Below are 144,179 nucleotides of genomic sequence, written 5' to 3'. Positions count from 1 at the left end.
GTTTTGTTGTGCCTTTGGAATGGATAAGCAATGAGATCTGCTGTATAGCACTGGGAACTATGTCTGGTCATTTGTGATGGAGCATGATAATGTGAGAAAAAAGAATGTATACATGTATGTGTGACTGGGTCACCTTGCTGTGCAGTAGAATATTGATAAAACACTGTAAACAAGCTATAATGGAAAAAATAAAAATCACTATATAAAAAAAATCTTGTCCTCAAATCCAATAATACATTTTGTAAATAAATTTCAAGTGGAAATATTTTCCCTTTTGGATAGTTTATTTTTCTTGTCTAATTTATTTATTTAATTTTTTTTATATATAATGATTTTTATTTTTTTTCCATTATAGCAGGTTTACAGTGTACCGTCAGTTTTCTACTGTACAGCATTTTGACCCAGTTGCACATACATGTATACATTCTTTTTTCTCACATTATCATGCTCCATCATAAGTGACCACTATGGAGAACAGTATGGAAGTACCTTAGAAAACTATACATAGAATTACCATATGACCCAGCAATCCCACCCTTGGGCATATATCCAGACAAAACTTTCCTTGAAAAAGACACATGCACCCATATGTTCATTGCAGCACTATTCACAATAGCCAAGACATGGAAACAACCCAAATGTCCATTGACAGATGATTGGATTAGGAAGATGTGGTATATATACACAATGGAATACTACTCAGCCATAAAAAAGAACAAAATAATGCCATTTGCAGCAATATGGATGGATCTAGAGACTCTCATACTGAGGGAAGGAAGTCAGAAAGAGAAAGACAAATACCATATGATATCTCTTGTCTAATTTATATAAGACCTATCTACTGGAGTTTAGGTGAAAAATGGCAACATAAGACTGTGGGATACATATTTGAATCCTCATATATAATTGATTCCATTTAATCAATGTCTATTAATAAAATCATCTATTCGATACATGTTTGTTGATACTTTCTGGGTCCCCTAGAGAAAGAAAGACAAATTAAAGCATTGTTTCCTGGCTTTATATAACAAGAAATACACAACAAACTGATAAACTTGTTATCTTTGACTTTGGATATTGTTAAACATGATCTGTATGTCTTATATTTAACTGTAAAGTTCCATTTTATATTAGAACACTTAGAAAGATGACCTTCTTTAAGATACTTTCTACATTTAGATATATCTTTAAAAATTGCTGGAAATATTATCATTTAATTTATTTAGTATTAAGCCCTTTTTAAGACTTGACACAAATGATACTTTTAAAATTATACATGTAGGCCTGGGGCTTCAGGTTTGAAATCTAATAAAAAATGTTTAATGCTAAATAATTATTCACAGATTAATTAGACTCAAGCTAATTATTACGTACATTTTATTACTCGACCAATTGCTACTAAGCCTCTTCTGGTTGAACAGTTATTGTAGACCCTCATAATCTGATTTTATAATGGAGACTGCCACATTCACTGGTAAGAATATATCTGCTTTGCCAGTTAGTGAGGCTGTGATGCTTCAAAGCTGGCAACTAATTTTTGGTCAGAAATATGCCTTTGACCTCCCTCTAGATGGAAACAACAAAGATTTTCAAAGAATAAAAGGAAATAATGTGCTGGTTTAGATACTTAAAACATGTGAGTTGGTGCATCTGTTTTTGGTGTATTTGAGTTTGCAAATAAACTACATTAACATAATTATAATTTTTTTAAAGTTAAGGGTTTTTTTTAGGAATCCATTTAGGAAAATAGCCTATGACAGACAACAGTTAATCAAGGTAAGATCTTTAAGATTAGTTAAATTTGAGTCAGGGGCTAGTTGAGAAGTCTGTTTTTTTAATAATTTGAATTTTGTTGCAAGTGATGGCAGGAAGAGAATTAAATGAGATAAAGAGGCTAAATCTGCAAGGAAGAGAAGGCACTGTAGGCAATTCAAAGAGAACTCAAGCAAGGGAAATCCAACCACAGAAGAAGAGAAGAGAAAAGAAAGTAAAGAGGGCAGGACCCTGACCTCCTTTATCTGAAATGATTTTGTTTCCTTGACTACCTGGCTAACTCCTGTTTATCCTTCAAGTCTCAGCTAGAATCTCAAATCGTTTAGTCTCACGTTCTGTCGTGACAATAATTTCTCTTCTGTAGTCCCACTGTATTTGATACAAACTATTATTTCTGATCTTGCTTGTAATTTTTTAGTTATTAGTTTATTTAGCCATCTCTGTCTTGATACCACAGGAAAGGTGTCTCATTTATCTCTGCATTTTCATTTATCCAGAAAAATGCCCAGTATCTAACATTTGTTCAATAAAATACATGTTCGTGTTTCTCTAGGAAGGATGGTGAATGGATTTTTAAAATCTCAAGCTGTGCTCTGGATATTTGCAATTTTTGAATGATAGTTAACTGTCACTAGAGTTATTAGGCAAGTAGTAGCATTTATTAGTCATAAATGGATAGTGTAGGGAGAGACCTGGAGTCTTTGTAAAAATGTGGGACTGGAATTGATTACAAGTGTGGTGCTGATGGCCAATAGCAAAGTGCCAATAATAGGCACATTTGGTTTGTTGCTGGTGTTTGCAGAAAGGGCTGATCAAAGGAAGTTGCACAACAAAGGCAAAAGACTTTATTCCTAAACCCTAATCCTAAACCTCATATGCTAGGAGGTCTGAAACCTGTGCAAATTGTTCCAGGAATTTATGAAACTAAGTATTAACTGCAAGTGCGAACTTGTTTGAAGTTTCAGCAGGGGAGAATGGTTACTCATATACTCTTCACTGAAGAACTGTCCTTTGTCATGAGGGAAGATCATCCTTTTCCACCAAATGAGCAGCATGTACACATGCAAAATTGAGGGCACTCTTAAAGCAGAGACTCTTAGATGGAATTAGAAAACATAACCTAAGATAGAAACTTTAAATTGTGGGATCTTATGCAGAAAGAGAAAGTTAAAACTAAAGTGCCATGTTAGAGAACAAAACTAAGAGGGGGAAGGAATATAAATTAGTCCAAAGAACCTGTATAACAGGCATGTGCCTCTTCTCACTGAATTGGAGCTGGGCTTTGGGGAATTCATTATAGCATGTTCCTCAGATCAAAAGCGATTAGTCACAAAGCTGGAAAGAATGAAGATACCTTCTTTACATAATGAAACAGAGCATATGGGACTTAGCAGCTCCTATGAAGTGGTATAAGTGTGTTTGGACAGTTGGTAGCTGTGTTGTGGGTGTTCATGTCTCCATTTTTCAGATGAGGAAACTAAGGCATAGAAAGGTTAAGTAACTTTTCCATGAATGGTGGAGTCAGATTTGTCCACAGGCAGTATGGCTTCAGAGTCTGTGTTCTTTATCACTATGCCACATCAGAAATCAAAGTGGTTTTAATAATGATAACAAAAAAGCAGAATTAGGAAGCCAAACTTGATCACTCATCAAAATTAGCTTCCTAATGTATCTCCCAAATTGAACTTATCCCCCCAACATTGGCTGAGTTGGAGAACTGTAGCCTTGTTCCCAGAGGCTGAACCTATTCCAAAAACCATTCCACACAGCTAAGTAGAGAATGCAACTGTGTTGAGGGCAGAATGCTTCAAATGATAGGTCAAGCCTGACTAGGTATGCACAGTTGTTTCTCACAAAGTCTCTAATTTGATAAGTAATCATTCCCTTGAAAAGTATAATGGGAAGGAGGGTATACTTTCCTAAGTGGGATTACTACTGCTTTATGGAAATGCTCAAAGAATGCTCTTAAATATGATAAGTTGGAGCAAGCAATCAGAATATGGAAAAGCAAATCATAGTTTATTGAATTCTGAAGGAATTAGGAATAGAAAGCAGAATAGTGAAATGTTACATGTGTGGGCTTCAGAGTCAGAGGACCTGTTTTGGATTCTAGATCTACCAGTTATTAGCTATGTAGTCTTACGGAATTAATTTTTCTCAGATTCCGTTTCTTCATCCTAAAATTTGAGATAAGAATACCTATCTTTTGGAGTTGTAACATCTTATATGCAAGAACATATCTTTTTAAATTATGTAGTCCAGACCTAAACCTTCCAGGTGAAGAATTTGACAAGCGGCTTTCTAATTGGGGTACAGATTGCTCCTCAGTAACATTTTTCTGCAGCCTTAGGATTAAAAAACAAGGCCTGACTACTTCTTGTCAATGTGGGATGTTGAAGAAGTGGATTTTTCTAATTAACTCAAGATGGCAATCTCCCAAAGCTGTCTGTTTTCAAGATTGTAGGTATTTCATTTTCATTCTCTTGTGATAAAAAGGAATGTGATGAAGATGATCGGAATTACCTCCCATTATGAGCTTGTTAATTTGTCTGCTGTAATTTTCTAAGCGTTTTCTTGGAACACATCCAGAAACTTATAAAAGAGATCATCTTCCATTTCGTACTGTTACAGACTGTGAAACAATAACTAATTTGAGATAATAAGTATTGTAGCTTATGTAAACATACATAAACACAAAACATGCTGGAAAGTGCTCAGAGCTTTTTAATTCTTGGCAAGTACACCACCAACCAAGATTAGAATAGATATTTTTTGCAGGGTTTACTCTTGTGTAGGATGAGATAAAGGTATAGAAATATGCTGTTGGTGTACTCATTCCATTAATCATTTGTCCAATAAGTATTTATTAATTTCTTGCTATGTATTAGGTACTGCTCTAAGCAGTGAGATAGAGAGACAACACCCCTATTCTGGAGGAGATTATATTATAAATCAGCACACATTTGCTGGACCACGACAAGTTTTTTCCTCCTAAATTGTTTTCCCTCAAAGTTTATTTATTCACCAAAGCTTATTTTTTTTAATTATTTATATTTACTATTTCCATAGTGATAGTTAATACCAGTTTATTTGCATTCTCTCCGTTACTGGTTTTTAGTAAATATGTGTAATATGTACTTAGGAACTGATATAAAGTTTTACTACTAAATTACTATAAAATTAATTTCAGTAGGTCTTGAGGTTGTTGTTGTTGTTGTTTTTTTTGGGGGGGCCACACCTGTAGCATGTGGAGTTCCCAGGCTAGGGGTCAAATAGGAGCTGTAGCCACTGACCTATGCCATGGCCACAGCGACACTGAATTCAGGCTGCATCTGTGACCTACACCAGAGCTCACGGCAATGGTGGATCCTTAACCCACTGAAGGAGGCCAAGGGTCAGACCTGCATCCTCCTGAATACTCGTCAGATTTGTTTCTGCTGAGCCATTATGGGGACTCTGATTTTGAATATTAAGTATATATCATTGTCATTCTTTGAAAACTGGTAAGCATGTTATATTTAGCTGATAATACTTCGTTAAGTCAAAATTTGAGATTTTCTCAAATGCGCCATTTCTCAGTCATTTCAAATGACAGAATTGTATTTTTCAATCTTTTCTTTTGTCAATTTTCTTTACTGTAGTAAAAGATTTGTCATTTATTAAGGCATAATTGTGGAAAATGCTTTGTATAAACTAGTTCTAATCTCAATTATAATGATGAAAGATTTATTGTTGTCCTCATTTTATCAATGAGGCAATGAAGGCTTACAGTTTTATATAATAACTTTTCCAGAGTCACACAACTTGCATGTGGCAGGTCTAGAATTCAAATTCAGATCTTACAGATTAATTCAATGTCCTACTACATTATTTTACTCCCTATTAAAAACTCAAATGTGCATTTGGAGACTTACGTCTCTGGTAGAGTTTGAAAGATTTTCTAAGAGTACATCATATGAAAGAGATCCAAAAATCGAATTCAAAGATAAAAGTGCATATATCCTACAAAATCATGATAACATCAGATGAAATACGTTGTTTTATTTGTACTAAAATATTTTCAAAAGTTGATTTATGAGATACTTTCATAATGCAGAGGGGCTGCTTGAATAAGGCCATGACTGTGGCTGTTTGTTTTATTAGGATCAATTGGTCTTTAAATTTTAATTGGTATATATCATAGAGTCATCAGTAAGCCCTCTTTTATTTCAATGCTATAACAGATTCATTTAAACACTACTCTGACATAATTTCAAACTTTCAGAAAAACTGTAAGACTACTACAAAAAACTCTCATATACCCTTTAACCAGATACACTAGTTTTAAAATTTTGTCACCTTTGTTTTAATCTGAAGTATTTGAGAGTGATTTCCAGAAATTTTGCTTTTTTACTAAATAAATATACAATGACATTGCTAGAAAGATCTGTGCCAAAGAGAAATCTGTGATCCAAGTGTTTTGATCCAGGGGTATATATCAGTGATCAAGAGGACTAGGAATGTACAACCTATTGGTGTGAGTCTTACAATTTTGAGAAATAATGATCTGTATATCCCTGGGCATGTCCTGTACCCAGTCTTTATTGACTTTGTCCACTGGCAGGGCTGAACTTTAGCCAATACTTTGATGGGTTACATCCTAGATCTTAATCTTTGCCAAACTTCTTTATGGTTAAGCAGATAAATTCTGATGTTTCATTCCTAAATTTCTTCCTACCCACTTATTTTTCCTATCGTCTTCCTTTCCTAAATTATTATTATGATTATGGCTGTGGTGTGCAACAGATTGATGTGGAGTCTTAGTTCCCAGATAAGGGATTAAACCTGGCCACAGCAGTGAAAACACTGAGTCCTAACCATTAGATGACCACGGAACTCTTCCTAAATTCTTTAGATCCCATGGTTTATCATATCTATGAAGAGTCTCACAAAATTTTCACATTGTCATTCTGTTTCATAATGCTAATGCAACCTCCAAACTGGGTAAATCCAACTATCTACTTTCTTTGTGCTTAATCTCATGCTTTGAGAAAAGATGAAAATATTATCGCTACTATAAATTCATGGTCTCCAACTTTATCTGTACTCTCCTCAGGCCCAAGCAAGCCTAGCCACAATCTTCCTTTTTTCACTCTGACCATTGAAATCTTACTGTCTTATCAGTTCATAGACATATTTAGTAATTATGTTGTTTGTCTTCTGTTACTTCAACCTCTACTTTTTTATAGAATCCTTCCCATTAAAATATAATCAGCTATACTCTCATATGAAGAGGGGACCCTGCTGCAACCCCTTTGGATTTAAGATTTTCAAGTGCATCTATCCACATATCCCCAGCTAAAGTTTCCAGAACCCACTTCATCCTTATTGGAACTATAGCCTCAGAGTCTTGCTGGGGGCTGAAATTCAACCTTTTATGAAGTTCTGCAGCTCTTTAGATTAGGTCCTGGTTCTCAGTATAGTCAGTTCTTCAGCTATAGAAGTAGAGAGATCCTTTAAAATCTGACAAGATTGTCAGGATTTCAATAGTTTACTTTAAATTGGTGATTGGTTGCCCTGAGTCAGTCATTTTCTGTCTTCAAAGCATTACTGGTACTCAGCAACAACTATTCTATTCCAGAGTCCTTACAAGTTACTGTTTCCCTCACACCTCTCAAATGCCAGAGATACTGTACACATCAGTGCATACCCTTCAATATGTGTCCTGTTCCATTCACTTCTGGTAAAATTATAAACAATTACACTCTACAACATGTCAGAGATGATCAATATTACAATGATCACCAGTAATTGGGGGTCCATTACTAGCTGACTGGTGGATAATCCAACTTAGAAACCCATAGTGTCAACTTCCTAGGATAATTCTCATTGCCAATTTTCTGACTTAATCCTAAAAACAAATGTGTGACAGATTCAGTTATATATGATTTTCTGAGAGCCCCCCCCCAAAAAAAAAGACAGTAAAAGAGTGAGAAAAGCAAAATAGCAGAGGGGATAGTGAGCTCAAATAAAGTCTGGGCTTGACCTAAATTGTGGAGGATCACACTGCAGTGTCATCTCCAACTTGAGACAAAAAAGCTGTCCTCTTGTACGCTATACCTGTTGGACATTGACTCTGAGTTGCCTAAATATGAGATGCCATCAGCCAAATGCAATCCTCTAGAGGAAAGGAGTAGTAATTATCACCTTACCCTATGACAAGGAGGCTAGTAGTAGCCTGTTAAAAGATGGGGCACCAGTACTGCTGCTGCATGGATGATCCTCAGAAACATGATGTTGGAAGAAGAAAAAATAGATATAGTATAATACATACTGTATGATTTCATTTATGTTCAATTCAGAACAGGCAAAAGTAATATGTGATCAGAACAATGGTTACCACAGGTGGAGGAAAATGCACTTATGGGAAAAATGAGACAAAGTAATAGAAATGTTTTACATCATTATCTCTGGTGTTCCAGAATCAGGTATGGGCTGTGGATGGGAGATCAGAAAAACACTAAATATTTGGGTCTCACTCAAAGTATGTTTAAAGATTTGTGCACAGGGTAGAAAAGAGGAATCCTATGAGTCAAGAGATGTTTTAACTACTGACTCCACCTAAATTGTGAGGGAATTTTCTTTCTCCCTTGCTTTCCCCTGACTCATCAACATGTTAATTAACTCTACACCTAGTGCACTCCTGCAGGGAATAAGACCTTCTCTTTTTTTTCTTCTTCATTTTTCTTCAATTTTTGTCCCCCTTTATTTCTGTATTTTTCTATTTTTCTGTTTCCCAACTGGCAATTCAGAAAAAATCTCTGGCTTGGCTTTTGTTCCAAACTCCTTTCCAACACTCAATATTGTCTTATATGAAATATGATTACTTTGAGTAAGCCCCATTGGAGCCTCTTCTTATAAAAGGAATTTATATGGTTATAAATATATCACTTAAGTTTAAGCACCCAGCTTAAACAACTCATGCTGCTCCTCTGGGACTTACAATTCACTCAGAGCCCTGTATGTCAGAAACACTGAATCAAACATGTACAGCATATAAAAGTGTCTAGCCACACAAACCGTTATTTATCCCTTACACTGTTTAAATATTCGTGGAATATATAGATCCCACAACTTTATTTTTTATCAAAATATTTATTTCAGTCAGTCATTCCATATACTCACAGCACCAGTATCAATATATGAGTTATGCTGTTGTTTTCAGGAGAGGCAGTTACAAACTTGTGGTGAAAAGAGGACTAATGCAGAATTCACACTTTATTACATGATGCAAAAAATGACTATGCCATTTATAGCAGGAATATAGGTTATCCTAACCTGTGATTAAGATATACTGGTTACCTTTCATTATCTTTTTTCTATCTTTGAAGAAATATAAAATAAAGATTTTAAGCAAGAACCATAAAGCAAGAATAAAGAAATTATAAAAAATAACAAGTCACCTTGGAGTTCCTGTCGTGGCGCAGTGGTTAACGAATCTGACTAGGAACCATGAGGTTGCAGGTTCGATCCCTGCCCTTGCTCAGTGGGTTAAGGATCCGGTGTTGCTGTGAGCTGTGGTATAGGTCACAGACGCGGCTCGGATCTGGTGTTGCTGTGGCTCTGGCGTAGGCTGGTGGCTGCAGCTCTGATTAGACCCCTAGCCTGGGAATCTCCATATGCCATGGGTGCAGCCCTATAAAAGGCATAAAGAAAAAAACAAAAAACAAACAGCAAAACAAGTCACCTTTGCTAGTTTGGTATTAATGCATAAATTTCAACTAAGGAAAGACTTGGGAAATATTCTGAAAGCAGATAACATAGAGAGCTTTTTATAGTACCGATGATTATGTTGATTTCTGGCAGCTCTCAATTATAACTGATGTCCACTATAATCCTGATTGATATTTAATGCCAATCATTTCCAATTATTTTGGTTTAACCAAGGAAAAGTTCTTATGGAAATATATTTACCTGCTTGACAACCCTTTTTGCAATTTCCCTATCGAGAATCTGCTTTTGACATGTCTCTCTTTTAGTATTTTTATTAAATCCTGCTTTATATTCTCTCCCTTTTTTTTCAGTCCCCATCTCAACTTCTTCATGTGAACTATACACTGGAAAATTTGACATTACAGGCCTAAGAAAAATATGTAGCTGTCTATCCACAAATAAATGATGTTTTATAAGTTTATGTATCTACATATCTGTCTATATTTATGATATGTAAAACTAGAAATTTAAATTTTGAATACTTATGTACTTATGTATATATGTACTAATATACCTATGTGTATGTATAGTATGTGCATATACATATATATGTTTAGGTATATGAGAGATGGCAAGGTGTGTATGGGAGAACTACATTTTTTCTTTGTTTTTTTAAAATTTTTTTGATTTAGTATTATTAACATTTTTCTACCTGATTACTCACTGATTATGACTGTAAATAACATGTTTTTGTTGCCTTGGAAACACAGGTGGAAGCTTAAAGCATTTATCATTTGTGGCAATCCACAATGTTTTATATTACTAAAAGATTTTTTATGTTTATTAGTTTGAAATAAATATTACTGGAAGCCCTGATGAAGAAATATTATCAAATAATCCTCCTTGAGAGAGAATGAAAGAGAGAGAAAGGGAGATATTAGGGTACCAATCACCTAATTTGGTGGCTCTGATATATTTAAAATCTGCAGTGCTAACTTGGTGCAAAGTCAAGGGCACTGCTGGGACTGGTTGGAATTTTCATTGTGACACAGGTGAAGGATCAAATCTTTTCCTTCTGTTTGGTGTGGTGTTTTTGGGTTTGATTGACTGATTGATTTTCAATCTAAGTTTGAGCCTTTCTCTCTTAGATCGCCAGTCATCAGATAACTTTTGCTGTAGTAACAAGCTACTCCAAAATTTCAGAGGCTTGTGGTACAAATATTTATTTCTTCTTTGCGCTATAGTGATGACTAAGGATTAGTTCTCTTTTCCACCTTGTCTGAACTTTGGACCCAAGAATGAGGGATCAATCACTATTTGGAACATTGCTAGTTCTCCTGGCAGAGGGAAAAAGAATATAGTGCATTAGCTCTACAGCTTCTCCTCAGAGATGCTACCTATCACTATGGTTGTGTTTTGTTGTCTTAAGCAAGCCATATGGCCAGGCCTGACTGACATGGTGTGGTAATGTGATAAACCCCCAGGGAGGGCAGTGAAAAATAGTTGTGATCAAAATACAATCTACAGTGGGTCCTTTTCGTCCTGAGGCAGGAAATAAAATACATAATGGGCTTGGGATTTCCTTCCACTTAGTGAGATGTCTATAAGGAAAAGAAGCTATGGCTCAGTGGTCATCAAATCTCTTTATCTGTCTTTAAGTTAAAGTAACTTGCAATCTAACTCAGATTCAATGCCAGGAGAATTTATGCAGTAGCAAAAATGTAATGTTGCCCATTATCTGCATGCCTTTCCCATAGACCTTCAGTAGTAGAAAGTGGGAATTTGGGGAGTTCCTGTCATGGTGCAGTGGTTAACGAATCCGACTAGGAACCATGAGGTTGTGGGTTCCATCCCTGCCCTTGCTCAGTGGGTTAACGATCCAGCGTTGCTGTGAGCTGTGGTGTAGATTGCAGACGAGGCTCAGATCCACCGTTGCTGTGGCTCTGGCGTAGGCTGGTGGCTACAGCTCCAATTAGACCCGTAGCCTGGGAACCTCCATATGCCGAGGGAGCGGCCCAAGAAATGGCAAAAAAGACCAAAAAAGACCAAAAAAAAAAAAAAAAAAAAAAAAGAAAGAAAGTGGGAATTTGGAAATTCTGTGTTTTGACTTGGAGATAAGCTAATTTGAATGACTATCATTCAGTTTTGCTAGAGTAATAAATAAACTGTGAAATCTCAAGACTTAACACAACTAAGGTTTATTTCTTGCTCAGACAAAATGTGACACAGTTTGAATGTCTGTCTTAGGCTGGCTTCCCCAGAACACAGACTCTGAGATGATCTGTGTCCATGGAGGTCAGTGGAAAGAGTAGGCAGGCAGCACCTGTGGGTGAGTGAGGTAAGAAAATAGGACTGGGCAGAGGGAAGAGTTGAACTGTAATGCTGTCTTGCCCAAGGCCTCAGTTAATCTCACAGACAGATCTAGAGCTGGGCTAGTTCTTCAGGTTGTTTTACACGGGGAAGGGAGCCAGGCTGTTATACTTCTGAATCTACCAGTTATTAGATGTGTGCTGTGACTAGAGAAGGGTTTAATAGTCTTGGAAAAGAATCTCTTTTCTGCTCAGGAAAATTTCCAGAGAGCCACTCAGCTGCCAGCAGTCATCACTGCTGATGAGGGAATCTTAGTGGCATATCAGAGCATTCACTGTGATTGTTCCCTTCCATTTTATAGGTGGACGGTGGACCACTGAGGACTCATGCTTTCTAAACCTGCCATGGCAGGGGACAAAGGAGCTATAGGTCTCTACCCACTTTTCATTGTCCCACACCAGGTCACAGGGCTCTAAACTAACTGCAAGTGTGTCTGGGAAGAGAGGAGCACATATTTATTTGAGTGCTAATAATCTCTAATACACTGCCTGATTTACTAGACGATAATTGCGGGTGCCTGAAAGAATTTGTTTTCACCAAGAAATGTGTTAATTTTGCAGGTGAAATTTATGAAATTTCCTTCCAAACTTAGGGACTGGGTCATTTATTTGGATTTGTTCTATTTTAGGATGGCTCTATATAAAGGTAATGGATAAATTATACATCACTTCTCTTTCACTGATTCAGACACATGCTTCATGCCACCTGGAAACTCAGAGAAAAGAAATAAAGTTTCTTCTGAAATCACCATTCATACTAAGTACATGAGTTGCAATGTCATACTACAATGAATTGAGACTATAGTAGCAATTTTTTCTTAGGATAGAGTTTCATCTGCATTATGAAAGTTTGTTTCACCTACTTAACACACTATAAAAGAAGGTCCAGGTATGGTAGATCTGTTCTATGAAGTCCAGGGACCCAGATTCCTTCTGGTCGTTGCTCTGCAGTCCTTAGAATATTACCCTTCTTTGCTATGTCCTAACAAGACTCCCCATCATGTCCAAGTTTAAAGTTGCAAGTTGGAGCAAGGAAGAGAAAGGGGTCACCCTCTCTCCTTTTAGGACACATTGGAAGTTGCTGATATTATTTCCCTTCATATTTTATTGGGAAGAATTTAATTATACAGCAATACATAGCTGAGAATTGAATTCTAGGTTGTCATGTATCTAAGAAGAGGTGAAAGGATGACGTGGATAGCTATTTTGTCTGCCACAGAGGCCTGGAACCTGTCAGTTAACACCAGGTTGGAAACGATTATGGCAGAGGTGTCTGTTTTTCTCCTTTCTAAAGGTAGGAGAAGGCATTTATTTCTCCCTGGGGTGGGACCACAAAAAAAATCTACTCATTTGGGTGTAAACTGCAAATTATTACATAAAATAAGCATTTTATGCTATGATTTCAAGTTGAAAATAGAGGGTTAATTCAAATGAATTTAGAATGAAATTATTTTTCATCAGTATGCTTTACACTTTTAAAATAGTGTGCAAATGCACATTATTCTTAATTTAAATTGACATCCACTGTATTATTTCTAGAATAGGATATAGATGATCTTTATGTCCTTCCAGGGAGCTAGAGAGTAAGTTAAAATATCTCTGATGATTCATATTGATTTTATTTGGTGGTGTGAGTTAAATACTTTTTACAAAACAGCTAAACATATCATACATGCATTTCACTTAATGTATCAAGAATAGTGATGTTAGCTTGAGATTATTTAGTGGAATATTAAAAGCATTTTATATCCTTTCACTAGCAATACATCTAATTTACTGACCTTGGCATTAAAATCTGATTCAAAACTAGAAGAAATTAATTAGTAGTTTTTAAGTTCATAAATGTGTAGCTTCTAGATGTGACTTGACAGAAGACTAATATTCAAATATAATGTAATTTTTCCTTGAAGATAATTATAATTAATAGGTCAAATATAATTGCAAATGTTCTATATTAGAACTCTAAAATTTTTGTGGAAGCAACTTTTCAGGTGCTTGGCATTGGTAGTAAAATTTGGAAGTAGCTTTTCTACAATCTTGAATCAGTTTTGATCCAGCAGAGATTGCTATAGATGCCAACACCACAGGAAAACCTGGGGACAAATCCTGCTGTGTGCTTGCTGACAGCTGGATTTTTTGGAAGTTCAATCAATCTCGAATATGATTCCATCCCCAATGAGCAAGACTTATTTGTGTTTCAGGATGCTTGTAATCAACCTTTATGCTTCAAATATCTGTTATCTTTAGTTACTACCCCAAATATTGGCTTTTTCAGTAACCAATACTCTATACTTGCAGTTTTTTTTTTTTTTTTTTTTGTCTCTTGAGCCACCTTCCATAACTCTTTTTCTTCTGAAACCCTTCTCTTCTGTTTTTTGAAATCTTTATTCTGTGTGATAAAATTTTTATGATCTTCAAATCTCCCCCCCCTTAACTGAATCTTAACTCCCAAAAGACTGCATTCATTGTAGGTCTTTTAATTAATGTTACTCATAATCCTGTAAAGCAAATAACTCAATATTGGAAGTGGGATAAGCATCTTCACTACTCTCATACTCCAGTTCTTTTGATTTTATTTTTTCTGAGCTACTTTTATATATACAGTGATAATTAACAACCACCATATTTCTTTGGAGAGGAGGCCAACTAGCCATACATCTCATTATCTTTCCTCATTTCTACTTTCTGACCCCAGATCATTCCCTGCCATTCTTTGAGGACTTTAGTGACCATCTGCAATCATTTTTTTCTGGTCAGTATCCCACCATCCTCCAGTATAAGGTCAAAGGACATTTGGATTTTCCCGGAAGGGAAATCTATCCAATGGTAACGTACTATAGCTGTATCTGTTGACAGTCTCCTCACTCCCACTTCACCTGTATCTCCCAAGATTCACCTTGGACATTTTCCTCTTACGTAACTATGTCACTTATAAATTCTTATCTTACAGTATTCCACTTTATATCTACAAGCAGCTGTGCTTTGAACTCTTTCACATTAAAGGAGAATGTATTATATTAAAAGAATGTAAAATTTTAAATCAGTCAGAATTGAGTTTTGATTTTAATTTTGGATTTTTTTCTAACAGTGTGATCCTCAGTAGCTTACTTAATCAAATTGGGCTTCAATTTTCTAAGTAGTAGTTGAGGTCTGAGTCAAATTTTAAAGCTAGCTACACACTTGCTTCAGAACTCTTAACCTTTTGATTGCGTCTAATATGAGGAACACATTTTTTAGATTAAACATTAATGCTCACCTTCGTGTTCCTTCCATCACTCCTTAGGTACAGAAGAGAAAGACAGGAGGTCCTTTGCTGGAGCACATGCCATACAACTCCACCTATGTGTGATATTCAGCACATGTTAAGGAATTAGAAGGATTGTATATATTCATATTGAAAGGTTTCAGAAGCCCAAGATGCTGACTTCTCTTTGGATAAGTATACAATCAGCACTAACAGAATTATTTTTAGAGCTAGATCATCAGTCATTAAGTACAAAAGTGCCTGGAATGTACTAGGTGGAATATACTACAATAAATGTATTGTGATATATTATTCCTACTACATAGGTTGCTCATCCTTTTTGAATGTTAGGTACCCTACTCTCTCCTGCTATCCATATACTTCTTTCTTCCTCCCTTCTTTAGCACAGATCCTATGGATCATCACCTCAATGATTCTCTTGCCAATACCAACAAAATCCTTGCTCTCTTGTCTTTTCCTTCCAACCTCCTGGCAAAACAATATTATCTCAACCATTTTTTTTTTGTTTGTTTGTTTGTTTTTTTATCTTTTCTGGTTTTGCATATGGCTTTCTAATGCTTGCTGTGCTGGAAATGTGACAGAATAATGTAAATTTCCATTACAATAAATCCATTATCTCTGGCATTAACTGTGGTGTTTGGGCTACAGAAGTAGTTTTCTATTCTTTTAAACAATTTCATAAAACTACCCCTGTTATTTTGTTATACTATTATATCCCCCTCTTAAAACATGAGTTAGCTCATAGATATCTTTCCTTAACTTCTTGTCACCTTGCCTTAAAATGTCATAAATTTCTCACATTGTCATTCTCCATCATTATTGACTAGGCATAGTTCCCAGTGCTACAAAGCAGGATCTCATTGCTTATCCATTCCAAAGGCATTAGTCTGCCTCTATTTACCCCAAGCTCCCAGTCCCTCCTATCCCTTCGCTTCCCCCTTGGCACCCACAAGTCTGTTATCCAAGTCCATGATTTTCTTTTCTGTGGAAAGTTTTATTTATGCCACATATTAGATTCCAGATGTAAGTGATATCATATGGTATTTGTCTTTTTCTGACTTACTTCACACAGTATGAGAGTCTCTAGTTCCATCCATGTTGCTGCAAATGGCATTATTTTGTTCTTTTTTATAATGGAAAAAAATCATTATATAAAAAAGTCATAAATTTATATCTATACTTTTCTCTTTACATTTTATCTCTAAATAATTCTCTTTCTACTATTTAAGACATTAGTGAATACCATTTATTAAATGGATTCTGCTTAATAAGTAGTGAATGTTTTCCTTCAGTATCTTCAGGTTTTCCTAATAACCTCTTCCTATATTTAGAAATATAATTGACCCTTAAACAATGAGGGTTTAAATCCATGTTTAATTTATAGTCAGCACTCCCTGTATGTGGTTCTGCATCCACAGACACAACCAACCTCAGATCATGTAGTATCGCAGTAAGTTTTTATTGAAAAACAAAACAAAACAAAACAAAACAAAACAAAACAAAACCCTGCATATGAGTGGACCTGTGCTGTTCAAACCACTGTAGTACAGGTCAGCTGTACACTTAAGTCCCTTTTGCCCACAAACCTTCTTTTTACCTATGCCCCAAAATGTGTCAAGTATATCTCCTTCCTTGAACATGTTTTCATTTCTTTTCTCCACGTTTTTACTTTCTCTTCGTACTTAAACTTTTGAAATTTTTCTTGTGCCTCACCCACTTCAATAAATCCACCTTTACTAATGCCTTATATTGTTCCTGTGTCTAAGTTATCCTTGCCTTATGTTAGCGTTTATTAATATTTATCACTGTCCCTTCTAAAAAATCCTCTTCCCTTGGATTCCATGATTCTTGAGTCCCTTGACTTTTTTCCAATGTCCTTTGATTCTTCCTCTTTCTAATACTGGCATCATTTCAATCCTTGATATTCTTTTAACCAGTTTGAATAAAACCCAAACTCCTCTGAGCAGGGCATTTACAGGCTCTTTAGGATCTATTAGGATCTGCCCTCTACTTACATCTCTGTCTTGAGTTTTATCAAGTCTGCAACTCCTTCATGCAAACTCTTTAATCATGCCAACCAAACTGTCTCTTTTTCCCAGTGGTCCTTGTACATCCTATCCCTCTCTTGGAATATTTTTTAATTCCTCTTTTGTCTTCATTATGTCTTGCTGCTAAGTCTGATTTTCCTAACATTTCCAGCATGTATTTGATGCCTTTTTTGTGTATCTGAGGGAATACTCTGCATTCTTATGACTGGCACTCATCTCACTTTACTTTAATTGCCTGTTTACTTACTAGTCTCTTCACCTCCCTCCCTGTGGGCTGGAACAATCTTGTTCCTCATTGTGTCCCTTGTTCCCAGAAAAGTGACTGAAAGATGCTTATTATGTACATCATTTAGAATGAATTAGTTAATGATAATCCTTAGTCATATCTGACTAAACCAAATGAGATGGTTTTGTTTCTTTATGCGAAATGTAAGGTTTGATATTATTATTGATGTTTTTGCCTGATATTGTAATATGTAATATACCTTTGATGAATGCTCATTTGTCATTCTGGCTACCATAGACTATTTTTGTTTGTCAGTGAAATATATGTTCTCGGTCATCTTCTTTCTCCAGACTTCACTGTCTAGTGGGCAGTACTACCATTTTTGTAGCCCTTAAAGAAAGTATCTTTTACTCAGTCTCATCTCTTCTAAAATCCTGGCATTATTTTTCCCCCCAAATCTTCGGAAGATAGTTCTTTTCTCCTTCTGCTCTTGCCATCTCTCATCTGTAATATTGCAAGTTTCTCCTCTAATTGCATAAATCTGGCTCCGCACTACTGCTGTCAATCTTCAGTCTTCAATCATTCAATTTCAGAATGTAAGTTTTCTTATCACCTTCTCTACATGCATAATTTCTTTAAAAGCAGGCTTTGTTAATGGTCGGGCATTCTGAGGACTTGCTTGCTGTACTCTCAAGAGGAACTGGATCATTTGTGAATTCACTGCTTTTTTTTATGAGGCCATTTGCTGTAGATAAGGTGCATAGTTAAGCCTCTGAAAATCCAGGGTTGTCATTTCATTGGAAAATGAAAGGAAAGTTTCCCAATTCATCTTGGCTCATAGTTTATCATGATAAATGCTTCAGAGATGAATGCTTTTAACATTCCCTGAGATTTTCTGGAACTTTTAAATATGTATTCACTTTACTGTTCTCAAATTTATGTACTGTGAATATTTATTAAGAATAATTTACAAAACACTGCTGAAGAGTGATGAATATAGTAATTTATCTTGTAAGATACTCTTCTGAAATTTACAGAACTTCAATAAGGCTTTGAATACTTTCTCAAATGTTTTTTTAATTTTAATGTTTAGCAAGAGAATAGTTGAGATCCTCTCTACACTCACACTAATAGATTTTGTAACTGTTGAATGAGCTTGATTGTATATTATATGTTTTTGCTATCAAGAGGTTAGTTATAATTATGAAAGCCAATATAGGCGATTATGTGGAGTCATACCAAACAAAGGAGAAAAAAAATTGTCACACAAGATTATTCTTTATCAAAGGAAAACCACCAGTCACACTTTTACAGCATTATGTTTGTGGCAATCATTACACTGGTGGAATTCTCCTTCAGTATAATTTCTCTTGCCAGTTAAAAAAAATTCTCAAGAAAGTGACATGAACTGTCCCTCATAATTTAGGTACTTATGGAAAAATTTCCCATGTAACTCAGCCCCATCTATTCAGGCAAAAACGGAATGCTGTGGCTTAATAGTCTCTTCTCATAAAGAAGTAAACAAGTGTGAACTTTACCACTGGACTTTGTCTCATTAGTTGTGATTGAATAAATCTTAGCATTGTTGACATATTAAGTTGGAGGGCAGGTTACAGTGAGATTTCAATTCTGGATGCTAGAAATCTTCCACTGAGCTTTAACATGAATCTTAGAATTGCTGCTTAAAATTATGCTAAATGACAGAGAAAGACAAATAGTGTATGTTATCGCTTATATGTGGAATCTAAAAAATATAACAAACCAGTGAATATAACAAAAAAGAAGCAGATTCACAGGTGTGGAGAATGAACTAGTGGTTACCAGTGGGGAGAGGGAAGGGGGGTAATATGGGGTGGGAAATGAAGAAGTACAAACTATTAGGTATAAAATAAGCTGCAAAAATATATTGTACAACATGGGGAATATAGCAAATGTCTTATAATAACTATAAATGGAGTATAATCTTTAAAAATTTTGAATCACTATGTTATACACCTGTAATTTATATAATACTATATATCAAATCTATGTCAATTAAAAAATTGTGCATTAAATGATAAGTTGGTTACGTTTTAAAAAGATAACTTATTTAAGATAGAAAAATTAAATGAAAAGCTCAAAGAGAAAAAAAAAATTACCTGTAATCTCACCACCTAACTAGTTAATTTTTAAAATTTTTCTTCTGGAGTTCCCGTCATGGCTCAGTGGTTAATGGATCCGACTAGGAACCATGAGGTTTCGGGTTCTATCCCTAGCCTCGCTCAGTGGGTTAAGCATTGCCGTGAGCTATGGTGTAGGCCGGCAGTTGTAGCTCCAATTAGACCCCTAGCCTGGGAACTTCCGTATGCCGTGGGTGCGGCCCTAGAAAAAACAAAACAAATAAATAAATAAATAAATAAAATTTTTCTTCTGTAATCTTTCATATACACTGGTTCCTTAGTATCCTCAGAGGATTGTTTCCAGGAATAGCTCTGCAGATAACAAAATTTGCAGATGCTTGCTCAAGTCCCTGACAGTGGGACCTCCCAATCCATAAGTTCTGAATCTGTAGATTCAACTAAGGGCTGGTGGAATATATCTATTTGTATATTTACCATATGAAAATAGTAAGAGTAGATTTCTGTATACTTAAGGTCATAAAAAAGAGCCATGTATCTCACTTTCCTAAATTTAATTTCTTTTTCTTTTCTTGAAATGGTAGGACGTCTACTCTCTTTCTTTTGTCCAAAGTTTTATCATTTAACCCCCGCATGTTACATTTTTTTCCTGACCCATTGACCTTTATCATACTGGTTGCATTTGTTATATCTAGAGCATTCCAATTGCTGCCTATTATTTCTCTATGTTCTTTGATTTTTTTGAATAATACCAACACTCCATTTCCAGGGTTATTTTAAAGTCTGTAATATTAAGTTTAAAATAATGTTTAAAAAAACACTCCCAGTGCTTTTGGATCATGTGTTGTGATAATATATTTCAGCTAAAAAGGTTAAGAAAATAGCTTGGATTCTAATTGTAACAATATTAGGTATTTTTGTTAAGAAAACTTGTTATAAACGGTGAAGCTCAAATCTTCTTCATGATACTTTGCGTTTATGTGTACTAACATCTACACACTTCCCTCTGTCAGAATATGGCCTTCTCATTTCTAGTTCTTGCCTATGAATACAGGATGGACTTTGGATAATTTGGGGCTGAGGAGGAAGAGAGGCATTTTCAACATGAACAAATATAACAATTTTTGTTTCATTTACTCAGTTATTTTATGTTCCTTAATAGCATTCACTTTTTACGTGGATTTTACCTGTTTTTGTTAATTTACACCTGAGCATTTTCTATTTGTTGCTCTGTAAATGGTAACTTTTCTTCCATTATATTTGATTTTTGTAATTGGTCACAGTAGAGTTTTTTATTGTTTCTAATACTTTATAAGATTTCATTCTCTTGGTATTCTACACATGTGTCATCTACCGCCAATGCCTGCTTCTGTCTTTTGATTTATATTTCTATCACCTAATTTGCATTGGACAGGTTAGAGCAGCACTAAGTTGTAATGGTGTAAGCAGTTATTATTACTGATTACATTAGTACATGATCTAAACATCCATGAATTTTGCAGTTAACTTCTCTTGCGGTCCTGTGTTCTGAAAGATTTCTTGATTCAGGTTGCACAAAGTCTATTTAAAATTTTTGCAACATATTTAAAATCATACCTTGTTTTTATTGTGATGATGTTAATGTCATTCAGACTTTAAAAAAGCAATTGGTAATTGGTAAATTGTATGTGTCAACTTGGGTACGCTGTGGTGCCTAGTTGTTTGGCAAATACTACTTTCAAATGTTGCTATGCAAATATTTACTATCAGTTAACTCTAAGTAAAGGAAGTCACTATCAACAATAGTCATCCAATCAGTTTAGGGTTTTAGGAGAAAATTCCAAGGTTTCCTGGTAAAGAAGGAATTTTACCTTGAAACTACAGCAAACTCAGGAAACTTGCCTGAGTTTCCAGCCTGCCAGCCTGCTCTAAGAATTGAAACTTACCAGCTCCCCATATTTTGAACTGTAGGTTCCAGCTGGCTCTGTTTTTCTGGAGAATCCTGAATTGTACAGTAGGTTTCCTTTTTCTCTTCCCTTTCTATGATTAGCGAGGCAGTATGGATAGCATCGTAGTTAAGAGGATGGACACTGAAGATAGAATCCATTAAATTTTCTTTGTATATATTGCATCACTTAGGAACAGTGACAGTTTTTTGTCTTCCTTTCCAATCATCCTTTCTTTGCTGTTGTTGCTGTTCTTATATAATTGTACTAATTAGGATCCCCTAGTATAATGTTGAATAAAATTGGTGATAGTGCTTCATTTTGTTTCCAGTTTCGAAGTGAAATGATGTTTTGCTTTAGGTTTTTTTGTTAATGTAGGATAAATACTAGACAAAAAACCCTTTTGCATAATTTGTAGATGGAATTAAAAAATAAAAGCCATGATTCAATAAGCCAAGCATGTAAAGAGCTTCTTCCATCTGATTTTATGTATATTTGTATGATATATTTTTCATCTATGGAAGCTATTAAAAATCAGTTATTGAAATAATATGAACATAGAAATAATCATTCATATTGCTCTGTCATTAAATGTTAAAATTTTCAAAAATAATTAAGAAGAGAGTTAGTAACATTGCTTCAGTGAAAATTATTAAAAAGAATATTCTGGGAGTTCCTGTCGTGTTGCAGCAGAAATGAATCCAACTAGGAGCCATGAGGTTGCAGGTTCAATCCTAGGCCTCGCTGAGTGGAATCCGGCATTGCCATGAGCTGTGGTGTAGATCAGCTCGGATCTGGCATTGCTGTGGCATAGACTGGCAGCTACAGCTCTGATTAGACCCTTAGCTCAGGAACCTCCATATACTGCAGATGTGGCCCTAAAAAAACAAAAGACAAAAGACCAAAAATAAAAAAGGAATATTCTATTGAGAACGCAATTCTTTTTCTGTTAGGAAATTTTAAAAACAAAAAATAAAATTATTTGAAAATATTATTTAATCTAAATCATTAAAAATGTATATCTTTGTATTATTTAATTAATGAATACAGTATTTTAGTGCATGGATACAATGAACCAACAGATGAATATAAATAAAAATATTGGAGAAACATTGGCAAGAACAAACCTTTTCTGATAATTATGGTCAAAATGTTTGGCGATCATTATACCATAACATTCTTTGCAATCATAGTATATCTGATAGAACTTTTAACACTACCATTAGATTTGAGCTCTCAAAATATTTGGCAGAGTTTTTTTTAGTGAATGTTACCATGCAGTCAAGAACTTTTCTGTTAAGGGCAAGATGAAAGTTAAAGCCAGAGTGTTTCTAAGGAATGAGCAGAATAGATAGAAGGCATGTTTGCAAGAGATATAGATCAAAATATCATGAAGTTTTAAAACTAAATATATAGGTTGGCAATATATATATATATAAGACTGAAAGAGATCAAGAAAATCACCTAGGAATACTTAACTTGGTGGTTTGGAGGAAATAGTTAAAGGTTAGTGTTTGAGCCCTTGGTGAGAAAAAATACCTCTCTGAAAGTTAACTCTCTGAAAGTTAACTCTGAAAGTTAACACTTCCTTAGGCACAGAGCTGCAGGAGCTTGTTGGCATGTCCCACTGTAGACAGTCCACCTCTATGGTTGAGGACACCATTCTTTTGCTAAAGGTCTGCGGATTCTTTGAGACATCCAAGCAAATATGCCAAGTAGACAGTTGGATGTATGGCTCGGGAATTCAGAGAAGATTCAGAGAAAATGAATCGTAGTTATTAGTTGATTATGGCATTATAGAAGATAACATAGGTTTGAATAAGGGGGTAGATGAGGTTGCCTAGGGAAATAGTGTAGAATGAGAAGATAAAGTCTTACATCCAATCTTGCACTTAAAGTTCAGGTAGCAGACAACAATGTTGATGGTGGGGACTGAGGTGAAGTAGCCAGAGAAGGAAAATAAGAGTGAAGGACATGGACACTGACAAAGAAAACAGACATTCCATGTTCTTAGTAAGTACCTCACAATATTCAGGTTAATGGATGTTGCATAATAAATGACCCATTTCACAATTCAACTATTTACTCTAAAAGGCTAAAAATCCTTGTCTATATACCTCATTTTGGAGAAAGAAGATTGTATAAGGATTTAATGAGTGAGTGCTTCTGTTACTAACAAAAATGGGGAGGATATTTATTGTGCTTTTCCAAGCTGTTCTCTTGGGATCTAGAGCAACAACAGACCAACAGAAAGTATGTGCTTCCTATTTTATGCCTACCCTAAGTATTTATCTGCTATTCATAGGTCATTCGCACCCTGCTTCCTACCCAGGATGAAACTTAGTTTGAGTAAGCATGCTTACTTAGGTTGAGTAAGCATGGGTGGGTGCAGTTATAGCTGGTTGATAGCAGCAGAAATAGTGCACAAGTTGTCCAGTTGTGGTAAGAATTCTTTAGAAGAGGCATGGACAGTTAGCCAAGAAGAGACATTACTGTCATGAGGCAACAGGATGAAGTCAGTAGAGGGAGAAAATTCAGGTTTTCTTTTTCTCCTTTTGACCCTGGAGAAGATGGAAGGCTTAATTTGGAGAATTAATGTAGGCTCCTTTTTTTTTTTTTTTTTTTCTTTTTCTCATACAATCTCTTTGTACCCTCAGGTTGGTAATGTAGAGAAACAACTGTTGAATTTCTAAGTCCTTCAAAGAGAGATGGACTTCATTTAACAACTGCTGTGTGGTCATGCATAACGAGATCCAATCCAAATAGACCTTTGTTATCAGGTCCATCAAAATGGGGGGAGAGAGAGAGAGAGAGAAAATAAGAATTGGAATCAAGTGATATCTAAGAGAAATTTGGACTTGAGGTAAGGTGGAGGCCCTAAAAAAGGATGCAGTTAGACTGGGAGAAGTGATAAATTAAATATTGTGAAACATTTCAGATGGTTAGCATTAGGTTGTAAAATTAATTTATTAGTTTTTATCTCTACTATTTTAATAAAAGTAGGATTTTCTTTATAATGATGTCATTAGTTTGAAAGTATTGTGTTAAAATCCCTTCCAAAACTGTATTAAAACCAATCTAATTGTATTCTGAATTTAATATAAAGGCTTTTCACTGTCTAAGGAAATCTCAATTCTTAGTTTGTAAGTTGTATCATTGTTCCAAATAATATGGATATATAACAAAAAGATACCAAAAATCATGGTGAGAGATTGTAAAGGTTTTCTTTCTTTCTTTCTTTCTTTCTTTCTTTCTTTCTTTCTTTCTTTCTTTCTTTCTTTCTTTCTTTCTTTCTTTCTTTTTTAGGGATATAGAACTTTAAAAAATTGTTTAAATGAAGTAAGGAATAAGAGATAACATTGCATAGAGCTATGATTTCATAGGTCTCCCTAAGTTCCACGTGGGAGCAGTTGGTGAGATGATAAGAGTGCACTTTATAAAGAGTTTATACCGTCTTCCAGAACTCGGCTATACAGCCTGAGCCACTTGGCTGTTGCCGAGATCTAGCACTGTAACAAATATCTTACACGACATAGGAAATTATTGGGAGAATTCTGTGTACTGCAGGATCAAATGAATATGCTTCCCAGCAGCATCTCTCTGTAGCTTCAGACTTGGATATTTCTCCACAAAAAGACCAGGGAGTGATGCCAAATAATCCATTATCTAAAAAATTTACTGCATGCCTATGTCTACCATTAATATACTGGAGAAAATGGATAAATATTAATTTTATTTTTGTGTGTATTGTTCCCTAATGTTTAAATATTTGAAAATTAAAGTCATTGGTAAAAGATCTAATTTTTGATTTACATAATTGACACCATGTCTTTGTGAATGAAGTTGGAAAGTAAAAATATTTGCTTTCTTTCAATGTTAATAGCTCCAAAGTATTAGAGACAGCAGAGCTTGGGCTCTGCAGCCGCATTACTTGGCTTCTGTCCACTCTTCTTTCAGATAAAGAGAGTGAAAAGATCCCCCCCCCGCTTTTTTTTCAGGCTAACTTGTAGTTAGGACTTTGGGTCTCAGTTATTTTCTGGTAAAATTATATACCTGTGAGAGATTTGAAAGGTAGAAGGAAGGCGAAGCTAACTTCCTGCTCTTGTAGGCAGCAGACAGTCTAGAAACACTGAATTTATAAGCCGTTTTGTGACAAGGCTTATATTTTACACCTTTTCCAAAAGTAGTCCATTTATACCAGGTTTTGAAGTTTATTTGCATAGAATGAATTTCTCTAGTCTCTGTGCTTCTCTGGATTACAGTTTTCAATTATGGTAAATATGTTATTGGATATCACTGATCCTTTTAATGCATATTATTATTATATATATTATTGCTTTACTGTTTGTTTTACTGTATTGATTATTTTTGGTCCCTTTCATTAAGTTTCTGGGAGATCTTGTTTCATTTTTTTTCTTTTTAGGGCCTAATGTGATGCATATGGAAGCTCCCAGGCTAGGGGTCAAATTGGAGCTGCAGTTGCTGGACACAGCCACAGCCACAGTGATGCCAGATCTGAGTCCCGTCTTTGACCTGTACCACAGCTCACAGCAACACCAGATCCTTAACCCACTGAGCAAGGCCAAGGATCAAACCCGATTCCTCATGGATTCTTGTCGGACTCGTTACCACTGACCCACAATGGAAACTCCCAAGGGAGAAGGTGTTGTAATCTCAGTGTTGTCCTCCTGTTACACTGTCCTATTCCCTGGGTGCATTCAGTCTTCACGGGTGATGTGAATGCCAGGGAAAATACAGGCATGCCGCAGTTTATCGCACTTCACTTTATTGTGCTTCACAGATACTGTGTGTGTGGGTGTGTTTTTTTTTTTTTTTCCCCAAATTGAGGATTTGTGGCAACTCTGGTATGAACAATTCTATTGGCACCACATTCCCAACAGCATTTGCTCTCTTCATGTCTCTGCATCACATTTTGGAAATTGTTGCAGTATTTCAAGCTTTTTCATTATTTTCGTATTTGTTATGGTGATCTGTGATCCATGATCTTTACAACTCACTAAAGGCTCAGATGATGGTTAAAAAAATGTAAGCAATAAAATAGATTTAATTAAGATGTGTAAATTTTTTAAGACAGGATGTTACTGCATATAGACTACAGCATATATAAACATAACTTTTTGTGTATATTTAAAAAAATTTTATTTTACATTGGTGTATATTTGATTTACAGTGTTGTGTTAGTTTCAGGTGTACAGCAAAGCGATTCAGTTATACATATACATGTATATGTATACATATGTCTGTTCTTTTTCAGATTCTTTAACCATATAGGTTATTACACAGTATTTAGTAGAGTTCCCTGTGTTATACAGTAAGTCCTTGTTGATTATCCATTTTATGTGTAGTAGTGTGTACATGTTAATCCCAAACTCCTGATTTATCCCTCCCCCACCTTTCCCCTTTGTTTGTTTTCAGTCTGTCGGTCTGTTTCTGTTTTGTAAATAAGTTCATTTGTATCTTTTTTTTAAGATTCCACATATAAGTGACATCATATAATATTTGTCTTCTGCTTACTTCATTTAATATGATAATCTCTAGGTCCATCCATGTTGCTGCAAATGGCATTATTTCATTCTTTTGTATGGCTGAGTAATATGCCATTGTATATAGGTACCATATCTTCTTTATCCATTTCTGTCAGTGGACATTTAGGTTGCTTCCATGTCTTGGCTGTTATAAATAGTATTTCAGTTAACATTGGGGTGCATTATCTTCTAGAATTATGGTTTTCTTTGGAAATGTGTCCAGAAGTGGTATTGTTGGGTCATATGATAGTTCTATTTTTAGTTTTTTTTTTTTTTTTTTGTCCTTTTTAGGACCATACCTGCGGCATATGGAGGTTCCCAGGCTAGAGGTCTAATTGGAGCTGTAGCCACCGGCCTACGCCAGAGTCACAGCAATGCCAGATCCGAGCTGAGTCTGTGACCTACACCACAGATCATGGCAACGCTGGATCCTTAACCCACCTAGCGAGGCCAGGGGTCGAACCCACAACCTCATGGTTCCTTAGTCGGACTCATTTCCATTGCACCACAATGGGAACTCCTATTTTTAGTTTTTTGAGGAAACGCCATACTGTTATCCAAAGTAGTTGTACCAATTTACTTTCCCACCACTGAGCTAGGAGGGTTCCCTTTTCTTCACCCCCTCTCCAGCATTTGTTGTTTGTAGACTTTTTCATGATGGGTATTCTGACTGGTACGAAGTGATACCTCATTGTAGTTTTAATTTGTATTTTTCTAATAATTAGGAATGTTGAGCATCTTTTTTTTATACTTTTTGGCCATATGTTTTGTCTTCTTTGAAGAAATGTCTCTTTAGATATTCTGCCCATTTTTTGATTGGGTTTTTTTTTTTGATATTGAGCTGCATGAGTTGTTTGTATTTTCTGAACATTAATCTCTTGTCAATTGCATCATTTGCAAGTATTTTCTCCCATTCTGTGGGTTGTATATTAATTGTGTTTATGGTTTCTTTTTGTTCTGTTTTTGTTTTAGGGCCACACCCATGGCATATAGGAGTTCCCAGGCTAGGGGTTGAATTGGAGTTGTAGCTTCTAGCCTACACCACAGCCACAGAAATGCCAGATATGAGCCATGTCTGTGACCTACACCACAGCTCAAGGAAATGCTGGATTCTTAATCCACTGAACTAGGCCAGGAATAGAATCTGTGTCCTCATGGATACTAGTCTGGTTTGTTAATGTTGAGCCACAATGAGAATTCCTTGTTTATGGTTTCCTTGCTGTGCAAAAGCTTTTAAGTTTAATTATCTCATTTTTCTTAAAATTTCTGTTTTTATTTTCATTAATTTAGGAAATGGATCAAAAAAGATATTGCTGCAATTTGTGTCAAAGAGTGTTCTGCCTATGTTTTCCTCTAAGAGTGTTATAGTATCCAGTCTTACATTTACGTCTTTAATCCATTTTGAGTTTATTTTTATGTATGGTATTAGAGAATGTTCTAATTTCATTATTTTACATGTAGCTGTCCAGTTTTTCCATTGCCACTTATTGAAGATGTTGTCTATTCTTTATAGTATATTCTTGCTTCTTTTGTCATAGATTAATTGACTGTAGGTTGGTGGGTATATCTCTGGGCTTTCTATCCTGTTCTATTGATCTATATTTCTGCTTTTGTAACAGTGCTATATATATATATATATATATATATATATATATGATGCAGTGTGCAGCAGCTTGATGTAGGATCTCAGTTCCCAAACCACAGATTGAACCTGGGCTGCAGGGATGAAAGGGCAAAGTCCTAGCCACTAGGTCACCAGGGAACGCCAAGTTCCATACTGTTTTGATTAATATAGCTTTGTAGTATAGTCTGAAGGCAGGGAGCCTGATTCCTTCAGCTCCATTTTTCTTTCTCAAGCTGCTTTGGTTATTTGGGTTTTTTTGTGTGTGTGTTTTCCATACAAATTTAATAACTTTTTGTTTGAGATCTGCAAAAAATGCCTTTGGTAATTTGATAGGGATTGCATTGAATCTGTAGATTGCCTTGGGCAGTATAAATTTTGACAATATTGATGATTCTTCCAACCCAAGAACATGTTACATCTTTCTGTCTGTTTGTATATGTTTGATTTCTTTCATTTATGTCTTCCAGTTTTGAATGCAGGTCTTTTACCTTTGGTAAGTTTATTCCTAGGTATTTTATTCTTTTTGATGTGATGATAACTGGGGTTGTTTCCTTAACTTCTCTTTCTTATCTTTCTTTGTTAGTATATAGAAATGCAGGAGATTTCTGTGTATTAATTTTTTATCCTTCATCTTTACCAAATTCGTTGATGAGCTGTAGTAGTTTTCTGATAGCATCTTTAGTATTTCCTATGTATAGTATTATGCCATCTGCAAACAGTGACAGTTTTACTTCTATTCCAATTTGGATTCCTCTTATTTCTTTTCCTTCCCTGATTGCCATAGCTAGGATTTGCAAACTGTGTTGAATAAAAGTGGCAAGAGTGGATGTCCTTGTCTTGTTCCTGATCTTAGAGGAAATGCTCTCAGCTTTTCACCATTGAGTATAATGTTAGCTGTAGGTTTGTCATATAAGGGCTTTACTGCGTTGAGGTAGGTTCCCCCTATGCTCACTTTCTGGAGGGTTTTTTTTTTTAATCATAAATGGGTGTTAGATTTTGTCACAAGCTTTTCCTGCATCTATTGAGAGGATCACATGATTTTTTATTCCTCAGTTTGTTAATGTGTCGTAGCACTCTGATTTGTGGATATTGAAAAATCCTTGTACTCTGGGTTAAATGCCACTTAATCATGGTGTATCTATGATCCTTTTAATATATTACTGGATTTTATTGAGGATTTTTGCATCTATGTTTATCAGTGATATTGGCCTGTAATTATCTTTTTTTTTTTTTTTTGTGGTATCTTTGTCTGATTTTGTTATCAGGCTGATGGTGGCATTACAGAATAAGTTTGGGAGCATTCCTTTCTCTGCAATTTTTAGGAATAATTTCAGGAGGATAGGTGTTAACTCTTTTCCAGATGTTTGATAGAATAAATATAACTTTATCTGCACTGGAAAAGAAAACAAAAGTGTGATTTGTCTTATTGTGATATACACTTGACTGTGGTGTGCTGGACTGAACCCATAATATCTCCAGAGTGTGCCTGTAATCCACTCCTTAGCTCAGCAGGATCAGTTGACAGGAACCACCGAACTTGGAGAATGAGCTTGGCCATCTCACAGTCTCTCTCTCTCTCTTTTTTTTTAGTTGGTAATAGCAATGGGTGAAGCAACATGTATACACGAAGATTTATCTGCATTGGCTACATTGAGAGATATCTGAGGTCTGAGATACTCATGAATTCCCTAAATTATTTGGCTTGATAAAACTCATTAGCATTCACATATCTGCCCCATTTTGATTGCATCTTTGTCTGCTGTACTAATCCCTCTGGAAGCACTCCCCAAACTTCTCTCCATGCCAGTGAGAACATGGATTTCACTAGCTACTTAATAATTACTATTTGTTTATTTCCTTTGCTTGTTGCTTTTCACATATGATGTGATTATTAAAAGCAGGGCAGCTATGGGATAGGAGGTGTGAATTATAATTGGTAATGGTGCCGGTTAAGTTCTGTCTCAGCCGGGACCTTGTCTCTACTTGACTGAAACTCACCTGCATTCTTGCTTCAACCCACCCATATGGTAACAATAATTTAGAGACTCTCTAGTCTCTGCTCCTTACTGAGTTTGATTTCCTTAATGTCTCCCCAAATTTACTAAGTTAAGATCCAGGACATTTCCAATTTTAGTTCAAATGCATCTATTTCATGTAATAAATTAAAATTTTAGCTTATAACTTTTCCATATTTTCCTTATAACAAATACTAAATAAATAAATTCTTATTGGTATTCAGAACTGTGAAAAATAGGAATATATGAAAACAAAAATGATTTTTATCCCTTAATTAGCATGAATCAACATATTCTTTACTGAATTCTTCTTTTATCACCTGCTTAAATCATCATGTGATGTAATTAGGATGTAAAATTGGAATAGGTCAATAGAATGATTTATGGAATTGGAAAAGTTTAAAAAAAAATCATGTAGGGAGTTCCTGCTGTGGCTCAGTGGTAAAAAATCTGTCTAGTATCCATGAGGACACTGGCACTGCTCAGTGGGTTGAAGATCCTGTGTTGCCATGAGCTGCGGTGTAGGTTGTAAATGTGGCTCGGATCTTGCATCGCCTCAGATCCACAAGCTGTGGTTGTGGCATAGGCTGGCAGCTGTAGCTCTGATTTGACCCCTAGCCTGGGAACTTCCATATGCCATGGGTGTTGCCCTAAAAAAAAAGCATGCACACACACACACACACACACATACACACACAAATCATGCTGTATTTTATAATTCACAAATGCATCACCAAGCAGTCTGATACTTTTTTATAATTCACAAATGTATCACCAAGCAGTCTGTTACTTTTTTCCTTATAAGGACTATTGCAGAGGGAATTCTTGAATTAATAGAAGAAGCCTTATGAATAATGGCAAACAGGTGCTTCATGAAACAGAACAAAAGCATAAAGCGTGGTGGCCTTGAATATGAAATCTCCTATTTAAGAGTCCTATTTTTTTTAGTCAGACCTCAGAATTGAATAAAGATCAGATATTTCATGAGCTGAAGACCTGACTAATTGCTTGTGAGTACTAGGAATCCTGTTAAAAATAATAGAAATAAATTCTTGTGAAGGGGCAAGAACATTGATCTAGGTTGGGTTTTTAGGAACAAAGGCTGAAAGATTTCACTACATTGAGAAAGAATTGTTGCTTGAAATCTCATATTAAGATGTGTTCATTCAGGTGCCAAGAGCAATATGTTGATGGATTGCAGTACAAAGGCGAAAAAAGGAGAGGAAGGTACAGTACTACATATGTTACTAAACTCATTTCACCTGTAAAAGGAAGAATATTGATTTCATTCATCTCACTTAGTTGGGATTCTGACTTAAGAAAAATTCAAGTTCATTGACATCAGCTCTAAAGATGACAGAATTGTATTGAGAACGGGAAAAAAAGGGAGCAGAAAAATGATGAATGTAATTTCATTAAGTAAATTTAAAAACACTATTTTTCTTCATGAGAAGGCAGCAAAGGAGTCAGAGATTCTGGCTGCATCTTTAATCTGTGGTGACCTCAATGGCATTTATGATCTATGGGATTTAACTTATGAGTGTGTGCGTGCATTTTTCAGTAACAATCAGGACACACAAGTCAATAGATCTACTGCATAAAACTTTTTTCCCGAATGATATTTGTTTTGTATGTGTATGTTTGTATTTTGAAAAAAACAGAAGCTTTATGAAAATAATGCAATAAATGTAATATTTCCCTTCACATTTTTCAATAAAATAATTATAGGTTTTCACTTACTGAATTTTCCTCTTTCATTGTTTATTTTTAGCATATTTTTCCAAAATCAGGAAATGTATCATGTATCATCATTGCTGCCTCTGGATACTAAAAACTTTACTGTGACTCTTCAATTCTTTAATCTATATATTTAGCATGTATTTGTTGGATGTCTTCTGCATATAAATTATTACATTAGATACTATGGGAGGCATAAAGATGAATCAAACCTAGAAAGTATCTTCAAGGAGATTAAAGGCTATTGCCGTCATCTACTACTTGAGAGATTGTGTTTTCTGGCAAGAGTTTCTCCTAATTCTGAATGGTGAGCACTCTCTTTGGAAGGCAAGAACTACTACACTTGATCTAGTGGGAGTTATCCTAGCAGAATACAGGAGCATGATCTGCTACTCAAGTGAGAGCAGTGCCCACCCTTGAAAACAGGAAAGGCCATCTAGATAGATCTTCTAGAACCTTTTGCAATAAAGCACTGTTAGAAGCACTATGCAGTTTACTGGGGATAAGTGGAACTCCCTAGGAGAAATTATTATATTGACTTCATCTGTCATACATACACACTTGTATATGATGCCAGAGTAAGCCCTAGCATCAGAATGAGAGTTGGAGAGTCAGAAGAGTTGATGGATACAGGAGAGAGGATTAGTAACATTTGGGGAGAGGGGAGAGGCTACTTGAGAGACTTAATTTCAAGCAGCAGATTAAAAAATACATTACTTATTTCCTGTGGCCTATAAATCATTATGAAAATATAAATTATTTTTACACAGTCTAAATGCCCTAGATAGATTTTTAATTTGACAAATTGGGCAAGGTAACATACTTTATAATTTTATTTAAATTCTTCTGAACTATTGTGTTCAGATATTTGTAAAGAGATAAAGGCAAAGCTCCTTTTAAGCAGCTAAGAGTTGCTGGGTTCATTAAGTTATTACCTTTAGCAATTTTGTGCAAAGTAATTAGTAAAGGCTATGAGCAGTGAGCTCCAAATGAGGGAGGTGTGAATGACTAGAAGGTGGCTAAGGGAATAAATCTCGTTCTAAATTATATGCGACTCTTAAATGTCTCTGGCCTCCTTCTGTTTGTAGTACCAGGAATTGTATAAAGGAGAGAAGAAACTACACTTCATCAAAAAGATAAAAAAGCCTTAAGCACTTTATAGCTAAGTGGAAACAATAAGGCCACAGATAAATGCCTTATTTTAGATAAGCCTCCATCAGCAAGTCAATTAGGGAGAGCAAATAATTAAAATGGAATGTTGAGGTGTAAAGCTGTTTTGCCTAGACACTTAGATGTGAAGTTGCAGAGGAAGAAAGTCTAGAGCTCAGAAATGTTGGAGCCCAATTAAATATTTGGGGCGTATTTTCATTTTGTACCTGATCAGGAGATTATCTGATCTAACTTAAGTAATGATAGATGAGAATTGAAATGTATGAAAAGCAAAATACTTAATTCTAATACATATGTGTGGTTTCCTCATTTACAATTTTTTAAAAAAAAATTGTATTGTAATCAAATTGCATATAGTTTGATGGGTTTTGGTATTTTACACTTTTAATAATAACTAACAGCAACTGAATGCCATGCTAAACCATATGAAATGCAGCACATCTAGGCAACTGGTATCAGAAAATACTCTGTACAAATTTTACAAAAAATATGGGGAAGATAAAGTGTATAACCTCCAGGAAAACTTCTGAGAGGAGAGACACACATTAGCCTGTTAACTGCAAAATTCAAAAGGCAGCTATGTCTTCATAGTAGTTTTTCTCTAAGGGACACAATGTTCCAGAACATCCTATGGAATAGGAACTCCCATAATGCTGGTTAAACGAGATGCTAGCTGCTTTGCTTGAATGATAATCCATTTAATTGGACATGTTGAGCTACCAACTGGTGACTGACTGTTTAGTTTTCATCTCTTTTTGTGCTAGTTGAGTCGCTTTGTTTTCTTACTCAGACCAGTGGAAATACATGAAACGTTTATTTAACCGATTTGGGTTCTTTGTACTTTCTTCAGGCACATCAATCCAGAAAACCCAGGCAGAGATTTTGTATTAAAATGTAACGTAGTGTGAAATTTTAAATTCCCAAAGAACAGCAGATACAGCATGGTAGATGAAAAACAAAACTTTATCAATTCTTTATTCAGTTGAATTTCACCTCAGTCGTTTTCTCTCTTTTTATCCCTTATTCTATACAGAAACTTGAGTGAGGCTTTATGGCATTTCCTGTAGAGTTAGGAAATGTTTTGCATTAGTGTCCATGTAAAAATAGAAAATCTATTTTTTTAACATGCTAACACAACTTATTTGTTGCCATTCATATACATGTGTGTATATTTTGCAACTGTGTCTTTTTTCTTTTCCTTGGAAGCTTTCTTTTCCCTTCCAATTCTAATGTAAAGAACTTATGCATGTTATTTTAAAAAATCTCCACTTTTTTTTTTTCAAGTATCCTTGCTTAAAAGCCTTATTGTAGGCTACGCAACTAATTCCCAATTGTTGACAAGAGATTTTACACATAAAGTGGCTGAGCTTTTAATAGTTTTATTCAAGGTAAAAATAGATCCTTTAGGTAGCGGTGTAATTATTTGCAGCTTCAGAGGAATCTGCCTCATTTTCAAACTAACTTTGAGAAAGGACTTATGTTTCTTTGGAAGTCATTTTAGGGATTGTATGAACTTTTTCTTGAGTTTATACAATTTTTTCCTTCATATTGGGGATAAAAATTTATTTCTTTGACTTTTTTTTTCTGTGCATGCTTTTCCTATTTGATGCTAGCAAATGAGATTTGATTATACTATGACCTTTTCGAGAGAGCGCATTGAGTAACATTCAGAGGGAAATAAAACTGCAAGGTATTTACTTCTCATAATCAACTAGAGTGAATATATGGACAACATACTGAGTGAAACTCTATTTTATAATATTTCTCCATTATATAGTATAGGGCTATAGAGTATAAATGGCCTTATAAGGGAAGAGGTATTAGGGAAGATGTTAAGTACTTTAAAATATATATAATTAAAATTATTTTATATATACACACACACCGATATACTCACTGTATTTAGAATTCTTTCATTGTCAGCCTCATGTAATAATTTGGAAAGGGTGACATTGTTTGAAACACATAGAATTTACTACAATTCATTTTTTATTTTATTCTTGCTTTAAATAAACTTTAATGTGGTTAAGATTCATCATTTGGTAGCCATTTTTCAGGTCATAGCTGGTATGATTATATAAGTTGGGAATAATATTCCTTTCTTTGAAGTAAATAAAAGGCAATGATTCTTTTATGTTTTCTGCAAGAAGTCAGTGATATAGGCATGTGGATGGTAAAAGTAAACAACTAGCAATAAGCAAAAATGTACCAAATTTAGAAAATAAGAGTTTAGGCACCTCACGTCTTTTTATCAACATGCTTTAGAGATGTGTGTGTATTATGGGCTGAGTTTATATAAAGTATTTGGTACGATGTATGGATGTAAGAAGGTAAATCTGATTTTTGATTAAGTGTTTTGATAGGAACAAAAACTTTGGAAAACAGAAAAAGTTAAAATTAAAACTATCCATCCCTGTTTACTTTCCCTTTTATTGCTTTATGACAATAAGAGCCTGAATTTTTTCTTGACTCCATCTTCTGACTAAACTATACTAGACTCTTTAAAAGATACATTACTAATCCAGTGAGACAACTACTGTACTGTATGAAATTAATAAAACTACAAAGTCACATGAAATTTGTTAAAAAGCTGAGAATAGAAGAATGTCAGCCCCAAAGAACCTATTTGATGAAATTTATTTGTGAAACCCCATATTGCATTTAGCTCAATATATAGCATTGCTAATTTTTATAAAAATAAAATTTTAAGTTGGTGATATGCAATTTTCTTCAGATAATAATTTATTTGGATTTTATCAGTTGAATAAAATTGTCTCTATTGAAACATATCTTGATAAAGTTACTAGATGTTAGAGAAAAAAAAGTCAGACATTTGGGGAAATGCTAGTAAAAATTGCTAGTAAAAATAAATCAAGCTGGCTGTGTGTGTGTGTGTACATATATATATATATATATATATTTTTTTTTTTTTTTGTCTTTTCTAGGGCCGCTTCTGCAGCATATGGAGGTTCCCAGGCTAGGGGTCCAATTGGAGCTGTAGCCGCCAGCCTACACCAGAGCCACAGCAACACAGGATCTGAGCCGTGTCTGCAACCTACACCACAGCTCACGGCAACGCCAGATCCTCAACCCACTGAGCAAGGCCAGGGATTGAACCCACAACCTCATGGTTCCTAGTCAGATTCATTAACCCCTAAGCCATGACAGGAACTCCCTGGCTGTATATTTATATAGCCTATCAACAGAGCATTGACTACAGCATCCATAGCAAAAGAAAGTGTGCTTAAGAAATTTTTATCCAACCAAATTGATCAGAGCTGAAGCAGTAGGCAAGCATTTTCAAACATGAAGAGTTCAGAGACTATAGCAACACAAATCATTCTTAGAAAAACAAAACAAAATAAAATAAATATAGATTACTGGGAGATGAATTGAAAAACAAAATGAAACACACTGGTAGTAAGAATTAAATTATTTAAATATATAAATTTGTGGACGTAATGGTTGTGATAGAAAATATATACAGTCTAAATCTTGACAATATAAAATTTGTTATATGATTAACAAAATAGGAAGTAGAAGTAGGATATATCTCTATATCTTTCATAGAGGAATATTTAACAAAAGTTATTTCAGGTTAATGAACTTTAGCTCACTCCTGATTTTATTCACCATAAGCAGCTTCCCTTTAAGGATGGTGAAATAGAATATTTACTTAAACACACACACACACACACACACACACACACACACACACACACACACACACACACACGACTATGTCTTTCATTCACATTTAACTACCAAAGGCAAGATTTGTTTTTTAGTAAAATGAGTAATAATTAGGTATTGCAAAGACTAAAACTTCAGATTTCAAAAATCTCATCCCATGTAGCCTTTCTCTAGTTTATATTTGGTGTGTGTGTGTCTGTGTTCATGTGTTGTTTTTTCTGTAAGCTTCCTAGGTGTGTAATAATCCTCAAGAGATTTGTCTGACTCAGGGTCTTGGATTTTGCCTCTTCAACAGAGGTCATCTATTCCTTAGTATAGATTCTCCTAGTCTGATAGTTGCGGGGAGAAAAGAGGAAAGAATGTTGAAACCCACAATACTTTTTCTGTCTCCTTTAATACCAAAGCACTGAAGTGGATGGGTATGTGATTTATGTGGAGAATTTAGGACTAATGTCAAAAATATCAACTCCTTCTTTCCCCAACAAATCTAAAGATAGATGTTGCTTATGCTTTGAAAAATAAAATTAAACGTCAATGTCATATTTTTAATTTTAGAGATTCCATGAAATTTAATAATATAGAACTAAAATCTAGAAATTTATTAATTGGCTCTAAAATATAGATCTTTTGCCCTATAAATAAAATTTGAATCTTGGCTCTAGAGTACTTAGAGAAATCAGAAAAATTCCTCTAGAGAAATTATAATTGTAATGTTATTAGGTGTAATATGAATTTTAGCTCTCCTTGTTCATATTGCAGTCTGCCCTGGGGATAAATTTATATATTACAGTAGAAAAAAGTAGATGGTAATTGAGAAATTCAAATTAGAAAGAGTATATATTTATTTTATTTGATAGGATTAAGGTGCATAAATTTCACTCTAAAATGTTGCCACATTTCAAAATTAAAAGAAAAATCTATATTGTTTTTGTTCTATTAATATAACTCATTTTTCTTTTAGTTCTTTCTGCTGTTAATATATTATAACAAATTTATTTTAGCAGTTTCTGTTTTTTGAAAAGGCAAATAGACATCATTAGACATTAACTCTATGTCCATTTATAGGTTGTGATTTAAAATTTTTTTTTTGTTTATTAAACTTTAGTGGGCAATTTCACAGTTTGAGTTTGCAATATGCTTGACTTGTAAAACATATTGCAATGGTAATTTTAAAGGCATAAACTCATAATGTATTCAGATTTTTGTTTAAAATGTGGATTATCACTGGATGAATAAAAAGGGTAATAAAGGTATAGTACTGTTTCAGAAAATTAAACAGTATGATAGTTACAAATGTATAATTATCTCTTTAAAATCTTTGAACCTAGTGCAGGAAGGACTATTTCACACAAACAGCTGATAAATTCAGAGAATAATGTATCAACTTGGAATGAGAGAACTACTAAAAAAATACAGCTATAATTTGTTTCCTCATACTTTATGTTTTACTACACTACCTCAATTAAATAGTTTCCTCAGTCATTCATAAAAATTCTGAAACTGGGATTTAACAAATTTATTAAAAACCAACACATCACATATTTTTTTAGAGTTCATTTGAACTTATCTATTATGTCATTAAGTACTTTATTTATATAGAACTGATTTACTAAATAGTTAAGAGGTTAAATATTTTGTAATACCTAAAAAAGTACTTTTTCCTTTTAGAGATTTATAGATATTAATATACATTGAGGTAAAAGCAAGGTGAGATACATTTTCAATGCATATTATTTTCCTGAAAGTTTCAAATATTAGAATATATTGAACTTTACATTTTAGAATAATTTTAAGACTAAAAAAAATGAATATTTATTTATTTCAAACTGAATCTTTTCTCCCCCAAAGGCAATTTGTGTTGAATGTATTGGGAGAAACATTTGTTTCCCTATGCTATCAAATAATTTACATTTCTGTAAATTGAAGGTAAATAATATAGTGCAATATAAAACACACAGGCAGAGATATACCATTTTATAGAAATAGTCATTTTCATGAAAGCAGGGAAAACAATTCAGCAACATATTAAACCTATTGTTGATTATTGATCTCAAATTTATTGAATTGCCACTTTGATTATCTAAAATGGTTTCTTAAAAATAGTCAACAAGATCCATTACAGCTTCAAGATTCCTTGAGAAATGGAGGTCACCTTGTAGATGCAAAGCTCATATTTATTATAATTATTATTAATTATGTCCATAGAACAAAACAATGTATCTGAAACTTTAGTATGTATCAGAATCACATGACGGATTTGTTAAAACAAGTTGGCCCAGAACCATACGTTGAGAACCACTGATACTGAGCAATTGTGGTGTTCATAATCACTACACAGAAGATGCAGAATAAAGAGATATTGATCAAATCAACAAATTTTGGAAGTCACAATCTCATTTTCTGATGTTAATTTCTGTAGGCTTTCAGGTATTTTATTGGTAGGAAGATACTTCATACATCTATTGCAGATCTCACTAGCATAAGGTTCAGACACTTGAGGGAAATGAGATGATTTCCAATTTTATTGATTTGAGTCCTCTCTCTCTTTTGCTCGATAAGTCTGGCTAATGGTTTATCAGTTTTGTTCATCTTTTCAAAGAACCAGCTTTTTGTTTCATTGATCTTTTCTATGGCTTTCTTTGTTTCTATTTCATTGATTTCTGCTCTGATCTTTATGTTTTCTTTCCTTCTACTAACTTTAGGTCTTGTCTGTTCTCTCTCGAGCTGCTTTAGATGTAAAGTTAGCTTCTTTATTTGAGCTTTTTCTTGTTTCCTGAGGTGGGTTTGTATTGCTATAAACTTTCCTCTTAGAACAGCTTTTGCTGCATCCCATAGGTTTTGGAGTGTCATATCTTTGTTGTCATTTGCTTCTAGGTATTTTTTAATTTCCTCTTTGATTTCTTCAGTGATCCAGTCTTGTTTAGTAGCATGTTGTTGAGTCTCCACGTGTTTGTGTTTTTTGCAGTTTTTTTCTTGTTGTTGATTTCTAGTCGTATAGCATTGTGGTCTGAAAAGATGCTTGATATGATTTCAATTTTCTTAAAGTTACTGAGGCTTGATTTGTAGCCCAGGATGTGATCAATCTTAGAGAATGTTCCATGTGCACTTGAGAAGAATGTGTATTCTGTTGCTTTAGGATGGAATGTCCTATAAATATCTATTAAGTCCATCTGGCCTAATGCTTCACTCAGGGCCTCTGTTTCCGTATTGGTTTTCTGTCTGGATGATCTGTCCATTGCTGTAAGTGGAGTGTTAAAGTCCTTGACTATTATTGTGTTATTGTTGGTTTCTCCTTTTAAGGTTGTTAGCAGTTGCCTTATATATTGTGCTGATCCTATGTTGAGTGTGTAGATATTTAAAATTGTTATATCTTCTTCTTGGATTGATGCTTTGATCATTATGTAGTGTCCTTCCTTGCCTCTTAAAATATTCTTCATCTTAAGATCTATTTTGCCTGATATGAGTATGCAACTCCAGCTTTCTTTTGATTCCCGTTTGCATGGAATATTTTCTTCCATCCTTCACTTTCAATTTGTATGTGTCCCTAGAAGTGAAGTGGGTCTCTTGAAGACAGCATATATATGGATCTTGTTTTTGTATCCATTCAGCCAGTCTATGTCTTTTGGTTGGGGCATTTAGTCCATTAACATTTAAGGTAATTATTGATATGTATGTTCTTATTGATATTTTATTAATTACTTTGGATTTGTTTTTGTTGCTCCTTTTTCTTCCATTGTCTTGTTCTCTCCTCTTCTGGTTTGATGACTATCTTTAGTGTTGTATTTGAGTTAATTTTTGTTATTTGTTGGTGTATCAACTGTAGACTTTTGGTTTGCAGTTATTCTGAAGTTTTGATATAGGAGTCTATATATATACGAGACTGTTTTAAGTTGTTGGTCTCTTAATTGTAAGTGCATCTCCAGTGTCCTGCATTTCCACCCTCCTCTTCTCACAATTGCTGATTTTGGTGGCATAACTGTGCATGGATGATTTCATATCTTTACCATATATATACCTTTACTGGTGAGCCTTGTCATTTGTGATATTTTTGTTTCTGGTTGTGGCCTTTTCTTTTCTGCCTAGAGAAGTTCCTTTAATATTTGTTGTAAAGCTGGTTTAGTGTTGCTTAACAACACTAAAAGTTTAGCTTTTGCTTGTCTGTGAAGCTTTTGATTTCTCCTTCAAATCCGAATAAGAGCCTTGCTGGGTAAAATAATCTTGGTTGGAGGTTTTTTTCCTTTCATCACGTTAAGTATATCATGTCACTCCCTTCTGGCCTGCAGCGTTTCTGCTGAAAAATCTGCCGATAACCTTATCGGAGTTCCCTTGTATGTTACTTGTTTCTTTTTCCTAGCTGCTTTCAAGATTTTCTCTTCGTCTTTAATTTTGGTAAGTTTGATTAATATGTGTCTCGGGGTGTCTTCCTTGGGTTTATTTTATATGGTACTTGTTGCACTTCCTGTATTTGAGTGAGTGGTTCCTTTCCCATGTTAGGGAAGTTTTCAGATATTATCTCTTTGAATATTTTTTCTGTCCCTTTCTTTCTCCCTTCTCCTTCTGGCACCCCTATAATACGGATGTTGGTGTGTTTAATGTTGTCCAAGAGTTCTCTGAGACTCTTCATTTGTTTTCAATTTTTTTTCTCTTTTCTGTTCTGCATCTGTAATCTCCACTAATCTGTCCTCCACCTCGCTTATTTGTTCTTCTGCCTCCTGTATTCTGCTTTTGGTTGCTTCTAGTGAATTTTTTATTTCAGTGATTGTATTTTGCATCTCTTCTTGTTTAAATTTTATATCTTGTATCTCTTTGATTAGTGTTCCTGTAAATTATCCATCATTGTCTCCAGTTTATTTCCAGTGTCTTGCATCATCTTCACCATCAACAGTCTAAAGTCTTTTTCCTGGAGGCTGACAATCTCCTGATCACTGAGCTGTTTTTCTGGGTTTTTCCTTTCTCCCCCATCTGAGTTATACTTCTCTGTCTTTTCATTTTTATAGGTTTTTGGTGTGGTGACCTTTTCACAGACTGTGGAGTTGTAGCCTCTCTTACTTTTGCCATCTGCCCCCCTTGTGGCTGAAGTTGGTACGGGGGCTTGCTGTAGGTTTCCTGATGAAAGGGACTGGGTGCCTGCCCACTGGTAGGTAGGGGCTGATTCCTATCCCTCTGGTGGGTGGGGCTTTGTCTCTGGGTGAGATTAGAGGCATCTGTGTGCCTGAGGGGTCTTTAGGCAGCCTCTTTACTGATGAATAGGGCTGTGATACCACCTGGATGGTTGCTTGGCCTGGGACCTCTCAACACTGATGAGTGGGGCCCGATTTTCCCGAAATGTCTACCTCCGGAGAAACACATGCTAATGAAGATTCCCAAGAGCTTTGCTTCCAATGTCCTTCCTCTTCAACAAGCCACATTTACCCCTGCTTTCCTGGGAGGTCCTCCAAGAACTGCAGCCAGGTCTGACCCAGATTCCCACAGAGAACCTGCTTTGCCTTGGGACCTAGTGCATGCGAAAGTCTATGTGCGCCTTTTAAGAATAGGGTCTCCGCTTCCCCCAGTCCTGTGGAGCTCAAGCCCCACTGGCCTTCAGTGCCGGATGCTCTGGGGGGCTCTTTCTCCCAGTGCCAGATCCCCGTGCGTGGGAGTTTGATGTGGGGCCCAGAACTCTCACTCTTGTAGGTGAGTCTCTGTGATACAGTTACTTTCCAGTTTGTGGGGCTTCCCACCCAGGAGGTATGGGGTTACTTATATTGCGTAATCACTCCTTCTACCTCTTGATGTGGCCTCCTCTTTGTCTTCTGGATTAGGATATCTTTTTGAATGTTTCTGGTCCATTTGTTTGAAGATTGCTCAGCATTTGATTGTAAATTTTTTGTTTTTAGGAGAGAAGTTGAGCTCCAATCCTTCTATTCCTCCATCTTAGCCCATCTCCAGGAAATGAGATGATTTCTAGAACAGCCACAAATAATACCTATTTTGAAATGAGTCCCCCTTTCTTCCTTCCTTCCTTCCTCCCTCACTTCCACTCTCTTTCTCTCTCTTCTTCCTTCTTTGCTTCCTTTTTTCCTATCTTTCTGTCTTTCCATTTTGGGGCCGCACTTGTGGCATACTGGTGTTCCCAGGCTAGAGGTTGAATCATAGCTGTAGCTGCCAGCCTACACCACACCCACAGCAATGCCAGATCAAACCATGTCTGTGACCCACACCACATCTCACAGAAACACCAGATCCTTAACCTGAGTGAGGCCAGGGATCAAACCTGGTCCTCACGGATACTAGTTGGGTTCGTTACTACTGAGCCATGATGGGACCACCTTGGAATAAGTTTTTACTTGGATCTTTGTTAGCTAGAGTAGATATGATCCCACAGATTTGTAAAAATAGCAGTTTTTCTTTATTTCTTTTTTTTTTTTAATACTCAGAATTTACCTGATTCTTCTTAGTGGAAAATTTGACTAATAAACTTCTACTTAAAGAAATTTTTACAGATTTTACTGCTTAGGATTCTTTTTTTGAATTCAAATTTGTTTTCCAAGTATTAATCCATCTAGTTTGAGCTCTGATATGTAAAGAGCTTAGAAGTCATCACTGCCAACTCTGTAATAAGAGACAAGCTGAATAAACTGAAAATCAACAACTTTTCCTGGACCCCTCAGATAACTGATGTCACAGGGAAAACTACCACAATGAAATCTAGAGACAGGCAAATTTCAACAGTCACAGCTGAGATTTACCTGGACCAGAAGACGTGAGAGCCATACATTGTTAGGCGTATTTAAATGTTAATTTTGATAAATCTCTTTGGTTTGAGTGTGGACCAGCTTGAGAATGAGAACTCCTGCAGGCCACAGTCTTGAGGGTAGATACCCACACTTTTGTAGATTGTCCCTGTGGGAACCATACTGGTTTCTCTTAGTCAAGAGTCAAAAAATATCTCCTTGTAAGCTCTGTTAGAAGGAGGGGAGAAAGAGCATTGTGAAATAAGACAGAAACTTCTCTGTAACAACAGCCTTTTATCTTAGGGAAATGACTTTATCAGAACCTTATCCCTCCTGAGAGAAGGATATTTCCTAGATTCTAACTCTGTCTAACCTTTCTGTCTCACCTAAGGAGAGGATAGGAGGTGGCTAAGAAACACATTTAAGGTCACACCTGAGGGACACAGGATAACTAAAAGCATGAAATTTAATCATAAGATTATAATATGCTTGCCTTTCCCACACTTTACTACCACATCAACAGGGCTCTAGTATAAATATAGTGGATTGCAACTCAGAGAGCTGTGAGATGCAGACTCTAACCGTAAAGGAGGACTTCTTAGAGATGTCCACAGAAAGCAAAGGAGACACAAACACGGACACTAGAGTGCAGTAAAGTGCCAATCCCCAAATAGCTGAAAATATCTGAATAACTTTTATAGTCAGCCCTTCACATCTGTGGTTTCCCAGCCATGGATTAAACCAGCGGCAGATAGTGTAGTATTGTAGTGCATATTTACTGAAAAAAATTGTGTATAAGGTGTCTCATATGGCTCAAATATGTAATTTTCAAGGCCAACTACCATTTGAAGTCTCTGGCACCCACAGCCAAAGTCAACATTAAACATAACCCTATTCCTATGGGGAGAAACATGAAACTTCAATTCATATTACCTATAACCTCAATTCCTGTTACCCTACACATCATATCTGGCTTTCAACCCAAAATTACAAGGCATATGAAAAGGTGAGAAAAAAAAAAAAACAATCTGAAAAGGTAACATATATACTGGAAACAGACTTAAGGTATTACATAAGATTTGGAATTATCAGAGAGGGAATATAAAGTAACTATGATTCTTGTGTTAAAATCTTAAATGGAAAAAAGTAAACACAGGAACAAATCTGAAATGTAATCAGAAAGAAGAAAACTCTAAGAAAGTATAAAAAGCCAAGGCTAGAAATTTAAAAATTCAGAATTGAAATAAAACAGGATGATTTTAATGAGGTCATCTATAGATTGGGTACAGCCAGAATAAAAGTCAGTGAGCTTGATGATAGGCTAATAGAGTTCCCAAACTGAAATGCAAATAAGACTAAGAATTAAAAACAAAAGAAAAAAATCTCAAGAACATTGAAGAACTCTGGGACAATTTCAAAAGGTTCAGCAGATACATAAATGGAATGCCAGAAGGAGAAGAAAGAGAAAACAAAGCAGAAGAAACACTTGAAATAATAATGACTAAGAACTTTCCAAAATTAGGGACAGACACCAACCACATCATAGTTCCAGAAAGTTCAGAGGACACCAAGCAGGATAAAAGACAAAACATCTGCTTCTAAGCAGATCACATTCAAATTGTAGAAAATCAAAGACAAAGAGGATATTTTGAAAGCAACCAGAGGAGGAAAAAAATCCAACTTACCTATAGAACAAAGGAATAAATTACAACAGACTTAACATCAGAAGCAAGCAAATAAGAAGCAAGTGAGAAGAGAGTGAAATAAAATGTTGAAAGAAAAAAATCAACTTAGAATTGTATATCTAGCAAATTACCCTTTAGAAGTGAAAGAGGAATACAAAGTTTCTCAGAAAAACCAGAACTGAGGGAATTCATCATTACCACACCTACCCTATAAGAACTTTTAAAAGAAGTTATTTGGGAAAGAAAAAAATAATATAGATCAGAAACTCAAACCCATTTAAAGAAAAGAAGACGGAGAAGGAACAAATAAAGGCAAAATAAAATCCTGTATTTTTCTTATTTTTAATTGATCCAAAAGGTAACTGTTTTAAGTAATAATAGTAATGATGCATTGGGAGATTATAGCATGTGGGTAAGTGAAATGAATGATAGAAATGTTGTAAGGGACGGGAGAGAAGAATTGGGACTACTCCATTATAAAGTATTTATGTTATGCATGAAGCAAAACAGTGTCATTTGAAGGTAGACTTAGTAAAAATTTTATATTTCACACTTTAGAATAACAAGTAAAACAATTTTTTAAAGAAGTAAAAATTATAGATTGTAGTATAATCCAGAATAGTTTTATGTGTTCTTATCCATACCCTTTTTAGCAAAGCCAAGACGATTCAGCTAGAGTAATTCATCTCCTCATATATAGAAACTGGCTTGGGTTATTTGATTTAATTTCAGCACCAGTAAGGATATTTGGAGGAGGAAAAAGTGATTCTGCTCAGTATTCCTGAATGATGTCAATGCCAAAGTGTTTCTATGTTCCAAAGGGCTCATTTTCTTGAAATTCACCTAAACAATCTTGATCACAAGTGCTTCTGGTCTTGAGGTTGGTCCAAATGCAATCATCTTAAATCTGTTTTCCTCATGCCCAATAAAGAAGCAGGAGAGTGTAAGTTGACAAATGTTATATGTAATTCACCTTATAATAGGTTAGATTAAAGTCTCCCAGTCCCTTACTCCATCTCAATAGAATTATGTCTCTTCTTTCTCATGTGGCTCAGCAATGACTTCAAATAAGGGCAGGATGTATACTTCCTTGCCCTATTGGCCCTGTATTTCCTAGGCTATACAGTTGGCTTGGCCAGTGGAATGTAGGTAGAAGCAACAGTGTGTTGGACTTTAGTTAAGACCATTAGAGGTATCACTTCTTTCTATTAACTCATTTATTTTCTGTGATTGCCATAAACACTGTATGCTCCAGGTAGTTGCTTATCTTCAGTCTGGGCTCCAGGATGTGAAACATGCAAAGCAGACTTAAACACACCAAAATGAAGGGACTCCACCCTGCCCTATCTGATTACAATCTAGATTACTGGAACTTCAGATGACCTGAGAATTCATGACCAGGAAAATGGATATGGGTGTTGGCCACTGAGGTGTTTAAGTTTCTTTACATAGAAACAACTAATACACACTTTTTTGTTCTTAAATTTAAACCTATAAAGCACACACATAAACATGTTTTGTATATATATTTTTTAAAATTCCACCACTGATTTGCTTATTTTTATTCAAAAAGAGATAAATAATTTGTTTCATAATTCTTTAGAAATTCAGACTATATACTAATATACCCACTCGAAAATAGGTTGTGCTATACTAAGATGATACAGTTTTTCATATGGCTGGTTTAATATGGCCTAACTCACTAATTCTGTGAAAAACAATGACTGAAGCTAGTAAAATTAGTTATTTAATTTAGGTAGCCAACTTCTGGACTGAATACATTCAGTCAAAATATGAGGTAGTCTTAAATAGGTAAGAAGGGTCATATTCCCAAATTATAACTTATTACTCTTTTTGTACTATATTTTAACACTGACATATTTAGTTGGCTATTTAATTTTTCTATGCATGCAGATGATTATATTATTCAGGAACTTTCTTCTTTTATTAGTCTTTTCTCTTTGTAAGAACTCATTTCTAATACTTTACCATTTAGGCATGCTTTCTCTTTTGCTTTCCCTCCTTCAGTCCTCTTGATTAAAATTCCTTATTTTCTATTCTTTGATGTCTTTTTTAATTTTATTTTTGTGTGATTTTCCTATATCCTACACATATTTTCCCTTCTGGTCCTGATTATTTTGTTTTATATACAGCTCTTTGGGAATTCAGAAATGGTTTCTTCAATTTTTTTTCTCAATTCCTGGTATGCAGTGTGTGGTGAATATATGTTGAATGAATGAATGCTGATGATCTAACCAAGAGAAAATTATCCTGTCAAAGCTCTTTTTTCTCAAAATTGCTTAGGACTGAAAACAAAAGTCAACAGCAGAAGCTATTTCCTAAAGTTTACATGTGATTCAGCAGCCTTGAGTTTCATCTGCGCTCATCCTAGGACAGCCAAGATGATGCTTTCTAAACATCCAGCACTCAGCTCAGGCAGTGTTGGCAAGCTCTGTCTGCCAGTGACCATTAGCACCTTTGCTCTAGGGCTAAACTCCTCTAATTGTCAAATCTCTGGTATGAGTGACATTTTTCTTGAGAACTACAACACTGTCATTTCATTCCTTTACTGTTGACATTCACCTTCAACTAGTACTTATAATCTGTAATAAGCAGAGGGCCCTTTTCCTTGTAAGCATCCCCTGAATTCAATAACCCTTCATACTTATTAGGTCAAGTGGTTAAAATAAAATATCTCAAAAAATATTTACTAATGAAAGTACTGACACAAAAGCTAAACCATTATAAAAATAAGTCTATAAAAAGCCCCTCATACTTAATATCCCCAACATTTACTCAAAATATAATAGTGAAAATATGAACGTAGATGAAAATACTTAATTTACATTAAAATAATTGTCATATCACTGTAGGCATTTCAAATAAGACCCTTCTGGAGTTCTCTTGTGACTCAGTGAGGTAAGGATCTGGCATTGTCACTGAAGTTGCTTGGGTTGCTTCTGTGGCATGGGCTCGATCCCAGGAACTTTCACATGCCCTGGGCATAGCCACACACAAACACAAAAAAATTAAATAAAATAAGAACCTGCCATTATCACAAAAATTCAAAGTGATATTGTCTGGGCAGGTTGCTGAGGCATTATCTTGTTTTGTTCTTAAGATTTGTAGTCAAAATTAGGAAAAAACTGTTTTTTAGCCTAAAACGTCTATGGTAAATAGTCCTTTTAATCATCACATATCCCTTAAATGTTTACGACTTGACCTTTGAAGAATCATAGCAAACCAAAAGCTCTTTGGTGTATTAATTGAATGACTCCTGAAGAGAGCCCGAGGAGCTTAAATGCCAGTTGATCTTGTGAAATATCAGACTTGAAAGTGGGACTCACACACCTGCCTCGCGGCATTAACAGGGACGATTGAATCAGCAGCACAGAGTAAGAGCAGAGGCTCTTTCAGACCTTCTCTTCTACCTAAAATAGTATTGAATATCATCTTTCCCTGATGCTTTGGGGGCTTTATTCTTTATGCAGGGCTTATTTCTCCTGCGATCTGAACCAGTAGATCTTTCTGTCTCCATCAATATCTTAATCCTTCACCTTCTTAATTAAATCAATAGCAAGTTCTTTCCATTTTTCATAGTTATTCTTCTGACTTTTAAGATGAGATAGCCCATGTGAGGGTACCGAAAATAAAAACTTGGAGATGTTTAGGCAATAAAAAGATTAAAATACAAGAAATAGGATACACCTATTTATTCACATGTTCATCAATTCAACAAATCATTATTCAATGGCTAGTATGTACAAACACTGACCTTCTAGGCTCCAGGGATATGGCAGTAAACAGTACATTGTAAAATTAATGAGGAAGTGAGGGAGAGCATGAGATACGAACAGAGATAGAGGTAATGACAGAACAATAAACTTTTTGTATCTTCAGTAACACAATTTTCTCTTCCATTAATTATCATTGTCATGTATTTTTACCCTTCTTTTAAAAATCTTGAGGTATATGTATTCCCAGTAATATAATAGTGCAAAATGTTTGCCTTATATATCTGTGCCTTATGTTTTGCAAGGCAAGTGCTTCTTTGAAATTAATTCCAGTCTGGACGTGTTCCATTTAAATATATTTAACACTTGAAATTGAACTGATTTCATCATTCATTTAACTGCAACAGACATGGAAAAATAATTTATTGTTTAATTACTTCCCTAACACTTGATAGAAACTTCTAAGAAATCCTTTAGTTACTGGCCTAATTGGTATATTTTATTATCTGTGATATCTCATGCAGAAGCATTATCTCATACCCCATCTCATAGAATAAGTACCTATTGAAGAAAACATTACAGAATCCCTGAGGTTGAGAATCAAAAAGACTGGGGAAATACTCTTATAATTTATGTTAATTTAATAACAACCCAGAAGTCTCTGATTAACACAGCAGGGGCATACTGATTCTAATACTTCTCATTCCAAAAACTAGTCATCATTTGATACATGTTCAGTTATAATGACACTTCCAAAAGACTCCCTGAAGCTTCTCAGGAGCGAAAATAAGTTTGGAAATATCCAAAGTGAAATTTTCCACGCTTGAAGAAATACTACATAAAGAGCAGTCATTTTTTTTTTTTTAAATGGCAGTCATTGATACTCTGTGTAGTAGATACTCTAGAGTGACTTCCAATAATTCCTTCCTTTTCCTTTGAATAATCTCCTCCTTTTGAGTACAGACAGAGCCTGTAATTTGTTTCTAACAGTTGACTATGACAAAGTCAATGGGGTGTCATTCCCTTTTGTTATGCTATATAAGATGCAGTCTTAGAAGGAGAAAGTCTCCCTCTGGCCTTGTTGAAACAAGCTTCTGTGATGAAACTGCTTATGGAGAGGGCCACATGGCAAGGGACTGAGTGTGGCCTCTAGTTGCTGAGAACACCAGTCATACAGCCACAAGGGAAATAAATTATACCAACAACCTCTTGAGTTTAAAAAAGGACACTGAGCTCCATAAAAAAAATCTATCTTAGCTGACACCTTGACTTCAGCCTTGTGAAATGCTAAGCAGAAGACCCAGCTAACCTGTGTCCAGAGTCTCGACCCATTAAAACTCTGAGATGAAAATGTATGTTATTTTAGCTGCTAAATTTGTTGTAATTTATTACCCAGCAATTGAACTCCAGTACACCCTGTCTCATGTAGTATTGTTGGTAGTAAAAGAAGGTGGTAAAATATGCTTGTTCATTATAATGACTAAATTGGAATTACTTATTGATGTATAACATACTTACATCAAAGAACACTAATCACAATAGTACAACTACTTGAAGTTTTATAAATTAAACTCATGTAACCAGTATCCAGAAGTAGACAAAGAACGTTACCAGTAGCCCAGATATTCTATGTCCCTTTCGGTCACTATTTTCCATGCCCCTGCAAGGGTTATTGTGATTTCTAGCACGATAGATTGGTTTCATGTATTTTGGAGCTTATTGAAATGGAATTATACTCTATGTATAGTCTCTCACAGCATGGAGCTTACTTTTACAAAGCCAACAGAGAGACTATTTTAAGTCTGCATTGAATCTTAAATAAGGTGACAATCAGGGACATTACTATCCTATTACCTTTGTCATGTAATGTCACCTAATCAAGAGCGTGACTATGCCATTGAAATTCACAGGTTCTGTCCACACTCAAAGAGAGGTAATTATATTGGACATATACAACAGGGAACAAGAATCTTGAAAGCCACCTAAGAATTTGGCTTGCCACAAGAAGAGTACTGGTGTTTTATAGTTTTGCAAATGTATTTAATGGCTGAAATGTAAGACATCTGAAGTCTCGTTAAGGTGTTGCAATGTATTGGTTTAGTTGAAACATGTGAAGATAACTGTTAGTTCCTTTTCTTTCTTTCTTTTCTTTTCTTTTTTTGATCATGACTACAGTGGAAGTTCATGCCTATAGTGGAAATTCTCAGGCCAGGGATCAGACGTGAACCCCAGCAGCAGCTACACCAGATCCTTAACCTGCTGAGCCACCAGGGAGCTACCAAACTGTTAGTTTCTTAAAGGTGTGTTGTAATGTGCAATGAGAAACCATATCAAAGAATTTCATGTACTCAGTGACATTAAAATCCATCGACTGTTCTTGCTCTTTGAGTGGTCCTTTTATCCATACATGATGTTACCACACATGATGCTTAGATTTTTGCCACAAATATCAGCTGTTTTCTTTCAAGTGACAAGCTCGCTTCACTCGATTTCAAGAAAATGTCTGCCAAAGCCCTCAGATACATAGAAAATACGGAAGTAGATATGCTTTTCTTCTTTTTACTTGGAGGTATGTCTTTGAAATCAGGAAAAATGATCAAATTAATGATTAAATTTCAGTATCAAATTAACTATTTATTAAATATTATCCTACTCTGCCTTCTAAAAATACAGGATATATAGTTTATAAAATAACATGTGGAGATATTAATTCATTGATAGACTTTTTCACAGGTGACATTTATTCTTTGATGTGGCATACTTTTGTTGTGGAAAGTGTATTTTTTTCACCTTTTGTCAAGGTTATGGGCCAAAAGTAACATTTGTTTTAAGAAGGTTTTCTTAAAATGTATTTTTTATCTTTCATAATATGTTTGAAATATTTGAAATCAAGTGCCTCTATAAAATTCTGTAAATAGTCTAAATTTTTGGTTTATGTCTTAAGCTATGAAAGCCTAATGAACCATGTGTGGACCACCACTCTCTCTGTGCTTGTGTGGTAATTTCCTGATTAATACTAATTAATGACATGTCACTGTTCATTTAAAATGAATGATGAAAATGATTAGTCAACCCGATATTGAAATCATTCAGCATCTTGGCACCAGACCTTTATGTCACGGGGTAGTGCCAGGCTTATAAAGACTCTGTGTTATTTCTACTTTCTGCTACAATAAACTGAAATTAAATGATGTTTGTTTTTAGGTGGAGTAGGCCTCTAAAGGCATGATGGATGATTTGGCTTCCTTTTGTAGCTTCTGTTTGATTTATTTACAAATAGCTTTGGGTGGTATATTAGGTAAACTGCATAGCTTCAGAACAGCTAAGGAGAACTTATCTAATCAGAGTCAGAAATACAGATTTTTCTTGAACATTGCTTTCTCCCATCTGTACTGTCTTGTATTTTCATGCCTTTACGGATTCTGTTGACTCAGTATTAGCATTCTCAAAGAGAGTTTTCACTACTCGGAGTTCCTATTGTTTCTTTTCCTTACAATAACTATTTTAGTGACAATTGGGTTAACTATGCCAATGAATGATTTGCCAATTTGGAAAATACTGCATGTGTGTCTATATCCACGTATTATATGTGTGTATGTGTTTGTATGTATATTTGTGCATGTATGTGTGTATATAAACACACATACACATACATACATATGGCAAATTTTTACTGACGGTGGTATTGGATGTAGTTTGGGCCAAAGAACAACTAACTTCAACAATGTAACTTTTTCCTCTAACAACTACTATTTTATTTTAAGACTGCTGATAATAGACATGATCCACTAAATAAACTAAAAACAAATCAGAAGAATACTTCATCTAAATTCCCATAAAGATCACCAGAAAACCTTATGTCAAAAAAATAAGCTGAGTTTATTCATAATCTTTCTGGCAATGGAGAACGCTATTAAGAACAGTTTCAGTAATGCCTAAAACAGGAAAGCTACAGAAGCGAATGTATACACACAACGCATTTCTTAGTTCTCCTCCAAGTTCTGTTTCTGTGACTGTTCAGTTACAGAGTCTACTTTCTATAAAAGGCTTCAGGTTTGTTTTGAGGGAGGTAGAAACTGCCAGTGCATTGTCTTATGTAGTGGGGAGTTTTAGACTTTTCATTCTGATTTAGTGTTGTGTTTGCCATCTAGTGGTTGAAAACAATTACTCATGAAACCAATTGATTCTGGACTGGTACTAAAGGAAGCTGAATGTCACCCAAAGAAAATTGGGAACAATTTGACTTTTGATTTGATTGTATCTTTCAGCCAGATCATACCTTCAATAGCCAGGTATTGAATGAAGGATAACAACAGTAATAAAAATAGAGACATTTAGGAAGCAATAGTGAGGGATCTGCAAGTGTTATAACCCTTTAGAACCTTAAATCAACAAAGAAAAAATATCTAGGAAAATAAAGAACACAATCTTGTAGATTAAAACATGGATTATTTGTGTTTCTCATCATCTGGATTGCATCATTTGGGTTTTGAACAAAGTTTGTTGACATCAAAAAGTCATCTACTTGATCCAAAATCATGGTGGCAATTGTCTGCTTTATGATTTCATCTATGTTTGGAGACTACCTGGAGATCTTATCTTGAGATCACCCAAGATTTTGGATTGCTCTTTGGTGAGCTTTTTATATTTTGGAATATGGAGTCATGTATCAACTCACTGAAGTTTGACTGCTGTGAGTAGTCAACATTATATAAGATTTGTTTCAATAGGTTTCAAACGTAGCCTTTCTTTGTTAACTTTTTCAAAGTACCAAACATTCAAGTTGAGTGTTGGGCAATGGCAGGCAAGAGAGATGTTGTGGAAAGGCAGCTTGAACTTCTGGATGATAGGACAATATGAACAATATACTGAGTTAGCCCTTTATAATATTTAACTAACTCAGTTTAAAGAAGATTCGAAGCTATCATAGGTAATGATATCACTAAGAGATTGAAGGCTCCCCCCCCCCAGAATTGTTGATTATGAGTTGTGAACCAGCCACATCGTCACTCACCAGTATCCATTTTCATGGTAAATAACTTTTATTTTCATAATGAGAATTTTCATGAATATCCATTTGAGGTTATCAGGTGCCAACACTCAGCTCTTTTGGTATCACAAAATTTATCTTCATGAATTATTCAATGATCATTCACAATGTTTTTCTCAGAATCTAAGGTTGAATTATTAACTTTTAAAATGAGCTCTTTGGAAGAATTCATAGATTTATGTCTCAATCATTGAGTAGCTCTTATATGCCAATCTATGTTAAGAGCGCTTGTTTGGAATGATGATAAGCCAGGGCATGTTTAGCAGCAGTGTCTAGAGCTTGGTTGTCCAACACAGTTGGCACTAGCCAAATGAGACTGTTGAACACTTGAATTTTGGTTGGTCTCAATGGAGATGTACTGTAAGTGTGAAATACACATTGGGCTTTGAATACTTAATAAAAGAGAAAAAAATTAAAATATAGCATTAAATATAACAATAATATTAAATGTGAAAATAGCATTAATAATATTACTATATTGTTACATATTAAAATTATATTTTGTACACATTTAACTAAAGTATATTATTAGAATTAACTACTCATTTGTTTTTAATTTTTGTGGAGCGGCAATGAAAAATTCAAAACTACAAATTTGGCTGATATTTATGGTGTCATATTTTCACTGAACATTTGTGTTTTCAGAATTTGTACTTTATAATGTGAGCTTCAATTAAATAATACCTATTTGTTTCAACAACTGAAGAGGTTCTAATAATTTGTGTATTTGCTACATATTTGTAATAAGAGCATTAGATATAAGGAATTTTCCCTTTTTCACAGTGTGCCAAAGTCATGTGTGGCCCCAGAGGGGTATCTGTTATCAGTACAGATTCTTGCTTTTTTTTCCTTTGGCAATATGGCAGGTTCTAGAAAAAGCTAAAACTTTCTCTTGAAATTTGTGCTAAGCCTCTGGTAAGGGATTGAATTTTAAAGGTTAAACAAAGATGGTTACTGCATACCCAGCTTGGTATTTTCTTTGCCCAGTCTTTAAGTAAATGCCATCTATAAAACTGTTAAGTCAAGAATTGAGTCTATGAGTATTGGTGTGCAAATCTTTGAAGTAAATGTATTTCCATTTCTGACAGGAAAATATCTAAAGTGAGATTACTGAGTCACATGGTAGGTGCATATTTATCTTTACAGGAAATTGACAGACTTTCCCCAAATGGCTGTAACATTATGTATTTTCAATGGCAATACAGAAGATTGCCAGTTGCTCCACTTGCTTGCCAAAACTTGATATTTTCATTCTTTAAGAAATTTTTTCATCCCAGTGGACAAGTATCTCATTGTAGTTTTTTTTAAATATTAAAAAAAACTCTTTTATTGATTGATTTACAATGTTGTGTTCATTTTTGGTATACAGCAAAGTGATTCATATATATATATGTGTGTGTGTATATGTTTTAATTTGCATTTCCCTAAAGTCCTATGATGTTGAGCATCTTTACATGTGCTTAACTATCATTCATATCTCTTCTTGATAAAAGTAGCTGTTTAATTCTTTTGTTCTCTTTTATTGGGTTGGTTATCATTTATTACTAGATTCAGCTTTTTAAAGTATATATTCCGGATTAAGTCCTTCATCAGAAAAATGTTTTACAAAACGTTTATGCCCATCTATGACTTGCCTTTTCATTTCCTTAACAGTGTCTTTTAAATAATAGAACTTTTATATTTGATAAAGCACAAATTACAAATTATTTTTCTTTAGTATTTGTGCTGTTTTGTCCTTTGCCTACCATGTGATTGCAGAAGAATTTTTACGACATCTAATTTTGGACATTTTATAGCTTCCACTTTTCCGTTTATATCTATGATTAACTTCCAGCTAAATTTCATATATAAATGTGAAGGAAAGTTCAAAGTCTATCTTTCCTCTTATATATATCCAGTTATTCTAGATATTTGTTTAAAAGACTCTTCTTTTTCCACTTAGTTACCTTGATAAATTTGATGATAAAAATAATCATATATATGTTGGTTTATTTCTTGATTCTCTAGTTCATAGATCTATATGCCTATCCTTGTGCCAATATCACACTGACATAATTGCCATAGCTTTACAGTAAATCTTAAAATCATAGTATCCTTCAATTTTACTCACTTCTCAAAATTATTTTGGCTTTTATAGGTCCTTTAAATTTCATAGAAAGAAATTGGCCAATTTAAAACCTGATATTTTGATAGGGTTTGAGTTTCATTCTTAGATCTGGTTAGGGAGTTCCAGTATAACAATAGTGAATCTTACAGTCCTTGAACATGGTAGAATTTTTCATTTTTTATTTTAAAAAATTTTTCTGTATTATTTCATCATTTTATTATATAGGTCTAACCCATATATTATTAATTTTATCCCAAATGATTTTATTTTTTTAATGCTATTTTAAATGATATGGCTTTTGTTTCAATTCTCAGTGATTCTTAACATATAGAAGTACAATGTTGGTTTTTGTTTGTTCTTTTATTGATTTTTTGTTCTACAATATTTCTGAACTCACTTATTAGTTCTAGCAGCATTTTTGGGAGATCACATTACATATTCTACATAAATGATTATATAATTGGAAAATTAAAGTTTCATTTCTTGTTTCTAATCTATATGCCTTTTATTGTTTTTATTGTCTTCTTTGGCTTCTACCTTAAGGAAATCAGTCATTTAGGCAAAGTTTTTACATTTCAATATAGATGTTTTATGGATTATCTATTCTTTTTAGCCCACAGATTTTTTTCTGTCTTTTAGGGACTCACCTGTGCCATCTAGAGGTTCTCAGGCTAGGGTCCAATCGGCACTGCAGCTGTCGGCCTACGCCAGAGCCACAGAGATGTGGGATCTGAGCCACATCTGCAACTTACACCACAGCTCACGGCAATGCTGTACCCTTAACCCACTGAGTGAGTAAGGCCTGGGATTGAACCCACGTCCTCATGGATGCTAGTGGGGTTCATTAACCACAGAGCCACTCTATCCCGCAGGTATTTTTGACTAAGGCCAAGTCTTCCATTTTGTTTTAAAGCTTGTGTGACACTGGTACAAAGATGACCAAGTTAGCAATAAATTGTACATAGGTAAAAGAATTTTCTGGGGCTTCTAAAAAGAGTTTCTTGAAAGTCCATCTTATTATACCATAAGTCTCTGATGATCAAATTGACAGGAGTGGTATTTAGTTTTCTTCTCTTTTGGTTAACAAAATTTTTTGGTAATGACATGAAGTTCAGCCTGAAACAAATATTGAATTTCCATCTGCAAATATTGAATTTCTACTTGCATAATAAGCCTTATTTCAGGATTATTACACCATAAGGGAAATTAAAAAGTTTCCTCCCAAGGAACTTTCTGAGGAAAAAAAACATACTTAGAGGATCCTTGTAGAGGATCATTCGTGTAGAGGTTGAAGAAGTGATAGAAGTATAAGGAGAAAGTAATCCAAGCTAGTCATTTGTGATGGAGCATGATGGAGGATAATTTGAGAAAAAAAATGTGTCTATGTATGTGTGACTGGGTCACTTTGCTATACAGTAGAAGACTGACAGAACACTGTAAACCAACTATAATGGAAAAAATAAAAATCATTAGAAATAAAAGATAAAGTGAAAGAGGCCCTTGTCTGTAGAGAGTAGTATATCCAAGACTGAAACAACCTTTTCTTTAAACTTTGCCAAGGAGAACTTTAAGGAAGCCAATTTGAACTCTATATTTCTTTTAAAGTTCTTTGTAAAACTTTCTTTTAAAGTTCAATTTTAAAATGATTATTGGATAGTTAATAATTCAGCACTATGTACTTGAAAGTTACTGAGAGTAGATCTTTAGCATTCTCATCACATACATGCAAAGTTAACTCCACGAGGCGATGGATGTGTTAATTATCTTGGTCTTGGTGATCATTCCACAGTAAACATATATCAAATCATCACATTGTACATTTTAAATGTACACAATTGTATTTGTCAATACTTTCTTAATAAAGTTGGGAAGAATGATTATTGGATGTTTAGAATCTTATTACCTTTCTTTCATTGTCCACCTGAGAGATATATAATGTTAGATATATCAAATGTTCCACAAAATGGCTAGTGTAATTCCAAATTTTCATTGATAAAAAAATTGTGCCGTTTAGAGAAATAGGTATGTGAAATTAAATTGGGATGTGAACACATAACAACCTCAGCTGATCTGCATTTACTTTATACACACTCGTAAATAACATAAATACAATTGGTTAAAACTGTCTGTTTATAATATCCCATGTCTCAAGGTCTTCCCCCAACTCCATCATGATGATCAGGTCATCTCTAAACACCAACTAAGCAATTAGTGGCCCCTGAAAAGGCACACATTGTGGGGAAGCAATCTCTCCAAGGGTTAGTTCCTTGACACAAGTCAACATGGAATGGGTTCTTAATAGCTTTGATGGTGACACAAGGTATAGTTTGTTGTAGGAAGGATGACAGTCCAGTGAAAACTTTTTGCTTAGTCTTCAGGGAAGTTTTGGAGAAGAGTCTTAGCAGGGACTATGTCTCTCTTCTATCCTATGAGTTTCCTTAGGTAAATACACAGCAGAAAATGTCACTCTTTATAGACGTGAAAAATTAGGAGGTAGAGTGATAGTAGGCAGTTTTTACCAAGGAAAATAAATATTTATTTTAATTAGATCTGAAAATAGTCGTTAAGGAACAATTCCAAGGATACAAGTTGAATAGAGTAGAAGTCTTACTTTATAAATATCAAAGTCACACTTATTACCAGATCCCACACCTGGTAACCTGATGACACAGGTGACCACACCAAAGTCACACTTTTCCAGCAGGAAAGTTATTCACCACAGCAGCCTAGCATTGGTTCCTGGTAATAGTGAATCAGGCAGTACCAGAGAGTCCTAAATCAAAGATCTTGGGCCATGGAAGAAAGATAGGTAGATAGATAGAGGCACTGGAGCCTCATGAAACTATAAAATCCTCCACGAAAGTCACCAGGAAACCATTATCAAAAACCAAACTGGATTTATTAATAATCTTACCAACGAATAAACGCAAGGTCTTGAAAAGGAAATACAAAGAAAGTTTCATAGGATAGAGACTGGTACATGTAGTTTTTGTGCGGTTTCTGAAGTAAGGAATGAGTAGAGACTGGAAAACATGGGCAGACTGAAGTCATTTTTAATCTGGAGCCTGCAGAGCTGAGCTTTTAAGCAAACTGTCTACTGAAACTTCACATTTTTATCTTTCCAGAACAGTTAGGGCAGTGGGACTGATACATGCTTGCGTTGCAGTTTAGCAAATTTCTATTTCTTAGGTTCTTAAGTTCAATTTTTACCACTCAACTTGAATTTGAGGTTACCTCACACTGTTTAGACAACAGTAAAAGAATCTCCATCCTGTTTGTGGTCACTCAGTTTTTATCAATTCAAATCTGTTGAGAGAAAACATAGTATAGTCAAAGTGCTTTAGATATGAATTATAACTAAACACTATTGTATAACCCCTGAAAGGTAATCTATTTCACATGTCAAATGAATGAGAGGATGAAGATGGTGACTAAAATAAATACAAAAGAAGTCCTAACACCTAATGTTGCTGCTATGTAAGAAGATTTCCTTTGGCTTTACCTCAAAATTCTGGGAGACATTTGGTGACGATGAACAATACGATGTTTTGATATTCATATACATTGTGAAATGATTACCACTATCCAGCTAATTAATACATTCGTCGCTTTACATAGTTATCACTTTTTTTGTGGTAAGAAAATGTAAGATCTCTCTCTGCGAGTTTCAAACATATGGTATAGTGTTATTAACTGTATTCATCATACTGTACATTAGCTGTCCAGAACCTCTTCACCCACATAACTGAGACCTTGTACTCTTTACCGACATCTCCTCACTTCTCCACCCTCTAAGACTCTGGCAACAACCATTCTGCTGTTTGTATGAGTTTGACCTTTTTAGATTCCACCTGTGAACTCATGCAGTGTTTGTCTTTCTGTGCCAGGCTTGTCCTGCAGGTTCATTCATGTTGTCACCAATGAAAGGAATTTGTTCTTTTTAAAGACTGAATAATAGTTCACATTAGAACATATACCACATTTTCTTTATCCATTCATCTATTGATGGCAAATTAGATTGCTACCATATCTTTGCTAATGGGAACAAGACTGTAATGATAATGAGAGTGCAGATCTCTTCAAGATAACTGATTTTATTCCCTTCGTGTGTACCCTGGAAAAGAGATTACTGAATCATATAGGAGTTGTATTTAAAATTTTTTTTTGGTTGCACTCATGGCACGTGAAAGTTCTCTGGCCAGAGTTTCAGCCCATGCTGCAGTGGTGAAAATGCCAAATCCTTAACTTCTATGCCAACAGGGAACTCCTATTTTTAATTTTTGAGGAACTTCCACACTGTTTTTCATAATGGCTGCACCAATTTACATTCCTACCAATAGGTGCAAAGGCTTTATTTTCTCTATATCTTTGCCAACACTTATTGTCTTGCTAATAGCCATTCTAACAGGTGTGAATAGATATCTCACTGTGTTTCTGATTTGCAATCCTGATGATTTTTTGTATCTTTCTGGTATCAGTAATATCTTGTCTTTCATTTCTTATTGTGTTTGAGTCTTGTTTCTTTTTTCTTGAGTCGTTCTAGCCAAAGATTTGTCAATTTTATCTTTTCAAAAATGAGCTCATTTTATCTTTTCTGTGGCTTTTCTAGTGTCTAGTTTATTTATACTCTGATCTTATTTTTTTTCTGCTAGAATTGGGCTCAGTTTCTTCTTCCTTTTCTAATTCCTTGAAGTATAAAGTTAGGTTGTTTTTTATTTTATTTTTATTTTTTTATAAATGACTTTACTATAATTTTGAGGAACATAAGGATAGGAAAAAAAATCAACTTAATGGAAATTAAGTAGTAAACTTATGAGTCTAAATTCTAGCACAGCAGGTGTTTTGTTCTTAATTTTTTTTCTTTTTTTTTTGCTTTTTAGGGCTGCACCCAGGGCATATGAAAGTTCCCAGGCTAGGGGTTGAATCACAGAGCTGCAGCTGCCAGTCTACACCACAGCCACAACAATGCAGGATCCAAGCCATGTCTAGGACCTGTACCATAGCTCACAGCATCACTGGATACTTAACCAACTAAGTGAGGCCAGGGATAGAACCCATATCTTCATGGATGCTAGTTGGATCTGTTACCACTGAGCCCCAACAAGAACTCCTATTCTTCTTAAGTATTGAATTTAATTACTGATTATTATCTTTTTTTAAAGTTAGGTTGTTTATTTGAGATTTTTCTTTGTTTTCCCTAATTTTATTGAGGTATAATTGAAATTGTAAGATATTTAAAGTGTATAAATTATAATTTGATATATGTATACATTGTGAAAGGATTCTCCCAACAAATTAATTAACACATCCATCATTTCACACATATACTTCCTTTTGTGGGGGGTGAGATATTTAAGTTCTCTCTTTATAAATTTCAATTATACACTTTTGGCATAAAATAATGATAGTAATGAATTATAAGTCACCGACTAATGAAAAGTTCTTGGAGTACATACTTACATAAAATAATAAATAAATTAATTAATGAGGGAGAAGGAAAGCTCTTATAGAAAAATGCTGGCTAATAACTGTGGAAGGAATGGTAGAGTGAGAAAATCATAAAGATTTAACATTAGTGAGTAGAAGTTTGATTAGAAACAGGATTGTTATAGAGTCTCAAAGTATACCCCTAAAGTGGCTCATTAACTACAAAGTGAAAAATAGTAACTTGATTGTGGAAAAACCAGGTGAACATCAGTTAACCAACTGATCAAGGTTGCCGTTAACAAATTGGGACAACTGACCTCATGTTTTGCTCATATGATGCACTGAGAAGGACATAACATCTTACTAAAAATACATAGCCTGAATCTCATCAAGATTCATCAGATAGCCTAAACTGAGGGCTATTCTACCAAATAATTGCCTCCACTTTTCAAATGGTCAAGGTTAAGAAAGACAATGAAATGTTGAAAAATGTTTCCAGACTAAAAGTTATTTAAGAGACATGACAAATAACAAGGTTTTAGATGAATCCTTGGCAGGTGAACGAAATAGCTACAAAGGACATCACTTGATCAATTATCAAAATTTGTTATGGATTATACTTTAAATTATGGTATTGAATCCGTGTTGTATTTTACTATTTTGCTTATTGAATTGTGAGTTACTTCAGTGGTTGGTCTTTTTCTTGTGCTATGTACACTGAATAATGTAAGAGTAAAGAGGCATGATGTCTCCAGCTTACTTTCAAAAGCTCAGAAGAAACCACATGTGTGTGCCAGAGGGTTGGGGAGGGGTGAGACAGAAGAGAGGTGAGGTGGAGAGACATAAGGAGAGGAAGGACTGATAAGGCAAATTGATCAAAATTTAAAAAATTTGTTTAATGATACAAGGTGGAAAGAGTTCCTTGTACTATTCTTGCAAATTTTCTCTATGCATGAAATAATATCGAAATTCAGCAATACACAAAAAACTAAAAAGTCGTCAACAATGATTTATAAATAAAATCTGATTTCTCTATTGGCAGATAGTTAATCTCATTTTCTTTCTATCCATTGATATATTTCTTCTCTCTCTCATTTTTTTGTCTTTTTAGGGTCACACTCATGGCATATGGAGGGTCTCAGGCTAGGGGTTGAATCAGAGCTGGCCTACGCCACAGCCACAGCCACACCAGATCCAAGCCACATCTGCGACCTATATACGCTGCAGCTCACAGCAACTCCAGATCCTTAACCCACTGAGCGAGGCCAAGGATTGAACCTGTATCCTCAGGGATATGAGTCAGATTCGTTTCCTCTGAGCCATGACAGGAACTCCTATTTCTTCTCTTTTTTTTTCTTGATTCCTTCAAATTTAAGGATCACATAGTCTTTTCTTTTATCAGTCTATGCCAATTGTGTTTCATTCTTTATCAGATTGAAATGGTGCAATGTAGCTTTTCACATTCAAATGCTGCCATAAGATAACTCTGAAGACAAAAAAGCAAAGAGGGTAAAGAGATGAAAATAAATGCACCTGCATGAGCATTATTCAATTAAGATCAGTGTGTACCGCACTACGCTTTCTTGCTTTTAAAGCTAGAAGGATACCTATGAATAAGACATTAATGTCCTTATTTCCTAAAAGAAATGATAGAGGAATACAATAATACTTTGTCTTCAGAAATATAGTTGAATAAATTAGGTGAAAATTTTCGGCTGAAAAGAGATATTTTAAAATATACCTTGTCTTATTCTTTTAATGAATAATTTCAGAAATCCTTTTATAGTAAATCATACTCTTTAAATACCCAACTTTCTACAACAGTGCCAAAAAACCCCGCAAAAAACAAAAAACAAGGCTCATTAAAATTATTACAATAATTATAACATAATATGAAATTATACTGGTATTTGAAAACATAAATAATATAGCTGGAAAACTGGAAGTTTTCTGTTTTGAAAATAAACTTGTCAATTGGTATGCTTCACACTAGGTGATCCAAAGAGGACCTGGTCCTTTCAGTGGGATCCCCCAATAATAGTATCTATAAGTCTTATTGGTTTTTTTTAATGAACAACAGAAATTTATTAGTCACAGTTCTGAAGTCTTGAAGTTCAAGACCAGTTCAAGTTCAAGTCAAGTTCTAGTTCACAAATGGTGCCTTCTTGCTGTGCCCCCACATGGTAGAAAGTGTAAGGGAGCTCTATAGGGTCTTTTTTTTTATGTCTTTCCACAGGACATTTTTTTCTCTCTTTTGTCTTTGATAGTAAAAACCCAGCTATCAACATTCTGAGAAAATTACGGGACCAGGAAGGGGCATACATGTTTAATGGGCAAACTCTTGCTTAATATGCCTGGTTTCAGAATGTCATCCAATCCCGCCCTCAACTCTGCCTCAAAGCTTCAATTAAGACTATCTCTCCTTTGATTTCATAGGGAAAACCTCCCATCTGCTAGTGTTAGGTGACAGTGGGCTGTGAAGAGGGCAGTCTGGGAGAACAATTGCTCATTAAACCAGCTTTTAAATAATGCTTCTGTTAACTCCATTTTACATTCTGTACCTCACACATTTTATGATGAAAATAAGCTTGTTTTCCGTTATCCCCTCCCCCATACCTTATAATTAATCACAATTCAGCTTTCATTCAACTCTGATAATATATTTTTGAGTCAGCAATTTTTTTTTTTTATTTTTTGGCATTTCTTTGGCCGCTCCCTCGGCATATGGAGGTTCCCAGGCTAGGGGTCCAATTGGAGCTGTAGCCACTGACCTACGCCAGAGCCACAGCAATGTGAGATCCGAGCCGTGTCTGCAACCTACACCACAGCTCACAGCAACGCCGGATCGTTAAGCAAGGGCAGGGACCGAATCTGCAACCTCATGGTTCCTCATGGTTCCTAGTCGGATTCGTTAACCACTGTGCCACGACAGGAACTCCTGAGTCAGCAATTTTGACAAGATTTTACAATATACTGATTTAATCTTGTACACAACTCTTTCTTTCTTTCAACTCTCATATATATATCTCTATATATCTCTCTATATATATCTTACAATGAGATATCAAGGAAAGGTAGCCCTAATTCTATAATAAATCTGTAGGTGTTTTTATAAGATCTTGTACTAATGTGTCTGGTGTATTATTTTTCTTCTTAGTCTTTATCGTCTTTCACTGTAAGATGACTTCTGTGGACATCATATTCAGTTGTAGTTATAACGACTCTTTCCTCCAAAATATTTTATTTTTAAGACTGAAACTCTCAATATTTTGAAAATTAAAATTATCCTGTGTCAGCCTATATCTTGGCATGTTTGGATTCATTAAAATTGAATGCAGCTGAGTTTATTTATGGGGCTTGGTGGTGCAGAAATATTTACTAAAGTGATACAGAAGGGTCATTGTGATAATGAGGAAGGACAGATTTGTTTTTAGTGTGGACCACAATTGGGTTTTATACTTGCCTTAGCTGGGCAGGATGTAGTTATTTCAGCAATGAAATATCTGGGGAGAATTATGAGTAATGGAGTAGTCACGCAGCATCATGTGCTTGGTATTATAGCGATCTGAAGGGTCCAATGCTTCATTAAAAAAAACATGCAGTTCACATTTTGTAAAAGACATTGGAGATAAGCAAAGCCTTTATGCAATTCATTGATGGAGTCTATATGGGTAATGAGCTTTAGCAAATAGAATGACTAAAGACTTTTGCAAATAGAAATAAGTGCCCTAAAATGAGGAAACAACATTTACTACTCTTACAGTAAATGGTGTGTTATAAGAAGAGAAGTGAATCTAAAAATGTGGGAGAAGTTTAATATAGGGTGAATAAAAATACTTATAAAAAATCTCCATAAGTTCCTTACTGAGGAGAAACTAGAAGTATGTACATACACACATAAACATATGCATACATCACAGGTAGCAGTAGGTCCATTAAGGCTGTGTGTACTTTTTTAAAATTTAATTTTATTGGAGTATAGTTGATTTACAGTGCTGTATTAGTTTCAGGTATACAGCAAACTGAATCATGCATACATATAAATATATCCATTATTTTTCTCATATAGATAATTACAAGCTATTAAGCAGATTTTCCTGTGCTGTACAGTAGGTTTTCATTAATCATCTATTTTATATAATAGTTGTGTATGTGTAATTCCCACCTTTCGAATTCTTCCGTTCCACCAATAGTTTCATCTATGGTAACTGTAAGATTGGCTGCATATACTTCTATGTGATGTTTTATGATCAGTTATTTAGAATTTTTATTTAGACTATGACTCAGTCACTCTCAGCAAATCTTTTTGCTGTCATCCTAAATCCCAAGTTAAAACTACCTCCTTCAGACATTGTTAGTCTTGAATAATCTATCTTGCTATCACTGTACAGATTTTTTTCTGAATGAAATTACACATTATGCTAGCACAAAAGCTGTATCTCTGATAAAAGTCATAAATGCCAGTCTGACTTCTCATTCTGAAGCCCTTGTCTCTGCCAGGTCCTCAAATTGGGGTCATTTAGTTCATACCTGTCAGCTCACCTGGCTTAGAGAAATCCATCTCCCTTTGGGGCAAATTGAAACTCTACCACAGGAGTTGAGGAGTATGAGTTTTAAGATTTATCTGAGAATGATTTTGTTGTTTTCAGGTAAGTTCTGATATATTTTACCAGTGCAATTCAAAAATATAATGAAGCTGATGTTAATTTGGTTTCATAATGCAGGCAACAGGTGCATGCTTAACTTCTGAAAGTCATAGGATGATTACAATTTCTAATCAATGAAGATTCATGCTGTGAGTGCCTGCTGTTTTAGCACATAAAAGAACATGTAACCAGTCCCTTTGCTGCTGAAAACCCAGCTGATAGCCTGAAAGTTTGCAAGCATTGACAAAACAATTTCATCAACATTTTAAGTCATTCAGGTAATAAATAGTATCCAGAAATGGCTTCTGTTGGGGAGGCAGGTGGAGGAAGTAATTGCAGCTACATGGTTTGCTGATGGCTTTTTAACTGGATACCTCAAGTGATCTAATGCCCTGTGTCATGTTGAAATACTATAGCCTCTATTCAGAAAAAAACAAAAATAAAAACAAATACATGTTTCAGAAACCTGCATCAGCTCATGAAAGACCTTTGCATTTTCAATTAACACTGGGTAGAGGCCAGGCTATTTTTCTGATCTTCTCATGAAAAACTGCTTGCTAAAAGTACATTCTAGGGGCTCATTTTTATCTACATTTATTTCATCAAGTTTATATCTGGTTACTCTATGGTAGAATCTTCTTCTGTATCCAAGCTTAGGGTTCTAGTTTGCATGTTGTTATGTTTCTGCCTCCAGGCCTTTATTTGAACTTGACTTTCCAACTTCAAAAATGTATTTTTCAGGAAGCTTTTTTGGTTGATCTCCTTTGATCATTTCTGTGGCCCAATTTAGTCAGATACATAATTTATACTCTGTTCATTTGTCTTCTTGGAAGTGTTGCATTCTAGTACTTCTTCAATTGTTTATGATTTATATGGGGTACCTATTTAACTTATTTCAATTATTTTGTTACTTTTATTATACCTTCAACCCCATTATAATTCTGTTATAGTAAGACATGGAGAGACCTCTAGTGACTGAGCTAAAATTAGATGGAGTAGGTGAAATAAGAGATGATAAAATAAAAGAATACTTAGAACTCCATAGTGAAATTTAGTGTTCAGATTTATGCATGAGTTCTGAAATTTTTTGCTTTAACATTTGGTACTGGAGGTTTAAGTCTCCTGTATTGATCTAAACTCAGATCATGTAGGTGGTGGTACCAAATATAGCTATATTTTTTCCAAAGAAGTGTCTCTCAGCTATCCATTTTCTGGAAGACAGATAAACAATAGATTATAAAACAGAACAGAATCTTTTTATAAATTAGGAACAACGGAAAATACAAGAGGCATTAATTTCAAAGAGGATGTGCAATGTAAATTCATAGGAATGAAAACATACACTGCTCTATTTATTAATCATGTACTTATGAATAAACATTATTTAATCTGCTTTCAGCATGAGGTCCTTTGAAAAAAAGCTGTTTGCAGATGACCATCAGTAAGAGACTACAGGAAACCCAAATTTTGTAGAAGTAGCTTTAGAATAAAAATGGATTTCTTGGTTTTTTTTTTTTTTTAGGGCCGCACCTATGGCATGTGAAATTTTGCAGGCTAGGGGTCAAATTGGAGCTATCACTGACAGCCTATGCTACAGTCTCCTGGGATCCAAGCCATGTCTGTGACTTATACCATAGCTCATGGCGACACCAAATCCTTAACCTACCGAGCAAGGCCAGGGATTGAACCCACATCCTCATGGATGCTAGACAGGTTTGTAATCCGATGAGCTGTGATGGGAACTCCTGAGCAATGGATTTCTTTTTTAGCCAAAGAATGGAGAAAATGTACAGGGTATTGAGTATAAATAAAGCAATTGTTTACCTGTTGTACTTAGAGTTCTTCAAGAAAATATCCATTTGTTTACAGCTTCATAACATTATTTTAAATATATATTCGAAAGACTGTAAAAATTAATATTACCAGCAACTTGACAATTGTTCAGCATTTATATATGAGTTACATTGTAGTGTTTTTATATACATCCTTTCCTTTCATCCATACAATAATCCTTTTCAGTTAGATTTTTATTATCCCCATTTTACAGATGACTGAATAAGTCACCCAGACCACCAGGCTAAGAAGCATTAGAACTAGGAATCTCATTGTCTCCATCCCATCTAAACCCAGTCGTTTTTAACCATTGTGCAATATTGCCTTGAAATGCTATTAAAAATTCATGATATCACATTAACCCATGAACTAGCAAGGGAGTTTCAGAGAGTTTTGAAGAATAGAATTCACAGAATAAATTCAAATTATTTTCCAAGAAATTTCTCTGCTGCCTTAAGAGCCAGGTCAATTTCACATGAGAAATGGCATAAAAAGATTTTGGACACAAAAGTTTTGGACCTTGCTGATTCTATGAATAGCTAAAATGGGCTACATTCTTATATAGTGATTATTGCTGCTGTTGTTACTATGTCCTAAGGGAGTTAGATATATTTATAAAATAAAATTTGTAGTGACCTTGTGCAGATATAAGCCATTGTATTAACAATGATGGATTATGCACTGATTGTGGCCTTGGTTATCCTTTTGAAGATTATTTGTTTATCTCAGTACCAGAAATAAAGGCATACATATTATGTGCTAAATACTGTGCAGCACATTTTACATAAGCAGTTTGATGTCATGTTCATAACAACTGTCTCACTCTTGTAGGATTGCTATAACAGAATACTATAAACTGGGTAGTTTAAAAACAATCAAAATATATTTCTTACAGTTGTAAAACCTGGGAAGTTCAAGATCAAGGGGTTGGTAGCCTGAGTATCCAATAAGAGCCCACTTTATGTTTCATAGGTGACTGTCTTCTTGCTATGTCCCCACATGGTGGCAAGTGCGAGAGAGCTCTGGGGTCTCTTACAAGGGCACTAAGCCGATTTATGAGGGCTCCACTCTCATGACCTAATTACCTCCCAAAGGTCCTGCCTCTTTATATCATGACATTGAGGGTTAGGATTTCAACTGTGAATTTGGCAGGGGGTGGGGGAGTAGGGGACACAAACATTCAGTCCATAATACAAACTTCAACAGGAAAGTACTATTTTAAAAAATCTCAAAGAAGCAGAAACTCCAATTCAGAAAACTCTGGCAGCTTTACCCATTATACAGCTATGAATGTAGGAAGGTGTACTTGAATTGAGGGTTTGGGATATTAACACCTGAGCTTGTAGCCAGTTTTTGACTATGAAGTTGTCACCTCTGTCCTTCGGAGGAAAAACTTTTCTAACACTATTATTTTTATCTCCATATTCCTAAACCATAGAGTTTAAACCCCAGATTGAATTTTTCCAATAAATTTAATTATGTAATATTTGGAGCAAGAGAGAATGTGTTAGAGTTAACATAATTTCTACCAAATGCAAATACATTTTCCTTTAGTACCTTCTAGATTTTGAGTATCCTCCAAAATACAATTCATAAGCATTTACTACAGAGACCAAAATAGAAGAAGTAGGTGACTATCAGTATCACAGTTCCTTTTTGTACATTGACATTCCACAGCTTAATGGGGAGTGACATATGAGAAGCATTTAAATTTTGTAGTTCTAGAAGTTTTAGGAAGTTTTGTTTTCTTTTTCTTTCTGGTAACTTGAAACTGGGTTTACCAAATTCCCTGGCCAAGATTCATTTTTTTAAAGCCATCTTTTTGTTTGTTTAATTGTAAATAATTCCTTCACTTGGTTGTTTACTTCTTTTTTTATAGTAATACTCAGCTTGCTTATTATAAGATCTAAATCTTCAGTTTTATTTTCTATGACCAAAAAGAACAGTATTTTTCTTGTAATTTCTAATAATGTTCATATAAAGATAAATTAGGAATAGAGAGAAGAAAATCCAAGTTTTCCTTAGTTCTGAAATTTCCCTTGATGAGGACATCTAACTGGGGTCATTATAACCCTTAGCATCAACAGATGTGATGTGGGAGAAGCTGAAGAGAAAAACAAACATGTACTGATTCTGCTCTCTGGTTTATTTTAATTTTCAGTGCAATGGGGGAAGGAATTTCCTTTCGAAAGTGTGAGTTTTTCTTTTTTCTCTCTTTATCTCACTTCCCAATTAATAAAGAAGCAAGACGGTAGACTTCTGTTGGTTCCAAACAAAAACAGAACTGACAGCAAAGGCCCTGATAGTTTCAGAGTTTGGGCCTCTTTTGTTTATTTGAAATTCTTTGCTTCAGAAACAATAAATGCTTCAATAACCTGGTTGCAGAAAATACTTAATGGAAATTTTGATTTTCATCTTCTGTTCTAATTCATTTCACAGTAAGGTGTAGGCTTAATATAGGAACTTTTTCTTTTGTTTATGACATTTTCACACCTACAGATATTTGTAGCCACATGGAGGGGCTGCAAGCAGCTGATTGTTTCTGAAATTAGCTCAGTGCAGACACAGAGCAGTGACTGAGAATAACTCATTTTAAAAAGTGAAAATTCCAAAGGGTAAGGCTGCTTTACAAATAAAAGCCCTATAATCTGTTTTAGTGAACCTTAACTTTTGTATTCATAAATTTATCTGTGAAATCCAGCTGATATTTCAATTAGGGTTTACATTTTAAAATCTTTAATTTTAAGAAAGTCATATTTGTCTTGCTGGAGTATAAGCCATGAAATTAATAAATTTGGGAAAGCTAGAAGTCTTCTTTTTTGAACTGTTCAGATATCACACGCAGTAGAGGTAAGGGCTGGAGGAGGCAATCTCTCAGGCTATTCACTAGCCAAGGAAATTAGGAATAAAACAAAGTTTTAAAGAAATCTCATATAGCTTTGTTCTTGTTTCCCTGCAATTAATATGTTAAATAAGTGAAAACTACATATACCTACATGGTATCTTATCAGTATAGAGATCTGATAATCTCTCCAGGGAATAAGTAACATTTCACTGAATTCCTGGGGTAAATACACATAAAAACAATTTCCAGATTGAAAAGCCATTCCTGTAACCTCTCGTAAATCCTAAGTACTACTTATAATGTGAATATGCTTACAATTCTCTAAAATGAGGTTATTTACCTACTGGGGAAAAAATTAACTGGACGTGAAAATGGACTCCCAATTAAAGAACTCCAACTTTAAAGAAATAGCTTTGGAAAGGGGTTTCTAATTTTGAAATATATGTACACATATACACTTGCAAAAAAGGAAATATTTTTCTTTAAGACAAATAGAGTTATATCAACACATATTTGTTTTGCATTTAGTCAGTGTGAAATGTGATGCAAGAACAGGGCACAATTCAGTGCATGAAAAGCTTTATAGTCATGTGAGCTGTTTCTAATTTAATTTGTAAAAATAATGTCTAGAAGTCTAGATCAGCTTACATTCCTAGACATAGTCAAGAAGAAGCATGTGATCTTCCATAAAAATTTCTGTACTCATATATCACATTTCTATGCTGAAATTAAAATATTGCCATTTAATTTGAAATTTATAATTTTTAACGCAATGATTTTATTGCCTTAGGGGTGAAAGATATGGCATAGTAAAGTACCTCTCTAGTGGAAATTACTTGCCGCTCACATAAAAGAAGTTTCTATTCTTTTCCATCATGTTCTAGTCACAGAATAAAAAGCTGATTTGAATATTGCAGATTATCATGTGCTTTAAATGTGTCCTTATAAGATATATATTAGTGTAATATTTTTCACATAAATAATTTAAAATCACAAGAGTTTTACACATAGCACATTCACTCCATTCAGGGTTCAACTGATCAACTTTTTTTCTTTTTTTTGCCTTTTAGGGCCATACCTGTAGCATTGGGCATTTCCCAGGTGAGGGGTTGAATATAAGCTGCAGCCAGTGGCCTACACCACAGACACAGCAATGCCAGATCTGAGCCACGTCTGTGATCTACACCACAGCTCACTGCAACACTGGATCCTTAACCCAATGAGTGAGGCTAGGGATCGAACCCCCCTCTTCATGGATCCTAGCTGGATTCATTAACTGCTGAAACACAAAGGAAACTGCTCAACTGATCAAAGTTTACTTTGATCTACCACTGGTCGACATTTATGAAAATAACTCTTTCAAATTTATTGCTTAGATGCTTTGAATCTTCCAGCTAGGTTACCTCATGCTCCTTTCAAGCTCAGAGCATCTTTTTACTTAGATCAGACCAACTGTTTAAAAGCTGGAACTATATTTAGCAACTATTTACCCTTTAGACAGATCTTAGAAAATGGGCCTGTCCATTTGGGTCCTGACAATTCTTCATTGTGAAGAACTAATTTTATGTAAAATGCTTTCAACATGATTTTAATCATGCAGCAATTAAGAGTAACATTTAGAAAGAAATCTGGAGATAGTTCCTTGTCTTCCTGCCCTATCCTTCTGTCGATAGAAAATTGAATTTCTGCCTTCAACAACATCTTCGTCTCGCCTTTATTTTTGGTTTGTTAGTTTTCTAAAAGTATGGCATTAAATCTGCAAATGGTCACTGTGACAGAATTTTCTTGAAAAAAGAATCCCTGTAGTAATACAAGAGATGTTGGTAGTTTACTCTTTTATTATCACATATTATGACCTCAGCTAATGTGAGATGCACTCTGTTGTTCAGTCTTAATGTGGAGGCTTTGTTTTCTATATCTGATGTGATCTTTCAGTGCAGCAAGTGGGGAGGGGGTTGGCAAACAAAGTCATCAAACTGAATTCCATCCATCTGATAAATTCAGTCTCTTCATGCATGTGTCTTTTTTGAATATTTCAGTCTTATAGATTTCCTCCTCTCCCCTGCTTCTTTCCAAAGTGATGTGTGTGTCACCAGGGAGCTATGTAACCTGGCAGCAAGGAAGGCAGGGCACTTCTCAGTATTTATATCTCCAAGGCTTTGCTTGGTTTTCTGGCTCCTCTGATCTTTGCAGTGATGGCCCTTCCTGGTGGCTGAGTATCCTGCTAGCATTCATTCTTTGACTGTGTAGTTATTTCTCAGGTTGGCCAAGAGACTTTCTTGCTGACTTAGATCCACATCAATCCCCTCTGGGTTCTGCTATTAATACAGTCTTTGCTCTCTAACCTTAGGTGTCCCCTGCAGACTTCAGATAAATAGTCAAATATCTCTCAGTGCAGTGATGTGCCAAATGGGATTCTAAGAAGACTAAGCAAGAGGAGGTCAGGACTTTATCTCCCTAACCCCAGGGCTAGCCTGGGTTGTTTGAGTAATACTCTGTGAAACTAGTCTCCCCTTTGGTTCCAAGTGGGAAACAGCACAAAACCCCACTATTAAATGCCCCCCCCCTTTTTTTAAATCTAGCTAACATTCCACCACGGCCACCTGTCCAGGACTTCGTTGCAGAGAGAAGTGATCAGGAACAACTTGCCTTGTCATCTATTTCTCACCTACTTTTTTGTCTTCATTCCACCAATCACCTGGGAAAGAAGGATGGGACTTTCACCTCCCTCTTTCTATCTGTGCAGAAAAATCACTCATGTCATACTCCCTGAGGTGGCATCTACCCTTTCCTGGATTCAATAATGGCAGATAAGGCACAGGTATTTCAAAAAGATTTTACCTGTTACACTTGAGTAATTCTGGATACAAAATATAGTACATCTGCTTTGCTGTGTATATTTGAGAGATTACCTTCCTTTTCTGGTTCTTACTAAACAAAATGGAAATGACGTTTTGTTTTAGCTTTTCTCTCTAGAAAATCTGGAAGCCACCAAAAAAAATTTAGTTTGTTATATCTGAGTGACCCATGCCGTGCGACTGTTAGAATCTTAATTTAGTTTTTCCTTTAGGCCATTCCATGATCTTCTGCATGGGGCTGACATTTATCATAGGCCCAAGTGTGACTAATTCATCTTGATTTCAGTGTCTGCATCTTTACTTCTCTTCCTCCCTGTTGTCCATCATGAGCTAAAGGTCCCTAGCCTAACTATAGCCACAGCCAGATGTGAAGAACACTTGGACATGAGGATACAACTCTTAGCCTTTGGCAGTTTGTTTGGCCTCATATGAGGAAGATATGCATCTCCAGGAGTGAATTTCTGTCTGTGCATCAGGTCTTGAGCAACTGAAATTGCCTGTCTGAATCGTTCATCCTTCTCTCCCCTCAGAGCCTGCTCATCCTAGCTGTGCTCAGTCCTGACTTCTTATGGGACTCTGGGAAGCAGGGGTTGAGGTACTTCCCTGATATTTTGTAAGATAACATCTTAGGGATTATATTCTCCGTGGAGACGTTGACTGATGAAATCTTCCCCAAGTTCTTCACATAGGTAGCAAAGCTAGGATTGCCAGCTCTCTCTCCTGTGAAAATAGGACTTGGTGAAAACACACTTTACATTTTCCTCCCATGATAAATCTCTCCATAGATGATCTAATGGAACAGAACTCCAAGCTGAGGGGAGACTGGCTCCCTGTGGGCAGCAGCCTCTTAATTTCATAGGAAGGAGGAGTAGCTTGCTGAAACTAAAGAGTTCCCACTTCTTCTCCCTGTGGAAGCTGATTAATTGGACAACACAACTGAATTGCTGAAGTGGAGGAAGAGTTAGTGTGAATGAAGATTATGCAAACAGACTGCACCTAAGGATGCTAATGGCAAGACTGTCACAATACATGGATATTGGAAAGTGAAGGCTTTCCTGCTGACACATCAGAGCTGAGGAACACTGAATACCTGGGTGAAAACATCTAATCTCTGATCAACCACCTACGGGAGGGCCTGGGCAACTTTCCTGGTGACTTGGTGGCTGTGACTATCTGCTTTAGGGAAAAGAGCTAGGGTTTTGTCATGTCCAGCCAGTACTGCAGTAATTACTTGAACTCAATGACTGGATGAGTATATGAGAGGAAAACCCCAGACTGAGTTGCCCAGAAGGATACAGAGCCAGTACAATCTGGGCTCCCTTGGACTGAGGCCCATGCTGTTTTCTCAGTACCCCCTTCTCAATGAAGTGTCAGGACATTTTGAGAGTTGATTCCCTGGTAGTATGCTGGTATTATCTACTAAAGGGCATGGAGGGAAAACCTGTAATGTGTGTATCTTAGTATCTTCTGCGAAATAAGAGGATCTCTGTATTAGTTTCCTAAGGCTGCTGTAGCAAGGTATCACAACCTGGGTGGTTGAAAACAACAGAAATTGGTACTCTCACATTTCTAGGGGCTGGAAGTCTGAACTTAAGATGTCAGGAGGGCCATGCTCCCTCTGAAGTTTCTGTGGAAGCATCCTTCCTTGTCTCTTCCTAGTTTCTCCTGTTTACTGGCCAGCCTTGGCATTCCTTGGCTTGTAGATGCATCACTGCAATCTTTCCTTCCATTGTCACATAAGCTTCTGCCCTGTGTGTCTCTGTGCCTTCAGATGGCTTTCTTACAACAACACCAGTCATTGGATTTAAGGTCCATCCTAATCCCGCATGACTTCATGTTAACTAATTACATCTACATATGGTTTCCAAATAAGATCACATTCTTAGTTTCCTTTTATTCTCCATAGTTCTCACCACCATCTGACATATTGTGGTTTTACTTTTGAAATAATTTTCTTCTCCCCTCCACTAGATAGAAGTTTTATTAAAAGAGAGGCTCTTTTTTTTTTTAATTTGACTCTGTATCACTAACATATAAAGCAGTGATTAGCACATAGTAGGAACTCAATAAGTCTCTTTTAAATGTATTTGTGTGTTGGGAAAAAGATGCATGACCTGCTGTGGTGGCCACACAAGGACTCCTGGGAGGCATGCTTACCAGTACCTGAATAAGAGGAAAGAATGGAAGTAATATGCACAAAGAAAAGGGAAAGTTTCGATGAGCTGTGAGGGCTGGTAGAGAGGGAGGATGTTCTTGGCAATGGATCCATTATTTTTGCCTTTAATGGAGTCCTTTTGTTAATGCTGAATAAGCCACTAGCAAGTTTTCCTTTTATGGCTGTCCACTCTACACATAGAAAAGAGGAAGGTAGAATAGCAGAGAAATAATGTGGAATGTCTCACTGCATCATAGGTTCATCCCTAGAAACCTAAGGAACCCACTTTGGAAATGATCTTCTATATTTCACTGGCACTAGAGAAACTCAGAAAGACTGCTGAGGGCAAGGACCCCCTCCTCCCCCCTTACAAGTTTTGTGTCTGTGGGAGGCACCAGGGACAGCAACAATATAAAGGTGACCAACAACTTTTTCTGGGCGCTTTGAGAAAGGAAGGCAGCCCAACTGAAGGATGAAGGGGACAGTGAACAAGGCTGCAAAAACCCATTTTCAAACATCACCCAATGATGCAAAGCACATGAACTCTGGGTTATATTCCCCCTGCTTCCTCCCACCCCAGAGGTAGAGACTTGGACTGAGCTTGAGACAAATTTGACATGTTTTATGCCCTGAAGGTCAAGGCTCTGCCTGAGATGGAGTTCCTTTTTCCTGTGTTTGTGCCCTGAGATTTTTGCAGAACATTTGAAAAAAAAATCTTCCATAGATTTCTCTGATGCAAATAAATGTGACTTTAACCAAATTGGGAAAATTTTCATAAGTCATGCAAAGAAAAAGAAAACCAGTAGGAGTAGAAAATGAAGCATTATTCCAGACACTGACTTTGACTATGATGCCAGGAGTGATATGAACATGAAAATTCTTGTTATAGTAATTTCAGGCTGTTTTAAACATATTTTTGGATAGCAGAAGACAATGCAAAGATTACAGGGTCATTTTCAGAATGGTGCTTAATTGGAATTATTTTCCATTAGAGTTGGTTTGCTACCCTAGGGGATGATTTCACCTATATTGACATCAAGAAGAAAATGCACATATAGTTATAGTTATTAGGGACATGGGAAAGCAAACATGGGCTACCTGTAATGCCCTCTTTAGTGTCTTGGGAAGAATGTAGAAAGTCCATTATCATTTCTTCAAAAGTAATTTTAAAATGCAAATACATATGCTCACAGATTCTTGTCTCCATAAGACTGTCCATTTTCTTACCCCATGCTCATTTATTTTTCATAAAGAATCAAATATGGGGCAGAGATTTATTTGTTGACAGTTACCACGACTAACTCAGTCTCAACTCTGACCTAAATTCTTCCCACTTAGGAGCAGTGAAGTAGAAAATAATGAAGGCTGAGTTATTTCTGAAATGTAAAACCTGAAATCGCCAGAATTTACTCATTTCTTGAAGGTAGAGAGTTCAGAGCTTTTGCTGTTGAACTGTTCCCTAACAATGATGATGCTCCATCCTTTGGTTTATTCTGCTTTCCCATTAAGCCCACATCTGCTTCCACTGACCTCTGAATTATGTTTTGTGTTCTAAGTTTTGTTTTTAGTTTCTACTTTCAGTCTATTTTTACAAAATTGACTGCACAATATGCAGGTTTTTTTTTTTTTTCTGAAGTTAACTTAAAAATGCTAAAAGTTTGGATGCTGTGAGTTTGGTTTCAATAGCACTCACATGTCTAACCTCATTCCTGTGACCTGCTTATTTTAAAAATGCTAGGCATATTTACTGCCGTTAAGTGATATTGATATTAATAAGCAAAATGTTCACAATGAGCAGGATGGGGAAATTTGATAGATTACATAATAAATGTATATATAACTTCAGCTATTAATGCCTAATTCTTATAAGAGCTACTATGATCTTTATAGATTGTGAGAATATTTTAGGACTATAGTTCTTATATCCATGCTTCCTATATCCTTTCTTTGATAGTGTCAAAGGACTGTTAGCTAATTTAAGAGGGGAAGACAGTCCTTGGCTTTTTATTATATATATGATAGTCATCTATTCCAAATAATATTTCATCAGTATTTAACATATTTCATACTAATTTTCTAAGGAAAGGGATATCCAAGAAGGGGATGGAATTACAATTTAGGTGCCTAAGTCTTGTTTCTTATTTCCTAAACTTGGGGTCACATGTCTCACCCATCCCTTAACCTATTGCGCCCCTCCCTCCATGCAACAAGCCCCCGCCTCAGGATCCCAGGTTTCTGTATTTTCTGCTTTACCATTTGTATTTATTTTCCCCTGTCCAACCCTATTTTTGGGGGGATAATTTGAATCTTAATGTGAATAGAGTATATTATCAGCATTTGTCAAACTCTGTCATGGATTTGAGAGATGTTAAGCAAGCAGGGTTCTGGAAACGTCGTATTCCATACCCCATGCTCAGGGTATATGCATTTTAAATCCTCCCCTTGCAATTTCAAAATGCAAGTTAACATGTGAAAGTTTCTGAAAGTGAAACAAGAAACTTATTTTACTTTGTTTTACAGTTAAACAAGCCAACTCATTTGCTAAAGGGAAGACCAATCTGGCTGTATCTATTACTATCCCTAAATAGATATATTTCTTAACAACAGCTTAAGCTGGGTAACTTTTGTCAAGAAGAAGAGATAAATTAAAAGGAAAATCTTAGTATATAGATAGTCCTTTAATTCCCTCTGCAAAAAGCTCTTATAGACTCATGCTTAGGTCAGAAAGTTTTCCTCCGGCATGGGGGTGTAGGTATCTGATAAAGGCAAGTTTGTTTTTAGAAATGTGATTGGGGCCAGATCGTAAAAACAAAACAAAACTTTTAACGAGTTCAAGATATATCATATCCATACTGGGAAACCATCAGAACTTTTTAAAAGAGAAGGTACATGAGAAGATCTGTGTTGTCAAATATAATTGGAAAGGCAGGAGAGAGGTGGAGTGGGAAGGAGACTGTGACTCAGGCAGCCAATTTGAAGTTGTTATAGTCAACCCCATGGAAATGTTGAGGTCCTGAACTGGGATCACAACTATAAAAATGGATTGAGAAACACTTTTGAGGAAGATTTAACACGAGAAAATAGGGGGAGGTAATGTGTCACGTGGACTCAGTTTTCTAGCTTGGGTTGACAATGGTAATGTAATTAACTGAAACAAAGAAGAAAGAAGAAAAAACTGGGAGATGGAGGGCTGGGCATAATGAGTTTGATTTTGGTCATATACAGGTAATGAGAACAAGCTGTTTTAAATGAAACCTTCCTTGCTAGAGTTGCCTCCGGGAGAAAGGGGCAGTGAGATAGTCTCTCTAGGCATCTTGCCCACATATTGCCAACAGGGCCCATGCCTCTCTCTCTTTTCTTGTTGACTGAGTAGTGACCACTCTGACATTTTCCATGGTTTTGCCTCATGGGGTTCTGTCTATCTGTCAAATTTTTCTTTCAATCACTGTGAGTGAAAGGCAAGGACAAAGTGATTTAAGGGGAAAAAACTTGTAAAAATACTACTGTGACCATGACTTTAGTCCATAAATAAAAGTTAGAAGGGCACTGGTGCAGTCAAAAGTTACATTATGTCTTTGCAAAGGGATTTGAATTTTTAAGGTTAATATTATCAAAGAGAAAATGTGTAATTCTGTCTAAACCAGATGATTGTTAATAAGACACTGAAGTGTCAACTCACGTGAAGGCTACCCCAAGACAGAGAGAGAGTGAATATAGGTTCAGTCAGTATAGCTAGAGTAGGCAGGTGCCTATGTGGTATAATGTGAAGTAACCAACGGACTCAATAGCAAAGTCATTGGTTTTGTTTTTAGGTGGAGGGTGGCAGAGATAAAATTGCTCCCACAAAGACATAAATAAAGTGGGCTTTAATACTGATAGAATCAAGGACTCTGTGACTTTGAATAAGTCAATTAATTTTTGAAGTTTATTATCTTCATCTTAAAAAATGGCCTAATAATAGCTACCTTGCTTTTATCACCATGCCATTATAAGTATCAACTGAGATTATATGTAAAAGTATTTTATAGTCTATAAAGGGATAAACTCATGCACAAGATTAATATTTTCAGGCTGAAGCATGAAATTGTCCAGTAAAAATGAAATATGATATTTTAAAGAGATAATGCTGCTGTTAGTGCAAATTAAGAGATTAGCTGATAAGGCCAGTGAATAATTTAAATGGGGAAATGGGTTAAAATATTTAGGCAAGGGGCTGACATGAAAACACTTGGCTTCTGGGAAGAAGGGAAGTATTTTTAGAGTGAGGATAGGTACATGGTATGAGATGAAGATCACTAAATCAGGCTATTCCTATAATTTTTCATAGAGTTAATCCTGTTGAAATTAACATGCATTTAAAATCTGCTATTTTGAGTTCTGAATAATAACTGAATTAATACATTTAATAGGAAGTAAGGATGCAGTAACTAGGACTGTACATTTAGATGGTATCATAGGAAATTTGAGGGTGCTTTTCCAAGTAATTCTTAGAAGAGCATCTCTCCCACATTGACCCCTCTTCTATCCTCAAGATACACATACATGTACACATGCACGCACACACATGCCCACACACACCATATCCATATACAGTGCTGTCTTCTCTGTCCTGGAATGTCTTTGCTCTTCAAACCTTTACTTGGACAATATAAAACAATGCTTCAGGACTCAGTCTAGGTATCATCTTCACTTTCCCAGGCCTCCAGAGTGGGCTCTTTGTGGTTCTCATGTACTCTGTGCATGCTTTATCATGGTACTGTTACAAAGTTAGAAATAATATTACATCACACAGAAACGTATTTACCTGTTTGCCTCTCTCTAAGGGCTGTGAGGTCTCTGAATTTAGAATCATATGAAATTAGTTTTTATTTTCCTTGGATCTAGCACAATGTCTCATATATTAAAAATGTTATCGAACATTCAGTTTTTAGCTTCTGGAAGACGGGAGTTCCTATTGTGGCACAGCAGAAATGAATCCCACTAGTATCCATGAGGATTCGGGTTCTATCCCTGGCCTCACTCAGTGGGTTGGGGATCTGGCATTGCCGTGGATCCTGCATTGCTGTGGCTGTGGCGTAGGCCAGCAGCTGTAGCTCGGACTCCCTAGCCTGGGAAAAAAAATTTGGAAGATGCCGTGCAGTGGTATAGTAGTAATGGCAGTGTAGGAGGGTTAGGAGGCAGATATGTGATTCTCAAATAATAATCTGTCAAGCCCTTTATTTTACACTTTTTAAGATTTATGAATCCATTTGTTTCCTTTTCAATGTTCAGCATTTACAGTGTTTCAGACACTGTGGGGAAAAAAAGATTAATCTGAGATAGGACTTATAGGGTGGTGGGAATAGAAGGTATATGACTAAATGTATGGCACAAAGGCAAAAACAAAATGTTTAGAAAGGCAGGGGAGGATCACGTAGAGTTCAGGCTTTCAGTTCAAATGCCTACTTTCTAATCCTTGCTCTACCATTCACTAACATGCAGCCTTAAAAAAGTTACTTAACCTTTCTGTGCCTCAGTTTACTCATCCAAAAAAGAGGATACTAGCACTGTGTACATTATTATTTTGTTGTTAGCATTATGTGAGTTAATATCTGACAAAATTATTCCTAGTCATTGCTATTTGGGGATTTTTAAATTATTTCCATGCAGCAGTGGGAGTGTTGTGCCTATAAGCATCAACACCTTTTTAGGCTTTAGATATTTCTTCTTCTTCTTCTTTTTTTTTTTTTTTTTGTCTTTTAGGGCAGAACTGGCAGCATATGGAGATTCCCAGGCTAGGGGTCAAATCAGAGCTGTAGCTGCTGGCCTACACCACAGCCACAGCAACGTGGAATCTGAGCTGCCATCTTCAACTTACACCACAGCTCACGGCAATGCCAGATTCTTAACCCACTGAGCGAGGCCAGGGATCAAACCTGCGTCCTCATGGATGCTAGTCGGGTTTGTTAACCACTGAGCTACGATGGTAACTCCTAGATATTTATTATTAAATTATCTTTTAAAATTACTATCCTACTTATTTTAACAACTATTAATGAGTTCATTAGTTGTCTTGCAACCTTACCAACATTTGTGTTTTTTTTTTATAATAAGATGCATAATAGCATTTCATAGTTTAAAAAATTGCATAGATAAAGTTGGTGTGGTTGAACATTCTTATTTCTGATTCTATTTGTATTCCTCTTGTGTGAATCATTTGTGATTTTGTTCCTCCTTTGGCAGAATGTGTGCTGAATATAAAGAGATGATTCTGATAGCCTATTTGGCATTCCATAATAGATGTTGAACATTTCCTTCTTCCGAAACAATTTCTTCCCTTGGTTTGCAAAGCTATAAATGCTCTTCTGTATTTCCTTTGACCTCCGTTGGTTGCTCCTTCTGATCTTGCTTTGCTGGCTCATTTTGTGACTGTTTTTTAAGTCTTGATGTTTTATATTCTCCCCACAGATGAACAAGCAGGTTTATATACTGTCTATATGCTGATGACTCTCACATTTATATTTCCATTCCAAACTTCTCTTCTTCAGCTTTGTTTACTCCAAATCTTGGAGGTTAAAACAGCAATAAATCTCAACATGTCCCAATATAAATTCTTGATTTTTTCCATTCCCCATTCGTTCCCCCTTTGTAGTTTTTCTTTAAGGCCATACCTGTGGCATACAAAAGTTCCCAGGCCAGGGGACAAACCTGAGCCACAGCAGTGATCTAAGCTGCTGCATCGACAATACTAATCTTTAACCTACTGCACCAAAAGAGAACTCCCTTTTTATAATATTTTAAGTCTGAAACAAATAGTACTGCCAGTATTCATGTTGCCCAAACATAAAAATTTAGGGTTATTTTGATATCTCCCTCCTCCAAAACAGTCACTGTCTTTAAATTTTGCCTTCTTTGTATCAGATCTGTCCCATTCTCTTCTTTGATAGCTATCAAAGTCAAGAAACTACTCTCTTGTCTAAACTAGTAACAGATTCTTGAGAGATCTCCTTTTACTCTACTTTGTCACACTTTTAGCATTCAAATTTAACAGGCAACTTTTACTGCTTTAAACTTCCTAACATCCTACTGACATTAGAATAAAGATCGGAGTCCTGAATACAGTCCACAAAGCACTGCATTGTCTGTCCTGTCTTCTCACTGCTCTCACTTACGACCATTATTCTAATTGCTATCTGTTCTATCATGTCATCATGTCATGCTCTTCCCATCTCAGGGTGTCGGCACAAGCTGTTTTCTCTGCACTATTTCCCTTTATCTAGATAATCCCCATCCTTTATCAATGAGCTCAAGTCATGTACATGGGAAACCTTCCTTGAGGTCATGACTCTATAAGGTCCCTCTGTAGCTATACTTACTATAGCTTGTTTTTTTTTTATAACAGTTATCATTAGCATAATTAAATATTTGATGAAGTAATTAGTTAAATAATTGAATTCCTCAATAGATTGTAAGCTTAACAAGAGCAAAGCGAAGTAACTAGTAAGTATTGATGATATATATATGCACATATGTACACATATGCATATGTGATATATGTATATCTACACACACATCACATATTATCATACACATATACCTTGGTCCTCTTACTTAACCTTTTTGAACATCATCTTTTTTAGTTTTTCACATGAAAATTTCTATTCTGAGTACCCCACAAAATTATTGTAAAATTATAAATGATTATATATATATATATATGTAAACCCCTTGTAAATTTGATAATAAGGTATAAATATTTCCCCAACTTTATTTAAATAGACTATTTTCATTTGAAACCTATGGGATTTCAAACATGTATTTGAATAATATTTGGTGGCTTATGTTAGATTTGAGGTAAGCTGTGTTGGTGCCCAACTTGTAAAATAGATTGGATTTTAAATTTGCCCTCCCTCAGAGTTCCCATCGTGGCTCAGTGGTTAACAAACCCGACTGGTATCCATGAGGATGAGGGTTCAATCCCTGGCCTCGCTCAGTGGATTAAGGATCCAGTGTTGCCGTGAGTGTGGTGTAGGTCGCAGATGCGGCTCGGATCCCCCATTGCTATGGCTGTGGCTGTGGCATGGGCCAGCAGCTATAGCTCCAATTGGACCCCTAACCTGCGAACCTCCATATGCCTCCGATGTGACCCTAAAAAAAATAAAAATAAAAAATAAATTTGCCCTCCCTTCCTTTTTCTGGCAGGTATCTGGCAGTGTGTCATCATTAAAGGTCACCTAACCTTGAATTGGATTGCACCTTAGCTTCCTTCTGCACTATTGAAAAAAAAAAAAAAAGTGACAACCAAAGAGAGGTCTAGGGGCTCACTCTCTCCAGACTGGTTAAAACCACCATGATTTAGGGAATTTATATGATAAAGAATATGTGTTTTCCTGGTTGAAACATAACATATATTTTAGTCCATATATGGTACTCTATGAGGTGCAAAGTCTAGTCATAGGATGTTAAAAAAGATTCTCAAAGGCAAACAACAGAGTCTTTTCCTCCTACATTTTTTTATTCTGTTCCACATGGGAAGCAGATGAACATGGTATTTTGAAAGAGGAGGATGTGGGAGACTACTGTGCAGTTTGCTTTGTTGGGTCAGCAGGATCTCACAAACTAAGTGAAGTTGTTATAAATTAGTGAGCCCATTGATTTATGCTTCCATAAGAGAATCCTGGGACCATAAGAGCATTTCTAATGCAGGATGGGATGGTGTTATATATCAGCAACAGTAATGAATAGAGGGGCTAGAGAATAAATCAGAGTGAAAGGACGCTCCTATATTAAATATTAATCCAAAAGTAAGAACTATGCTAAAGAGATGAATAACAAATGAATATAAAAATGTCCAAAGGAAAAGATTTAAGGCACAGTTTATAAGTTAATCCAGTTATTTTAACTTCATTTAATGTAGGTTGAGTACTCAACACTTCCTAATTGGGTCTGATTATAATTATATAAGAACAAAATACAAAATTTAGGAAAATATTCTTTTGTACTACATGTGCTTAGTTATATATGTACATATGAAAACATTATTAAAATAATATTTGTTTTCATATATAATGAATATAAACCTACCTTCAAATATATTGGGAACTCTTTTTATAGGTACATGTATTTGTGTGTGTGTGCATATCCTATCCATCATTGATCTATCAATCTATCTATCTAATCTATTATCAATTAGCTTTGCATGTATATAGAAAATTATTTCACATAAATAATTTGCTTTATAATGCTGAAGGAATTTCAACTTGAGAATCTTTCCATTTTGTTTAACTTATTAATGCCTGATAGACCAAATTCATTATGAAGACCTACAATTAGTTATGTACTTGACAAAATTTTAATTGCAACCACTAACTTTAAAGATTCCAATTAATTTTAAAGATTCACACTAACAATTCTGAAAAATTGAACTAAAATTTTATTTAATTAATGATTACATCTTCTATACTGATCTTTTTATATTTTTGCATAATTTTGATTAAAAGGAAATGCATGTATTGTTTTAGGTTTTTACTATAATTAAGATATTAAAATGTGTAATAAAACATGATGCATATTTTAAATTTGTAACATAATTTAGTATTAGAGAAAAGATGGCTAAAATGAAAGGCCCAATGATCTTGAACTGGATCCTTTATACATGACATTAAGGTTGTTTCTACACAATGGAAAGAGGATAAATGTGGTAAACATAATATTGACATTTGTTAATACACAGAGAAATATAATCCAGATAATTTAGAATTTTCACTGGGCATGTAATTTATTTTATTTATTTATTTTTTATTTTTTTATATACTGATTTTTCTTTTTTTGAATCTAAACAAAGAATTTTAAAATTTTATTTTATCTTATTTTTTTATTTCCCCAATACATTTTTTTTTCTACTCTACAGCATGGTGACCCAGTTACACACAAATATACACATTCTATTTTTGCATCATGCTCCATCATAAGTCACTAGACATATTTCCCTGTGCTACACAGCAGAATTTCATTGCTAATACATTGCAAAGGCAATAGTCTGCATTCTTTAACCCCAAGCTCCCAATCCACCCCACTCCCACCCCCTCCTCCTTGGCAACCACAAGTCTATTCTCCAAGTCCATGATTTCCTTTTCTATGGAAAGGTTCATTTGTGCCATATATTAGATTCCAGATATAAGTGATAACATACGGTATTTGTCTTTCTCATTCTGATATACTTCACTCAGTATGAGTCTCTAATTCTATCCATGTTGTTGCAAATGGCATTATTTTGTTCCATTTTATGGCTGAATAGTATTCCATTGTGTAATATATACCACATCTTCCTAATCCATTCATCTGTCGATGGACATTTGGGTAGTTTCCCAAATTGTGAATAGAGCTGCAATGAACATGTGGGTGCATGTGTCTTTTTTAAGGAACATTTTGTCTGGATATATGCCCAAGATGGGATTGCTGGGTCATATGGTAGTTCTATGTATAGATTCCTAAGGTTCCTCCATACTGTTCTCCATAGTGGTTGTATCAGTTTACATTCCCACCAACAGTGCAAGGGGGTTCCCTTTTCTCCACACCCCCTCCAGCACTTGTTATTTGTGGACTTATTAATGATGGCCATTCTGACTGGTGTGAGGTAGTATCTCGTGGTAGTTTTGATTTGCATTTCTGTAATAATCAGGGATGTTGAGCATTTTTTCCTGTGCTTGTTGGTCATCTGTACATCTTCCTTGGAGAACTGTCTATTCAGGTCCTTTGCCCATTTTTCCATTGGGTTGTTGGCTTTATTGCTGTTGAGTTGTATAAGTGTCTTGTATATTCTAGAGATTAAGCCCTTGTCAGTTGCATCATTTGAAAGTATTTCCTCCCATTCTGTAAGTTGTCTTTTTGGTTTCCTTTTCTGTGCAAAAGCTTCTCCAGTTTGATTAGGTCCCATTGGCTTATTTTTGCTCTTATTTCTGTTGCTTTGGGAGACTGACCTGAGAAAATATTTATAAGGCTGATGTCAGAAAATGTTTTGCCTATGTTCTCTTCTAGGAGTTTGATGGTGTCTTGTCTTATGTTTAAGTGTTTAAGCCATTTTGAGTTTATTTTGGTGCATGGTGTGAGGGTGTGTTCCAGTTTCATTGATTTTCATGCAGCTGTCCAGGTTTCCCAGCAATGCTTGCTGAAAAGACTGTCTTTTTCCCATTTTATGTTCTTGCCTCCTTTGTCGAAGATTAATGGACCATAGCTGTCTGGGTTTATTCTTGGGTTTTCTGTTCTGTTCCATTGGTCTGTCTCTCTGTTTTGGTACCAGTACCACACTGTCATGATGACTGTGGCTTTGTAATATTGCCTGAGGTCTGGGAGAGTTATGCCTCCTGCTTGGTTTTTGATCCTCAGAATTGCTTTGGCAATTCTGGGTCTTTTGTGTTCCATATAAATTTTGGATTGTTTGTTTTAGTTCTGTGAACAATGCCTTGGGTGATTTCATAGGGATTGCATTGAATCTGTAGATTGCTTTGGGTAGTATGGCCATTTTTACAGTATTAATTTTTCCAACCCAGGAGCGTGGAATATCTTTCCATTTCTTTACATCTTCTTTAATTTCCTTGATTACTATAATATAGTTCTTGGCATATAGGTCTTTTGCCTCCTTGGTCAGGTGTATTCCCATATATTTGATTTTTTGAGGTGCAATTTTAAAAGGTACTGTGTTTTTGTATTCCTCTTCTGCTACTTCATGTTAGTATACAGAAATGTGACTGATTTCTGAATGTTAATCTTATATCCTTCTGCTTCACTGAATTTGTTGATCAGTTTGAATAGTTTTTGGGTTGAGTCCTTAGGGTTTTCTATATATGGTATCATGTCATCTACATACAGTGACAGTTTTACCTCTTCTCTTCCTATTTGGTGCCTTTTATTTCTTTTGCTCACTGTGGCTAGGACTTCCAATATTATGTTGAATAACAGTGGTGAGAGTGGACATCCCTGTCTTGTTCCAGATTTTAGTGGGAAGGCTTTCAGCTTTTCTCCATTGAGTATTAGATTTGCTATGGTTTTTTTTTTTTTTTTTTTTTTTTTTTTTTTTTGGTCTTTTTGCCATTTCTTAGGCTGTTCCCATGGCATATGGAGGTTCCCAGGCTAGGGGTCGAATTGGAGCTGTAGCTGCCAGTCGACACCAGGGCCACAGCAACACGGGATCCGAGCTGCGTCTGTGACCTACACCACAACTCATGGCAACACCGGATCATTAACCCGCTGAGCAAGGACAGGGATCAAACCCGCAACCTCATGGTTCCTAGTCGTATTCGTTAACCACTGTGCCATAACGGGAACTCCATGTGGTTTTGTCATAAATGGCTTTGATTTTGTTAAGGAATGTTCCCTCTATACCCACTTTGGTAAGAATTTTTTCATGAATGGATGTTGGACTTTGTCAAATGCTTTTTCTTCATCTCTTGAGATGGTCATCTGGTTTTTGACTATTCTTTTGTTAATGTGGTGCATGACACTGATTGATTTGCATATGTTGAACCACCCTTGTGAACCTGGGATGAATCCCTCCTGGTTGTGGTGTAGGTTCTTTTTGATATGTTATTGGATTCGCTTAGCTAAAATTTTATTGAGAATTTTTGCATCTATATTCATCAAAGATATTGGCCGATAATTTTCTTTTTTGTTGGTATCTTTGTGTGGTTTTGGAATTATGGTGACATCATAGAATGTCTTGGGAGTGTTCCTTCTTCTTCAACCTTTTGAAAAAGTTTAAGGAGGTACAGTCTAAGTTCCTCTTTGTATGTTTGGTAGAATTCACCTGTGAAGCCATCTGGTCCTGGACTTTTATTTATAGGGAGTGTTTTTATGACCTATTCAATTTCATTTCTAGTGATTGTCTGTTCAATTGATCTATTTCTTCTTGATTCAGTTTTAGTAGTCTGCAAGTCTCTAGAAAGTTGTCCATTTCTTCTAGGTTGTTAAATTTGTTGGCATACAATTGTTCATAGTATTCTCTCATGGTTTTTTGTATTTCTTCAGTATCCATTGTGACTTCTCCTTTTTCATTTCTTATTTTGTTTATTTGGTTTTTTTTTTTTTCTCTCCTCTTCTTAGTGAGTCTAGCCAGAGGTTTGTCAATTTTGCTTACCTTTTCAAACTACCAGCTCTTGGTTTGATTGATTTTGCCTATTGTTTTTTGAATCTCTGTTTTATTGATTTCCTCTTTGATCTTTATGATTTCTTTCCTTTTGCTGACTTTAGGTTTTATTTGTTTTTCTCTTTCTACTTCATTTAGGTGTTGGGTTAAGTTGTTGATTTGAGATTTTTCTTCTTTTTTGAGGAAGGCCTGTATTGCTATACTTCCCTCTGAGCACTGCTTTTGTGGTGTTCCATAGATTTTGACTGGTTGCGTCTTCATTATCACTTGTCTTGAGGCATTTTTAAATTTTCTTCTTGATTTCCTCATTGACCCATTGGTTTTTTAGTAGCATGTTGTTTAGTTTCCATGTAGTAGATTTTTTCTCATTTCCTTCCCCGTGGTTGATTTCTAGTTTCATGCCATTGTGGTGAGAGAATATACTTGAAATAATTTCTATACTCCTGAATTTGTTGAGGTTCACTTTGTGCTCCAATATGTGATCAATTCTTGAGAATGTTCCATGTGCACTTGAGAAGAATGTATATTCTGATTTTTTTGGTTGTAATGTCTCAAAAATGTTGATTAAGTCTAATTTTTCTCTTGTGTCATTTAGGATCTCTGTTGCTTCATTGATTTTCTGTGTAGAGGATCTGTCCATTGATGTGACAGGGGTGTTAAAGTCTCTTACTATGATTGTGTTCCCATCAGTTTCTCCTTTTATGTCTGTTAGTATTTGTTGTAGGTATCTGGGTGCTCCTATGTTAGGGACATATATATTGACAATTGTAATATCCTCTTCTTGAATGGATCCTTTAACCATTAAATACTGTCCTTCTTTGTCTTTCTTTATGGCCTTCGTTTTAAAGTCTATTTTGTCTGATATGAGTATTGCTACTCCTGCTTTCCTGTATTGTTCATTGGCATGAAATATCTTTTCCCATCCCCTCACTTTCAGTCTATATCTATCCTTTGTCCTAAGGTGAGTTTCTTGTAGGCAGCAGATGGAAGGTTTTTTCTTTTTTATCCAATCTGCCACTCTGTGTTTTGATTAGAGCATTCAGTCCATTGACATTTAAGGTTATTATTGATAGATATGTATTTATTGCCATTTTAAACCTTGTTTTCCAGTTGATTCTATGTTTCTCTTTTCTTCTTTTCTATTTTGGGTTGTATGGTTTTCATTTATTTTATACTTGAGTACTTTTCAGTTTTTGTGAATGTAATGTTTGGCTTTGATTGTGGTTGCCCTGTTTTTTAAGTATGTTAACCCTTCCTATATCTGCTTACTTTAGCCTGATAATCATAATGGTCAAACACATCATTAACATAAAAAAAAGAATTTATTTTTTCTTACTTCCCTTACCCACATTGTATGATTTTGATGTCTTCTTTTTTTTATTTTTTTTTTATTAACATCTTCATGTTTATATCTGTGTGCTGGCTTATTTAAGTGACTGTTTTCCAAATGTGTTTTCCTCCATCCTAGTTCTTCCTTTTTTTTAAATTTAGAGAAGCCCTTTCAGTATTTCTTTAAAATGGGTTTGGTATTGCTGTGCTCTTTTTTTTTTTATTTCTTTTTTTTAATTGCTCAAATGAATTTATCATATCTGTAGTTGTATAATGATCATAACAATCTGATTTCAAAGGATTTCCATCCCACAGCCCAAGCACATCGCCCCACCCCCCAAACTGTCTCCTCTGGAGACCATAAGTTTTTCAATGTCTGTGAGTCAGCATCTGTTCTGCAAAGAAGTTCCGTCTGTCCTTTTTTCAGATTCCACATATCAGTGAAAGCATTTGATGTTGGTGTCTCATTGTATGGCTGACTTCACTTAGCATGATAGTTTCTAGGTCCATCCATATTGCTAAGAATGCTGGTATTTCATTCTTTTTAATGGCTGAGTAATATTCCATTGTGTATATGTACCACATCTTCTTGATCCACTCCTCTGTTGATGGACATTTAGGTTGTTTCCTTGTCTTGGCTATTGTAAATAGTGCTGCAATGAACATCAGAGTACATGTGTCTTTGTGAGTCGTGGTTTTCTCTAGATAGATGCTCAGGAGTGGGATTGCTGGATCAAATGGTAGTTCTATGTTTAGTCTGAGGCATCTCCATACTGCTTTCCACAGTGTTTGCACCCATTTACAATCCCACCAAGAGTGTACTAGGGTTCCTTTTTCTCCACACCCTCTCAGGCACTTATTGTTTGTAGACTTTTGGATGATGGCCATTCTGGCTGGTGTAAGGTGGTACCTCATAGTGGTTTTGATTTTCATCTTTCTAATAATGAGTGATGTTGAACATCTTTTCATGTGTTTCTCAGCAAATTTGAAGGAGAAATCAAAACCTTCACAGATATGCAAACGCTGAGAGAATTCAGCACCACTAAACCAGCCTTACAACAAATACTAAAGGAATGTCTCTAGGCAGAAAACAACAAGAGAAGAAGGAAAGAAACAGAGCAGCAAAAACAAATCCAAAGTAATTAATAAAATGGCCATAAGAACATACATATCAATAATTAACCTTAAATGTTAATGGACTAAATGCCCCAACCAAAAGACATAGACTGGCTGAATGGATACAAAAACAAGATCCATATATATGCTGTCTTCAAGAGACCCACTTCACTTCTAGGGACACATAAAAATTTAAAGTGAGAGGATGGAAGAAAATATTTCATGCAAATGGGGATCAAAAGAAAGCTGGAGTAGCATACTCATATCAGACAAAATAGATTTTAAAATGAATATTTTAAGGGACAGAGAAGAACATTATATAATGATCAAAGGATCAATCCAAGAAGATGATATAACAATTTTTAATATCTACTCACCCAACAGAGGTTCACCACAATATATAAGGCAACTGCTAACAACCTTAAAAGGACAAATCAACAATGACACACTAATAGTGGGGAACTTTAACACCCCAATTACATCATAGACAGATCAACCAGACAGAAAATCAATAAGGAAACACAGGCCCTGAATGATGCATTAATCCAGATGGACTTAATAGATATTTATAGATCATTTCATCCAAAAGCAGAAGAATACACATTCTTCTCAAGTGCACATGGAACATTCTCTAAGATTGATCACATCCTGGGCTACAAATCCAACCTCACTAACTTTAAGAAAATTGAAATCATATCAAGCATCTTTTCAGACCACAATGCTATACAACTAGAAATCAACACAAGAAAAAAACTGCAAAAAACACAAACACGTGGAGACTAAACAACATGCTACTAAACAACCAATGGATCACTGAAGAAATCAAAGAGGAAATTAAAAAATACCTAGAAGCAAATGACAACGAAGATATGACACTCCAAAACCTATGGGATGTAGCAAAAGCTGTTCTAAGAGGAAAGTTTATAGCAATACAAACCCACCTCAGAAATCAAGAAAAAGCTCAAAGAAACAAGCTAACTTTACATCTAAAGCAGCTCGAGAGAGAACAGACAAGACCTAAAGTTAGTAGAAGGAAAGAAAACATAAAGATCAGAGCAGAAATCAATGAAATAGAAACAAAGAAAGCCATAGAAAAGATCAATGAAACAAAAAGCTAGTTCTTTGGAAAGATGAACAAAACTGATAAACCCTTAGACAGATTCATTGAGAAAAAAAGGGAGAGGACTCAAATCAATAAAATTAGAAATGAGAAAGGAGAAGTAACAACGGACATCACAGAAATACAAAGGATCATAAGAGACTACTATATGCAACTCTATGCCAATAAAATGGAAAACCTAGAAGAAATGGACAAATTCTTAGAAAGTACAATCTTCCAAGACTAAACCAAGACGAAATAGAAAAGATGAATGGACCCATCACAAGAACTGGCATTGCTGTACTCTTTCAGCTTTTGTTTGTTGGAGAAATTCTTTATTTCCCCTTCTATTTTAAATGTTATATTTGCTGGATAGAGTATTCTAAGTTGCAGGTTTTTTTCTTTTCAGCACTTTAAATATATCTTGCCACTCCCTTCTGGCCGGTAGTGTTTCTGTAGAGAAATCAGCTGATAGCATTCTTGTGGTTCCCTTATATTTAATGCTTTTCCTTTCTCTTGCTGCCTTTAGAATCCTCTCTTTAACTTTTACCATTTTTATTATAATATGTTTTGGTGTTGTCCTGTTTTGAGTTCAACTTATTTGGGGCCCTTTGTGATTCCTGTATCTTGGTATCAGTATCCTTTAGATTTGGAAAGTTTTCAATCATAATTTCTTCAAATATATTTTCAATCCCCCCCTTTTTTTTTCTCTTTCTGGAATTCCTATTACATGTAGATTTGCCTGCTTTATATTATCCCATAGGTCTCTTATATTGCTTTCATGTTTTTTCATTTGGTTTTTTGTCTGCTCTCTTGTTTGGGTGATTTCCATTATTCTATCTTTCATGTCATGAATTTATTCCTCTACATTATTCATTCTGGTCTTTATTGCCTTTAGTTCAGTTTGTATCTCTGCAAATGAATTTTCTAGGTTTTCTTGGCTCCTCCTTATATTTTCTAGCTCCTTTCTGAGAGAATCTGCATTACTGTTCATATCCTTTCTTAATTCCTTCACTGTTTTCACTATCTCTCTTTTGAACTCAAAGTCTGTCAGACTACAGACGTCTGTTTCATTGTTCATAGCTTTAGGTGAATTGTTCTGTTGCTTTAACTGGGAATGGTTTCTGAGCTTTTTCATCGTGCTTGTGTTTTTCTTTTTCTGTGAATTTGGGGAAGCCAAACTGTAGTTTGGCACAGTCCAGGGTGGTCTGGTGGGGCCGGCTCTATAACGGCGGGGGGTAGGTGCTGGGAGTGTGCAAAGGTGCCAGAGGGGCCAGATCTGCACAGGTGGGGTGTGGGTGCCAGGAGCACATGAGGGTGCCAGTGGGGCTGGATCCACGTGGGTGGGGTGCAGGCGCTGGGAAGGAGCACTCAGCTCTCTGTGATCTGGTGGGCAAGCATGTACACTGGGGCCCAAGGAGGTTTCTATGGCGGCCTGCCCTTCCTCCTCTCCCCTTCACGACAGTAGTGCCTTGCCTCTCCTGTGGGTCCGAACCTTCTCCCGGGTTCCCTCAGCCATGGCTTTCCATTCCCTAGCCTTTAGTGTACCACACCCCCACCAGCAGCATACCATTCCTCATCCCTTAGGCTGTCTCCACAGTGCCAATCCCAGCCTGCTCCCTGGGACTGACCTCTGGAGCCTAAGTCTTAGTGCCAAGCCCCCACCGAGCATCTTAGTCTGTGGTGTCTGTGCCAGTGGTTCAGATGGTCTATGCACCTCTCACTCTGCTTCTTGGATCTCAGACCTGCTGCTGTGCTTTTCTCGACTTCTTGGGGTTCCCTCCAGCACTGCTGATCTTTCCATTGGTTAGGTGGCTTCCCAGGGTGTAGGTTCCCTTTCTCCTTCACAGCTCCCTCATAGGAGTGTTAGACCTGTTTTGATTCCTTTTCTCTCTCTTTTTTTCTTTTGTTTTATGTAGTTCTGTTGAGAGTTTCTTGCCCTTTTTGGAGGTTTAAAATCTTCTGCCAGCATTCAGTTCATGTTCTATGAGGATCATTTTGCATGTAGATGTGTTTTTTTTTATGTATTTGTGGGAGTAAGAGTACATTCTCTTACTCTTCTGCCATCTTGCAAGACTCCTCTATTTTTTTTTTCCGTTATAGCTGATTTCCAGTGTTCTGTAAATTTTCTACTGTACAGCATAGTGACTCAGTTACACATACATGTATACATTCTTTTTTCTCACATTATCATGATGCATCATAAGTGACCATAGTTCCCAGTACTACACAGAGGGTCTCATTACTAATTCATTCCAAAGGCAATAGTCTGCATCTATTAACCCCAAGCATATATTTTAAAATTAGAATTTTCACTGGGCATATATTTTAAAATCTTTATTTCTTGTCCATCAAACTTTATGGCTCAACTTAAGTAGATAACTGAAAATGCTCATGTTTCTGTTCAGTGGAATCAATGTATATATCCTAAAGTATTTTATAAAGTGACATTGTTTTAATATTTTTTTCTTAATATATATCCATATTTTATTTTAACTTTTTGTGTTGAATTTTTTTTTTTTTTTGTCTTTTTGCTATTTATTGGGCTGCTCCCGCGGCATATGGAGGTTCCCAGGCTAGGGATCGAATCAGAGCTGTAACTGTCGGCCTACGCCAGAGCCACAGCAATGCTGGAACCAAGCCGCGTCTGCAATCCAGCAATGCTGGATCATTAACCCACTGAGAAAGGGCAGGGACCGAACCCGTAACCTCACGGCTCCCAGTCGGATTCGTTAACCACTGCGCCATGATGGGAACTCCTGTGTTGAATATTTTAAGCAATCCTATACATCTCCTTTCCTTCATCTCAATGAATGACACTGATTGGCTGATTTTACTTTTGTAGTCACATAACTTCTTAGAGGCATTGCTAATCTATGCAAAAAAATTTTGCTTTTTCTCATTCACTGGATAGGCTGGAGTATTCATTAGGTGGTAATTCAAAAGTGCTGACATTTATATATCCATTTATTATATGCATATACATCATACTGGATATTTAATGCCCCACTGTTTACTTATTTTTACATTATAATTGGGCATTAACAAAAGGCATAGGACTACACAGCTGGAATTATGTAATATGTTTAATCTAATTATAAAACTTACATATAATTATTAATTTTAAAATTCTGATTATCATGAAATGTGCTTTGTCCTACTAGTATTTTATTTATTAATTTCCATTTAATATAGTCAGAACCTCTATATTTTCGATTCCTTAATTTCTTCTTTCATCTTCTGCCTTTCAGTCTTTCATTCTTTAGAGCTGCAATTTTACTTTTTAGATCTTTAATTTTCTTTTCTTTTTAAATTTATTTTGCAGCATAGTATTGAATATGTTTGATCTTTTTAATGCTTAAGTCTCCTCTAACTTTTTTGCTGGGTTTTGGTGATGTTTTGTCAGTCTTTTTCTTTCCTCCTTTCCTGCAGCAATGTATACATTGCCCCCAGACACATAGTAATTGCTTACAAAAAGCAGGACAATGCTAGCAGTCAGAATACACATCTAAAAAGAATAATTTGACAAGAGTTAAAAATGCCTATGTACCATGAGGAGCAGAGCTTGTGATAGCAGTTTCTGTTTCTGATATAAGTGAAGACATAATTAGCAAGAGGTAAACTCGAGTGGATTATTTAACACATCTTTGTTGAGTATTCACATCCTGCTCCCAAGATTGTTCTGAATGTTTTAAAGAATTGCCAGATTTATCATGTTGCAGTATTATTGGAGAAGTATGTCAAACATGTCTGAAAGTACAGTTAATTACTACATTAGAGTACCTATCTTTCTGACCCAGTGTTCTGAAATTTTTGTTGCAATTTAACAGTGATAAAGCTCAAGGAGCTAGTTTATTTGTTATAAAAATCTAAGGGACCTTAAAGAGCAAGAGTTGCCATCTGAGCTTATATAAAAATCACTTCCTATTATAAAAGGGTAAATATTTTTACTTTAAGTATTTTATTTAATAAAATTCAAATAGGAATATGTCTTTAGTGCACACTGATTCAGTTGAATGTGTAATTTTTTTAGAAGGCCTCTTTTTAAATTTCAGTTTGACCTTAATAGCTTCTCTATATGTTTATGTGCCCATTTACTTTTCCGTTAAATGTGTACACTAAAGAAAAGTCTTAGCTTTAAAATTTTTAATTTTCAATTCATATTTTTGATAAAATCTGTTATTGTACCTCAGAGTTATACAAAGGATCCAGAAGATATTTCTTACATATTCCATGTTTTAAAAAAATTCTGACACATTCCTTTGCATTTCAATATTTTAGAAATAGAAATCATTATACATCATATTTTATAATCCTGGTTTAAAGAAACTGACCACCATCACTGATAACAACATTCAAGAATAAAAAATAGGTTGTATATATAATGTTTGTGTCATTTTCTCTCACATAAGAATTATCGTTATATGTCACTTTAGTTATTTCCTCTTATAATCCCATACATAGTTTGATTTTAATGTAATCGTGAAGTTCTAATTTTTGCCATTTTCAGAGAAAATGAAACTGAAAATTACAAAATGAAATTTTACAAAAAGTTCAAAAATGAAAACAGGAATTCCCATCATGGCGCAGAGGAAACAAATCTGACTAGGAACCATGAGGTTGCAGGTTGGATCTCTGGCCTCACTCAGTGGGTTAAGGATTTGGCATTGCCATGAGCTATGATGTAGGCCGCAGACATGACTTGGATCTGGTGGTTGCTGTGTCTGTGGTGTAGGCTGGCAGCTGTAACTCCAAATCGACTCCTAGCCTGGGAATCTCCATATTCCATGGGTGTGGCCCTAAAAAGGAAAAGAAAGAAAATGAAAACAAAAAGTTACTATATCCTCAGAATATTGTCTGTCACATGCCAATCAATATAATTAAATAGATAAATATGGCTAAATTTTTAATATATGTGTATATATAGTAGAAATTGTAATGCCATAATGCTGGCATGACAGAGGGAGGAGTGACATATGTGTGTCATTAAGGGGCTATCATTAAGACAAAAAGCAGCTTTATTTTTAAGTTTGTTTATTTGTTTTTTATTTTTTAAGATTTTATTTTTTCTATTATAGCTGATTTATGATGTTCTGTCAATTTCTGCTCTACAGCAAAGTGACGCAGTCATATCTATATATATTTTCACATTATCCTCCATCATATTCCATTGCAAGTGACTAGATATAGTTTCCTGTGCTGTAAAGCAGGATCTCGTTCCTTATCCACTCCAAATGTGATAGTTTGCATCTACTAACTCCAAACTCAAATCCATCCCACTCTTTCCTTCTCCCCCTTGGCAACTACAATTCTGTTTTCCAAGTTTGTTTCTTTTCTGTAGATAGGTTCATTTGTGCCATATATTAGATTCCAGGTTTAAGCTGTATAATACAGTATTTGTCTTTCTTTTTCTGACTTAGTTCACTTAGTACGAGAGTCTCTAGTTCCATCCATGTTGCTGCAAATGGCATTATTTTTTCTTTTTTATGGCTGAGTAGTATTTCCTTGTGTATATATATCATATCTTAAAAAGCATCTTTAAACCTCCAACTGACTTTCAGTGGAAGTAGTCTAACTTTTCCAATATATAATATTCTAAGGGAACTTATAATTGCAAAATACTCTGGGATTTTATTATATAATATATTATTTTAACATGGTGTCTGACATTCAGTTATGCACAAGATGCTACATAAGCATAGAGACAAGACTCTCACCCCAATTAAAGAGAACAGATGAGCAATTATTTTATTATTTCATTTCATTCTCTTAGATGTGGCCTGTTATTCACATCTGTCAAGATCTGTTTGAATATTTATTATATCATACAAATTATGTTCCTTTCAAAATTTCCTTGTCATTCACAGGTTTTGTAAGCTTACTTTAAGAAAAACTATATCTTCATTTTAATAATGTTGAAGAGTACATGGCTAAGGATTGAGGTTTATGAGATTATTTTGAGGATCTTTGCCCAGGTTGATTCACTCACCGCATAGCTCAGATAAACATTGCCTATGGTTGATGATGAACTGTTTACATTATAAAGATTTCTTCAAAATAACACATTATACTGTAAAAACCATATTTCTGTTAGGTAACTCTAAGCATTTTGAAGTTGTCAACTTCAAACCATTTCTCATTGACTAGTAGACGTTGATTGGAAGATCAAGAATTCCCTAGGAAAAATTTCAAATTACACTCTTTTGTTTCTCAACAGTAATATTTTGAAAATATGGTCTATTTTATACTTTTCAGATATGTACACAGACAAATCTTAGTAAAAATTGAATGTATTTTATTTCCTATTAAAAACTTTTTCTTTAAATGTGACTCTGTTTACTCATGCTCTGCTATAGTGATAGTAAAATGTGGATCAAATGTTTTCTTGCCTTATTTTTCCCCTGCCATAAACATTTCTCATAATTGACTACCTAAATCAATACTCTGGACCACTTCTGAGTATCAGAAATGGAACAGGAGCAAAACCAAAGTAGCTGTGTTTTCCAATGGAGGTAGTCTTTAAGTCTCAAGAAACACCCATGTGAATATGCCTCCCTAAATATGAGAAGGCAGTTTTGCTTTTATATGACTTCTTTGCAGCATTGAGTGTTATTGACCACTCCTTCTCTCCCTCTGCTCTCTTTGACATCACGTCGCTCTGAATTTTATCAATATTTCCTATGAAAACAGTATTGGAAGAAGAAGCTGTAATTCTCATCTCTGGCTGCCCACTGGAGCCACAAAACAAAGCAAAATAACGTCTTATCCACAAAATTGTGATATAATACACCTGGGGTAGGGGAGAGGGTGGGCCCTGGAACTGGTAGTTTTCAAATTCCCTCAGGTAATTCTAATGTGTAGCCAGAGATAAGAATCATTATCTTGTATATAAATTGAACTATATGCCATTGCCTACAAAAATGTCAATTTAATGTGGTTCAACTTAATATTTTAATTTTTCTATATATTTACATAAATTATAAAAAATAGTAATGATAGTAAAAACTAATGTTTATATAGGACTTACTCTTTATACTTATTAACTCATTTACTACTTACCAGAACCCTTTGGGATAGACACTGTTGATATCTCTTTTTTGTAAATGAAAGAACAGAAGCAGAGAGATGTTAAGTGATTTGTACAAGGTCATACAGCAGGTATTCATAAGGTGTCTTAACATTTAAAAAAATTTTTAATTTAAAACAAGTTTTTATAAAATTTTGTAAATTTACTTTCCATTTATGGTTATTACAAAATATTTATTATGTTTCATTTGTTGTACATCCTTGAGCCTATCTTATACCCAGTAGTTTGTACCTCCTACTCTCTACCCCTATATTGCTCCTCCTCACACTGATAACCACTAGTTTCTTCTCTGTATCTGTGAGTTTCCTTCTTTTTTTGTCACTAGTTTGTAGTATTTTTTAGAGTCCACATATAAGTGATATCATATAGTATTTGTCTATCTCTGACTTATTTTGCATTGTCCTCCAAGTCCATCCATGTTGCTCAAATGGCAAAATTTCATTCCTTTTTAAGCCTCAGTATTCCATCATGCATATGTATTATATATTATACACACACACACACATATATCATGTATATATACATATATGTATAACATATATATTTTGAAGGGCATATCATTTTAATGATGTAGATCTTTGGTGTGTCCCTCATTTGCAGTTAGACTATGCCTTCTCTTCCCACCACAATGTTTTTATGATGAGTTATAAACAGAAAAGCAATCACATTTTCAAATAAAAGCAAAATAATCATAGCCTTGACTTCTCCAGTAGCAGCTGTGTGTACAGTTCAAGATTCCACATGCAACACCTTAAATCACAGACCATATTGCATTATGGGTGTGTGTGTGTGTGTGTGTGTGTGTGTGTGTATGTTTTTTCCATATCTTACCAATTATAGATAATACTGTTATGAACTTTGGGGGCGCATGTATCTTTTCGAATTTTGGTGTTTTTATTTTTTTCAGATATGTACCCAGGAGTGGAATTGCTGGATCATATGGTAGTTCTATTTTTAGTTTTTGAGAAATTTCCATACTGTTTTCCATAGTGGCTGTATCAGTTTACAGTGTACAAGCATTCCCTTTTCTTCATATCCTTTACAGCATTTGCTATTTTTGTTCATTTTATTTTATTTTATTTATTTTTTTAATTGTTATTTCCCAATACAGTTTTTTTTTTTTTCCCTACTGTACAGCACGATGATAGCTCTTCTGACAGTTATGAGGTGGTATCTCATTGCAGTTTTTATTTGCACTTCCATGATGGTTAGGATGTAGAGCATCTTTTCATATGTCTGTTGGCCATCTGCATTTCCTCTTTGGAAAAATGTCTATTCAGTTCTGCCAGTTTTTCAATTGAGGTTTTTATTTTGTTTTAATCCTGAGTTGTTTGAACTGTTTATATATGTTGGATATCAATCTCTTATTGATCATATCATTTGCAAATACTTTCTCCCATTCTGTAGGCTGTCTTTTCATTCTATTGATGCTTTCTTTTGCTGTGCAAAATCTTTTTAAGTTTAATTATGTCCTTTTTGTTTATTTTTGCTTTAATTTCCTTTATGAGATGGAGTCAAAAAATATTACTGCAATTTATGTCAAAGAGTGTTTTCCTCTAAGAATTTCATAGTACCTGTCTTACATTTAGGTACTAAATGACTTTTGACTTTATTTTTGTATATGGTGTTAGAGAATGTTCTAATTTCTTTCTTTTACATGTTGAAATTTTGACTTTATTTTTGTATATGGTATTAGAGAATGTTCTAATATCTTTCTTTTGCATGTTGCTGTCCAGTTTTTCCAGTAACACTTACTCAAGTGGTAAAAGTAAGTGGTACTGGAAATTTTGATTTTAATCAATTTTGACTTTATTTTTGTATATGGTGTTAGAGAATGTTCTTTAATCAATTTTGACTTTATTTTTGTATATGGTGTTAGAAAATGTTCTAATTTAATTCGTTTACATGTTGCTGTCCAGTTTTTCCAGTACCACTTACTAAAGAGACTGTCTTTTCTCTGTTGTATATTCTTACCTCCTTTGTTGTAGATTAATTAACCATAAGTGCATAGGTTTGTTTCTGGGGTCTCTATCCTGCTCCATTGACCTATATATCTGTTTTTATGCCAGCACCATAATGTTTTGATTACTGTGGCTTTATAGTATAGTGTGAAATCATGGAGCACGATTGCTTCAGCTCCATTCTTTCTCAGGATTGTTTTGGCTATGCAAGGTCTTTTGTGTTTCCATATAAATTTTAAAATTTTTTGTTCTAGTTCTATGAAAAATTCCATTGGCATTTTGATAGAGATTGCAGTGAATGTGTAGATTGCCTTTGGCATTATGGTCATTTTAACAATATTGATTCTTCCAATCCAAGAGCACAGTATATCTTTCCATGTGACTGTGTTGTCTCCAATTTCTTTCTTTCAGTGTCTTATAGTTTTCAGAGTACAGGCAGGTTTATTCCTAGGTATTTTATTCTTTTTGATGCAATTGTAAATGGGATTGTTTCTTTAATTTCTCTTTTTGATACTTTGTTGTTAGTGTATAGAAATGCAGCAGAATTCAGTATGTTGATTTTGGATCTTGAAACTTTACCAAATTCATTGATGACCTCTAGTAATTTTTGGGACATATCTTTAGGATTTTCTACATATAGTGTCATGGCATCTGTAAACAGTGACCATTTTACTTCTTCATGAAGTATTTTTTTACTGACCAGATTGTGGGGCAGGACTTATTATTTTATTCACTGATGTTTTTTAAGTGCCTAGAACAATGTCCATCACATATAAGAGCTTAGCAAATATTTTTTGAAATAAAAAATAAAAAGAGGAAATGTTTTGTCTTTCAATATAAAGTATATAGGTGAGGGTCAAATTTATAGGACTAGTTATTATTTAAGGTTTTCCTCTAATATCTTTATTGGATATATCAAAAACTAGAAAACTCTTTTGATGGGTAGAAAATATTTGCCTCAATTTTCAGTAAGTAACTAAGAAATGAAAGTATTTTCATTTATCTCAGAAAAGTCTATAATTGGGTGATACACCATTTAAATCCCATTTTGTTTTCAATCTGAATTTGTAATTATATGGTGAGTAGTTCTGTCTATCTTTACTGAATGGTTGTTGGATTTTTCAGTGTGTGTATTTTTATGCTTTTATAGGGGACTCTTAAAGATAAGCTTCCAAACTGTATCAAACCTTTTACTGAAGAAATTTCAAGGAAAGAGGCCTTTCCTTTCAATCTTCCTAGCCTGGCAGCAACCCACACTGCTTACACTTAAAGTAAATGCTAAAGAGCTGCTACCAAATGTCATATCCACAAACAGTAAGAAAATGAAAGCAATATCTATTTTTTTCTTAAGCATGTGTTACCATAAAAATGCAAAAGATAAATGTTTCCTTTTTTAAATTGTGGACTGAGATTATTAGCCTCTTTGAAAATAAAATTTTATACCTGGGACCACTAGCACAATAGATTAATTGTGCTAAAAGAAAAGAAATACGTATTTTTTATGAACACATATAAGAATATAGAACACTTGTAAGAATAAAGTCTATTGAAATCATATAAGAACACACTAACTTCCTCCTCCTACACTCTAAGGACAGGTAAGTGGCATTTTGTGGTAATATCTGCAAGCTTTCAGGAAGATGAACCTAATTGGAGCATTTGCTGTTTAGGGAAAGATAAAGGCCTTTTTGTCTTTAGAGTAGTGAACTGGAGGCACAATAGGCCTGATCACTGCTTGCCAGATTGCTTGTGAGTCATTTGCTTCTTTTATTAGCTCTTTCTTACATTACCATCTTGTCTCCTTCTTCCTTGCCGCTCTTCCTGCAATTTGGACAGCAAAATCGGGAAATATGTTGCACTTGGTGAATGGTGAAAATCGGGAGCGAGTGACTGCCTGGTTCCCGTGTGGTAACGTTAGCTCTGCTGCACATCAGATATTTAAGTGCTTGTCTCTCTGCGCTGCCAGATGGGCATGAATCTGGACTCCCAGGACCAGAAGTCTAAATTGATCAAGACACATTGTGAAAATAGTAGCTTCTTTTCATTGAGCTATCTATTCACTGGGAATGCGGCTGCTGCTCCCTGATATATACTACCCAGAGACTTTTAGACTTTTAATTTAATTCTTGTTTAGGAGAGCTTTGGGGGAGGGTCTGACATAACTGCTTTGGGAGATAGAGGTTGGCATGTGGCAAACGATATCAAATGTTATCTAGTAGAAGGAAAGCTAGTTTTAGTGAGAACAAAATCTGTTCTATAATTAGATTTAAGTGGTAACTAAATCAGTCTTTATTTTCAGAACCACTGAAAGATATCTACTTTTATATAAATGCAATTTACATATAATTATTGCTGTTTATTAATTATTATTCTGGGACTGATTACTACAGCACAGAAGAAATAATTTAAACAGCCAGTGAAGGTCTCCCACAGACTAGAAAGAATGCACACTTATGAGCTCCTCATGGGTTTGTTGTATGCTGCAGTATGCAGGGACCATCAATCAGTTTACTGCCTCTTGTTCCTTCCAAGTTTTTGATTGCTTCTATAAACCCCAAAAGGACTCATTAAGCTTGCTTCCTTTTCATTTCGAAGGCCCAGTGCTTAGAGCACTTTTGCAAATAATGATTTGAACTTGGGTGAGAGTTTCTGAAACATACTGAAGATCAAACCAAACATCTAATATGAAATATTTCAAATTACAGGACCTGGAAGTGAAATCTATTTCTAAAATATCCGTCATGAATTTATTAAGAGATTATGTGGTAATTATAACCCATCCAAACGAAAGAAGGCAGAAGTAGTAAGGGAAGATAAGTACATTGGTATTAATATATACGTATGGGTATGTGCATCAAGAGTGGGAGGGATTGAGGAAAGAAGCAAAAAGAGAATTATCAAATAGTTAATGTTCTATCTGTTTATACTTCTTTCTGCAAAGTAACACTTCAAATACAATTCATTCATGTGACTTATGACTGCTACAACTAGAATGGACTTTGATATCCTAAGTATGCTTAAGTTATACAAACATACATTTCTTACCTCCACAACAGGGTCACCTAATACTTCATGAAATTGCATACTTGGAGACAGGGGAACATATTTAGGCAGCAGACTTGTGAAGCCCAGGAGGTGGTTTTTAAAATGATTTTGAATGTTCTGAGAAGGGTACATTCTTCTAGCTTCAAACTGGGATAATATTCCTTATTGAATGCTACTTCTTACTGAAGTATAGAGCCTCCCCCATGTACATTAATACTTACCACTGAAGGTATTAGAGCTTTAGACTCTTCAGATGCTGACACATCTGTTTAAGACAGTATTTTTTAAATGACATAGTTATTCTTTAAAATTAATTAAATAAAATATACATTTGTTTCTTGAAAGGAACATAAATCGTTATTTTTATGCACACTGTTTAGTATATGTTCATTGATACTGAGCAACTTGACTCATGTGGAATTTCTCCTGTGCTATGAAGATAAATCTCAATTAATACTGGCTCATTTTCTTGGCATTAGAGACTGTTTCATGGTATTCACTAGTTCATCTCATGGCTTAATTTACACCATATATATATATGCACACATATACAACATGGTATAAAATAGTTGAGGGATATGTGTGATGCATACATCATTCATTATTGAAGTGCACATCTTGTAAGTGAGCTCTTGAGATCAGGGAATGAGACTAATATAAATTCAAAATTTGGTACATATCCTGTTTAATAGGAAAGTACTTTTAGAACATTTTTATTATTTTGTTTAATTTATGGCTGGTACTTTTCCTTCCTTTGATTTATAGAAGCAATTACCTTAGTTACACATTTTTGCTCCTAATATAGTTGACTTTTCAAGTTCATAAAAATGAAAGAGAACACAGCATTAGTAAATTAAAGAAAAATATTAGAATTGCTGCAAGGAAGTCATAAATGGCTTCTTCTTCTCTGGCACAGTCTTTTCCTTCTGCACTGAAGACTTTGAAGGCACAGGAAGAGGAAGGAGCCTTTGTATGTAAGTTAATCATTTCCTTGTTAACCTTTTGTCGTCAGCCACAATGAGATTCATTCTTCATAGCACAGTAAACCTCATCAGCAGGAATATACTTTTATCTTTGCCGCCTGATTTTACAGGACTAGAGGGAATTGGCACCACCAGGGAATCATTAAAGAGATAATGGACAATTATTTTCTCATATCTTCATTCAAACTTCTTTCTCACTGGTGCCCTCATCCTCAGTCAGCATCAATCAGAATTATTCATTAAGAACTGAGGGATAAAATAGTGTCCTGAGGGTGAAAGAGGAGGAGGAAGTTAAAAAAAAAAAAAAGAAAAAAACCTGGGCACAAATAAGTAGGACTCAGACCCAGTATGTCAAAAAGAAATATTGGGATTATTTTCTATGCGGACGTATTCAAATTAAAGAGGTTGGAACAGTGCTAAGCCATAAAAACTAAGGTAGCCTTTAATCTTTATAAATTGCTCTCCCACAAAAGGAATTTCAATAGTAGCCAGAACTTTTTCATTTTGTAAAAGTTTCTCTTTTCTCTTTTTTCTTCTTTTTTCCATTCATGCAGTGAAAGACTGGTTGCTAGTAATTAGGTTTGAGCATCTGTCTTGCTCTTGTTGAAAAATTGCACCAGATGAGTTACACAGTCAAGGGAGATTTTGTTCAGGAGTATTTCAGTATGGGAAAGAGACTGGTGCTTGGAGGAGGGAGACTGGATTCAACTCTGACAAAACAAACATCAAGAGATATTTAAATTCTGGACAGAGCTGAGGAAAAGCCCTGGATGACGTTAGGGGTGGGCTAATCAATGTGTTTAGGCCATCTGCATTTACTAATTGTTGCTTCTTAAAGTTAGTCTCCTCCCCTGCCACAGAAACTGAGAGAAAAGGATGCTGTCTCCTTCATGATGACATTTCAAAGCGGTGTTGTCCAGGACTTTGAGAAAGACTTTTCTGAGTTGTAGAAGATTTACATTTCAAAGGGGCAGAGAAAGAATTTATAATCGCCAAGTGTTCTAAAGTAAATACTCTAAGAAAAGGAAAGGAAAGAGCCTACATTAGGAAAAACGCTGTCTAAAGTTTAATCGAGTTGAGAGGAATATTAAAGCCCTCTTCATCAATAATTTGATGTGGGACTTTCCTTTTTCTACTGATGGCATTTGGGTAGTAAGGTTAAAGCTGTGATCAAATGTCTTATGGGTCATGTCTCAATATTCATTTCCCAGAGGAGGCTGATTCAAGTTTGCCTAAATCAGGATAGGTTATGGGGAGAATTGCTTCATGAAATCCTTGATCTAGAGAAAAACAAGAGCCCAGTGCATTTTAAGGGCCAATTTGAAGGTATAACCTGCAGAGGAACATCCCTTTGGAAGTGAGATACTTTAGCCTGCTTTCTCCGGGGTGGTGGCTTAGTATGAACCCAGTTGTTCTCTGGGCTGAACTCATACCTTCAGGCTCTAAGGGAAGCAAGATTTTATTTGTCAGAGTTCATTATTGTGTATTAGCGATTATCAAATGCCAAGAAGATTTCTGGACACACAGCCATCATAGAAATTCTTTCAATGATATAAGTGACAAGATATTATTATCTACTTCTTAATACATATAGAAGTGACACAGATTCATGGTTATAGGAATAGTTATGGAGAATATTTTCCCCATTGGAAATATTCTTGGGTTTTAGTTTTAATCTCCCATAATTAAGCAAGCCAGTATAATATTGTGTGTTTTCCAAGGAAGGAGAATATTTTTGTAAATTCATTCCAGGGGCAATGAATAGAAAAATCACAAATTCTATTTGCAGCTTTAATGCAGTTTTTCTGGGAACTTCCCCATCCTTTTCTGTTCCAAATTTAGCAGGTGGATGCACTGTATTTAACGTAAAATTGTTGTAGGCTACTTTATAAAACATGAGCAAACTGGGCTATGAATTGAATTTTTAGTTTGACATATTAAAAATGTGAAGAGGGAAAATGATGGCATCACTAGTGGCTCAAAGTAATGAGGTTATAAATAAACTGCTCACTGGTCTCCTGTACTTCTAGTAACGAGATTTGGGAATAGTGCAACTAATCCCCAATGCCCAATTAAAGTCTCTTAACTAATTTAACAAACGTATTGTAAATGTGTTAACTTGAGGTACTTTAAATAAACATACATTGCATGGGAGGAACTTTAATAGCTAAACAAATGGAAAAGTACTTCAGATGTTTTAGTTTTCTCAAAGTTCTTAGCAAAATAGTTATAAGAAAAAAAAAAGCCAAATACAGTTAATACATCAAGATGGGATTTTTTTTTTTTACTTTTAAAGATAGCTTTATTATCTTTTTTTAAAATGATTTTTATTTTTTCCGTCATAGCTGGTTTATAGTGTTCTGTCAATTTTCCACTGTACAGAAAGGTGACCCAGTTACACATACATATATACATTCTTTTTTTCACATTATTTATTTACTTTTTAGGTGATGATAGTCTGTGGTACTTGCTTTTAAGAAAATCGTAAGTTAAGACATTTTAAGATTCCTAGTCATTTAAAAATTTACTGATTCTTTTTCTGCTTGTTTCTTTTTGCATGTGATCTTATTGTACATATATGATACGCTTATAGATAAGAATAGATACACACAGATATAGAAATGGATAAGAAAATGATCACAATCTGCTTCAACAAATATAGATTGCTTACGATTGATTGAAAGCTAACTCTCTGGGAGACATAAGATTCATAGGTAGCATGTCCTTGCACTTTGGCAGCATTTTCTGCAGAGGCTGCCAATGAAATGAAGTCTATGACTTTCTGGGGAGGCTGGTCCTCAGTTTCTCATGTATAGGTCTGGTCCTGGAGGATTTCTTCCAAAGTATGCAAACTGCACTTCAATTAAAGAAATCTGCAGGGCATACAGAGTGGATGAATAGAAGAGCTCTGGGACTTCTTTTGACAAGACTTTGGCAGGTGGGAAGCCCAAATGCAAAGCAGGCATTTGGAAATGTTATATGGGAGCAAATATTTAACATGCTAGGGGATTGGGAAGCAATGTTGATTTCTCATTATGTTTCCCATTATCTTGGAATCTCCAGAAGGAAGTGCTTGTGACTGCAAAATAATGAAAAGAACTCAACACTTTTAATTCTGAGTGGTTGCAAATTCCAGACTTGTTGCTTTTAAACAGCTGACAAGAGGAAAGGCAATAGTTATTAACAAACCAGTACCATCTTTTCTGAAATACTGCTTGCATTCATTTTGGCTCAAGTTGTTTTTGGAAGCTTTAAAAGTTGCCAGTGAGTCTTTCATTTTTGTTAGTATAGATGATTTGCTGTTTGCTTTTGCTTAACTTCAGCTGACTTTCATGTGAATATACCACAGACAGGGGGTTAAAATAGCCAGATGGCCACTGCAGAATGTTGTTCTGACACTTACTTCCCCTTTTCTTTACCCCTTTCATATGCTGCAATCCCCAGTACTATGGAATTGGGACAGAAATATGAATTATTTTTATGGATGTTCTGGCTGCTTTACCAACTTAAAAGGAAGGTAATTAGGCAGTTTCACTCATTTAGTTGAGACCTTCACTTTTCTGAATAAGACAGTCCCAAAGGAGCCTGCCTAGTATCATTTTAATTTGAATTGCAGTTATAAGTAGCTACGATAAAACAATTAATGGCCAAGGATAACTCAGTTGATGAATAACAATATCTACTCATTCTCTGCTGTGCTTGATATCTAAAAATCTCCATACTGCTTCCATTTACTTCAGACCAAATGGAAAACCTCAGGAGGTATGCTAGAATTCAGTAAAAAAAACCCACTAATTTAGCCAATACAAAGAGTTACAGTGATCCCACTATCATCCTGATTTGTTCTGAGGCTTTCTGAGACACTAGGATAGTTAAGATTGGATAGGCCGATGAATAATAAAATGACTGGTCTGTAAGAACTGGTTAGTTTGGCCTTATTTATTTAAAAATTTTTAGCACGAGGTATTCAAAGATAGGGAAAAAAGTAGCCTTAACTCTAAATAAAATATCCTTAACAGAGGAGAGAAGGAAGTAGACTTTTAGAACCTTTAATCTTTAATGATCATAAACATGGCTATTGCAGATATGAATATTTCATATAAGCTTTATTACTTTGAGACATTTTGGGGTAGTAGATATTTAAAATATTAAAGGGAATTGTATGTATAGTGCTATTCTGCTGGACAGAAATGGTATTCTTCCAAGTATTTAATTGATCACTTAGGATGTAGTAGGAATTGTGCTGAGGATTATATAAATATTAATACATAAAGTCCTAGCATCAACTGATGAACAAACCTTATCCCCATTTTACAGATGAGAAAACCAAGGCTTAGGACACTAAATGAAAATAAAAACAAAAATAAGCAAATGTGACCCAATTAAATTTAAAAGTTTTTGCACCATAAACAAAACAAAAAGGCAACCCACAGAATGGGAGAAAATATTTGCAAATGAAGCAACTTGTCAGTTGACAAGGGATTAATCTCCAAAATATACCAATAACCAATAACTCAGGTAGCTCAATGTCAAGAAAAAAACAACCCAATCAAAAAATGGGAAGAATATCTAAATAGACGTTTCTCCAAAAAAGACAGAAGTTGGCCAGAAAGCACGTGAAAAGATACTCAACATTGTTAATTACTAGAGAAATATAAATTAAAACTATGATTAGGCACCATCTTACACATCAGAATGGCCATCATTAAAAAATATACAAACAATAAATGCTGGAGAGGGTGTGGAGAAAAGGAAACCCTCCTACACTGTTGGTGGGACTTTAAATTGGTATAACCACTATGGAAAACAGTATGGAGGTTCCTCAAAAAACTAAAAAATAGAACTATCATATGATCCAGCAATCCCACTCCTGCGCATCTATCCGGAGAAAACCATAATTTGAAAATGTACATGCAGCCCAATGTTCATAGCAACACTATTCACAATAGCCAAGACATGGAAACAACCTAAATGTCCATTGACAGAGGAATGGATAAAGAATTTGTGGTATGTATATATAGTGTGATACTACTCAGCCATAAAGAATGAAATAATGCCATTTGCAGCAATGTGGATGGACCTAGAGATTATCTACTACGTGAAATAAGTCAGAGAGAGAAAGACAAACACAATATGATATCACTTATATGTAGAATCTAAAAAAAAAAAAAAAGGATACAAATGAACTTATTTACAAAACAGAAGCAGACTCACAGACTGAAAACAAATTTATGGTTACCAGAGAGGACAGATATTGGGAAGGGATGGATTGGGGGTTTGTGTTTGGCATTTGTACATTATTGTATATGGAAAGAGTGGTCCAGAGGAGCTACTGCATAGCACGGGTAACTCTACCCTATATTCTGTGATAATCCGTATGGAAAAAGAATCTGAAAAAGAATGGATGTGTGTATATGTATAACTGAATCGCTTTGTTATACAGCAGAAATTATCACAACACTATAAAATCAGCTATATTTCAGTGAAATTAGAACTTTATCAATGCATGTTATCATGTACTTACTAAGTGGAAGAGCAAGAATGAGACCCAAGAACCATCTGAATCCAACTTAATGCTATTGATTCTGCTACTTTGTTAATAAATTTAGAACCTTGATTTATTTAGACACTCTTTTGTTTTATTCTTCTTCAAAGTAAATGTTATTTTTTTTGCATGTTAAATGTGAAGGAGGTGGGAACAAGTTAGCCAAGCTTATATTATCTAAATTGGAATTTGAAAGCAACTTTACTATTTTCTTTTTTGTCTTTTTAGGGCCACATCCACAGCATATAGAGGTTCCCAGGCTAGGGGTCCAATAAGAGCTGCAGCCACTGACCCAGGCTACATCTACAGCAATGCCAGATCCGAGCCACATCTGTGACCTACACCATAACTCACCGCAACGCCGGATCCTTAACCTGCTGAGTGAGGCCAGGGATCAAACCTGCAACCTCATGGTTCCTAGCTGGATTCCTTTCCACTGTGCCACAATGGGAACTCCCAACTTCACTGTTTTAATGGAATTTTTTTGTAAATTTACATATTTAGAATGGGAAAACTGACCTGCCAGATTTCAGAGTCAGTATAACCTAATCAGATATAACTTTTGATAAATTAAGGACAACACTGGAGAAGGGTTAACTGAATTGCATTTGAAAAGGCTCTTCTGTTATGGCCATTTTTTTACACAAACCATGGCTCTTTCTATTCAATGAAACAAATGTAGAGATTCCAACTTGATAAGTTGGGTTCACTCTGAATAATATGTTTAAATAAGCAAATACAGCCCTGTTGGTTTTGCATTATGGAAAAGAAGACTGTGGGCTCTTGTGACAAAAGGCATCCACCGGGGGCTCCAGTGTATATCTCTGTTGCAGCCTCACTGACAGTAAGGGGAAGTTTGTCTTTTTTTATCTCCTCCATTTGATGGTGAGCTCTTTGAAGGCAGAGACGGGATTTATTCATGACCAAACTGCCAGTGGCTTACACTGTTGGTGACACATGGATAGTGGGAAGAAGGGAAGGGAGAAAGGAAAAGAGGGAGGAAGGAAGGAAGGAAGACCTGGTGTTCAAACTTTGCTCTTCCAATAATTGACTGTGGACATTGCATAAAATCTTTAATCTCCCTCAGCATCACTTCCCTTGTGTCTAAAATAGAGATAATATGCAATTGTTTGTTGTGAGTTATGTGAAAAATGTAATGGGCCACATGAATTCAAGAGGTTGTTTTACATCTAATAATGAGTATAATAATCACCTAAGAATCAAATTGAATATAATAAATATAGAAAATTAATGAATATATAAAACTCACCAAGAAGGTTAGCTCTGCTAATTTAACATCAAAACTGATTAATGTTCATTAAGGTCCTTTATCTAGGAAAATTAGATGAGAATTTATTTTCCTGGCATTTTGTTTTACCTAATACCAGTGATTTCAAAGGAATTCTTTGCTTAAATCATCTTTAAGTGAGTTTAACAACAAATTTTAAATGATTCTTGGAAAATAAAACAGTTCAAAGTGTCAAATTGTATAGTTTGGACTTATAAAATATGCTGTTGTATGAGGAGAGGGTAAGGGTGGGTGATGGGATAAATAACATTTATAAATTATTAAACGTGGGCTGATGGACTACCTTGCAAAGTCATGTTTGCCATTCTCAGATCTCCGTAGGAGAATATTAATTTTCTTGTTTAACTTCTCTGTTGAAATGTCAGACCTTCATTGGCCGTGATCAAACAACAATAAAATCAGAATCTGAGAGATGGGAGTGTACTTAAAAGCAATATCTATCTCAGATTCTGTTCCTCTAGATAGAGTTATTTTCCCCACAGATGTTCATAAGGCTGATTGGCCTTTTATGGCCACTCAGGATTCAGCTTAAATATCCCGTCCTTAAAGAGGTGGACAGACCACTCAATTTAGTTTTATCCTGGGGGAGGTTCTCTCCATTTCATTGCCTCCTGTCACTTTTTGCTATTTAATCCATGCTCTTTTATTTGTTTATTGGTTCTTCCAGTTGCCTCTTTCACCCCTAGAATGTAAGCACATTGAAGCAGGGCCTTTGCTTGGGTTGTGCTGTGCCCGTAGCATCTGGGGTACACGTAGTAGGAAATCAATGCAATTTTTGAAAGTTGGATGAATAAATCTGTCATTTTACATATGAGGAAATAGAAGATAAAGCCAAGTAGGGACTTTGCCCAGGGTCACACAGATGGTCACTAGCAGAGCCAAGGATAGAGCCAGTTCTCCTGACACATAACCTAATATTCTGTTCACTGCACCCTCTTAGATGCAATTAGAATTAGATATGCTTATCCCTAAACAAAGAGGCACAAGGTATAAAGCCTAGTTATAAGCCTTTTTCATTTTCTTCTGAGCAGTGCACTTTCTCCAGTAATATTTTTCTCCACAGTGGTAGCATTGTTCATCATTGTAATCTGATCTAGCTTAATTCAGATTCTACTACTATCCTGCTAGTCCTATAGTTCTACCATGTAGAAGCAACAGAGAAGACTTTTAAAACCAGACTTTATAATCAGAGTCTTCTCTGCCACTGTACATGAAGGAAAGCAGAAATAACCTATTATGCATTCATTCACTTATGCAGTTATTAATTAATTAAACAAACATCAGCAATTTACAGGCATTGCTTTAGACACATAGTTTTGGGATACAAAGAGAAAACTAAGACCTGCATCATTGGAGTAATAGAGGCATCTTTGCACTGCCATATGGGAAGTGATATGTGAGAAGCTGTGTAAGGGATGTTATGAGATCAGAAAGGAAAGCAGCAATGAATGCTGACTGGAAAAATAAGTCTTCAAAAAAAAAAAAAAGAGTGGAGTTCCCGTCGTGGCGCAGTGGTTAACGAATCCGACTAGGAACCATGAGGTTGCGGGTTCGGTCCCTGCCCTTGCTCAGTGGGTTAACGATCCGGCGTTGCCGTGAGCTGTGGTGTAGGTTGCAGACGCGGCTTGGATCCTGCGTTGCTGTGGCTCTGGCGTAGGCTGGCAGCTACAGCTCCGATTCAACCCCTAGCCTGGGAACCTCCATATGCCGCGGGAGCGGCCCAAGAAATAGCAACAACAACAACAAAAGACAAAAAGAAAAAAAAAAAAAAAAGAATACTATAATAATTCTAAAGAAAAAGATGGTTGAAGATACAAACCATGAATTGTATGCTTGAATGAAGATATTTCAAAATTGACATTACAGAAAAGGAGGCAGTGGTAAGGCCCTAAATGACCATAATAAAGTTGAAGAATTCAAGTAGGGAAGTTAGCGTGTAAGAGAGGTGGAAAGATGGTGATTAGGGATTCATAGCTTGAATTTTAAGAGTGTAAAAGTAGATGTATTCAAGAGAAACAGCTCTTGAAAGATTTATGTCTAATTTGGCTGACATTTTGGGTTGAATTTTTTACATGTTTCACCTTAGCAGCCTGAGATAGAGGCTTTATGGATATAATCACCACTAACTCTCACCTATAATTTAGATATGATGTTTGAGCCTACTCATTCCATTATAATATCAGGGAGAGGCCATAAAAAGGAATGCTCACAAGAAATATAAGTCTTTTGGGTAACTAAGAGGTCAAGGGTATTTGAGGCTAGGTTGTATTATAGGTCATGAGCATGGAGACAGGTAGGAAAGAAAGCTAATGATCCAGGGACCCAAGTGCTGGACAAATGAGGAAGCATAACTATGAAGTCAGAGGAAGACAGCAAAATCAAACAGTGGAAAAAGTCAGATAACCAGTCATTGTCTTGTTTATTATTCTCATTATTGTTAGCATAATTACTTGTTTGTGTTTTGTACAAATGTCAGGGATCTATGGTTTGAGACTAATCATAAGGAATTTAGGGAATATCAGTGCTGCCCAGGATACTGGAGAATGAGCAACTTCTACCCAGAGGACTGATGATAAGAAAGAGATGGTCTTGTTGGAGAAGGGTTGTGTTACAGCTAAAGCAAGGAAAAAAGAGAGAACTATATGAATATATTAATTAATTAATTAATTAATTTAAAAATTTTATTTTCCCACTGTACAGCAAGGGGATCAAGTTATCCTTACATGTATACATTACATTTACATTTTTTTCCCCACCCTTTGTTCTGTTGTAACATGAGTATCTAGACATAGTTCTCAATGCTATTTAGCAGGATCTCCTTGTAAATCTATTCTAAGTTGTGTCTGATAAGCCCAAGCTCCCGATCCCTCCCACTCCCTCCCCCTCCCATCAGGCAGCCACAGGTCTTTTCTCCAAGTCCATGATTTTCTTTCCTGAGGAGGTGTTCATTTGTGCTGGATATTAGATTCCAGCTATAAGTGATATCATATGGTATTTGTCTTTGTCTTTCTGGCTCATTTCACTCAGTATGAGATTCTCTAGTTCCATCCATGTTGCTGCAAATAGCATTATGTCATTCTTTTTTATGGCTGAGTAGTAATGAATTAATTTTTGATTAGAATATAGTTGATTTACAGTGTTGTGTCAATTTTTGCTGTACTGCATAGTGACCCCAGTTATGTACATATATACATTCTTTTTCTCATCCTATCTTCCATATATATTTTTCAAAAATGGATTTTATTCTGGGTTGGATGTTAACAGTTGAAACAGTGAGGGAAGAAAGCCCTGTAGATAGATGCTGGATCATGAGAAGACTGCGGGCTCTAGTAGTTTGATCAGTCACTGGGAAAGATGGAGGTGAGAAGCCTGTGGAGCTAGTAATACTGGGTTCTGGAATTTCTGCAAGAAATCTCTCTTTCAGAATCTTAATTCTTGATCAAGAGTCTTAGAGGCCTGTGCTATAGAGACTTAAAGGTACATAAAGTAAGTTGAAGATATCACACTTGATCAGAGTTATCTCCAGATAGAAAAGATTTTCCTTTATAGTGGTTTGAGGTATAGACTGTTTCCCCCCCCCCCCCCCCCACATGTCAGTTTAGCTCTCTAAGGCAGTGAGAAATCCCATGGCTCTGCTAAGGGAATTGTCACAAATTTCCATTCACAGACGAAACCTTCTGCTGCAGCCAGATTTAAGGGGTACACAGTGACAATGGTGTACACCCCAGCATCTGAACGTTGAAGAAGGCATTGTCAATTAAGTACTAAAATGTGGATGGAGAGAAGTAGGAATAGGGAAGGAAAACAGCCAGAGAGTAGCACAGGTAGGACATAAAGAGAGAGAAAATAGTGAGGTTTGAGGCAGACACAAGAGTTAACCTCCGAGGGGCATGCAATGAGAGCATCTTCTGGGATTTTTAGACATAAGGCTAGTGAACTATATTTGGAAAGAGACACATTTTAGGTTTAAATTAAAGAAACAGAAGCTTAGTTTTGAAACATCTAATGAAACAGTTATTATTTTCACATTGTTGTGACAATAGAAATTTATTTATAGAGATTACACTGCACTAAAAAAGTGTCATTTTATAAATACACAAAAAATGTGTTCCTTACACTTAATCACTTCTGTGGGTGTTTGCAATTTTCTTTTGAAAGGAGTCTGTTTCTAGAAGTGAAATTTTTTCGTGGTAAAGAGTATTCTATTAAAATAGTGTGGATTTCAAAGAAAGAACTAGTTCTAGAAAGAACAAATTATGAAGCATCAACTAGTGTACTCTTAAGAAAATCAGATTAAGAATAGCAGCTGAAACACTGGGACATCTTATCACTTCGTGCAAGTATACATGATAAGGGATTGCCTTCTGGCTGGCATCTATGGCTACATCAAAAACTAGGGAGGTGCAAGGGGCATGACTGCATGGCCTGTGTCTCCTATGAACAAGTACTGTCATCCATCAATATTTATCAAGAAGCCCGATAGAGCCAAAGAAAGCTAGATTTGTAATGGTCATACAGTAATCACCTGCATGCCCTAAACTCTTTACTGCTTAGGCTGTGTAAGGGCTTCAGTTTCCTCAAATACAGCCCACTCCAAAGGCTGGTTATGAGTAATTGGAGTAATACTTCATTGTGTGCCTAGAATGCAGAGTAAAGTTTCAATAAAAAAGTTATTTTTAAAAGTCCAGGTTCAATTTAAAACAAAACAAAACAAAACAAAACAGCAATCACAAATTTTACCAGAGCCCTTATCTGTAAAGTGGAACTATTAATTTATGTTGTTATTATTTAATGTAATTTCTGTTAAGCATTTCCAATAGTCCTGGCCCATGGAAAGCGATCAGTGGAAGCTACTTCTCATTATATAATCTATCTTCTTGCTTCTTCTTACTACTATTGTTGGCAGTATCTAAAGCAGAAGTTGAAAAATGACCACTAAACATGCTCGATCTACACCTTACTGTGTTTTGTTTTGTCCACACACTATATAAGCAGTGAATTTGGATACATACGGATATACATGTGCTTCCTCATTAGTCACAGCCCCAACTGTCTTTTTTCTTATACCTGGCACAATGGATATACTTAGGCCATCTGCTTAATGGCTAAACTATTTGTTCTAAAATACTTTGTCGGTGGTGTTTTTCTTTGCTCTTTTGTTCTCATTTGTAAAATTCCCTACTTCTCATCAAGTTCTATTTAATATATGAAGGGAAAAATAGTTTCTCCATTTGCAGAAACCCTGATAATAGCACTTCATTGGGTTGAAATAGGAAAATGAATACTGGGTCAATATGCCATCTTGAAAGTTGCTCTGAAGAGAATTCAATTAATTACCTTTAGCTAGTTTTTCTTCAATGTAACTCAAAAGAAAATGAATAATATAGATTTTCATTTCCTCATTTTTCTTTGCTTTATGAGGTATTTTATTATTGAATTCTGTATTGTTATTTGTCACAAAAGCTATTTTAAATTTCATTTTTATAGAGTAGCTAACATGCCTAACATAAAAGCCTTACAATAATATTAATATTTTAAATGAATGCAAAATAATGGAAGCATTCTCAGGTCAAAAGTATGTCTTTATAAAGACACATTATTTTTTTCTTTCACAGGAGCTGTTAGTTACCAGATCAGTGTTTATACTAATTGAATCAGTAGAATCTATGACAATCAGCATCACCACTTGGGGCACATCTAATTTTTTTCAATGCAGAAGAATGCCCATGAGATTTTTCCACTGAAACAAAACGTTTCTCAGAATACGTTTAACACATAAATGTAGTGGGTAATATTTAATGAAAAGAACTTTTATCCAATAAAAGATACTGGTTGAAGCACTTTATTTTACACATTATATTAATTTTATATGGAGATGTTTACTACAGATATTTTTATAGGCTGATATGTAGGTATGGCTGTTCAGGGGAATCCAAGATTAGAAAAAGTAGTACAGTCTTACATGCCCACATATAATGGTAGAAGCATAAGTTCCTGCTTTCTGCTAATAGTCACTTTTTTTTTTTATTCTATTTTTATCACATCTGCAGTTGTATAATGATCATCACAATCCAGTTTCACAGGATTTCCAACTCACAACCCAAGCACATCCCCCCAACCCCCCAAACTGTCTCCTCTGGAGACCATAAGTTTTTCAATGTCTGTGAGTCAGCATCTGTTCTGCAAAAAGTTCGGTCTGTCCTTTTTTCAGATTCCACATGTCAGTGAAAGCATTTGATGTTGGTGTCTCATTGTATGGCTGACTTCACTTAGCATGATAGTTTCTAGGTCCATTCATGTTGCTAAAAATGCTGGTATTTTGCTCCTTTTAATGGCTGAGTAATATTCCATTGTGTATATGTACCACATCTTCTTGATCCACTTCTCTGTCAATGGACATTTAGGTTGTTTCCAATGTCTTGGCTATTGAAAATAGAGTCACTCCTAAATTTACTCCATATTGTTTTAGTTTATTTTACATACCAAGACATTAGTTTTTCAAATATTGAACTATGTCTGGCACCACTTAGGTGTCCAGGTTTTCACAATTCTGTAAGGAAAGTGTTCCCCAGTCAAATACATTTGTTTTAATGTTTGAAAGAGCTGGGAGATTCATAAAGCACATGAATATGTTGAAGCCTCTGATTATTTCTGTATTTAAAAATCTTTTTGATTTTCTTTTCTTTTTTTTTTTTCTTTTTTTTCTTTTTGCTTTTTAGGGCCACACCTGAGGCATATGGAAGTTCCCAGGTGAGGGGTCAAATCAGAGCTACAGCTGCCGGTCTACACCACCACAGCCAAAACAACATGGGATCTGAGCCACGTCTATAACCTGCACCAAAGCTCACAGCAACGCCAGATCCCTGACCCACTGAATGAAGCCAGGGATTGAACCTGAATCCTCATGGGAACTAGTCAGATTTGTATTTGCTGCACCATGATGGGAACACCTTGATTTTCTTTAACTTAATTTCCCACAATGGTTTTTGCATTACAGAACTCTCTTGTTAAATATCTGTTAACTTTACAAGGGGAGCTAATTAAAGGGAATGCTGCTCTAAAGTTTTTGTTATTATTTTACTGTATTATTTATTTTTCTTATAACTTTGGCTTAGCATATTAATCTTAACTTTGTCTCAAATTTCTCCTTCCTCTGTGTCCTTACAGTCTAAGTACTGACTGCTAGCTGATTTAATTATTTTGTTGCTTGCTTGCTTTCATGCTTGCTTTTTTTCCTTAGTATGAATTCCTGAGGGAGGGATTTCAGTTTCCTGCTGTGATGGTTGACCAGTGCTCTCACTCAGGAAAATTTGGAAAACCAGATGAAAAAGAAATGTTTGAAGGCAATGGATAATCTGTGCAACTAGGTCTTGAGGGGACAAAATCCTGATAAAGCAGATTCTGAGCATAGAGGTGAGAAGATATTCTGCAGCCGTTATTTATCTCCCTCAGGGCAGTTTTGATTCTCAGAATGAGATAAGAATTGATATTCCCTAGAGATGGAGAAACTGGTGGAAATTCTGAGAGCCTCATAGGACCCAAGAGACCAAAAATGTAGTGTTTAAGGGGCCAGAATTCCCCATAATAAGAGAGAGCCTAAGGGCTTGGCTCAACATTCTCCTGAGAGAATAAAGAGTAGAGTTCCCGTCACGGCTCAGTGGTTAACGAATCCGACTAGAAACCATGAGGTTTCAGGTTCGATCCCTGGTCTTGCTTAGTGGGTTAAGGATCCCTAATTGCCACGAGCTGTGGTGTAGGTTGCAGACACGGCTTGGATCCCACGTTGCTGTGGCTCTGGCGTAAGCTGGTGGCTACGGCTCTGATTCGACCTCTGGCCTGGGAACCTCCATATGCCGAGGGAGCAACCCAAACAATGACAAAAAGACCAAAAAAAAAAAAAAAAGCAGAAAGAGATTTCGTAGTCTCATGGTGCTGATTAGCATTCAGTGAGGAGGCACTGTGGACACCAGCTCCCCCATCCACCTTGTTAAAACCTACAAAGAGATACATCTTGGGATCTACAAGAGATTGACAGACCAAAACTGCAGCCCAGCCTCAGGTCAGCTCAGTCCCTCGTTGGAAGCAGGTGATCAACCTCCATTCTCTCTGTCTTCGAAGGAAACAGTGAACCTCCCCTGTATGAAGATAAGTTCATCAGAGCTGCACCATTTTTCCTATACATTGTTGAGCTTGCACTTAAAAATCTAACGGAAAAACAAAACAAAACAAAACAAAACAAAATGACAGACAATGGAGACAACTGCAGGTGATGCAGATAGTGGAATAATTACACAGAGGCTTTAAAATAGCAATAAATAATATAGTCAAGAAAATAAAAGGATATTTGAAATGATGAGAATAGATGGAAAATGTAATGAGACAATTACAATCTTTAAACATTTTTTTTCTGATAGAGAAAATTTAATTGTCTGAACTCATGCTCTTGCGCTATGTAATAAGTATTGGCAAACCAATAGATTGGTAGATTGATTTGTGAATTTAGAAGTTCTTACCCTCTAGTTTTCCTAGACTGAGAAAGAGAACTCATGTAATAATTTTCCTAAACAAGTCTGTTGCTTTAGCAGACGCTTTGGGCTATGATCAGTAAGGCACCATGATGTGTCTAGGACACATTTAATGAAGCATTTAAAATATCAGATGCCACCCATAAGCAAAATGATGAATAGGCAAGGATATTTATTGCAGCACTGTTTAAATATTCATTAATTCAGACCATTTATAAAATGCATATATTAACCATTAAAAACAAAGCAAGTATAGAACTAGAAAATATTATCAGGGATTTTTATAAAGCTTGGGATTGGTCATGGTAGTGGTTGAATTTACAATGCAGAAATAGACATAAATCAACGTTTTATTCCCCAGGCTTGGTTCTAAAATATTTACCATCAAGTAACAAAGACTAATATTCTTCACTGATAATTTGGGCGTCTTATATATAGTTTCTGCCTATGCCCAATCCAAATAATAGTGTGGGCATGTGCAATATGTGGGCACATACATTTAGCAAAGGTGGGGTAAAGAAAATATTGAAAAAAATCCAAAAAAAATACATTGAAGAATGCTAGTCTAAATCACTAATTAGACTAATTGTAGCACATGTACCATGGTTTTAAATTATGATACAGACTTTGGATAAGTTTTTTATACTTGTCTTTCAGAAATTTTTGTTTTCTGAGAAGTTTGCTCTAACTCTTCTTGTAAATTTTCATTCTTGAATTCAGTTAGTCTTTATACACCCTAATTCTATTGGTTTAAAGATGCCCTTTATTTTAGTGTCTTTGATATTCTTTTAGTGTCTAATGAGTATTATTGCTAAAAGTTTATATTTTTAATAGGAAAATCTAACAATATAATTGGAGATTTTCTTTAAATTAGCATTTTGAGCTTCTAATGGCATTCACATTAACCTGTGCTTTATTCAAATTAAAAACAAACTCTCAAACTCTCCTATAATTTTAGTAACTCCAACTTTGTTTTTCACATATTTGTTCATGCTACGTATGTGACTTACCCATTACGCTCTCTGCTACCTTGTTCTCTTTTCAGGTTATGATAAAATTTTTCTGTTAGAAAGGACCAGAAAGATCAGGAAAGTTTAGGAGATTTATGAAATTAAGTTAGAGTTTATACTGTAAGTAGTATGTCTCAAAGTGACAGTAATATTTCCAGTGACTCATAATACTCCAAGAAAACTGATAGATTGTAATGTTGGAATTATTTTTGGGCTTTTAGGTTTTACTTACTTTTTTCTGGACACAATGTATTTTATTTCTCTTTACATTACTTTTTTAAAAATACATTCTCAGCTATCTCTCTATCTACCATCTATTTATATTCTAAAAATAAAGGGGTGGTTTCCTCTATGAATTTTAGTGTATAATGCTAGTGTATATCATCTTTTATTTTCTGTATTTTAGCCACATAGTCCTTACTTTGTTTATTTTGGTCAACAGTAATATTTTTCCAGATTTTGTACTTCTAGCTATGATTTTCTTTCCATTATTGTAATTGATGTATAATCCCAACTTTTTAATATTATTTCATAGGCTTGTCATATCATTCATAAAATGCATGACCTTTTTATGGACTTATGTTCTCATTATATATCTATTTCTCTCTGTACCTTTTGTCCTTATTAAACTGGATTACTGGGATTTCACTATGTCTTCAAGCAGCCCTGTGCTGTTGGTTCAAACCACTAACTGTATTTGGAGCATTGTACATATTCATATTGAGACAATCACATTCACCCATGTTTTGAGTATCAAAAGGTCTTTTAGAACCTGGTGATTTAGTAGTGGAACAAAAATCCAACAATTTCCATGTTTGTGAAGCTCACAAACTAGCATAGGACACAGACAAAAAGACATCTGTAAAATTATTTAACGTATGAAAGAGTGATCGGTGCTACAGAGCAGGGAGAAAGTTAATCCAAGCTATGCTGTCAGAAGAGGATGGGGTTGAAGTTTTATACAAGTTGTCAGGGAAGGCCCCACTGAGAAGGCGACATTTTAAAGGAGGTGCAAGAGTTGGCCACATAAACACCTGCGAGAGGAGTATTCTAGGAAGGGGGAATTTTATATGCAAAAGCCGCGAGAAGTGTGAGGAAGAGCAGCGTGTTCTGCTGAAGGTTGTGGGTAGACCCGAGGCTCAGGTGGATTATCCAGATGAACGTAGCCCTTCTGAAGCAAAGTTTCCTAGATGTTTTCTGAAATCTAGCTACAGCCTGTCTTTTCCATTTTAGTTCCTAATAAGCACCTACATGATCTCTCCGCTTTATGTTGTCCAGATTTGAGTCCATTCTTTCTCCTAGGCCACTGGTAACTCTACCAAAATGCCATGATGACTCAAACTTTGGCATAGAAATTCTCTGTCTCATCATCTTTGTTCCAAAACTTTCATATTTTCACTTGGTTTCTATTTTTTTGACTTGTATCTGGAGTCTCTTTTCTTTCTGTGCCTAATCTTAATGTGTCATCAATTATCTGGATGGGTTTCTTGGCTCTTTTCTTTTCTTCCCTTTTCTTTTCTTTTCTTTTTTTCTTTTCCTTTCTTTCTCCCTATGCCACTCTGTCTTTTCTTTGCTTATTGATTGATACTATTGGTTGACACCCACAGAAAGAATTAAATTTCAGATTGAATGACTGCATTCCTGCAATGCATCTGAATAGAAATTTTGGTCCACAGATCTGTTCCATAGAAGTGTCATATAATCTGACAGGAAAATGTCAGTATGCATTTCAAACATAGAAATGGGTGTTTCTCTGTGGTTTCACTGTGCTGGATTCCTACAATCAGGTTAAAGCCATGGAAGAGTGAGGAACATAGTAAAAATTAAAGAATATATAAAAATAAAAGATAATGAGAGCAAAAAATAAATAAAATATTGGCTATTAAAAAAATGAAGAGTGAGGGACACTGCCAGATTTGTGTGTCTGAGCTTTGGTCTAGTAGTTCTGGTTCCCACCTATTCCAGGACTTTTCCTATAGGAGTAGACACTACTGACACACACTTGTTGCTTAGACCCAGTGATCCAGCAGATAATGACCATTAGTTATGCAGAGGGGAATATCTCAAGAGAGGGATATTCCTCTGTGTCTCCCTTCCTTGCTTATCCTCAGTTCTTGGGCAATCCTAGTTGGATATCCTAAATTTTATATTTTTCTAAAATATGAATGTATTTCACTTCACATTTATTTGTGCCATTTTGTTCCTTTTGTCATTTTTCTTAGACTGTATTACATTCATCTGAAGCCTACTCACTTTTTTTCATTTAACATCAGAAGAATTTTTCTTTATAGTATCAGTTCATTGTGATATGTCAATACATCTATAATACTTACCCGACAATTCTGTGTTGTATTTTATTGTGAGTTTTCTATTTATATGGATGGGCTTTATTATATCTGCAATCAGAATATAAATTTCAAATCTTTGCAAACAGGGATTTTTTTTCCTTGTTTCCTCTAGCGGTGAGTGGATTAGCAACCGTGATATGCTATGTATGTTAATGATGTTCTGTGACTCAGCATAGTGTCTTTGGCCAAATGGCCATTTTATGTTTCTTACATCTTGTAGATAGCACAATATATTATATTGTGCTGATTTAATCACACTTCAGATATTGACTTGTTTTATACTTTGGTGATAGGAAGTGTACCATCCAGATTTCATTACATCTTACATTGTTGTTCATTTTGTTGTGAAATATAACTGCAAAGGATTACTATTCCTTCAGGTTTTGTCCTGAAGCTTCAAAATAATCTGTGAATAAAAGCCTCTATGTGCTAATTTTCTTGTGGTTTACCCATAGCTGCCTTCTTTCCAATTTAAAGTCATTAAACTCATTAAGTTATATTGGCGTTAACAGGGACATCCAATAATCAATGTGAAGAACTGAGGAAGGTGCTGCTTTTAAGAATGCTATGTTGGATGTCATAACGGTCAAAGCCGGCTTTCTAGCTCAGTGTTAGAACACAGTAATGATTCAGACTTCTTTCAGACTTATGACATTTTCTAGGATTATCAAATGCTTTCAAAAATTTGTAGGGTGATCAACTAATTGAATCACTCCTTCCTGTGATGAAACGCCACACTTTAGACAACGCTGGCCCAGTGGTGTTCTTTTCTCTACTGGTCTTTGATCTGTCAGGGAAATAGAGCTTTTCAGGAGGCTGTGAAGTATTCTAAAGACATCTTTGAGAATAATCTAGACACAAAGCTTTCCGTTATTTAATTGAGATCCTTGTGTATCACATTTTGACTTAGATGAAGTTTAAAGGTCTTTTCCAAGTTCTACTTTCTCTAATTCTGTGCCATAAAAACTTTTAATTGCATGATAACAAAGAGACAGAATGATCCAGAAAAAGGCTTGCTACCTGTTTCCTAAGAGATCTGCAGAACAGTATTTAGGTTAAGCTATATAGCCAAATGAGTCAGAGCTGGGGCCTAATAATACAATACCCCCATATTTCATACCCCTATACTCTACAAGCTGCACTGCTTGACATACCTCAATCCTCTGGTTATAGCTTTTGTTAGAAAACAGATTTGCCACTGCAAAATATTTGGTGATATATATTTCAGAGGTGCAAATGATTTCTTCTCTTAAAATATTTCTGTTATCAACATTTTAACACAACTTACATGTCAAGCATTCTCTCTAGCATTAAAAGGAATCTTTCCCTTTATGTGCCTATAGGTGAGAAAAACATGCATACTAGTTTAGAATATTTTGTAATCTTTAGATATAATTAAGTCCTTGGTTTGTGTAACTTGTTCTTATGGGAAATAAACATACTAGATTTTTTTTCAAAAAATAAAGTTTTATAATGTAGTTAAATCATTTATATACATGGTCATTGATAATGTTAAATTTGTTTAAAACATTTGCGTTTATATAAGTTGTTTAGCATGACTGTAAAATGTACACTGTACCTTTTTTTAAAATGGTGTCTTTTTTTTTTTTTTTTTTTTTTTTGTCTTTTTACCTTTTTCTAGGGTCGCACCTGTGGCATATGGAGGTTCCCAGGCTAGGGGTCTAATCAGAGCTGTAGCTGCCGGCCTACACCACAGCCACAGCAACACCAGATCCTTAACCCACTGAGCAAGGGCAGGGATCGAACCCACAACCTCGTGGTTTCTAGTCGGATTCGTTAACCACTGAGCCACAATGGGAACTCCATTTCTTTATACCAAATAACATGAAGTTAATATGGAATTTTATATTCTATCACATTAATGACACTATTAAATTCTACTTGTTCTGTTTGTCATTATTAGGTTTTTTAGAGGGGGGTTGAAATATACTTAAAGAGATAGAAAGAGGCATTCTTTTGAAACATTTAATTCTGGAATACATTTAAACATCCACATTTTAAAAAATCTTTTGGTTAACATTTTAGAATGCCAGGATAACTTTTCTATATAAAATAAGAATAAGAATTGTACAAAGAAGGAGTTTATAGACCAATATCACTCATGAATATAGATCCAAAATTCTGACTAAATAGTATCCAGGTGAATATAGCAATTACACACACAAAAAAACCATGTTTGTAGGTCATATTTAAGTAACATTTATATCAGGAAAGCAAAAGTTGTTCAATATCAGTGAAATTATATAAATGTTATTTAATATGAACAAATAAAAACAAGACAAATCATATGATGATTTTAATAGCAGAAAAGTAAGCATTCATCTGAAAGATGAGGCATTAAAATATGTGGGTAAAGGATGAATTATTCAATAAATGGTATTAGAACAATTAGCTTTCCATATGGTAAATGTAAAATTAGATCCTAATCGCACTCCATACAGAAAAAATAAACTCCAGATGGTTTAAGGATCTTAATGTGAAAAACAACTTTAAAAATTTTAGAAAACATGAACAAATATTTTTAATGAATTCTAGGTAGAGGTGGCTTTCTGGTATAGGACACAGAAAGAAGAAATAATACAGAAAATAAATTATAAAATTGGCCACAACAAAATAAAAACTTTGTATAATGCCATAAATATAGTTTATGGCCAAAAAACAACTTGAGGAAAATAGCTGCAGTATATACAAAATTGACATACAGAACATATAAAAAATTATTACAAATCAAAAAGATAAAGTAATTAAATGTCTAATGAAAAATGGAAAAAGGTTGTAAGTAGGAAGTTCCTAATTGTCCAATTAATATATTCACTAGCAATGGGAGAAAAGCAAAATAATCTGGGAAGCATTTTATACCTCATGGACTCACTGGGGGCTTCTGTGAGGCTGCCTGTTGGCACTTACTTCGACTGGTGTGACCCTGTATCCTCCCAATGCACATCATTTCGGGTGTGGCCTGGTGTACTCTGATCTTCTGGGTAATGTTTGGTGTAGCTATGGTTTTAGATTTCCCAAGTCTTTATGAAATCTCATCCCAAATATTATTCTGGTGGTTGGCGGTGGAAAGTAAAGAGGAAGACATTTGCATCTTACCTCTTTTCTATGTGCTTTATATTCTTAGACCCCTCCTTAAATAGCAGTCCCCCAACCCCCTGCAAAAGAAAGACTTTTTCTTATTTCCTTTCCCCACTCTCTTCTCACCCCATGGAGGGAGAAAAATTTTGGGTAAACCTAAATGGTAAATGCAAAGAAGGAATAGTAGTTGAAGGTAAAAGGTGAATAAGTGGATTATGGATTTGCCATCTCTAAGAGGGAAGATGTTTTCACTTATTGGGTTGAATAACTGAAAGAAATGATAGATGTGTGGTGACAACGTGACAGTGAATTGTAGGGTAAGTCAGGTGTGAAAATGGATCCCAAACCTAGACTTCTTGACTATGGAACCATACTATTACCTAAGATTGATTATTCCTAACTTTAGTTTGTAAACTATTGTTCGCGTATACTTTGATGTCTTGTCCTTTCAATGCAAAAGCATTCTCTTACTTAGTGCTTACTCTGAAAAATGCCCCTTACATGGTCAGTCTAAAGAAGGTCTTTAATTGATGTCTCAGAATTCCTATTATATCTAACCAATTGTATTTTTCAGAATTATAATATGTAGCTAAACCCCCAAGTTATAAAGCTAAAGGGAAGCTGAATAAGAGAGGTAAACTCTTTGCTGTTATCACCTTTAGGCCTGTGTTCTTTTCCAGCTAAAACTTATTATCATCCTTTAATTCAGGGATAGTTTAAGAAGACTTATTCTCAAGTTCTATTCAGCAAGAAAGTCTTTTTTTTTTGTCTTTTTGCCATTTCTTGGGCCGCTCCTGCGGCATATGGAGTTTCCCAGGCTAGGGGTCTAATCGGAGCTGTAGCTGCCAGCCTACGCCAGAGCCACAGCATTGCGGGATCTGAGCCGTGTCTGCGACCTACACCACAGCTCACGGCAACGCTGGATCGTTAACCCACTGAGCAAGGGCAGGGACCGAACCCGCAACCTCATGGTTCCTAGTCGGATTCGTTAACCACTGCACCATGACGGGAACTCCAGAAAGTCTATCTCTATCACAGAAAACAGTGAATCTTTTATCAAATGTTTTAAATATTCGTCCTAATCATGATGGTAATAAGATTTTTAAAAATAGAATGAATTAATAGAAATATTTTACTCACTTCTTTTCATTGTTGGATGAATATCATTTAGGAATGTCGGTGTCTCAGTAGACAGAATGTCTTCTTTTATTATTTTGAAGTCTGTAGCCATTTTTTTTCCAATATTAATTTGTTTAGAACAAGTGGCACATAGGTTTCCTGAAGGATCTCCATGCAACATGTTTGTTTCATTAATTTGATGGTAAAGGGAGCTTGTTTAATATCTATTTGTCATCTAAGATGATTTTTTTTCTTACTATATGCGCCATTCCATTATGACCTGGGCATGTATGCTTTGTTTGTCCAGAACAGCCACATTTTATGGTCAGACTTAACACAGCTAATGAATGCTATATAGATTAATGAGACTTTATAGAGAAGTGTTAGACTTAAAGCATCCCTAGTTAAACCGGTCTTACCATAGGTGTCTATTCTCTAAAAAAGTGGGGGACAAAGAGGGAGAGAAACCATCTTGGACTCACTTGGAGACCTATGTTACTATTCACCGAACTCACATACGACCTTCTTTTCCAGATCCTTCCACTTGAAACCCTTTATTTGCCTAATATTTGTCCAAATGGAGCAGAGCATTTTCCTTGAATCTGTAAGGTTCCTAAATATTTTTCTATATATGGAGCCTATAGAATTAATTAATTCAAGAGACATTTGCCTTTTTACCTTTAGTTACCATAACAATTCTTACCACCTGTTATTATTAAACTGTGTAACCTGCTTAGAGCTGTCTGCAATAGTGTTGAGTTGCAGCAATTTAATGACATTTCTAAAACTTTCTTATCTTTAGTGTACTCAGTAAAAATGATTAAGTGGCAACCAGGAGAGTGAGAAACAATAGCAACCATTAATTATAGTACTACTTAAAGGGAGGAGACAGGAAACCAGCAACAAATAGACTTAATAACAAAAACCCAGAAGATAGAGACTGTGGCACTAAGAAGTTAGAATGAGAAATTAGATTCCATTGAGCACTGGTGACATAAACCACTCTGCATTTAATTGATAGATCGTGAGACTTAGCCAGACAGGTAAGCCTTCCAGGCCTCTAGGCTTCTTTCCAATTCTGCACCTGAGGAAGCTGAAAAGCCTTTATTTTAATAGCTTAGGAAATGATACTTATCTGTTATCTTAGGCTCACAGGAGAGAGTTGCTATGGAGCTAAAAAGGATTATAATGGCACCCTAGAGGAGGCTGGGGCTTATACACCGATACCCAAAGAGTTGGATATGAGTCTGCCCTACAGGGATGAGCTTGAGAGAGTAGTCTTTAAATCAGATCCAGGTGAAACAAGATCTGACCAGATTCACCCAAAACTGAAGAAAACTTTTGAGCTCTCTTTGGTTTTGTAATATATTCTCTGACCTCAAAAGCATTAGAAAATACACTATTTGTTTGTTTGTTTATTTTGTCTTTTTAGGGCCACACCTGTGGCATATGGAAGTTCCCAGGCTAGGAGTTGAACCGGAGCTGTAGCTGCCAGCCTAAGCCACAGCAACAGCAACACCAGATCCAAGTCACATATGTGCCCTACACCACAGCTCACAGCAATGACAGGTCTTTAACCCACTGAGCAAGGCCAGGGATCAAACCCATGTCCTCATGGATACTAGTCGGATTTGTTACCACTGAGCCACAGTGGGAACTCCTACACTGTATATTTATTAATCATGCATATATTACATATATACTCATTGAAACTCCAATTTTGGCTGATGTTCCAGGATGAGAAAAATGACAACCAAATATATGATATGTTTCTGTGAATAGTTTTTGAAAATCAAGACCACAGTTAAAGTACTCTGATTTGAAGAGGTTGTGTGTGTGTGTGTGTGTGTGTGTGTGTGTGTACCTATTTCCTGTTAGGTATATTAGACTCTTAAAAGTTAAGACTGATAACAAATCACAAACAGTTATTTTGGTCTTCAATTAGGATATAAACATATAATGTATTGAGAATTTAAATATATATATTAACACAATTTACAGATGTACTATTTGCTAGATAGTTACTAGTAGACAAAATTGGCTGTCACAAGCAAACTTGAGCAAATAAAGAATGAGCATTTTCCCTGTCTCATGATTTAAGGCAGTATTCCTAGGCTTTTGAGTAACACAGGGAAGAAGGAATTTAGCTCTTAGAACGGAAATACCATACCTGATAGGAGGGGTGGGGTTTTTGACTTACTTGTGCTAAAAGGTGAGGCAGAGGCTGATGGAGAAAAACTCTGTTCATAAATAACAACATTCTTTGGCTTCTTTCCAATTACATTTCCTTTAGAAAAGGCAATGTAGCAGTGAGGACCAGGCTGAAGAATCATATTTCAACAAATGGCATACGAAAGGAAAGAGGGGTGCATGGGATTAACAAAGTTTCTCTCTTGATCAAACTCTAGGCAAGCTCCTTGATTCCTTTTTTGACTAGGTCTCAACCTTGGCCTTTAAAGACTTAAACAAAACCCTAACAGTTTTGTACAGCAAAAAAGGAGCTTGCTGGAGAGAACTCAAGCTGCCAAAAGGGTTTACTCTTTCTTTGAGCTAACACCCAGAGGTAGGGCCCCATCTCCCAGTCTCTGTTAGAGGTAGGAACCTAATTTAAAAAACCTTCATGGATTTCATAGGATTACTATCCCTTTTTCCAACTTTCTGTAACTTTTCACTTCCCTGCTTCTACTGAGCCCTCACCTCCTCCCTACTTCCCCGTTTTCTCTTTGGAACGCTGAGTCAATTCTATACAAATCAAAATTGAGTTCAGTTCATGCTGGACACTTTTTTCGGGTAATATGAAGCTGTATATTACTGATTAAAATCTGCCCTTACACTTGAACTAGTCTGGCTGTTTATCTTTGACAGGGAAGGAGGGAAGGCACTCTGAAATCCCTGCATTCAGCTCTGGGCATATTTATCCCAGTGCAGTGGTGCCCCAGCCATCCAACCATCTAGGAGAAGTTGCTGTCATGACAAGGAGGTAGAGAGAGGGAACTAATTTATATATATATATATGGCATCATTGGTACTTTTTAGTACCAGATCTGGTACATAAAACCATATTATATCAATGAATTTAATCATGACAGCAGTTCTGTGAGGAAATAAGACTCAGAGTTAGAAATTTGCTTAAATTCCTATGGCCAGTACTAGCTAGATTCTGACTTGGCCTCATGCCAAAGGTCACATCTACACTAATTCTGTAGATTATAACACAAATTACTGCAGTTCCATTGGAATAAGAAATAAAACAGATGTCCACTTATACAAACTGGGAGAGTCCAGAAGGGTAAGAAAGGAAATTGGCACCTGAGGGCAAGGCAGGAGCCCAATGAGGCCCTCTTCAAAGTTGACACACTAGTTTGGGGCACCTCATGAGAGAGGGCCTTGGAATCTGGTTCTGGATGTGGCTTGTTCTTCCTGTCAGGGCTCAGAGTTGACCTTGAGAACAGGGAGGAGAACTTAGATTTCAGGTGGCAATCAGTGGAGTCAGCAGCCAGTGTGTGACTGTATAAAGGTAGGAAAACTGTTCAGGTTTGGTATCTGAAAGCTGAGTGAACACAATCAGTGCTGTAACAACCTCTAAGATAAGGAGTGAAATTATTGTCTCAGGCATAGTGAAAGTTATGCATAAGTGAGTTGTCTAAGGAGGACGTTTTCAAGGCATCCGTTCCAAGGAGTGATTACAATTCAGAGATTAAAAGATCATATATTTATGTATAGCTAGCTACCAGCAGTATATCATCCTCTCTGGATATCTTGGTTGCTAAGATTTATGACCACAGCTGCTAACAAGCCACCACATATGAGTGGTTATATTGCAGATATAATGCTGTTGAGATAATGTTTTTAGGCTAAAATCTTCCCATTGATTTATTTTCCTTGTTTCCTTTTTATTATTAAATTGCTCAATAAACTTGCAATGAATTCTGAAGCATGTGCTTCTAAAATTGTTGAAGAGTTTTGAGAAAATTTGAAATTGCTCAGGTGGAAAGAGTCCATTAAGTTGCCTTTTAACTCCATTAAGGAAGGAAGATCCTGTATCTTCTTCTTCTTTTTTTTTTTTGTCTTTTAAGGCCGCATCCATAGCATATGGGGGCTTCAAGGCTGGGGTCTAATCATAGTTGTAGCTGCCACCCTACGCCACAGCCACTGCAACGTCAGATCCAAGCCACGTCTGTAACCTACACCACAGCTCACGGCAGCGCCAGAAGCTTAACACACTGAGTGAGGCCAGGGATGGGACCGGCAACCTCATGGCTCCTAGTTGGATTTGTTTCTGCTGCACCACAAGGGGAACTCCAGAAGATCCAGTATCTTATAGCAAACGACCCTTTTTTGAAAACTTTCATTCCATGCAACATTTAAAGACGTTCTTTGTCTCATCCCAAAACCACACCCTTGATAATATCATGTTTCTTTTTTTTTTTCTTTCTGAAAACTTTCTGAAGATAATTTTTCTGATGCAACACTACTAGACAGGTTCTGGGGTGGGGGCAGAGATTAAGGGGAACCTGTGATGAGACCGAAACACATCAGCTTGAATTCAAATTGAATACACCCAGCACAAATGGTGACTGGGCCATATTCTCATGACTGATTCTTTTTTTCCTCCACCTCATAAGTACAATTCAAGTTCTCAGGTGAAGGGAAAGGGCAGCAAATATACTTATATTGTTGAGAGTTGTCCTTTACTCAGCCCAGGAGAGCCCAGCCCCTAATATCCCAATCTACAGAACAGCTGCTCCTGCAGACACTCTTGGCAGAGCAACAGAGGTCGTAGCCACACCTGCCACACGTGACCTGAGATCCCACCCCCCTCCCGAAAAAAACATGTGCATGGTGCACATCCAGAACAATGTAAGGAAGGGTGCAAAGCTGACACATAGCAATTTATAGCAATTATTTAGGATTGTTAGAATTAACACAAACCAAAAAGTGCCTCTGGATCTTTATCTCTTTCTCGTTAGACTCCTGTCCCCTTGGTTCAAAACAAAGATTGCATCTAAATGTTATTACAGGGAAGAACACTCAGGAGACAAACATTGTGAGGAAAACCATAGAAATAGCTTGAAATACTTGTAGAACTTTTTAAAAAAAAAAGGAAAAAGAGAAGATTTCGAATCTTATTACACAAAGTGAATCTTAATTGTAATTTCTTGTTTATATGTTGGGCATATTGGAAAAAGGGAGTGAAAAAAATTGACAAAGGATTTGGTTAGGACAATAGAGGCATAGTGCTTGCTCAGACCTTTCACACAAATGCTATCATAACAGTCAGTCTCAATGCCCCCTTTTTTTCCTCAAGCAATACTATCTGTAACACTGTTGAGTTAGGGAAAGTATGTGTGCCAGGTACTTTCTAAATGTTTTACATGCAATATTTTCTTTCACCTACACAGCAACCTCAAGTAGTATATATTAATATTATTCCCATTTTACGGATTAGAAAAATGATACCCAGAGAGAAAGCTAAGTCTCAGCAAGGCAAATAAGGAACAGAGTATTTGGATCCAGCATGAGAACTTGTGCTCTTACCCATCAGTGTGCTACAACCTCCCACTGGGGTTAGTCTTCTCTAACTGGAAGGAACTCCCCTTCCTCTGAACTCTTTCTACATTTCTTATGCCACTTAACACTTTCTGTCTTGCATTACAGTAATCTATGTGCACATTTTACCTCTTTGACAGCAAGAATAACACTTTTAATCATGTTTTTAACTCCTCTACTGTCACTCACATGTCATTCATTCAACACTCGTTGATGAATGAATAGTGCATTTCATTTCATGAGAAAATTTCTGAAAAAAAAGTGTAAGAAGAAAATCACAGCCAAAGTAAAAAGTAATTCTTCCAAGTGTCAAAGAGTAAAATAGCCCCGGGTAGTTCATATAACTCATAGTTTTCTTGAAAGAAGATGATCACATTTGACCAAAACATCAAAATAATGTGGACATTTCAGTTTTGCATGTCTAAATAATAACATTAATCCTAATTACTTAGATATTAACTAATGGAAATTGCTTTTTTTTTGTACAGGTACAATATTTCAATGGAATGGTTAACATTGTGGAAATCTTGAAATTATTGTTAAATTATCTTAGTGATATGGAAGGATATAAAAGTGATCAAAATGGATATGGCTGTCCCCAAAACCTGATTGTATATGACATATGACCTTACTTTGGAAACCTCAGTTGAGGCATTGCTGCAAAGAAAATGGGCAGATGATATTTATTTGCATTATATTTATCTTCTTACAAATGCGTAGGTAGATTCTAAAAAAAAAAAAAAAAAAACTTAAAAAACCAAAAAACTTAAGACAATTAAAATTGCCTGTAAATTCTATGCATGTAAAAACTGATGAAATTTGAGTACATTCTGCAGTTTAAAAGTTTGTGTCAATGTGAGTTCCTGTCATGACTTAGTGGTTAACAAATCTGACTAGGAACCATGAGGTTGCGGATTTGATCCCTGGCCTTGATAAGTGGGTTAAGGATCGGCGTTGCTGTGAGTTGTGGTGTAGGTCGCAGACACGGCTTGGATCTGGTGTTGCTGTGGCTGTGGCGTAGGTTGGCAGCTAAAGCACTGATTAGACCCCTGGCCTGGGAACCTCCATATGCTGCGGGTATGGCCCTAGAAAAGACAAAAAGACAAAAATAAATAAATAAATAAAATAAAAAAATTAAAAGTTTGTGTCAGTGTTAATTTCCTGGCTTTGAAAATGTACTGTGGTTTTGTAATATGTTCATTGGAGAAAGTGGGGTGAAGGTAAATAGGGACTCTATGGTTTTTGCAACTTCTTGTGAATCTTCAAAATAAGAAATAAAAAACCAAACCAAACCAAACCAAAAAAAAACCAATATACCAACTCACTATCCAGAGATAACAATTGTTAACATATTTTAAATCTTCTTCCAGGAGTTCCTGGTGGTGCAGGGTACTAAAGATCCAGCATTATAACTGCTTTGGCCTGGGTCACTGCTGTGGCTTGGGTTCCATCCCTGACCCAGGAACTTCTGCATGCCATGGGTGTGGCCAAAACAAGCAAACAAACCACAAAAAAAAAATCTCCTTCCAATATTAAAAAAATAATTTCTGGCACGTATTTCTCAGAACTATACGAGTTTGAGTGGAGTTCCAGAATCTCATTTTAAATTATCTTCTATCTATCTATCTATCTTAGAAAAAAGTTAACTATGATACGGAATAATTTACAATAAAAAAGGTAATGTTCAAATAATGAGTAGTTTATTTGTACATAATTATTATAAGACTATTATATAAGCTAAAGTGTATTTTCACCATTTTTTTTTCTTAAGTCTACATTTAATCCCCTCCACTTCAAAAAGGCCTGATGTGAAGCTTCACTGTTCTATGGTGAACATCCCTGGGGAAATGACACGAGATGGAAAAGAGAGTGCAGATTTCTTATTTGTTATTTGTTATTTGATGTTGCCTCATGCTTCCCCAAGTGGTGTTATTTGTTCATTCTATTTTCTAATAGCACATTTGCAACTTCTTCAGTATAATTGGGTTTTTTTTTTGCCTTTATTGCAGTTAATTGCTTCTACCTGAATCTGTGGAAAGAAGTGTGAATTTCTTAATGGTATATCCATACCTTATTTACTTTTGTCCATCTCCAGACCATAGGATGATGGTTGCGGAAGTTGATTGTGATTCACTTACTGATAACTCCTTTTTCCCCTCTGTTTTGTACAGTCAAATAATTCAGTGTCATGGAAACAGAAATCAGGAAGGAAATGAATTTTATTACCTAGTTTTTTTGGAAGAATACTGTTCTTTTCTGGAGATTCTTAGGGAAAAAAAGTATTCCTGAATGGGACCTGGGAACCCTTGGTAAATATTTTCTTCTCAACTAAACATATATGTCCATTGTTCTTAGTTAAGTTTTCTAAGGTCAGTGCTCCTTTCCTATGGGATAACTGTCTTTCTACACAGGGGGATACTGAGTAACACTCATATGTCTTGGAAGCCAACATTTACTACATTGCGGGAAGTTAGATCTGGAAAACCCAGGATTTTTCAGAGTCTGCAGAGAAATTCACACTTCTGAAGCAGCACCAAATCAGTGCTGCTAACTTTCAAATATAAGATGGAAGACGAGGACAGCAAATCTGATAAACTGAAGATCAGAAGCCTTTCTTCTATTTTTGTACTCAGTCTAGGTCTCTGAATTTTTCACTAGCCTGGCTAGACCAGAACTCAGATTTATATGTATAATGGGAATTATTTGCATAACTGAGTTTGTGGAATGAAGATTAATATCGACTCTACATTTATTAAAATGAAGTTACTATCTATATCCTGTTGCAATGAAGCACTAAATAGTCAAAAGTATTCCAGTTGTTTCCTGGTGGCAGTGGTAATATTTAAGTTTGGATGTGAAAACATTGTTAGTTGACATAATTCCATTTTCCTTTTGCATTCTCCATTATAAACCCCATTGCTCCACATTCTCTTGATAGAGCTAAAGGCTTTACTATTCCTCTTATTCATAGTAAGGGATGTTAATGTGCAACTTGATATTATATAATCATCAAAGCTTAATTTTCTTATATGAGCTTGAACCTGAATTTTTGTCATCTGGCTGTTTTTATTAATAAGACAAGATTTGAGATTTGTATGTGCTAGTGATTGTACTACATTATATAAGATGCTGATGCTGACTGTGAGATGCTTAAGTAGATAGTCTTTGGCGGTCTGATTCTTTTATGGCATTACAAAAACATTTCCCCCAAAATAAAATAGGACAAAAAGATGGAAAATGATTGTGTTTTGTTAGCCAATTTTATTTTTCTTTTGATGTAAGATTTTTTTTAGCTAAATCTAAGAATAGTTTTATGTGTTGATAAATTAATAGCTATTAATTTTTTTAGAAAATAGTTTCTCTAGAAGTAAGTCTTAAAGATAGACAAAAATGGAAAAGATGCATCTTTAAATATTCCTTTCTAAGGAATACATTACTGAAATAATAAAAATAATAATTAACCAGTACTTAACTATCTTTGTTTGAAGAAGTAAGCCTCCTTATGAATAAGCGGGTGCTTTTAAAGTTACATAGTTAAGAGAACTAGGACCAATTCTTTGATTTTAGAAAGACTTTCAGCAATATAGAAGTATTGGTTTATTTAGTCTAAATGATGACTAACCACCAAATGTTTGGAATGTATATACGACTAACTGAAACTTTTTTTTTTTTTGCTTTCTATATAGATTTACAAGTGTACATACAGTTACTTTTTTGCAACTCCCAAAACACAATTGTAGTGAATATCTATCTTTCTATCTATCCATACCCACCCCCCCGACACACACACATACACACACTTGTGAAACATATACTAGGGTATGTAGATAATATTAAGGTAAAAGTCAATTTCATATTGTTGAAACATTCATTTGTTTCTTATTGCTAATGGGAAATTAATATGTTAAAAGATTATATTAAACCCTTTTGTGCAATGGGATTAAGATGGTGGAATAGAAGGACTGGAGCTCAACTTCTCTCATACAAACAACAAAACTACAACCAAATGCTGAACAACCTTCAACCAAATGGACTGGAAACTTTCAAAAAGATATCCTACTCCAGAAGACAAAGAGGAGGCCACATCAACAGGTAGGAGGGGTGATTATATAATATAAGCAACCCCATACCTACTGGGTGGGAAGCTCACAGACTGGAAAGGCTGGAAAGTAATTATATTACAGAGACTCATCTACAGGAGTGAGAGTTCTGAGCCCCACATCAAGTCCCCATGCCTGGAGATCTGGCACTGGGAGAAAGAGCTCCTGGAACATCTGGCATTGAAAGCTGGAGTAGCAATACTCATATCAGACAAAATATATCTTAAAATGAAGAATATTTTAAGAGACAAGGAAGGACATTACATAATGATCAAAGGATCAATCCAAGAAGAAGATATAACAATTTTAAATATCTACACACCCAACAGAGGATCAGCACAATATACAAGGCAACTGCTAACAACCTTAAAAGAAGAAATTGACAATAACACAATCATAGTGGGGGACTTTAACACCTCACTTACAGCAATGGACAGATCAACCAGACAAAAAATCAATAAGGAAATGCATGCCCTGAATGAAGCATTAGATCAGATGGACTTAATAGATATTTATAGGTCATTTCATCCAAAAGCAACAACATTCTTCTCAAGTGCACATGGAACATTCTCTAAGATTGATCACATCCTGGGCTACAAATCAAGCCTCAGTAACTTTAAGAAAATTGAAATCATATCAAGCATCTTTTCTAAACACAATGTTATATGACTGGAAATCAACAACAAGAAAAAAACTGCAAAAAAACACAAACACATGGAGACTAAACAACATGCTACTAAACAACCAATGGATCAAAGAGGAAATTAAAAAATACCTAGAAGCAAATGACAACGAAGATATGACACTCCAAAACTATGCGATGCAGCAAAAGCAGTTCTAAGAGGAAAGTTTATAGCAATACAAGCCCACCTCAGGAAACAAGAAAAAGCTCAAAGAAACAAGCTAACTTTACATCTAAAGCAGCTCGAGAGAGAAGAACGGACAAGACCTAAAGTTAGTAGAAGGAAAGAAATCATAAAGATCAGAGCAGAAATCAATGAATTAGAAACAAAGAAAACCATAGAAAAGATCAATGAAACGAAAAGCTGGTTCTTTGAAAAGATCAACAAGATTGATAAACCCCTAGCCAGACTTATCAAGCAAAAGAGAGAGAGGACTCAAATCAATAAAATTAGAAATGAAAAAGGAGAAGTAAACAACGGACATCACAGAAATACAAAGGATCATAAGAGACTACTATATGCAACTCTATGCCAATAAAATGGAAAACCCAGAAGAAATGGACAAATTCTTAGAAAAGTACGATCTTCTAAGACTAAACCAAGAAGAAATAGAAAAGATGAGTGGATCAATCACAAGAACTGAAATTGAAACCGTGATTAAAAAACTTCCAGCAAACAAAAGTCCAGGACCAGATGGCTTCACAGGTGAATTCTATCAAACATTTAGAGCAGAGCTGACACCTATCATTCTGAAACTATTCCAAAAAACTGCAGAGGAAGGAACACTCCCAAACCCATTCTATGAGGCCACCATCACCCTGATACCAAAACCAGACAAAGATACCAAAAAAAAGAAAACTATAGGCCAGTTTCACTGATGAACATTGATGCAAAAATCCTCAACAAACTGAATCCAACAATACATTAAAAAGATTGTACATCATGATTAAGTGGGATTTATCCCAGGGATGCACGTATTCTTCAGTATCAGCAAATCCATCAGTGTGATACACCACATTAACAAACTGAAGAATAAAAACCATATGATCCTCTCAATAGACACGGAAAAAGCCTTTGACAAAATCCAACACCCATTTTTGATAAAGAGTGGGCAGAGAGGGAACCTACCTCAACATAGTAAAGGCCAGATATTACAAACGCAGAGCTAACATCATTCTCAATGGTGAAAAGCTGAAAGAATTCCTGGTGAAATCAGGAACAAGACAAGGATATCTACTCTCCCCACTACTCTTCAACATAGTTTTGGAAGTCCTAGCCACGGCAATCAGAGATGTTTAAAAAAAAAAAAAATGGAATCCAAATTGGAAAGGAAGAGGTAAAATTATCACTATTTGCAGATGATGTGATACTTTACCTAGAGAATCCTAAAGACTCTACCAGAAAACTGTTAGAGCTCCTCAATGAATTTGGCAAAGTTGCAGGATACAAAATTAATACACAGAAATTGACTGCATTTCTATATACTAACAATGAAAGATCACAAAGAGAAATTAGGGAAATAATCCCATTTATCATCACATCAAAAAGAATAAGATACTTGGGAATAAACCTACCTAAAGAGACAAAAGACCTGTACTCTGAAAACTAAAAGACACTGATGAAAGAAATCAAAGATGACACAAACAGATGGAAGGACATACCATGCTCTTGGATTGGAAGAGTCAACATCATCAAAATGGCTATACTACCCAACAATCTACAGATTCAATGCAATCCCTATCAAATTACCAAGAACATTTTTCACAGAACTCGAACAAAATATTTTAAAGTTTGTTTGGAAGCACAAAAGACCCAGAATAGCCCAAGACAATCTGAGAAGGAAAAATGGAGCTGGAGGATACATGCTCCCTGACTTCAGACTATATTGTGAAGCTACAGTCATCAAAACCATGTGGTAATGGCATAGAGACAGAAATATAGATCATCAGAACAGGATAGAAATCCCAGAATTAAACTCACGCACCTACAATCAACTAATCTATGACAAAGGAGGAAAGAATATACAATGGAGGAAAGACAGCCTGTTCAATAAGTGGTGCTGGGAAAACTGGACAGCCACATGGAAAAGAATGAAATTAGATCAATTCCTAACACCATACACAAAAATAAACTCAAAATGGATTAAAAACCTAAATATAAGACCATATACTATAAACCTCTTAGAGGAAAAAATAGGCCAAACACTCTCTGACATAAATGACAGCAACATCTTCTCAGATCCACCTCTTAGAGTAATGACGGTAAAAACAAAAATAAACAAATGTGACTTAATTAAACTTAAAACTTTCTGCACAGCAAAGGAAACCCTAAACAAAATGAAAAGACAACCCGCAGAATGGCAGAAAATCTTTGCAAATGAATCAACTGACAAGGGATTCATCTCCAAAATTTATAAACTCCTCCTACCACTCAATACCAAAAAAACAAACAACCCATCAAAAAATGGGCAGAAGATCTAAACAGATAATTCTCCAAAGAAGACATACAGATCACCAAAACATACAGGAAAAGATGTTCAACGTCACTCATTATTAGAGAAATGCAAATCAAAACCACGATGAGGTACCACCTTACACCAGCCAGAATGGCCATCATCTAAAAGTCTACAAACAATAAGTGCTGGAGAGGGTGTGGAGAAAAAGGAACCCTATTACACTGTTGGTGGGAATGTAAATTGGTACAACCACTGAGGAAAACAGTATGGAGATTCCTCAGAAAACTAAAAATAGAATTACCATTTGATCCATCAATCCCACTCCTGGGCATCTATCCAGAGAACACCAAGACTTGAAAAGACACATGTACTCCAGTGTTCATTGCAGCACTCTATACAATAGCCAAGACATGGGAACAACCTAAGTGTTCATCGACAGAGGAGTGGATCCAGAAGATGTGGTACATATACACAATGGAACATTACTCATCCATTAAAAGGAAGGAAATAAATGCATTTGAGGCAACATGGATGGATGTAGAAATTATCATGCTAAATGAAGTCAGACAATGAGACACCAACATCATGTGGAATCTAAAAAAAGGACAGAATGAACTTCTTTGCAGAACAGATACTCACTCACACTCACAGAATTTGAAAAACTTATGGGTTTCAAATGAGACAGGTTGGGGCGTGGGGGAATGCAATGAGGGTTTGGGATGGAAATGTTATAAAATTTGATTGTGATGATTGTTGTACAACTGTAAATGTAATAAAATTCACTGAGAAATTAAAAAAATAAAGCCTTCATAAAGTTAAAATAGGTCCAGACTAGATAACCTAAGTCAATGACTTTTAGATACACCTCTTAGTTTATTGCTTGTTTTTTTTTTGTTGTTGTTGTTGTTGTTGTTGCGCATTTTATAGGGAACTATTTCTCTATATTAGAAAAACAATAGTACTATCCTAATGATAAAAGATGGTAGATGATCTGCGTAACCATCAAGGACTAATATGGAGAGGAGGAGTTTGTGTCAAAAGGGCAAATAAATGCTGATACTTCCACCGCTTGCTGCCAAATTTTAAAAAAGTAGCCAGAAGTTTAGACACTTATCAGAAATCCCTTGATTTTTAAATTATGAAAATTTGAATGTGAAAAGTATCATGTATAGACTAAAGGAATATTTCTACAGACTGGATTCATCTGTGCCCTGGTTTGTGAAATCTGATACAGAGACTATAATGCCTGGGGGTCACAGGGTTATACCCTTGGTACTCAGAATGCTCCTTTCTCGCCTGAGCAGGAAAAGCAGACAATATTGTCATAATTATTATTCTTATTTCTTCATACTCATATAGTGTTTGTAAGGTTTTATAGTGTTTTCCTAAAGATCTCTTGAAAACATAAGGAGTAATATCATATTTTTACCTTTTAGCTAGTGTTTGGAGTTTCCCTGCTTGTTTTAGTTCCCTCTAATAACAATAGCTTCCAAAATTCTATTTCGAACTGCTTTTCTCAGGCACTGCCATTTCCTGTATTTGCAGCGTGTTGGGATGACTAGCCCCAATGTTCTTAACTAAAAGAACTTAAAATATTCAGGTCATAAATTAGACTTACAATTTCTAAATGAGTTTTTACTCAGGTGTTTAACCTACCTGTGAATTTTATAGCACTTTCCCATTAAAAGGGAAAAATATAAACTGTTGAAAGATGATTGCTAGTTATTCAGCCACACGTGGTAGTGTGCCTAAAGATTTTATTTTCCTCGGAAACTACTACTACTTATAAAGTTCATCCATCATATGTAATGAGAGCTGTCAGGAATATTTAGTGAGAAATAGCTGCTTGATATGCTAATAGCAGCCCCTCAGTGAATTCATTTTGTTCTGCTTCTTGACATTAATGGTTTTCATAATCTAATGAATGATGTGTGCAATAGAAGCAAGGCCACAGGGAAAGATCATATAAAGTTAAAGTGGGGAAAATCTTTATCAGTATTTGCATTCATTTAGTAGAAAGCATTTTATATATATCCATCTTTATTGTGACTTTTACTGATTTCCATTTTAAGATATAATTTGGAATTAGAGATTCTAGTTTACTTACTGCATTTTGCCTTGCCTAATTTTACAGTTGTTTTGACTTCTCACTTGGTCTGGCTAGTAAAAAAACTAGTGAGGAATGATTTCTTATATCCTCAGAAGTAGATAAAAATTTCGAATCCTTAAGATGCTACTGATTTACACGCAAAAAGCAGTTGGAACCATGGAAGTGCTCATGCAACCAATAATAATTTGATTGGTTAAATTAGGAGTGCCATTCTGAGCTCTCTATTCTCTAGAGCTATGTGTGTGATTAATTTATATGAACTTCCTGAAGTATGGCTTTAAAAATAAGATAGGTGCACATTTGTCAGGGACAGTTAAGTAAGGTGCTGCCTGA

The sequence above is a fragment of the Sus scrofa genome, chromosome 15 (assembly GCF_000003025.6).
Source record: "Sus scrofa isolate TJ Tabasco breed Duroc chromosome 15, Sscrofa11.1, whole genome shotgun sequence".
Taxonomy (NCBI): Eukaryota; Metazoa; Chordata; class Mammalia; order Artiodactyla; family Suidae; genus Sus; species Sus scrofa.
This window is presented reverse-complemented; position numbering follows the sequence as displayed.